At 55.0% G+C, this 123,435-nt stretch overlaps 1 protein-coding gene across 10 annotated transcripts; it reads left to right on the top strand.

Moving 5' to 3' along the window:
* The first annotated feature begins 41,440 nt into the window (after positions 1-41,440).
* ELFN2 (extracellular leucine rich repeat and fibronectin type III domain containing 2) lies at positions 41,441-101,122 on the top strand. 10 transcript variants are annotated; one of them, XM_063663294.1, is made up of 4 exons: positions 41,610-42,074; positions 51,535-51,685; positions 79,424-84,450; positions 93,104-101,122. In XM_063663294.1, the coding sequence occupies exon 4, from the start codon at positions 93,560-93,562 to the stop codon at positions 96,020-96,022; it is 2,463 nt and encodes an 820-aa protein (XP_063519364.1). In that variant the 5' UTR covers positions 41,610-42,074; positions 51,535-51,685; positions 79,424-84,450; positions 93,104-93,559; the 3' UTR covers positions 96,023-101,122. The 10 variants fall into 10 exon arrangements, with proteins under 10 accessions (XP_063519371.1, XP_063519364.1, XP_063519368.1 ...); XM_063663297.1 differs by lacking the exon at positions 41,610-42,074 and adding an exon at positions 42,169-42,337; XM_063663292.1 differs by lacking the exon at positions 41,610-42,074 and adding an exon at positions 42,169-42,492.
* The last annotated feature ends 22,313 nt before the right edge of the window (positions 101,123-123,435 follow it).

The raw sequence follows: 123,435 nt of genomic DNA, 5'->3' as shown, positions 1-123,435 counted from the left end.
CGGAATGGAGACTCAGGGCTGAGGGACTTAGCCTCAGGTAGCAGATAATGGTGCCGAAGGGCGATTTGGCAGCCAAGAGCAGGAACTGAATAAACGCAAGTGCCCTTGGAATTTCGGATCCCAAGAAGGTGGATGGATGAATGAAAGCTATCATGGTGAAATTTCAGGCATGGTGGCACATAGGCAGGGGAGGGTTAGAGAGGGGAGGTCTGTGTCATGCCCAGTGATGCTCGGAGTTGGGGTCACAGTGGGGCTCTCAGATGGGGAGGGAGGAGGAGAGATCCCCAGGGCCAGAGGGGCCCTGATCCAGGGAGCCAGGGCCAGGGGCTCCACCCTTCAAGAATCAGAAACCGTCTTCTGGCTACATCTGTGTTGGGGACATCTGGAACCACTGAGCACCTGAAGCCAGCCCCTTGTTTTCCAGGGAGGAGAGGTCCAGAGAGGGACTGCCACGTGCTGTGGTCACACAGTGAGTTGGGTGCAACTGGCCACTTGTGCTTCTCCAAAGCCTCGCTTCTTTCTGGGCGGGCCCAGGGCTGGGTTTATGGGATGCCAGTCGAGTGAGGGCAGCCCCTGGCCCTGCAGCCCCGTGGGGCTGGAATGGTGCCATCCACAGTCGCTGTCCTCCCCACCCCACCCAGGGAAGGCTGCTTGTCTGCCCGCATTTAGACGCGGCAGCAGATTTTCGGGTTGCTCCCAGATCCTGAGGGTCGGGTGGAGGGAACAGGACTCGGGCCATCTGCTGCCTCCATTGTCCCAGAATAGCTGGGGGTAGGGAGGGGGAGCAGAGTCAGCAAGGATCAGAATTGGGATGAAGGAAGGAGGGAGTCTGAGTTTAACCCTTTGTGTGTCTGCCTGGGAAGTTAGGAAGCTCCCTGTGCCCTGTGCTGAAGTGACCCATCTGGGCCCCAGAGGCAGGGGCTGAGTGTGGGGTGGGGTAGCAAGGTTAGACCACCTAGTCTTGGCCTTGCCATGCCCCTTGGGCACATAGCTGCCACTGAGCCTCCTCCCGTTTAGCCTGAGCTCTGCCTGCCCATTTTAGGGTGCATGTGGATGGGATACTTTGAGGACCATGGGTGGTCACTGATCCTTCGGCTAGGTGGCTGAGGGTAGGCCTCTATGATAACAGGGACAGAGAGTGACTCCAGAACAGGAGTCCTGGCCTGGGGCAGACATCAGAAGGAGCCTGGAGATCTCCTACAGGGGTCTATGGCTCCCTCAACCAGCCCCTATCCCCAGCAAGGAGTGTGCAGGGGTCCAAGGTAGGTCTCCTCTCCTCCCAGCAACCTTTTTCTTTTTTGAGACAGTCTCACTCTGCCACCGAGGCTGGAGTGCAGTGGCATGATCTTGGCTCACTGCAACTTCTGCCTCCTGGGTTCAAGTGCTTCTCGTGCTTCCTGAGTAGCTGGGATTACAGCCATGCGCTACCACGCCTGGCTAATTTTTGTATTTTTAGTAGAGACAGGGTTTTGCCAAGTTGGCCAGGCTGGTCTTGAACTCCTGACCTCAAGTGATCCGCCCGCCTCGGCCTCCCAAAGTGCCGGGATTATAGATGTGAACCACCGTGCCCGGCCCTGGCAATCTTTTAGTTGATGCACCTGCTCCTGCTGTGAGTGAGGTGGACTCCATCCCGGGAGTCTGGTGACCTATCATCTCAGCTTTGCCCTTCTGTAAGTATTGATGCCAACAGAACTATAAACACAAATATCTACCATCAAGTGCATGCTGGGGGTCAGGCACTGTTCTAAGTACTTGACATAAATTAGTTCATTTCATTCCCACCTATTTGAAGTAGGTACAATTGTTATTCCCGTTTTACAGATTGGGAAACTGAGGCACAGAAGGGGAGAAGGTCCTTGGGCCAGGTCACAGGTCTTCTTGGTGCCAGAGCCAAGGTTGGAGGCAGCCTGGCTTTGCAGTGGTCATCTCGCTGCGGGACAACTTTGAAGAGTTGGAGAACCTCCTCAGGCCTGGGCTCCACCCTGCTGCCCACCTGTGGCTCTATGCCCTTAGGCAGGTGGCTTCACTGTTCACTGGCCTCATCTGTAAAATGCGCACAGTGGCTCCTATGCAGCAGGCTGTGAGGCTTTGAGATGCTGCATAGAAAGCTCCTGATGCGGGGTAGTTGCTCAGTAAGTAGCAACTCTCTGTCCTTGCTGAGCTCACGTTCTCAGCAGTAAGAGGTTGGCGTACTGGGCTGGCCATCACCTCCACTCCCTACCTTGGCTGTTATCACAGCAGCCTCCTTGCTGCTCCTGTAGTCCTCTCTCCACTGCTCACTGGCTCCTGGCACAGTGGCCTCCTTGCTTGCTGTGGCAGGTGCCACGTTCTCTGCCAGCACCAGTTCTTGCCTCTCCTTGTATTGCAACCCTCACTCCTGCACAGCTGGCTTGTTCTTGTCAGGCTCCCATGTCCCACCTCTTAGGGAGGCTCCCCACTCCCATCACACAGCAGCCACCTGGTGGTCATCAATCACCTCCTGTTATAGTCACTCATAACCCGTCACCCTTGCAGACCTGCCTTCTAGGTATTTGTTTGTTGTCTTCTCCCACCTGGCTGTGAGCTCCACGATCAGGGATCCCCTTGGTTCTGTTCCCTGCAGCTCATGACCTGGCATAGTAGATCCTCAACAAATATTTGAGGAACGAACAGAAACATAAGTGAACGGACTTCTCAGATCTCTTCCAGCTCTGTCAGTGTTTTAAGATGCTATGGAAGGTACCGAAATAACTGAGGCAATGCCATGGGGCTTCCTAATGGAGAGATCAGGCTGGCAATACCAGAACGCACCAAGCCTTCTTAGTATCGCCCAGAAAGCGTTCTTAGTATGCTCCAGATGTGATCCCATAGGAAGGACACAGCACTTCCCAGGAAGTCCGCTTGCTAGAATGATTGACCCTACATCACCTCAACCCTCTGGACCTAAACACCAGTCTGCAGGAAGCAGGAGGACAGTGCAACATGTTAAATGACACCACGAGGGTTCAGTCCGCCACATCAACAATGAGGACCGTCTCACATGATGAAGGGCCTGGTTTCCTCAACAAGTAAAAGGGCATAAAAAGGAAGAGAGAAAAGACTGTTAGAGAGGAAAAGAGATTTAAGAGATAAAGCACCAAAATGCAATGTATGGGTCGGGTGCTATGGCTCATGCCTGTAATCCCAGCACTTTGGGATGCCAAGGTGGGCGGATCACCTGAGGTCAGGAGTTCCAGACCAGCCTGGCCAACATGAAGAAACCCTGTCTCTACTAAAAATACAGAAATTAGCTGGGTGTGGTGGCGAGCACCTGTAATCCCAGCTACTTGGGAGGCTGAGGCAGGAGAATCGCTTGAACCCAGAGGCAAAGGTTGCAGTGAGCCGAGATCGTACCGCTGCACTCCAGCCTGGGCAACAAGACCTTGTTTAGATCTTTATTCAAACAGACAAACCCTAAAAGGCATTTTTCAGGAAAACGAGAAAATTTGAAGATGGACTGCATATTAGAGGATCTTAAGGAATGGTTCATTTTATTAGGTATGGTGATGATGTTGGGCTTATTTTTAGAAATGTGCTAATGTGTGAGAGATACATTCTGAAATATTAATGGGTGAAATGATCTGATGTCTGACATTTTTGTTAAAAAGGGGCTTGAGGGAGGAATGGAATGAGAACGGCAAAGTGGGTATGGCAGTTAGAGCTGGGTGATGGGTACGTGGGAGTGCCTCATACCAGTCCCTCTACTTCTGTAGGGGTTTGAGATTTTCCATAATAAAAGTAAAATGGAATAAATAAAAGTGGGTCTGTGCATATTTCATTTCTCTGGCTGTGGCCCTCCCCTTCCAGTTCCCCCCTCCTCCATGCCCCACATTCAGGCCCAGAGAACATCTGTTTTCACCAGGCACAGCTGTCCTGGCCCCACTTCCTGTTAGCCCCAAACACGCGGAGAAAGGAAAGCCAGGCCTTGACTCAACTCTGGCTCCTGCCTGATTTGCATTTGGCCTGTTGCCTGGTTTCCCAGAGGCCCACCCTGATTTCTTTGGGTTCTGAGCACTTGTCTCAGCTGCTCTGTAACCCGGGAGCACTTCCCCTGGGCACATTCCTCTCCCTACTCATCCTCCAATAATTGCTCACCTCCTCTAGCAGGGGTCAGGGAGGTGGAAGTGGGGATGGGATGGGTCCCTGTGTCAGATGCTACATGGGACAATCGGGTGCAAGCCCTGCCCTCAATAGGGAGTCCCAATCCCAGTTGGGACATGATTGAAAACATAGCGGCCGCGTGGTGGCTCACGCCTTTAATCCCAGCACTTTGGGAGGCTGAAGTGGGTGGATCACAAGGTCAGGAGTTCGAGACCAGCCTGGCCAATATGGTGACACCCCATCTCTACTAAAACTACAAAAATTAGCTGGGCGTGGTGGCACATGCCTGTAATCCGCGCTACTCAGGGGGCTGAGGCAGAAGAATCGCTTGAACCTGGGAGGTGGAGATTGCAGTGAGCAGAGATCACGCCACTGCCCTCCAGCCTGGGTAACAGAGTAAGACTCCATCTCAAAAAAAAAAAAAAAAAGAAAACATAGCACATCATGTAAACAATGATAATCAGCAACCATATGGTGCAGGGAGGGAGGACTACATTCTGGGGGGTTCAGGGTGGCAGGAATCAGGCACATTGATGTGTGAAGTGGCGTTGTGTCTGGGTCCTAGGCCACGAGATCTGAAGGAGCAGAATGTGTCATACTGTGCCTTGCAGATAGGGCCGTGGAGACTCCAAGGAAAGATACAGATGCTGGTTATGGTTATGATAACTACCGTTCTCACGTGCCTATGTATCTCATCTTGCAGGATAAAGGCCAGGTATGTGCCTGGTGCTGTGTCTACACAAAGCAGAAGGGACTCCCTCTCTCCCTCCCTCCCCACGTCTACCCTGCCTGATGCAGCTCTGTGCCTTACAGTATCTGGCACAGTGCTGGGTACATAGCAGGCACTCCATGAAGACCAGCTGATTATTGAGGTCAGTGTTCAAACTCAGGCCAGTACCAAAATGGCTGGATAGAATCACAAGCAGTTAGGATAGTTGGTTAAAACAGACCCCAGGGCTCCATATTAGACTCTCAGAACCCAGATCTTTAAAGAAAGGGCCAGGGAATCTGTATTTTTACCTGCACCCCACCCAGGAGGTCGTAAGTTGCTGCTGGGTTACAGAAGGAGGTGAGGGAGTTAGAGGATAGTTCAGCACCGCGGACAGAGCCACACTGCCGCCTCCATCTACTCTCTTTCCTGGGACTGACTAGCTGGGGGCAAGGAAGGTCAGTCTCTGTATGTGGCAGGGATCCACAGTCTAATCCTGATGGGGGCCAGGTGACACCTGTGGTTTTGACCCCCGCATGACGCAGCCCCGGTCCCTGCTTCGGGAGCAAGTTCCAGGGAGGACAGTGGTCTCGCTGCAGAGACAGCTTCAACTCCGCACAGGGAGGTGCTGTATAATAAATATCCCCTCGATCTCTTTTATAAGTTTTAAGTGACCCCCATACTGTGCAAGCAGCAAAGCATGAAGCCTGAGCCTGTGTGAACAAGTTAATCCCCCAAACATGGTTTGAGCACCTACTGTGTTCAAGGGCTGTGCTGGTAGCCACAGGGCATGTAGGGATGAGAGAGAGATACAGCCGCCGCCTCAAGCCACCTGCAGCTTGTCAAACATGGTTCATTGGTTGTTAGAAAGGAGAGCAGCCTTGAAGATAACCAGACCCTGAGTCCAGTCAGTGTGCATGTTAGAGAGGCAGCCAGGGGAGTGGAGAGAACAGACATTTGGTGGCAGAGGCTTCCTGCATTTGAGAGCTGGCACTGACAAGCTGCGTGGCCTTGTGCATGTGGCTTCACTCTCAGAGCCTCGGTTTCCTGATCTGAGAACTGGGAGTGACTGCATCTCTCCCTCTATCCCCGCCCCGCCCCCCCAGCATGTACTAGGAAAGTGCCCACCTGGCCTGGTTCCCAGGACCCAGCCTGAGCATCATTCATTTACTCATAGACTCCACATTTGCTGAAGACCCATTATATGCCAGGTACAGTGCCAGACACGGACAATAAGGTGGATGAGAGCTGGCACCCTGGGTTCTGATATTGGGAGAGTAGGCAGACATGGCTCCTCCTCTTTTGCTCCTGAGCCCCCAGCTGGGCGACGTTTCTAGCTTCCCTTGCAGTGAGGGTGGCCATGTGACTGAGTTCCGCCTGATGGATGTGCCCCACTTGCAGGGCTGGCCCATAAAGCCCTCCCCCATGAGATGATCTCTTTTCGTCTTCTTCCCTGGCTGGTGAGAGAAGCCTCTGGGTGCAAAAATGGCAGAGCATGGAGGTGGGAGGGGCCCAGGACCCGAAACAGCAGGAGGAAGTCTGTTCACCAAATAGTGGCACTGAACTGTTGCAAGCAGCAGAAACATACTAGTGTTGAGTTGAGGCCCTAAATTTTGGGGTATTTGTTGCAGCACTTAGCCTGTCCTGACAAATACAGAGAGACAGACATCAAGCAGGTGCAAACAAGCAGGAGTTTCAGAGATGAAGGGGTGATGGAGGAAATAAACAGCAAGGGGACAGTGGAGAATCCTTGGGGAGGATACATTATGGATTTCTTTTTTTTTTTCTTTTTTATGAGACAGAGTCTTGCTCTGTCACCCAGGCTGGAGTGCAGTGGCATGATCTTGGCTCACTGCAACCTCTGTCTCCCGGGTTCAAGTGATTCTCCTCTTTCAGCCTCCTGAGTAGCTGGGATTACAGGCACCCACCACCATGCCCGGCTAATTTTTGTATTTTTAGTAGAGACGGGGTTTCACCATGTTGGTCAGGCTGGTCTCTAACTCCTGACCTCAGGTGATACACCTGCCTTGGCCTCCCAAAGTGCTAGGATTACAGGCGGGAGCCACCTGCGTTTAATGAATACTTTTAGCTCCTCAGGGGTCCTGGTCTTAGGCCATATAACCTCCTTCCCTTCTCAAGCCTCCTGAAACCCCATCTCAGGTGATGTATCAATCACTCACTTAACTCCTCCACATTCTGGGTTTTATTCCAAGGACCTGCTGACCAGGTTTGTCTTTAATTTTCTAGGTTGGAAACCTGCCCCTTCATGGTATGTAGCCCCAGCTACCTTTCTCCTTCCCGCCCTTGCCTTCTGGGTAGAGAGCCCTCTGACAGAACTATATTTCGCCTCACTCCACCTCACTGACCACCCCCCAACTCCAAGCTTTTTTCAGTATTCAGGTGAAAACATTTTTGCACCTTTAATAGCTTTATAGAGGCAAGATGCAAACCATGAGAATGAAAACCATCCAATTTACCAATTGGTTTGCAAGAGACATTTATGTAGTTTAAATCCATTTTATTTAAATCTGATGCTTTTTAAATTAAATTGAAACAAATTCAAATACATAAGTAATATGTTCACTGTTCCATTTATCTACTAGTGCATTACAAACCACCCCCAAACCTCATGGCATAAAACAGCACCAACATTCATTTTGCTTATGAATCTGCAATTTGGCAGGCTCCAAGAGAAAGCTCATCTCTGCTCCATCCACCTCTGCACTGTGTTGGCTGAGGTGGTCCCAAGTGGGGTGGGACAATCTGGAGGCTTTCTCACCTGTCTGAGGCCCAGGTCGGGCAGACCCTGATAGCTGGGGCTGGAACAGCTGATCCTATTGGGCCAGCACTGGGCAGGCATCATTTCCTACGACTATGAGGCCTCTCGAGGATGTTGTTGCAGGGTAGCTGGCCTCCTACGTGTTAGCTCAGGGCTCCCAGCTAAGAGAGCTCGGTGGAAGCCAAAGGGCCTCTTATGACTTGGCCTAGGAAGACAGGCAGCATCATGCCATTAGAATCCAGTAACCAAGGTCAGCCCATATTCAAAGGGAGGGGATTTAGACTCTCACTTTATTTATTTATTTATTTATTTATGAGATGGAGTCTTGCTCTATCGCCCAGGCTGGAGTGTGGTGGAGCCATCTCGGCTCACTGCAACCTCTGCCTCCCGGGTTCAAGTGATTCTCATGCCTCAGCCTCCCAAGTAGCTGGGATTACAGGCACACGCCACCATGCCCAGCTAATTTTTGTATTTTTAGTAGAGAAAGGGTTTCACCATCCTGGCCATGCTGGTCTTGAACTCCTGACCTCAGGTGATCCACCCGCCTTGGCTTCTCAAAGTACTGGGATTACAGGCGTGAGCCACTGTACCCGGCCCTAGACTTCCACGCTTTAAAAAATGACATTATTAATTTTTAAAAATTGCATTAAAATACGTATAACAAAATTTACCATTTTAACCATTTTGTTTTTTAAAAGAGACGAGGTCTCACTCTGTTGCCCAGGCTGGAGTGCAGTGGCATAATCACAGCTCACTGCTGCCTTGAATTCCTGGGTTCAAGTCATTCTCCCACCTCAGCCTCCTGAGTAGCTGGGACTATAGGGGCACGCCACCACACCCTGGCTAATTTAAATCTACATTTTTTTTTTTTTTTTTTGTAGAGACGGGGTCTCGCCATTTTGCCTGGGTTGGTCTTGAACTCCTGGGCTCAGGCGATCCTCCTGACAAAGCAATCCTCCTGCGCTTGGCCTTTAACCACTTTTAAGTGTACAATTCAGTGGCATTGATTTTATTCACAATGTTGTGTGACCATCACCACAACTTTTTTATAATGTTTAATCATAATGTTTTCAAGGGTCATCCATGTTTGTAGCATATATCAGCACCTCATTCCTTTTTATGGCAGCATACTATTCCATAGAATGGATATGTCTCAGTTTGCTCATCCATTCATGTCAATGGACATTTGGCTTGCTTCCATCTTTTGGCTATTGCGAATAATGCTGGTATGAACATGGGTATACAGATATCTGTCTAAGTCCCCAGTTTCAAGTTTTTCAGGGCATATAGCCAGAATTGCTAAATCATATGGGAATTCTATGTTTAATTTTTTTGAGGATCTGCTATACTGTTTTCCATAGCAGAGCATCATTTTATATTCTTACCAGCAATGCACAAGTGTTCTAATTTCTCCACATCATGGCCAACAATTCTTTTCTTTTCTTTTCTTTTTTTTCTGAGACTGAGTCTCAGTCTTTCACCCAGGCTAGAGTGCAGTGCCATGATCTCAGCTCACTGCAACCTCCACCTCCTGTGTTCAAGTGATTCTCCTGCCTCAGCCTCCCGAGTAGCCAGGACTACAGGTGAGTGCCACCGCACCTGGCTAATTTTTGCATTTTTAGTAGAGACAGGGTCTCACTATGTTGGCCAGGCTGGTCTCGAACTCCTGGCCTCAGGTGATCCACCTGCCTCAGCCTCCCAAAGTGCTGGGATTACAGGCGTGAGCCACCACACTTGCCTGTTTTTCTTTTTTAAAATAGCCATTGTCATGGGTATGAAGTGGCACCTCATTGTGGTTTTGATTGGCATTCCCCTAATAATTAGGGATGTTGAACATCTTTGCAGGTGTTATTGGCCACCCATTGTATAACTTTGGAGAAATGTCTATTCAACTCTTTTGGCCAGTTTTTATTCAGGTGGTTTTGTTGTTGTTGAGTCCTCATTCTTTTTTTGACAGCCTCATGGTATTCCACATAATAGATGTACAGTTTTCTATTGACCAGTCAGTCCTCTATGGATGGGCATTTGGATGGTTTTCCCAATCATGTGCTGTTCAAACAATGCTGCAGTGAATTTTCTCATACACGTGTTATTAAGTGCAGGTGTGAGTATATGGGAGGATTGGCGGATTAAAGAGAAGGTGCATCTATGGCCGGGCACAGTGGCTCACGCCTGTAATCTCAGCACTTTGGGAAGCCGAGGCGGGTGGATCACGAGGTCAGGAGTTCAAGACCAGCCTGACCAACATGGTGAAACCCTGTCCCTATTAAAAATACAAAAAAATTAGCCAGGCGTGGTGGTGTGCACCTGTAATTCCAGCTATTCAGGAGGCTGAGGCAGGAGAATCACTTGAACCCGGGAGGCGGAGGTTGCAGTGAGCCAAGATCGCACCATTGCACTCCAGCCTAGGCGACAGAGTGAGACTCCATCTCCAAAAAAAAAAAAAAAAAAAAAAAGAGAGAGAAGGTGTATTTATCATTTCGGTAGACGCTGTCCAATTGTCCTTGAGAGTGAATGTGTCCATTTTTATTCCCACTAGCCATGTAAGAGAGCATGGTGCGGCTATAAAACAAACATGCATGTTTTCGGCATCGTGCCAAAGATTTCGTCTTCCTTGGGGAGGCTAATCTGACATTTCCTCATACTGATGAAAACATTGGCCTAACATTGCACTCTGTCAAGGGATTTGCAACTTAATTGCATTTGTTCATAAAACAGAATTAATATTGCATAACTTGCCATCAACAGAACTAATTTTGACCCTGCGCTATCACAAATCTATTTATGCTTTATGTTTTAAAAATCCGCTCAAAGCTAAAAAAAAGCTGCTATTTGAATACCATTAAGCTGATATCAAAACTCAGACTCGATTGCAACGTGTCTCCCAACCTTTCCAAATAGCACAACATTTATTTTTCTCAATTCCTTTCCAGAGGTATATCCATGAAAATTCATGAGTGGGAATTCTTTTATCAAGAGTATCTAACAAGATAAGGGAACAACTCACATATCAAATATTAAGTCAGCCTGCACATATGATACTATATGTGGATTTAGAGAAGCAGACAGCAGCTCTTTAGCAAGCCCACACCAAACCACATGCTCCTCCAACTGTAATCAAGAAAGTAACTGAAATTGTTATGGGCAAATCAGGGCCTAATTAAAAGAGATAAACAGATGATAACCACATTAACTCCATTATACGAATATATGTTTATAATGAACCAGTCACAGTTTTCAAGAAGAAGGCAGATGTTCTCAAGGGGTAAAAAGTCTCATAAATGAGGTACTAACTTGTAAATAAACTCAGGACAGCAAATTCTATATGTTCTGTAAGCAACTAATGTAATATTTGTATTAACTATAATAAAGATATATGCCAAGTAAAACATAATGTGCAGGTGAATAAATGAGACATTCTTAATCAGTATAGATTAAAGCCATAGTAAATACACATTAGCTTTATACTTAGTGTCAACCTAGAAGCTGGTTTACATAAATATCAGCTCACTTCTCTTTCCTTGCATGAAACCTTCAAGTTCGCCTAGTTCAACCTCTCTCCCAGCAGAGGAATCCCAGGTCGCCTAACCACAGTTTGCCTTTCTCCAATGATGGCAGTTTCACTATTTCAAAAGGCAGTGAATCCACGCTGCTTTTGATTTGCTGCCCAAATTGGGAGCCGGTGATTTTCTCCTCCTCTGAGGGTTGTCCGGGGTGCACCATCTTCCTCCCCAGCCCCCTGAGATTCAGAGACACAGAGTCGCCCAGAGATAATTTTTAAAGCTCCCCAGGTGATGGCAAGGTACAGCTAAGTGTGGGACCTACTGCCCTATAATGATCGTCCATGATCTGCCTTGTCAGCTGTACATGCATTTGTTTATTCTTCATTCATTACTAGCATTTATTAAATACCTATGCTAGGAGCTGAGAGTACATACATGTTATTTATCTAATGTCTTTCTTTACATGGACCCTTTTGTATCTAAAGACATTCGTTTTAAATATTAATGAATCTGATGGGTCAGGTACAGTCAAACTAGATACATAACTCTTAAAGAAGTTCGTCGCTATTATCTAAAAATTACCCTGATAGTTTACTAGTGTTATTCACGTGACCTTTTAGGAAATAATGAGCTCATTCATTCCTTCATTCACTCATTCCTTCCTTCATCCATCCCACATATGCTAAGTCTCTCTGACAGTCCATACTCAATGACAGGCACCCTCCCTTTCTCCCTGCTGGAAAATGCTTAGTGTCTACCTGTCACCCACAGTCACACCCCCTACTGCTGGAACAGGAATGGAGCTGTTCCCAGCTTCTTCGGGCCTTTATGAAGCACATTCTTAGGGCTCTGTGCTCCTCCCACAGGTGCCCACCCTTTCCTTCACCCAGCCAGGCAGTCCTGGAGGTGTGTGTGGGGAATGCTGCTACCTGGCTGGATCCGGGGTAGGAGTCCTAGTGGACAGTGCAGAACATCACCAGCAGGGGGCACTCATGCATCACCACTGGCTTCTCACCTGGACCAGGGCAAGGCAGGCCTGGCTGGAAGGTTAAGATGACTGGGGTGCCGCTGAGGGGACCAGGCTAGGCTTGGGAGGGGCCTTATGGGATAAGAGGGCACGAAAGTGGGCCCCTTGCACTCAGATTCTGAGAAAATCCTCCCCAGCCAGGGGGAAGAAAAGCACACAGCACGTCTCCTTACCAGATTTAACAAACATGACCATCTGGGGGACAGCAGCCATCAGTTAAATAATCCTGCCATTTGGTGAGGGGCAAGGTTGCCTCTCAGGCACATGCTGGTTCTTTGTAGGGAGAGGAGTGGGACAGAGAGCAGAACTTCAGGCCAATGGGGCTCTCCTGGGGACTGGCCCTCATATCCCCACCTCCAGTCCAGCCAGGAGAAGACCAGTCCGGGTGGCCCGGGCCTTCTGCAACTGTCCTTTACCAGTCCCTTGGGCCTCATGTTCCCCTTCTGCAAGATGGGACTGAAATCATTCCCACCCTACCTGCTTTTCCTGGGAGCATGAAGGCGGAAGTGTGTTGCCAACAGAGGAAAGCCATCTAAACAAAAACAAGGGAATCTAAAACGGAGCTCGCCTGCCCCCATCCCGCCACCCCCTTCCTGCTTCGGAATTTGTGTGCGTTTGTAATCTGTGAGTCTGTCTCATCGTGCATTGCTGGAGCTGCCGATTAGGCAGTGGTGGCTCTCGCCTTGCCCTCTGACGACTTTTCCCTAAATGGTCTAATCTGTATTTTCACGCACTCACTGGAAAATGACAAGAGCTGCCAGCTTCTCCGAGGAGCTGGGATGAGGCGTGAACCCTACGAGAAGGGTCGGGGGGTTTTGCAGCTCCTGCCGTGGGGGCTGGGGAGTTCACGGGAAAATGGCAGACTGTCCTTGTTCTTGGGTCCTCACAGTCCCCGGGCGAGGAGGGGCACGAATGGAGGAGGTACGGAAGGCGAAAACGTACTGGGGGCCTGCGTACCTGGGAAAGGAGAGGTGGGGAGAGGAAACCCTGACTGGGATTGGCTCCCCCCGGGCAGAATGTCTATTCAGGGGCAGGAACGGGGGCACCCAGGCAGAGAGATCCCGGGGGCAGAGTGTGAGTATCTTGGTGCCAGCTACTTGTGTTTCTGTGGCTTTCTCTGGGATAGGACAATTCTGCGGGCCTCTCTTTGGATTTGTCATGACTTTGGGAAGACAGCTCGGTGGGTGTCTGAGTCTAGTGTGTTGTCTGTGTGTATGAGTGCATGAGTGAGTGTGTATGTGTGTGACCACTGGTGGCTGCTAACTTTCTGTTGCATTCGGCTTCCAGCCCTGCAGGGTTTCCTTGCTGAACCTCTGGGGATCCTGCCTTGGGACAGAGGTGGCTAATGCAGCTGGGGGCGGGGGTGGGGCTAGCCTAGATAGAGGCTTAAGCCCCTACTGCTGGGGTAAAGCGATTACCAGCGTGTGTGTGTGCGTGCGTGTGTGTGTGTGTATGTGTGCGTGTGCCTTTAGTGGCTGCAGAATCCTCAGCCACCCTGAGAGGGTCCAAATACTTGCCCCTGGCCTTCCCTCCCTTTCCTTGCCATGATTCGCAGCCCCCCAGCTGACCTCGATATGTTCATTTACTCTAAGACGCTGTGCTCTGAAATTGCTTCTCCTCCTCGGAGTTCTCTGGCTCTGATAGTGAAATTTCCACTAGTGTCAGAGGGGAGACAGTTTGGGATGTGGGGAGCTTCTTGATGCTGCCTTAGTGACATGTACAGATTGGGACCCTTGACCTTGCGTTTGACAAATGAATCACTTATAATCACCACTTATTTTTACTTGCATCAACCTCACCAAGACGAAGAGCTTTGAGTTGCTCCTTCTGGCGCCAGGAGCCCCTACGCAGGGTTAATGATGATAAGAGAAGTGAGTGTGACTCAGCGGATGGAATGTTCCAATGCTGGTGAGTAAATTCAGTTTCCTATAACAAACAGACAATAAGGAAATTAGGTTCTCACCGTGAACCTGAGAACGGCGCTGATCGTTAATAGCCCCTCCTGTGTAGCAGGCACCGCTCTAAGCTCTTCCCAGATCAGCCGCCCTCTGTTGCCCATTTCACAGATGAAGAAACTAAGGCACAAAGAAGTGAAGTAATTTGCCCTGAGATTAACCAGTTCACGGAGCAGGGATGTGAGCCCAGGCTGTCTAGGGTCCTTGCCAAGTACCCAGCCACTGTGCCCTGCATTGCAGGGCAGCCCCGCACGTGGTCACGGTGTGGAATTCATGGTGTTTCCTGCAGCAGAGCCGCAAACCTTAGTCTTACCGGAGAGCTTCTTGCCAACGACTTGATTTCACATGGCAAAGAAAGAGGAGGACAGGTTTAAAAGAGGCTTTTACTATACCCAACTGGTATTCACTTCGTGTGTCTGTTCTCTGTGGTTTGTAAATATTCTCCGGCTTCCCCTTGATGTCTACAGCAGGGCACGCTGTCCACGACAGCACTTTGCTCTCTCAACAGTGCTTGTGTCACCAGCTCGAGCCGCAGCCATCTGCATGGAGCACCGTTGACATTGCAGCCGTGGGGCCCACTCCAGGTCCGGCAGAGGCTGACTCACAGCATCAGGGGGCTGGGAATGGAATGCTGGTCTTTTGGGTATCACGGACATCACAGAGGGAGGCAGGGAGGCTGGGGGTGCATCTGTAAAATGGGGTGCAAGGGGCAGGGGTTGCACAGTGGTATCTACCTCACGGGGTTTGGGTATCTATCAGTCAGGGCTTATTTCCCTTTGCTGAGAACAGAGGCTGGAAATATTGATAATAGTGGTTTAAACCATATCCAGACTTCTCACTCTCTCACCTAACACGTCGGGGGTAGGTGTCCTGGATTGGTGGGGGCCCCAGTGGTGTCTTCAGGGACCCAGGCTCCTCTCTTTCAGTCCCACCAGCCTTAGCAGCCAGCTTCCATCCTCAAGGTCACCTCATGATCCAAGATGGCTGCTGGGCCTCCATCATCACGTCTAACTTTCAGCAGGGACTGGGCACACACGGGCCCCAATGTTCCCTTCTGTCCCACCTGACAACTTACACTTGGCCCTCATTGGCGACTCCTAGCTGCAAGGGAGGCTGAGAAATGGAACCTTTTGGCCTAGGCACATTGCCATGCAAGTGTTTGTTGCTAAGAGAGGTGGGAGACAGGATATGGTAGGGGCTCCCCACAGTCTCTGCCACAGCACGCAGTAGACTCCTGTGCACAAAAGGTGCAACCTGTCTGTTTGTCCAAGTGCTGTCACTGTTTCAGCTCAAACAGCCAGACAGGTGAGGGGGAAGGAGTCCCACAGGCGAGCACTGGAAACCCGCCCCTTCAGCTGATTGCAAGTTCGGGGTTTTATTTCTCCTTTAGTATCCTGTGGCAGTTCCAGCCTTGGGGAGGGAGGTTCTGCTTTCTTGGGGAGGCAGGTTCTCCAAGACTGCTGGACAGTCATGGAGGGGTCTAAGGAGAGAAGGAGAAGGCTGCCAGGCATGGGGCTCTGTGCCTTGCAGGTATGTTCCGAGAGGAACTGTGGCGATAGCAGTGGCAGTACAGTCATCTGGCACTGCAGGCATCGCTCTGAGTTGGGAGGTCTGGGTGGTCCACCTGGGAGGGCAGGATAGAGGGACCCTGAGGTCTTGCGGATGTGGTGACCCGCAGGTGGCAGGCCGCCTGGAATGGCTTCCTGAGATTCTGCGGCAGGGCCAGTGACCAAGCCCATGCTCCTGGCTCCTCACCCTTTCTGCTGGGCCCTGGGAGAGCGTCATGAGGGTTGTGACAATGAGAGGGAACATTAAATTATGAAGGGACATTCGCCTCCATTTTCCCATTGGCCCTCTCCACATTGGGTAGGGTGGGCAGAGATTTTCACCCCCGTTTCGCAGATGAGGAGACTGTGGAGATGCAGAGGCTGAGGGAGGCTAAAGAATGAGGTGGAAGTCACACGGCGGCAGAGCTGGGCTGGGTCCCTGTGTCCTTCATTCCCGAGGGGTTGGGGGATGGCCTGAGTGCATTTCCTAATGTGGTGCCTTTTCTTTTTTACTTTAACTTAAAAAAAAACTGAGGTATAGTTTACAGACAGAAAAGCAAAGAAAGAGCATGGGTTTTAAGTGCTTAGTTCGATGATGTACATACATTTATCAAACATGCCCAGCATTCCAAAAAGGCCCCTTCTGGCCAGGCGCAGTGGCTCGCGCCTATAATCCCAGCACTTTGGGAGGATGAGGCGGGTGGATCACCTGAGGTCAGGAGTTCAAGACCAGCCTGGCCAACATGGTGAAACCCCGTCTCTACTAAAAATACAGAAAATTAGCTGGGCGTCTGTAATCCCAGCTACTTGGGAGGCTGAAGCAGAAGAATCGCTTGAACCTGGGAGGTGGAGCTTGCAGTGAGCCGAGATTGCGCCACTGCACTCCAGCCTGGGCGACAGAGCCAGACTCCATCTCAAAAACAAAAAACAAAAAACAGAAACAAAACCCCAAAAAGGTTCCTTTTGTGTCCCTTCCCAGTCACTGACCTCCCATTCCACAAAGGTAACCACTTTTCTAATCCCTATCGCTAGAAATTGGTTTTTCCTGTTCTTACACCTCAAATAAATAGATTCATAAAGTGTGTTCTCTTGCTTCTTGGACTTAGCATAAGCCTTGTGAGATTCATCCGGGTTGTGGTTTGTATGTCAGGAATCGATTCTTTTTTTTTTTTTTTTTGAGACGGAGTCTCGCTCTGTCACCCAGGCTGGAGTGCAGTGGCATGATCTCAGCTCGCTGCAAACTCTGCCTCCCGGGTTCATGCCATTTTCCTGCCTCAGCCTCCCGAGTAGCTGGGACTACAGGCACCTGGCACCACACCCAGCTAATTTTTTGTATTTTTAGTAGAGACGGGGTTTCACCGTGTTAGCCAGGCTGGTCTCAATCTCCTGACCTCGTGATCCACCTGCCTCGGCCTCCCAAAGTGCTGGGATTACAGGCGTGAGCCACGGCGCCCGGCCTGGAATTGATCCTTTTTTTATTTTTATTTTTATTTTTATTTTTTTTTTTAATCACTGAATGGAACTCCACTGTGGGGACAGACCAGAATTTGTTTATTCATTCACCTGTTGATGGACATTTGGGTTGTTTTCTGTTTGGGACTAAAATTAGTCAGTGAGAATTTGCATTCATTGTGTACACATATGCTTTCATTTCTTCTTCTTCTCCTTTTTTTTTTTTTTTTTTGAGGCAGGGTCTCACTCTGTTGCCTAGGCTGGAGTGCAGTGGCAAGTGGCACAATCTTGGCTCACTGCAGCCTTGACCTCCTGGGCTCAAATGATCCTCCCACCTCAGCCTCCTGAGTAGCTGGAACTACAGGTGCATGCCACCACACCCAGCTAATTGTTTTTTACGTTTCTTTTGTGGAGATGGGGACTTACTCTGTTGACTAGGCTGGTTTCAAACACCTGGCCTCAAGTGATCCTCGTGCCTTGGCCTCCCAAAAGTGCTGAGATTACAGGTGTGAGCCACAGTGTCTGGCCTGCTTTCATTTATCTTGTGTAAATACCTAGGAGTGGAATGGTTAGGTTATAGAATAGGTGTTTATTTAGTTTTTTTAAAGTGTCTTAGTCCCTTCCTCTTGCTACAACAAAATACCTGAGACTGGGTAATTCATATAAGAGAAATGTATTTCCCATAGTTCTGGAGGCTGGGAAGTCCAAGATCAATATGCCTGCAAATTCATTGTCAGGTGAGGGCCTGGGCTTTCTTATTACATCCTCACATGGTGGAAGGGACAAAAAGGGACGAACAGTTCCCTTGAACCTCCTCTATAAAAGCATGATTCCCATCCAGAAGGGCTCCACCCTCATGGCTTCCTCACCTCCTAAAGGTCTCATTTCTTAGTCCTCTTATATTGACAACTAAGTTTCAACATGAATTTTGGAGGGGACACATACCTTCAAACCATAGCAGGAAGAAACTGCCAAACAGTTTTTCAAAGTGGCTGAACCATTTACACTCCCACTCACTGTATAAGAAAGTTGATCCTCATCCTTCCAACATTTGATGTTTTTGTTCTTTTAAATATTGCCAGTCTGGCGAGTGTGAATGACAGCTTGAGGTAATTTCAAGTTGTGTATCTCGGCTGCTTGCTCATGGTTGGTGTCTTTTTCAAGTATATATTGAGCATTTTGATACTCTCTTTTGTGAAGTGCCTGTTCATATCTTTTGCCCACTTAAAAATTGTTTTTTTTTATTGATTTGTAGGAGTCCTTTATTTATGCTGGCTACTAGTCCTTTGTCAGATATATGTGCTGAAATATCTTTTCTGCATGTGTGGATTGATTTTTCTTTCTCTTGATGGTGTATTTTGCTGAACATAAGTTTTTAATTGTAAGGAAGCCCAATTTGTAATTTTTTCCTTTTATGTCTAATGCTTTTCATGTCTTGTTTAAGAAAGCTTTGCCTATCAAAGTGGATTCCTTTTAACAAGTGAATCTCCCTTGCCTCACCCCATCTGGCTGCTCTGTCTGCCTCCTCATGCCCTATTAGATCTGCCTCCCAGCCAAATGCTCCCAGAAGCAGGAGTGGGGAAGGTGGAGATGGTATGGGAGATCTGTGGCAAAGTGAAAGGCAAAGCCTAGATTACCCCCTCCCCAGGACAGGAGATCTGTATCTCCCACCCCCTTCCTTCCCCTGTACAGATTTGGGTTTATGTTGGGCTGCAAGATTAAAGCCAAAGAGATTAAAAGATTACCTCTGGCCAGGAAGGCAAATTCTGCCTCTTTGCTCTTGGAGCTGGTTTGGGAGGAATGGGGGAGGAAGGAGGACGGGTGGTGGCCGTGATGGAGCCGCCTCCACCTCCAGGTCCCCTCCTCCGACTTCCTGCTGAGAACCCCTCCCCCTGGTAGACTGAGGCCTAGGCCACCCTCGCTGGGTATGGCCCTGGGCACAAGCTCACCTTTCTGGGCCTCAGTTCTTAAGATGTAGAGTGGTGAGGGGGCTGAGCTGGATCAGCGACAGCAACATGGGCTCTAGTGGGTTCTGAGTGAGGCCCCTGGACCAGTGTCTGAGCATCAGCCAGTAACTTGTTAGAAATGCAACCTTGGGCCCTTCCCCAGGCCTACTGAGACAGGAACTCAGGGGGCAGCAATCAGGGTTTGAAAAGCCTCCAGCGAATGAACACGAAGGTCTGAGAGCTAGTGTCTTTAATAACGATAACACTTGGTAATATTTAGAGCATTTAATTCTATAATCCCCACTGACTCTTCTAAAGAATATGTATCTGTTGATTAGGATGCAGGTCCTGTAACTCACCCTGCTCTGCACATGAGGAAACTGAGGCACAGAGAGGTGAAGCAGCTTGCCCATGGTGAAACAGCTACTAAATGGCAGAGCCTGAACTTGGACTGGGGAGGCTGGCTGCAGAGGCTGAACTGCTGACTGCTGCGCTGTGTGGTGTCGAGTTCCCAGGGCCTTCACAGACACCCACAGCCTTCATCAGCTTCTCCAAGGGGTGGGGGGCTCCAAAAGGCTGATCTCTAAAAGGGGTCCCTGGCACTCAAGGCCCTTTCTTGGCCTCCTTCCAGAGCTACTTGAGATCTGCTCGGACCAGGAAGGACACCTTCCTGCTTCCTCTCCTTGTCTTTGGGGGCTGCTAGGAAACCCCATGGCTGAGGCTGCGGCAGAGACACACAGTGCTAGATGTCTCGGAGATTCATCCATGCCTCAGGTCCTATTTCCTCACTCAGTATTTAGTGAGTCCCAGCCAGAGAGGGGTAGAGGCTGGCAGAAAGCTGGAAGCAGAGAGAAGGCAAAAAGGGGAAGAGAAAACCTTTCTATTAATTTTATGATCCTTTCTGCTAGCCCCCTCCTGCCGCTAGGGGTGGTGAACTTCCTCCTCTCCCCTTGATGCTGAAAAGCGATCAAGGAACAGCCACAGCAGAGATGAGGGAGCTGATTTATGGGGCAGCCCCGGGAGCAGGAGTGAGCACGCTGGCTGGGAGGCAGCCATCCATCATGGCTCCCTGGAGAGCAGAGAGGGCCTTGGCGCCCAGCTCCACTGCCTGCTCCTGCCCGGCCCCCGCCTGTGCCCCCACTGGGTCACCTGCCCTGCCCTGTTCTCTGTCAGGTCACCAAGGGCCCTGCTTTCAGGGAGGGAACCTTGCCTCAGAAGCTTTGGGGCCACCAGCACCTGTGCCCCTCACTTTCCTTCCTTAGTTCTCTTGGGCCTGCAGCTCCTTTGTACCTTGGAGTGAGGTGGGTTGGGAGGAAGGACCCCGGGCAAGTCCCTTCGCTAGATCTCAGTCTTCTCATCTGTAAAACGAGGGCTTTAGCCCAGCCCAGCCCATCCCAGCCAGCCTCCCAGGGTGGGTTGTAGAGGGGAATGGTGTGGCTGTGAGCTGTGAAATGTCGCCTCTTACGGCTGTATTCCTGCAGGTGTGCTGGGCTGCGGGGGCGGAGGGTCTGAGTGCGTGCTTTGTATGACACGCCTGTCTGTATGTGCAGGTGTGTCCACCTGTGCATATGCACAGCGAGTCCAAGCTGCCTGCCGATGCACGCGTGGTGCATGTGCGTGCGTGTGTGCAACTGCACTGACAGCCGGGAGTGGCAGCTTCTATGTAGCTCCTCCACTGCCTACCTGGGAGGACCCCTCTGGAAGGATGGTGGGGGCGTGGCTGGGTGTTCATGCCCAGGCCCATCCAGCTGGTTGTTTATTGATTAATTCTGCTGCCAGCTGATGAATGCCAAGCCTGTGCCAGGCGCAGGCCCTGGGCTGATTTACATAATTAAAAACCATCAGTAACAAAGCCAGGCCTCACCCACCAACTGCTTCCTCCAGCATGACAACAGGCTGGGCCTCCCTCCAGCACCCCACCCTGTCCTATGTACCCCAAGGCTTTCTTGCCTCCCCGATCCCTCAGCCTCCCTGCCTGCCCTGCTCGGTGACACCAGCTGTTGTCCAGTCGGTGATGGAGAGGGTGCAGCCTTGTAGGATTCTCCAGTCACTGACTTCGAGATTTTATTAGTTGGTGGCTCTGAGGTTCTTTGATGGAGAGTCTCAGATTATAAGATTCAGCCATGAGCCTCCCAGAATGTGATTTTTCAAGAGTCTATTACTCTATGTGACAAAGGGGAAAAATGTTTGTTCTTAGCAGCCCTGACTGCTCACGAGGAGTGAGAGGGCCTGGCTTTCTGTGGAGGCTGCCATGGTAGGTTGGGCATGTCAGCCACTGCTTTCCAGAGGAAGAGAAATTTGTTGCTGCAGAGGGTGGGGTGGGTGCTGCAGGGATCTGGGCAGAAGGAAGGGGGACCCAGAGACAGCTTGAGGGGGCTAGATGGAGGGATATTGATGGTGGTGCCGCCCTTGAGAGGACTTGGAAACCTCCGATTTTGTGGAGTGTGTGTCAGTTCCTTCCCACGTCTCACCTTCAGGATCCTCAGAGAAGGCTTGTTCATGCAGAGAGGCAGTTTGGGGTGGCGAGTGTGGGTTCCTTCACTCCCCAGTTGTGTGATCCTGGGGAAGCTACTCAGCCTCTCTGAGCTGTGGTCACCTTACCTGTAAAGTAGCACAGGTGGTGAGAATTCATCATCTAGGTAAAGCGCTCAGAAGGAAGCCGGCATGGGGTGAACCCCACGTGCATGGTGGCTATGACTGAGTGGCAGTGGTTCTTTTGGGGAGACCTTTGGCAGGCTGCTTAGACTCGGTGAAAGTAGAGACACACAAGAGCGGGCACAGGGCAGGGCTGGGTCATTCCATTCTCATAGGCCCCGCTCCCAGCTGGCTCAGGCTCAGTGGATGTTTGTTGAATGAGTGAATGGTTTTCTCTTCTCTCAGCCCTTCCTATTCACTGCACTAGCGCCCAGTCAGGCAGGCAGGGGATCTGGGACTTGTGTCCTCTCTCCACTGGGTCCCCAGGTCTTGCTCTTTCCTCCTCCATCTGTCCCCATCTCCACTTCTTCCTCTCCATTCCCACAGTCCCAGCTCCACTGCTACAGCTGCTGGTGGTGGTGAGTTCTTGCCCCTCCCTAGCTGCCTAGCCTCTGGCAGCCTTCCTCCCAAGCAGTGTGGAGAAGACAGGGCAGGCTGAACCCACGTACACCATGGTGGTCCGGAAGTGATTTCACAGATCCCGTCTCTCCAAACCTCAGAATGGAGCGCTGCAGGTCTTAATCCTAGCATGAAAAGATCTTAAAATTTCAGCCTTCAGTTGCAGAACCTTAGAATTGAAACACCCCAGAGGAGCATCGCGTAAACTTGTGAGCTTTTGGACTACAGGATGGCACAGGGTGCCCATGTTCACCACCTATTAGGTAAACTCAGATTTGTCATCGTTAAAAAATCTAAATTGGGTCGGGCGCAGTGGCTCACGCCTGTAATCTCAGCACTTTGGGAGGCCAAGGCGGGCGGATCACAAGGTCAGGAGATCGAGACCATCCTGACTAACACCGTGAAACCTCATCTCTACTAAAAAATACAAAAAAAATAGCCAGGCGTGGTGGCAGGCGCCTGTAGTCCCAGCTACTCGGGAGGCTAAGGCAGGAGAATGGCGTGAACCCGGGAGGTGGAGCTTGTAGTGAGCCGAGATCTTGCCACTGCACTCCAGCCTGGGCGACAGAGTGAGACTCCGTCTCAAAACAACAACAACAACAACAAAAACTAAATCAAATATAACATGTAAAATTAATAATAGAACGTAGATGGCGCAACTGCTGTGGAAGACAGTTTAGCAGTTCCTTAAAAAGTTAAATATAGGGCTGGGTGCAGCGGCTCATGTTTGTCATCCCAGCACTTTGGGAGGCTGATGGGGGTGGATCACTTGCGGTCAGGAGTTCAAGACCAGCCTGGCCAACATGGCGAGACCCTGTCTCTACTAAAAATACAAAAATTAGCCAGGCATGGTGGCGGGTGCCTGTAATCTCAGCTACTCAGGAGGCTGAGGCAGGACAATCGCCTGAACTGGGAGGTGGAGGTTGCAGTGAGCCGAGATCGTGCCACTGCACTCCAGCCTGGGCAACAGAGTAAGACTCCGTCTCACACACACACAAAAAGTTAAATATAGAATCATCATATGATCCTGCAGTCCCACTCCTAGACACATAACTTAAGGGACTGGGAGCAGGGACTCAAACAGATGTGTCCACCCATGTTTGTGGCAGCCTTGTTCACAATAGCCAAAGGTGGAAACAGTCCAAGTATTCATCAACACAGGGAGGACTAACAAAATGCGGTGTAGACATGCAGTGATTATTCAGCCTGAAAAAGAAAGTCTGATGCATGCTACAACATGAGTGAACCTCGAAAATATTATGCTAAGTGAAAGAAACGGGACATAAAAGGACAAATATTGACCAGGTGCAGTGGCTCATGCCTATAATCCGAGCACTTTGGGAGGCGAAGGCAGGTGGATCACTTGAGGTCAGGAGTTTGAGATTAGCCTGGCTAACATGGCGAAACCCTGTCTCTACTAAAAATACAAAAATTAGCGAGGTGTGGTGGCGGGCACCTGTAATCCCAGCTACTTGAGAGGCTGAGGCAGGAGAATCACTTGAACCCAAGAGGTGGAGATTGCAGTGAGCCGAGATCGCGTCACTGTACTGCAGCCTGGGTGATAGAGTGGGACTCCATCACACACACAAAAAAGGACAAATATTGTATGATTCCATGCATATAAAATACCTAGAATAGTGAAATTCATGGAGATAGTTGAACAGAGGTTACCAGGGGTTACCTGGGGCGGTGGGGAGGGAGAACTGGGGAATTATCATTGAATGGTTACACAGTTTATGTTGGGGATGATGAAAAAGGCATGGAAATGGACTGGACAGTGGTGATGTTTGCACAACAACACGAATGTACTAAATGCCAGTGAACTGTGCATTTAAAAATGATGAAAATGGGCTGGCGCAGTGGCTCACATCTGTAATCCCAGCAGCACTTTGGGAGGCCAAGGTGGGTGGACCACCTGAGGTCAGGAGTTTGAGACCAGCCTGACCAACATGGTAAAACCCCGTCTCTACTAAAAATACAAAAATTAGCTGGGCTGGTGGCACACACCTGTTATCCCACCTACGCAGGAGGCTGAGGCAGGAGAATCGCTTGAACCCGGGAGGTGGACGTTGCAGTGAGCCGAGATCGCACCATTGCACTCCAGCCTGGGTGACAGAGCGAGACTCCATCTCAAAAACAAACAAACAAAAGTTAAAAAGGTTAAAAATGGTAAGCTTTACGTTGTGTATATTTTATCACAATTTTTTTGTTTGTTTGTTTTTTGTTTTCAGACAAGGTCTGGCTCTATCGCTCAGGCTGGAGTGGAGTGGTACAATCTTGGCTCACTGCAATCTCTGCCTCCTGGGCTCAAGCCATCCTCCAACTTCAGCCTCCCAGGTAGCCGGGATTACAGGCACGCACCACCATGCCTGGCTAATTTTTTTTTTTTTTTTTTTTTTGTAGAGACGGAGTTTCACCATGTTGCCCAGGCTGGTCTTGTACTCTTGGGCTCAAGCAATCTGCCCGCCTTGGCCTCCCAAAGTGCTGGGATTACAGGTGTGAGCCACCACGCCCAGCCCTTTATCAATTTTTTAAACAAGGTTTTGCATCACTGAGAGTGATGATTCTGTTTGCAATCCTTCTGTCTTTTTTTTTTCTGTTCACCTTCGTGCCTCCAGGCCCTGTGTTCCCAGCGCGTAGTAGGTCCTCAATCATTGTTTGCTGAGTGGACAAATGGTCCCGGCTGTCTCGATGGCAAGCTAGTTCGGCCAGCAGCTCATGTTTCCTATCTAGGCAGCTTCTTTCCTTGCACTCTTCATCTCCCCAAAGCCAATAGCCCCTTGCTAGGCTGCAGGTGGTCAGAGATGGCGCCTGCAAGTGTCTGTTCTGGGATTTGGGGATTAGACACAGCCTCAGAAGTGACAAAAAGGTGATTTCTCATGGAAGCCTCCTTCCAGTACCCGTCAGAAGAGGAGACATCCCACACAGCACACTCAAGAACTGGAAAGTTGTCCAGACAAATGGCCCGGACCCTGCTTTGGTTGTATTTAATATTTCACACTCAAGAGGATTCCTTCTTGTTTGACAGCAGTGCTTGGATGTGGTTTTTAATACGCTCATTGCTGTGTCATTGATTTCTTCCCCTGAGCAGTGGACAAAAACATCTAGTATTGGGACAGAGTCAGGCTGTTGGGGATCAAGAAGTTTGCCCCACAGTTTATCAAATGTGAAAAGTGTATTTTAGCTCCAAGGCGACAGAGTCAGAATATTCAAGGTGCTGACTGTGTCACTGAGTCATGTTTCTTAAAATCAAAGGAATGGTTTTCAATGGCATTATTGTGTCATACAGAGACTTTTTTTTTTTTTTTTTGAGACAGGTTTCACTCTGTCGCCCAGGCTGGAGTACAGTGATGTGGTAATAGCTCACCGAAGCCTTGAACTCCTGGGTTCAAGTAATCCTCCCGCCTTGGTCTCCCAAAGTGCTAGGAATACAGGGATGAGCCATGGTGCCTGGCAGAACAAGATTTAAAAAATTAAAAAAAAATTTAGGTCGGGTGCGGTGGCTCACGCCTATAATCCCAGCACTTTGCGAGGCCAAGGTGGGCGGATCACTTGAGGTCGGGAGTTCAAAACCAGCCTGGCCAATGTGGCGAAATCCTGTCTCTACTAAACAAACAAACAAACAAAAAACAACAACAACAACAACAAAAATTAGCCGGGCATGGTGGCATATGCCTGTAATCCCAGTTACTCGGGAGGCTGAGGCACGAGAATTGCTTGAACCTGGGAGGCAGAGGTTGCAGTGAGCCGAGATTGCACCACTGCACTCCAGCCTGGGCGACAGAGTGAGACTCTGTCTCAAAACAAAACAAAACAAAAATTAAAAAAAATTTTAAAAAGCAAGATTAAAAAGATTGAAAAAATCTTGCCCCTCATTTCAAAAAACTTGACATGCACACTTATTCCACAGTGAGAGTTGCTCAGGTTGGAAAAGCAGTTTTGTTCTGCCCGTCTCTTCAGACAGCTGGCTAAAACGATGTCCACTCAGTGGCCTGGGTTTAATTGTAATGTTCTCAGTTTCTCTCTGTGCTGCATGAAGATTGGGAGGCACATTGTTGCCCACCAGCTGCTCGCTGTGAATAAGTGCCGAGTGCTGACATTCTGGAGCAGGTGCCTCCATCCACATAGCGGTGCCCTTTCTGGCAGCCCACATGGTAGGCACTCTGCCGGCCCGGTTCCCAGAGTCCCTTTCCAGCTCACAAAGTATTCATTAACTTACCCCATAAATGTCCTCCCTTACAGCATCACTGTTACATGATGAACAGGACCCAAATAAATAGTGGTATCCATTTCCCTCCTGGATGGATGGATCAGGTTGCAAGTTATGGAAAATCAAACTACAATTGGTTTAATAAATAACAGTGCATTCCTCAGAGTACAGGTCTATCTGCTATAACAAAAGCCAAAATCACCATGATTTAAATAAGATAGACATTTACTTCTCTGTCAGTGACAATCTGAACATAACGTGACCAACGCTGAGCATGTGTCCCTTTTATTTTGTTACCCATCTTCCTCAACCTGCAGGTGGCTTCACCATCTGGTTTACGATGGCTGCTGCAGCTCCTGCCATCACATCTGCATTTCAGCCCATGGAAAGGGCAGAAAAACAAAGGGAGGAGCATACCTTTTCTTTGGAGGGCATGAACAGGAAATTGCACAACTCATTTCTGCCCTCATTTCATTGGCCGGAATCCAGTCATGTGGCCATGCCCATGTGCATGGTAAGCTGGGAAATGTAGTCTTTATCTAGGCAGCCATGGACTCAGCTAACACTATTAATATTACTGTAGAAGAAGGGGAGAGTGGATATTGAGGAACAACCAGCAGTCTCTTAATGAATTCAGTGAAGAGAGTTGAGCTCCCACTGTTGCTAAGCACTGTTTTAGGTGGTGAGGATACAGCAGTGGGCAAGATGACAAACATCCTGTTTCTTCCAGAGCTTACATTCAAGTGAGAGGAGAACCTAGTGTCCTGGAAGCCAGAAGGAGAGCGCTTCAAGGAGGAGGGAGTGACCAGCTGAGTCTATTGTAGCTGACGGGTGCATCAGAGGCAGGGTGAATGTCTGGCCGTTGGGGTCCCTGGAGACCTTGACAAAGTCATATCAGTGACATGGAAGGGCAAAGCCTGGAGAGTCTAGTTCCTAATGAATAGGAATTGGGGTGAAAAAAAGGGAGCTCTTTGGATATATCTTCTTTCTATTAAGGAAAGGAGAGAACTGGGGATGTGCTGTTGAGACAGTTTTTTTTTTTTTTTTTGATGGAGTCTTGCTCTGTCAGCAGGCTGGAGTGCAGTGGCTCGATCTCGGCTCACAGCTCACTGCAACCTCCATCTCCCAGGTTCAAGCGATTCTCCTGCCTCAGCCTCCCGAGTAGCTGGGGCTACAGGCATGCGCGAGACAAGTTTTTTAAGATGGGGAAATGGCAGTACATGCTTGTGGTTATGATGGTAATGAACCTGGAGAAGGAAAAATGAAAATGCAGGAGGGCTGGGTACAAGGCTCACGCCTATAGTCCCAGCTACCTGGGAGGCTGAGGCGGATCACTTAAGCCCAGGAGTTCGAGACCAGCCTGGGCAATATGGCAAAACCCTGTCTCTACAAAAAATACAAAAAGAAAAAAAAATTAGCCAGGTGTGGTGGTGTGCACCTGTAGTCCCAGCTACTTGGGAGGCTGAGGTGGGAGGATCACTTGAGCCTAGGACCAGGAGTTCAAGGCTATAATGAAACATGATGGTGCCACTGGACTCCAGCCTGGGCATCAGAGACCCTGTCTCAAAAAAAGGAAAAAGAAAAATGAAAATGCAGGAGAAAGAGGGGTACACACTGCAGGAGTGCCCTCCTTAAGGAAGTAAGAGGTCCACAGTGGAGGTGGACCTTGGTGAGGGGCAGAGTTGACGGATCAGCCTCGGAAAGAGGAATGTAGGTGTTGGTGGAGGCTCTTTGGATAATTTCTGCTCTCTCAGTGAAATGGGAGGCAAGGTCATGGATGGCTTGAGTGAAGATGGGGAAGAGCAGTAGGAAATTTTGGGGCAGAGGAGGCATCTGTCTGCTGCAGGGGTTGGGGCTTCCTCACATGACAAGAAGCCTCAAGATGGGACAAGATGGCTTCCGCAGTGGGCTCCAGCATCACCACCAGCATTCCAAACAGGAAGAAGGTGGAAGAAAGGTGGGGCCCCACTGGTTGTATCTCATGTCTTTTAAAAGGAAAGGAAAAAACTTCTTTAGAAATGCACCAGCTGCTTTCTGCTTAGATTTCATTGGTCAGACTGGGTCACATGGGTATCCCTAGCTGCAAAGGAGGCTGGGAAATCAGGAACCAGGATCTCAAGACTGGCTTAGAACAGGGTGCACTGCCTCCTCAAGGGCTCCGTTAAGAGAAAGATGGGGGATGTGCCTGCCACCCAAGTCTGATACGTTCTGTTCACCAAAAGCTTTGCTCATCTGCTAGTGAAGTATCTGCTGGCATGCACATATGACAATTATGGACCTTCCATATTGTTTGCCATGAATTTCAAGCCCCTCTCCACCAGTAGTGTTACCTGCCAATAGCCTAACCTGTTCTCTCTGACTTGTCACTCAGTGTGTGACTAGCTTTATAAGTGTCTTGGCAATAGAATGGCTTGTACCTGGCTTTTCTACACGGCAAGCCACTTTGAATAATACCTCTGTGCTTTTGGTCACTTCTCTGCCTTTAGTGATGGAAGTCATCAATTTTGTACTGGAAATTTTTATTTTGTGCTTGTTCTAAAAAAATTCCAATGGTTCCCTGGAGTGATACCTTGTTTTGTAGGGGAAAGATGAAAACATTTCAAAGGCTTCCAGCCACCACCAGCCACCTGAGATAAGAGAGCCCACACTGGTCAGAGGTACGATGCGTCTCCTCTTTCAGGTATTTAGGGTTGCACTTTCTATTTTTATTTTTCTTCTTTGTTTGTGCAAAATCATACATTTCCGAACCAGCACATTCCACAGGCATATAAAAATCCTACTTACCACTTATGATTGTGTTGTATTCTGAATCATAGAATTTTTGTTAATATTTTCATCCCCACTTTGATATTTCAACAACCATTTTGCATTATCCATCCATTTTTGTCATTTGGTACTTAATACGACAGGAAATACATAGGGCCAACTATGTGCTGGGCACTATTCTAGGTGCTTTTTTTTTTTTGAGATGGAGTTTTGTTCTTGCTGCCCAGGCTGGAGTGCAGTGGCACTATCTTGGGCCATTGTAACGTCCACCTCCCGGGTTCAAGTGATTCTCCTGCCTCAGCCTCCCAAGTAGCTAAGATTACAGGTGCACGCCGCCACACCCGGCTAATTTTTTTTGTATTTTTAGTAGAGATGGGGTTTTACCATGTTGGCCAGGCTGGTCTTGAACTCCTGACCTCAGGTGATCTGCCTGTTTCGGCCTCCCAAAGTGCTGGGATTACAGGCATGAGCCACCACGCCCAGCTCTAAGTGCTTTTTATAAATACTGTGGTGGTTTTAAAACATGATCCCAATTTTGGACACTCTTCCTATTGAGGGGTGGGGTCTGTGTCTCTTCCTCTTAAATGTGGGCTGGACTTAGTGACTCTATTATATCAATAGAAAACAGCGGAAGTGATGTTTTGTCATTTCCAAGGCCAAGTGTTTTCCTTCTGCTTCTCCCGGGATGCTTGTTCTGGGGGAAGTCGGCTGCCATGTAATAAGCCCGGCTCCTCTGGTTCTGCTATGCTGCAGATAGCCACTTCAGTCACCAGCTCCAACAGAGCTGCCAACCGATGGCAGGCATCAGGTGCCAGCTGTGCGGGTGAACCGTCTTGATTGTACCCATCCCAGCTGAGCTATCAGATAATGGCAGCTCCAGCAGACATCTGAGGCTAACTGCATGAAAACCCCAAGCAAAAACAACCCAGCTAAGCCCTTCCATTCTTGACCCATAAAATTTCGAGCAAAATAAAGCAGGGGTGCCTTTTTTTTTTTTGCACCGCTAGAATTTCTAATTAGCAATGATCACCAGAAGACATAGAACTCATTTAATCTCCATTTCTCAGATAAAGAAATTGAGACCCAGAGAGATTAAGCAACTTGCATATGTTCTCATGGAAGAGATAAGAGATGAGTACAGTTGATTCCAATATTCTGCCTCTTGACAATAATAAGGGGAGAAAATGCAAAGTTAACAAGTAGTTATGCAAAACATGTAAAAATGTGCCAGCCAGGCTCAGGGCTGTCGAGGAACCCATTGTTTTTGTTTTTGGAGACAGGTTCTTGCTGTGTTACCCAGGCTGGAGTGCAGTGGTACAATCATAGCTCACTGTAGCCGCACCTCCTGGGCTCAAGCGATCTCCCCACCTCAGCCTCCCGAGTAGCTGGGACTACAGAGGCACACCACCGTGCCTGACTGATTTTATTTTTTTTTTTGTAGAGATGGGGTCTTACTGTGTTGCCCAGGCTGGTCTCAAATTCCTGAGCTGGATGATCCTCCCATCTTGACCTCCCAAAGTGCTGGGATTACAGGCATAAGCCATGGCACCTGGTTTCCTTTGGACCCATTTTGAATGGATGGACTGTATAGTACACACAGCACCTTTAAGAACTGAGCAATTCCTACAAAAATTAATTTCACATTTCAAATTTGCAAAATGTCAGTAAATGAAATTCTAACAACCTTTCTTCTTTCATCTGAAACCTCCAAACTGCCTGGGGATCATCAGGGTTTTGAGACCGCACAGGGGAAGCTCTGACCCCTTCACTCTTAGCATTTTAAGTCATGGAAGCTCAGAAGCTTCCCGGTGAAAAATATTAGAGCCATTAAATTAAAGGACATCAAATTTAACTGTTGGATGCACCTTGGAGTCCATTGCATCTAACCTTCCACCCAGGGCAAGACAAGAAAACACATGTGTGAGTGAAGCAAGCGATTGATATGATGGTCAGAGCAGCTGCGGCAGACAGCTTGTGATTAACAGTTAAGGAACTGCAGAGAAAATATGGACATCAGATCACAGGGCTCAGGTGCTCACTGAGGCCGGGGACGGGGCCAGCCTCAAGGGTATGTAACCTGTGCAGTCGCTCAGGGCTCCCTACCTGGAAGGATCCCATGCTTGGTTTAATGCTCTGCTATTGCTGTCTTGAAATTCATACTATTTTTTGAACAAGGAGTCCAGAGTCCAGATTTTAATTTTTCACTGAGCTTCACAAAATCGGTAGCTGGTTCAGGCTGGGGAGGTCAGGGGCTGGTTCAGGAATGACCGTTTCAGACAGGTGAGCAGGAAAGGCAAGACCTGGGGGCTAGAAAACCTCACTAGTTTGGGAAGCAGTGACTTGCCCAAGATCACCAGTCAGGAAGTGGTAGCACAAGGGTTTAAACCCAGGCCTCTCAGACTCCAGGGCCTGTGGTCTTATTTTTTGAGTTGGAGTTTTGCTCTTGTTGCCCAGGCTGGAGTGCAATGGTGCAATCTCTGCTCACTGCAATCTCGGCCCCCTGAGTTCAAGCAATTCTCCAGCCTCAGCCTCCCGAGTAGCTGGGTTTACAGGTGCCCACCACCACACCCTGATAATTTTTGTATTTTTAGTAGAGCTGGGATTTAACCATGTTGGCCAGCCTGGTCTCAAACTCCTGACCTCAAGTGATCCACCTGCCTTGGCCTCCCAAATTGTTGGGATTACAGGTGTGAGCCACTGCACCCAACCTGGCCTGTGGTCTTAAATACTTTACTCTCCGTCTCCTGGGAAGGACCTCACACCTGAGCTGCTCTCCTGACTGTTCTTAAAATTGTGGCTGTCTCTTCCAAGGAGACTTCCTGGATTGCCCCAGCTCAGTTGTGCTCACCACTCTCTCCTTCCTTCATTCTTCCTTCCCACGGTCCTCGTGCCCGCCCCCTTTTCCTTTCTCCACTCCTCTTGGCTGGCATCTACCATGGCTTCCAGGCCCCGAGGCCCATTCTGATGGGGCCTTACCCCCCCAAAAAGATGTCTTGGGCTCAGTTTTCTTGCTGCATACCGAATAGACTCCATGGTACAGCTTTTTTCACCTTCCCACTCTTAGAGCTGGGCTTCTGCCTCAGTTTCCCTGCCTAAAACTCCAATGAATTGTGGGATAATAGGAGTCAGATGGGCCTGGTTCATGTCCTGCCCTACCATCACTCCAGTGCAAGCAGCTTCACCTCTCCAGGCCTCAGTTTAAGGCCTATCTGTTAAGTGAAGGAAGCCCCACCCTAACCAAGTGACCAGGGTTAGTATCACCAATGATCCATCCTGTACCCCCTGACATGTAGCAGTGACAATGTACTATAAGTCTGGGCTGTTCTCCCCCACTGTGACCCATATTAATGATAAGAAGGCATCAGACAGGCCAGGCATGGTGGCTTACACCTGTAATCACAGCACTTTGAGAGGCCGAGGCCGGCGGATCACCTGAGGTCAGCAGTTCGAGACCAGCCTGGCTAACATAGTGAAACCCTGTCTCTATTAAAAATACAAAAATTAGCTGGGCATGGTAGTGTATGCCTGTAGTCCCAGCTACTCAGGAGGGTGAGGCAGGAGAATTGCTTGAACCCAGGAGGTGGAGGTTGCAGTGAGCCGAGATTGTGCCATTGCACTCCAGCCTGGGCAACAAGAGCGAAACTCTGTCTCAAAAAAAAAAAAAAAAGCAAGCATCAGACGGACAAACCCAAATTGACAGACAGTCTACAACATATCTGGCCCTTCAAAACTGTCAAGGTCAAGCAAAGCAAGCTTAGTACAATAAACTGTCCCAGGCTAGAGGACTAAGGAGACATGATGGCTAAATACAATGTCATGTCCCAGATAGGATCTTGGAACAGAAAAAGAATCCATGGAAAAACAGGTAAATCTGGATGAAGGCTGTAGTTTAGTTAATGGTAATGCACCAATGCTAATTTCTTAATTTTGACAAAGGTACCTTGGTTATATAAGATGCTGGCTTCAGGGGAAGCTGGGTGAAGGGTATCTGGGAACTCTCTGTGCTATCTTTGCATTGTTTCCATAAATCCAGAATTATTCCAAAATAAAACATGTATTTTAAAAAAGTCCCTGCACTGCTGCTGTTGATGTTGTCTGGCCAGGGTCCCTCCCAGTTCCTTTGCTGACAGGTCCTCTCCCTGGTTACAAGGGCGGGGGTACCTGACCCAGGCTGGGTCACCCTGGCCACAGCAATTGGTCCAAGGGATAAGCATGTGACCCACGCTGGGCCAGTCAGAGTCCTTTCCTAGAATTGTTCAGCTTGGAGTGGGAAGAGAAGCTCTTCCCCCTCTGGCCATGAATCTGTCAGGCCGTAAGTCTGGGCCTGTGGAGGCTCCTGGTTCCCCTGCAGCAGGGACAGTGGGCCCGAGAGAACTACAGCACCAAGAGAGGATGTTGATGGCATTCAAGATGGCCTCCTCCTCCTTCCCAGTCTTCCTCAAGGCAGCCTGCCCTGTTATGGGAGTCAAGATATCGCCTTTGAGTGTAATCCAGTTCAAACTGGTTTAAGTTGAGTTTCTGTCACTTACAACCAATGAGTCCTGGGGACTGATGACGTCCCCTCAGGTTGTCATGAGGACATGGCAGCATATCTACAACCTGGCACAAGGGAGCTGCTCGTACGTGGTGAGGGGTCTTGTTATCCTCTCCAAGGAGTCTGGGGACTGCCCTGAACTCCAGCCTGCATGGCTGTGGCCCTGACACAGACTCCCCTCGTGGTCCCACTCAGCCCCTGGTAGGAAGGAGAGGTCCCGCTTCAAAGGAGCCCGCCCGGCTCACAAATCCCTTTGCATCTCCAGGCCCCACTGTGGCCTTCTCCTCTGGGTGTGGGGAGCTGGGGTCTTGGCTGTGACCAGAGCTGGGTCTATGGCGGAGGAGAGGGGAAGTCCCTGTCACTGCCCTGGCCAGACCTGGCAGAACCAAGGCACAGCTAGGTGTCAGATGCCAAGGCTGTGCCAGTGCTTGCTCTGAGAATGAGTTGTGATGGGCCATGCGAGCTGAAGTTCCATGGCCTCCAAGCATGAGGGCAGACAGAAAGCAGGAGATGAGAGAAAATGGGGAGATTTCGGAGAAACCAGTCAGAACTACTGGAAGGATCAGAGTGAGACCAAGGCCTCTTCTCTGGCCTGCTCTTACTGCCCCCCTCTCAAAGCTTCCTCCACGCCTTGCCCCTTCCAGGCGCCCTGCCTGCGTGCTCCTCCCACCTGTCAGGCAGGTTCCTGGAGCATCTCTTCTTGTGTGAAGATTTCCTTTGCCCAGTGCCCACCCCCAGTCCCTAGGGCAGAGCCGAATTCACCAGCCTTCCTGTTCATCCATCCGTTTCCTCTCCTCATACTGGCCACTCCCTCTTCTTTTCTTCCTTCATTTGTTCACGCAGGCATACACTTGATCATTTTCCTTAGCAAATATTTTTGGAGTGCCATCTGCATGCCAGACCCTGAGCACGCAGAGCTGAATGGGACCCACCTGCCTTTGCCTTTGTGGCAGTGAGGGAGAGAGGAGGGGCTAGGTTTAGCAGGCAGAGCTGACAGGAGCCCAGGTGGCATCCAGGTGGCATTCAGATAGCATCTGGGATTTGGGCCTGAGTAACTTGGTAGCAGCCACACAAACCCTCCCTTTCCCATGGAGTCTTGGGAATATATACTATGCATCCCCCTCCCCAGGGACCGTCAGTCCCCCAGATTCTACAGTGAGAGAACCTCAGGAAAGGCACGACTCTGGGAAGTGACAAGCGATCGTGGGGCTAAGAATGGGGCTTTGAGCCTAAAATATCCCCAGCGTCTCGTGGCCACGGCCTGGCTGCATCAGCAGGAAAGCCTGGGGGAATCATTGCCTCTTCTTCACTGTGTGATCCTGGTCAAATTGCTTAGCATCTCTGAGCCTCCGCAGTCAAATGGGAATAACAGAAGCACCTCGTAGATTGTTGTCGTCATTCACACAGACTTTAATTCATGTAGAGCACATGGCACCAAGCCTGAAGGAGAGTAAACACCTCCTTTTTGAGCTATTATTATGATTTTAGGAAGAGTGTGGCCAGGTTGCAGAAAACTCCAGATGCCAGCATAAGGAGCTGGCGCTTTACCCTGTGGAGTCAGAGACCAGAAGTTTTTGAGCAGAAAAAAGAACATGAAGAAACCAGCCAGTCAGCTCCTTTCCAGCCCCTGCAGCATCTGGAACCTCGGAGCCGGCAGCAGGTCAGCAGTGACAAACCCAGCCATGAGGCCGGTGACCTCCAGCTCCCAGGAGCTGCCAGCTGCCCCAGTTCCGGACCCAGGCAGCAGCCTGCCCCCACCCCCAGCATCTCCCTGGATGGAGCCAGATAGATGGTTTAATAATGCAGGCTGCCGGGCTGACCTTGTAGCCGCTGAGCCAGCTGAGGCTAACTCTGCTCCCCCTGCTGTGTCTCCCGCAGGATTCCAGAGCTCCCTGCAAGGGTGCTCAGATCCAAATGGCAGCCACACAATAGTGTGGGGTGCAGTGGCCTCTGGCTAGGGGACAGAATAAGTCAGGCAGATGCAGAGATCTGAGCCTTCCTTCCTCCTCCTCCAGCTCTCCCTGGGGGTGTCTCAGAGGAGTCTCCTGGTTCAGAGAGCTGAGGGGAGGCGATCAGCCATGGGGCTGTAAACACTTGGCAGATCCCGCTTCTGTTGGAGCAGGCCTCTGGGTTGGGGGGAGGGGGATGGACACTGTCAGTCTGGCCCTCGCACCATTGGGTGAGGCAGCTCACCAGGACCCTCCCCAAGCACCTGCTTGTGACTGGCGAGGGGCTGGGCACCCATGGCACAGATCTGGATTAGATGGTTGAATTGGCTGAAAATGGCTCACCTTCTAGTGGAGGCAGCCGGTGTGTCAAAAGGGGTGTCCCCCATTGTCCTCCTGTCCCCTCCCTATCTGACAGCACACTCCAGGGCTGCTCTACCAAGACTGGCGGGGAGGCAGCCTGGCAAACCTCACCATCCAGTCATCTCAGCCCCAAGCCAGGCAAGCAGGGTGCCATCAGCACCTCTAATAGGGTTCTCTGGGGTCCCTCCCATAACTGGGTCTCTGGACCAATAGGCATCCACCTGGACACCTCAAAATATCCCTCAGAGTGTGGCCCTGTCCTTTGGTCCTCACAGGCACCCCCTCACTGGGGCCACACCCTCAGCCACCTTTGACTCTTGTCCAGACCTAGGGTCTTTATGCACATTCTTTATGCATCATTAGCCTTGAGCTGCCCTTGGTCTATAAGCAATGTAGACCATAGGCCCTCAGAATCATGGACTCCTAAGGAATCAGGCCATCCTGTGTTGGCTGCCACTCCTCTAGTTCTGTTTTCATCTTTGCTAGTCTGGATGCAGAACACAGAACTTCCTCAACTTCCTCAAATATAATTGATTGATCTCAAAACCACTGGCCCCAAGAGGGCTCTTGATAGTACCTCCCTCCTGGGCTCCACCCCCTGTGTGGTCCCCTCACTACAATGAATGGGTCAGATCCATGGAACCAACAGGAAAGCAAAAATGAGTGTTACTTTTGAGGACAGGTCATAAGAGACACAGGCTTCCTACTTGTCCTCACTCTGGAGAAAGCAGCCACAATGTTGTGAGGACACTCAAACAGTCCTATGGAGAGGTCCACGTGACAAGACACAGAGGCCTCCCACCAACAGCCAGCACCAACCTGCCAGCCATGTGAGGGAAGCATCTCAGAAGCAGATCTGCCAGCCCCGGTCCAGCCTTCAGATGGGTGGAGCCCCAGCCAAACATCTTTACTGCAAGCTTATGAGACATTCCAGGGCTGAATCACCCTCTCCCAAATGCCTGACCACAGAAACTGTGAAATAATAAGCATGTCTTTTTGCAGATTTAAGCCACTGAGTTTTGAGGTAATTCATTACAAAGCAATAAATGACTCATAGGAGAAACACGCAGACTTTTCTGAAGGGAGTTGGGGGAAGGAGGTGGTAGGGAGACTGAAGTGGGGGATGGGGCTCATACTGTACACACCACAGCAAAAGAATGTCAAAATCCTTTCTAGAAATACATGTGTTCTTCGCAACTAGGCCTCCTGGGCGGGTGTGGCGGGGGGGGTGCTGGGGGTTCCCTCCCCGTCACCTTCCTCCTGACCTGTCACGGTGACCAGAAAAACAAAACACTCCTAGATAAGAGGACCCACCTTCCCCAGAAGGCAGCTCAGCCCCCATCTCTTCCTAGTCCACTTGGCATGGTTCCACCGTGGGGAAGGACCATGCTTTGCCTTCCAGGCCCGTCTTTTTCTTCCAGGCTCACCACTGGCTCCTGTCCTCAGCGAGCTGATGTCCTCAGTTCCAGCACTGGAGGCACAACAGAAATGTGATTTTAGGTCTGGATCCAAAGGAGGAATGTGACACCCCGCACAAGCTCTGGGGTGTGTGTGTGTGTGTGTGTGTGTGTGTGTTTCTCTGAAAGAATCACTTAACCTAATTTTATTAGCATCAACTCAAAATGCCACGGAAACCAAGTGAAGAAAATTTCATCTAAGTACAAAGGGTAAATCTTGTTATTCACCTTAAACAATGCGTGAAGCTTTTAGCATTTCTATGTTCCTCTCACTCTTCCTCCTCTGTTCTCTAAGCCTTGAAGAAAGGAAGACTTTCTGGAAAAAATGTCTTTCTAGTGACGTGGCCAGGGCAGTGGGATCATTTGGATGTGGGCCATGCTTGTTCACCTTGAAAATAAAGGGTACATTCTGGCGAGCTGTCAGCCAGGGGCAGCTCCTGTGCACCTCTGGGAGATGGCCGAGCAGATGGGGTTCTGGGATGCAGGGCAGGTGCCCAGCCCACCCATGTCACCTGGCACTGACATTTCGAGGATGGTTCTGCTCCAGCTAATTTTCCTGTGCACGGATCACTCCACCCACAGTGCAATTAGCCCAGCTGAGGGCAGGAAGTGGTACTTGGATTCACATTCCTCCAAGACTGTACGTGGTGGTGGGGAGAGGAGAAATTTGGGCGCTAGTGGGAAGGGGGGTGGATGCTGTGTGCCCGGAAGAGAACCTCTTAATATCTAGATTTGTGGCTTATTAATAAGAATAATGTGTGAAAATGGCCCTGCACAATGCCTGGCCCTGAGTGAGACCCTGACACATGGTTGCTACTTGATAGGGTGACCAAGTGAAGAACAAGTTGGGGGAGGTGGACACATAGAGAATGAATAATGACGTGATGTGATGTGTGCTGTCACTGAAGCCTCCGCAGAATGTTCTGGGAGCCAAGGGAGAAGGAAGTAGCTCAGCCAGCTCAGCTAAGGAGTGGTCAGGGGAGGCTTCACTGAGGAGGCGGCTTTCAAGCAGTACCTGAGGATAGCTAGAAAGTAGACAGGTAGGGAAGGGATCTGAGAGGAGGAAAGGCTTCCCACATCAAGGGAACAGGATCAAAAGCACAAAGGTGTGAAGACGATGGGGTGACAGATCCAACTCCATCTTCTATACGGTGGCAGAAAGTGAGTCTGGAAAGGGCAGATATTGGTGTTGCTGGGACCCAGAACATATGTGGGATGACATTGAAGATGCTGGAGGACTAAATAAGGACCAACTGCAACGGGCCTTATTTAGGCAAGTTAAAGAGTTTGGAGTTTTGGTCAGGTGCAGTGGCTCATGCCTGTAATCCCAGAACTTTGGGAGGCCGACGCGGGCAGATCACCTGAGGTCAGGAGTTTGAGGCCAGCCTGGCCAAAATGGGGAAACCCCGTCTCTACTAAAAATGCAAAAATTAGTCAGGCATGGTGGCAGGCGCCTGTAATCCCAGCTACTCGGGAGGCTGAGGCAGGAGAATTGCTTGAACCTGGGAGGTGGAGGTTGCAGTGAGCAGAGGTTGCACCACTGTGAGTGGAGATTGCACCACTGCACCCCAGCCTGGGTGACAGAGAGAGGCACTGTCTCAAAAATAAATAAATAAATAAATAGAGTTTGGATTTTATCCTGTAGCAGAGAGGGCTTACCATTCATCTCTGTATTTATTCCTGAGGCAGACATCACCAATCAATCATGCCATTTTCTGCAAAGGGTGAGCACCTCTAGGCAGCTACTGCCAATCACTTGCCATGAGAAAGAGAACATATTTTCCTCTGTGCATGGGCTCTGGGGAGCTATTGGGGGTTTAAACAGATGGGTGGTGAGGGAGTTTGTTGCAGGTATCCAGGTGACGGCAAGCCTGGTCTGAGGCAGTGACTGTGGGAATGGACATGTTATTGCTTACGTTTGTCTCGGTCTTAACCATTCAGCTACAGATTCTAGGCAGTCTCCTGAGCTCCCCGCTCCCCGCATCCCCAGGTTCTCAGGGTCCCCTGTGTTTGTGTCTGTGTGTGTGTGTGCATTAGGTCTGTCTGGGCTTGATTTTAACAAGGAGCTTGCTATATGTCTGGAGCTGCACTATCTCACATGGCAGCCACAAGCCACATTATGGCTATTTAAAGTAATAACAATTAAAATTAAAAATTTAGTTCCTCAGCCACACTAGCCACAATTCCAATCACTCAATAGCCACGTGCAGTTAGTGGCTACTGTCTTTGACAGTGCAGACATGTATCCTTTCCACTATGGTCTAGAGAAAGCCCAGTTGAGTGTCTAGATGGTGTGGTCCACTATGACCCTCAGGCCAGGCTAACTCCATCTTCTATATGGTGGCAGAAAGTGAGCTAAGAGCTGAAACTCTTGTCAATGTACATCTGCCCAGTAAGGGCAAAGTCTCCAAAGGGAGATTCTTAGACTGTTTCAGAGCTTCAAACCAACTCTGAGCGAATCCAGCCAGACCTGGAGGTCTCCAGGGAGAACGGAGCAGCCGGCACTGTGCTGGGGGTACTGGCTGCTTTTGCTATATTCCTTTCACAAAGGAGGAAACAGGCTCAGAGAGGGTTGTGACTTGCACTCTGGAAGATGACTGGGAACGTCTCGGAAACGGAGCAGCAAGAGGCTGTTTTGCCACTCACTGCCTGGTATTCTTTGGGGTCATCACTGCTCAGTTCCTTGGGCAGGAGCGGATTAGGTGGCATCTGCCAGTGCCCATCTCAGAAAGTGTCTGGGCCTGAGAGCCACAGGGGGGCTGTTGGATTGGGGAGCACTCTAGTTTCTTGAGGGATCCGCCAGAGGGCGCAGAGGCCGTTATGTTCCGCCTGAGGGGCTCTTCCAGCAGGGTCTTGGAGCTGGGACCCTGCTTCTTGCCCAGCCTTGTGGGGTGTACACACCATGTGTTGGATACCGCCCCTGCCCTGTAGGAGGGCTCAGTTTAAAGGGCAGAGACAGCATATGGCTTATTTGGGTTTGCAGCGAGGGACCTTGAAGGATGGGTAGGAGTGTGCCAGGCAGCCTAGGGTGCAGGTGGGGAACGCCCAATAGTCCTTCTGCATACTCTGGGACAACCAGTGGCCTGTGACCCAGTGCTTGTCTGCCCTCCCAGCCCCATCCTGGGCGGTTCCCTGTTCTTAGTTGACAGAAGGGAGGAATTTCTGGACAGACGTTCTTTTTGCTCTACTAATACCCAACTCCGTGGAGTTCCCTGTACACACATACAAAGCTGTTTCATGCCTCTGTGCCTCTTTGCACATGCTATTCCCAGAGTCCGGGACACCCTTCTCCTCCTTCTTTAGCTGGCCAACTCCTACTTATCCATCAGGATTCAGCTCAGGCAGTGGCTTCTTCTGGGGAGTCTCCTTATTCCAGACCCGCATGAGATGTCCCGACGGGGAGTTCCTGCAGCCTGGACTTCATCTGCTGTGCAACACCTGAGAACAGGTGCTGGTGCATGCGGTCCTATAAAAGTGATGGAGAAGTACAGGGCCTGCTGGCAGCAGGCCTCTGACATGCAGCTCGCAGGGCCTCGGGAGGAGGTGCTTGCCTGCCCAAGCACCAAGGTAGAGGCCTCGGGTGCCAGAGCTTCTTGCATCTTCCACCTCCTCCTCCTCCCAGCATTCACCCCTTTGCAGGTGGCAGCAGGTGGCAGGGGCTTTGGCGTAAGGGGCCGGGAACTGGGCCTCTGGAAGGCTAATGAAGCTTCTCTAGCTGCAGATGAGCCCAGTATCCCTTGGACCTACTCCTGGAGGGGTGGGGAAAGGCAGTGAGTGCCCTGGCACAAGGTAGGGGAGCGTAAAGTCTAATACTGTCTGCAGGCTCCCTGTGTAACCTTGGGGGAATCATTCCTCTTCCGAACCTCAGTTGTCTGGCCTGTAAAATGGGAACGCAGCAGCCGCACTTCCCCAGTCGCCAGCGGTTGAACGCGGGACCAACCAGCAGGACGCAGGCGGCAGGGCATGGAGGTACAAGGCGGCGAGGGGGCCCATCCGCGGAGGCGGAGTCCAGGCGGAGGGCGAGTCCAGGCGCACCTCGGGCGGCCCCGCTGCAAGTTTGCCCCCAGCTGTTGAATGCGCTGGCGGAAGCCGGACCCGGACCCGGACCGGGATCCCGCGGGGTGAGCAGCGCAGGGGGCCGGGACCGGGACAGGGGTCCGCCGAGCCGGGGCTCGGGGTTCCGCCGGGCCGCCGCCGCCTCCCCGGGCGCTGCAGCCGCAGCGGCGGCGCCAGGCGCGGCCCCAGCCCCGCGGGCGTGTGTCTGCGAGCGCGCGTGTGTCCGTGGAGCGTGCGGCCGGCTCGGGGGGCGGGAGCGGGCTTGCTGCGGAAAGGCCTGCGGAGGGCACCGGGCGCGGGCGGGCTGGCGGACGGACAGACGGACACGGCCTGCCGCGGCCCCTGACGCGCGCCGCTTGGCCCCTCCCGGGCGCCCTCCCCGCCGAGGCAGAGGCAGAGGCGCGGCGGCGGGGAGGAGGGGGCGGCGGCGTCTGCGCGCACACGCGCGCTCCCAGACACACACACAGACACACGCGGGCCACCCCACGGCCACGCGCCACGCACCCCGCACCCACACTCGCGCTCACACTCACACTCACACTCATACGCGCAGGCCCCGCGGCCGCCGCTTCCCGGAGGCGGTGCTTGGCCCGGATCCCGGCTGGGGCTGGGGTAAGTGAATTCCTCCGGATCCGAGCGCCGCGACCGGGGAGACGGTGGGAGTCGGGGCTGGAGCCGGAGGGCACCCCCTCCGTCAGTGGGGGTGGGGCTTGGAGAGGGACACGGAAGGGGGGATGAGACAGGGAGAGCCACCCCCACTGTCTCCTGGGTCTGGGGATCCCCGTGAGACCCCCGGGGGACCACCCTGCGCGAGGGAGGTGGTGGTGGTGGCGGTGGGCGGAGGCGGTGGGAGGACACCGAGGACGGTCGGTGAGGTGAGCGTTTCTGGGGGTGGTGCAGAGGCTCGATGGTGGACGGTGTGCCAGCCGGTGCCACACTGCACCTCTCTGCCCTCATCTTTTCGAATCGGGGGCCCTAAGCCCTCTCTTTCACGGGGTGCTGCCGGGTCAAGGCATTCATCCTCTAGCTGGTAAGAGGGGTTGACGGGTGGATGTCTTCTAGGGGAAGGGGGGCCAGGGTGGGGCTTGACGACGGTGGGGTTGGTTAAGACCAGAACTGGGGGGTGGGGACCCTTGCAGAGGCGCTGGCCAGGGACAAGGAGGGAGGCAGCCCAGGGAGGCGGCATAAATCGCAGAGACTGCAGCTCTGGCAGGGCCGGGGCCACTGCCGTGTGTGTGTGTGTGTGTGTGTGTGTGTGTGAGCGCGTGCCAGTGTGTGTGTGTGCATGTGTGGGTTCCAGCAGCTGTCAGGGGACGGGGAGGGGGTGGGTGTGTTGGCCGGTGGGGCGCCGTGTGCATGTGGGGATTGTGCGTGCTGTGTGTGTGTGGTGTGTGTGTGTGTGTGGACATGGGGTGGACCCTGCTCTCTGTCTGTACATACACAAGCGCACACACGCACACTGTCAGTGGCCTGGCAGGATTTCCTCGGAATGTTTGGAGGGAAGCGAGCTGGTGTGTGTGTGTGCGTGTGCATGCACACTCGGGGAGCTTGTGTCCAAAGCAGAGGCCACAGGCCATGGTGTGTCAGGCGTGCCCAAGGAGGGAGACAAGAAGGGGACAGTGGTGCTGACCGCGCACTCAGCTGGGGAGGAACGTGGTACTCGGCACTTTCTACAGCTCAGGGCTCTGTGCTGTGCCCCTTCCCTCTGGACTCCTCTCACCCAGCAGCTGCGGCTGGAGGGCACTGCCTTGGTCCCTTGCTGAGACACAGGTGTTAGGCTGGAGTGTGTGTGTGTGTCTGGGCTGCGGCTGCCGCTGTCAGCAGGCCAGGCTGTCGGAGTCAGAAAGCTGGAGGGAGGGGGGTGCTGGCAGCACCTGGAGGAATGTGGTGGAAGCTGTGGGGCGCGGACTGCCCGGCGCAGTTACTGAGAGGCGTTTTAATATGCAAGCTGTATCATGAGACGGGACTGGGAGTGTGTGCGTGTGTGTATGTGTATATGCATGGCTGACACCCCTGTTCTTGTGGCCCGTGGACACCTGTGGGACGTGTCACGTCTGGGCCATCAGCAAAGCATGTGGCATGTGTGTCCCCTGAAAGGGGTGCACAGGCAGGTGCTGTCCTGATGAGCCGGGGGCCCTGCAGCTGTGTGGGTGGGGAGGTGGGTACCTCTGGGCCATCAACCCCTAGGCAGGAAGAAAGAGGGTTAATTGTGGGGACATCAGGAAAAAGTATGTATGTGACGTCAGTGAGAACCTCAGGTGTGACATAAGCTCCAGGCCGCAGGTGACGTCAGTGGGACAGTTTTGTCGGAGGTCACTCCCCCCAGCCAGAGCCAGAGTGTGTAAGTGTGATGTCAGGGGAGTGTGTGTGGCCGGGTGTGGTTATGTCCCTTGTATATGAGGGGTGGGAAGGGGAGAGGGATGGAGCCTTAGGATGCGTGGCGTGGTCCCTCCCAAGAGGCCCCCTTTCCCAGCATCCTGAGTGGGCATGGGACCCCCTTTCCTTAAGTCCTGCCCCCTGAGTAGTGCACCTTCCAAGACTGGAACCCCCGAAGGGAGGTTCTCACATCAACACCATTGGCTGCTGAACTCCTTTGCCAGGTGGGCCTGGAGGCCTCCGATGTGCTGCAGCCCCCATCTGACCTCCCCAGTCCCTGTTTTCCTCTTCATCCCAGCCAGGCCCACCACCCCTGGGTGGATGTGCTTTAATGAGTGAATGTGTATGTGAGTGTGTCAGTGCATGTGACAATAGAAAATGGCCATAGCCAGGGAGCGTGAGACCATTGGTTCGAATCCCATTTTGCTACTTTCTGTGTTTTGTGATTTAAGCGTTCACGTCGCCTCTTTGAGCCTCAGTCTCTCCTCTGTAACAGGGGGTGGGGGGTTAGAGAGGTGAAGGGGGTTAAGGAGACCATGGGCCTTGTGGGGGGCGGGTGCTGATGCCTGGCATATGGTGGGGGCTCAGTCCACGTGAGCTCTGTCCTCTCACCTCCTATCCCCCCAGCCCAGAGTAGCTGCTTTCCTGTTTTGGTTTAAGTCTAACTATGCAGAGGACTTTCTTTTCTTTCCTTGGATTTCCACGGCAGTTCTTTGAGGTGGGTGAGTTAGCCACTATTATGTGGATATTTGACCAATGAGTAAACTGAGTTCTGGCATAAGCTGTCTGTTGATTTCATGTGAATTCCATTCCCCCCGCCGCCCTCAGTGGCTACAGGGAGACACATTTGATTACCCAGCCCCTTCTCGAGGGGTACCCTCATTTCATGGAGAGACATGGAGCTATGAGGAATTGGGGGTGGGGTGCCAGGTGATGAGCCCAAGGCCAAGAGGTCTCTGGCTGGAGGAGAGGCTGCTCTTGACTCCCAGGTCAGTGCTCTCTTACTCTTCCACCCACAAGCTCCAGAAACAGTCAGCGTGATAGGAACGGGCACACCCAGCAAGCCTTCTCCAGTGGGGCATGTCTAGGGCGGTCACTGGGGGCTCCATGCCTGTTCCTCAATGTCCCCTGAGGTCTTGTAGGATGCCTGTTTTTGGTAGCAAAACTGGGTTCCAGTGACACCCCTGCCGCATCTGCATCCTGGCTGTGTGTGACAGAGGTCAGCCTCTCCTGTCTCTGTAAGAGGATGGTGGCAGCTTCTCTTGTGGGTGTGATGTGTGAGTGTGAAAGTGTGACAACCGTGTGCAGGGCTGGGAGGCACACGTTGCTGCTACCCTCACCTGCTCCGGCCACAGTGCCTGGGGGCCAAGCTCCTCTCTCTGTGCCTCCACCTGCCCCGTGTTGTGACATGTGCTGTGTGGAGTGGATGGCCGAGAAGTAGGATTGGCTCGAAACCTGAGCCTTCTTAGCAAGTCAGACCTCTTCAGGAGCTGTGTTAATCGTCTAGAAGATTAACCCAGTCCTCTGCCTCCTGCCGTCCCAGCCCAATCCCTGATTAAATTAACCTTCTCTTGGCTCAATTACCACCTGGGGCAGAGGCATTGACATTATTACTGGAGATGGTGTCTGGGGGTTGGAATAATTGAGCCCCCTCTCCTTCCCCCCAGCTCTGCAGACAGTCCCTAGGAAAGCCCCAGAGAAGCCCTGAGGACTGAAGAGCCACCTGGGCAGGCTTGCTTATGCCTGGGGTGCCAGAGGAAGGGTGCTGGCTGCACGATGCTGCTGATTGAAATAGTAATAACTATAGTGATAATAATAATAATGATATCAGCTAATATTATTGAGCCCCTACTGAGAGCCAGGCCCGGTTCGAAGCTCTTTATGGGCGGCATTCGTTTAGTCCCACAAAAGCCAGCTGCAGTAGGCGCTATTATTATTCCTCATTTTGAAGACAAGAAACAAGAGAGGTTACAGACCAGTCCAGGGCCACACAGCGATGGAACCAGGACTGGAACCCCTGAAGGGAGACTCTCACATCAGCACCATTGGCTGCTGAACTCCTTTGCCAGGTGGGCCTGGAGGCCTCTACATCTTGGCGTACCCCTCTCACGGAAGGCCCTTTCTGGGCCTTGCTTTGCTTATCTGTAAATGGGTGCAGTGACCCTGCCCTAGGGAAGCTGGGGGCGGGGGACACCCTTTGCTTCGGCTGCAAGGAGAGACAGGAAAGGAGGGGCCTCGTGGGTGGTGCTTGCATCTCAATCCCCACATCCCATTCCTCCTGCGCCCCTCCCCCACGGTGACGGGACACCCCCAAAGGCAGCCCCTTGCTCCCTGGCCCTCCCACAGTGCCTCGAACAGCAGCGCTTGGAGGGCTCCCCTGGGTGACGGTGGGGAGGTTGCCCCAGGATCAGTATCTTCTTCAGGTCCCGAGTCTATCGTGGCCTCAGCTGTAGCCCCCTGGACTCCCCACTTCCTGGCCATCTTGCTTGTGGAAAGGGCAGGGGCAGGGCTCCAAATCCAACCTCTTTTCCTCTCGGTGTGTGTCCTGGGCAAGTCACTTCCCCTCCCTGAGGCCCAGTTTCCTCAATGTGAAGTGGGGACAAAAGTACCAAATTCTTGGTTGGGCGTGGTGGCTCACACCTGTAATCCTAGCACTTTGGGAGGCCGAGGCAGAAGGATCACCTGAGGTCAGGAGTTCGAGACCAGCCTGGCCAACATGGTGAAACCCTGTCTCTACTAAAAATACAAAAAATTATTCGGGCGTCGTGGTGCATGCCTGTAATCCCAGCTACTCAGGAGGTTGAGGCAGGAGAATCGCTTGAACCCAGGAGGCCAAGGTTGCAGTGAGCCGAGATTGTGCCACTGCACTCCAGCCTGGGTGACAGAGTGAGGCTCCGTCTCAAAAAAAAAAACCTCCCCAGTAGCTGGGATTACAGGCACACACCACCACACCCGGCTAATTTTTGTATTTTTAGTAGAGACAAGGTTTCACTATGTTGGTCAGGCTGGTCTTGAACTCCTGACCTCGTGATCCTCCCTCCTCAACCTCCCAAAGTGCTAGGATTACAGGCGTGAGCTACCGTGCCTGGCCACAACAACAACAGCAACAATAAAACAACCAAAAAACAAAAAAACGAATTCTTAACCCTTCTGGGTTGTCCTAAAGGTCATGCTAAAGGTTAGGTAAGAGAAGACCACGTGTATAACATCCTGTCTGGCATTCGGGATGCCATTGTTTCCCTCCCCCTTCTCATCTGCTCCCTCTGTTCATTCCTGGCTTCCTGGAGGGGGTCTGCACGGTGCATGCATGTGTCTGTTTCCTTCTCATGCTTTTCACCCTCTGCTTTTCAGCCCCTGAAGTGCATGGGAACTGCTGGGGATGGGGGTGGGGCCTAAGGATGCATGAGAAGAGCCTGGGTGCTGCCAGCTCTTGTGATGTTTGTATACACTGGTCACCACTTCTCTCGGGGGAAGTAGGGAATGAATCCCAAGGCTGCCTGACCAGCCTGCCGTGGGCCTAGTCCCAAGACTCAGGCCTGACTCAGTTTCCCTCCTTGGCCTGTCTCTTATCCCTCTCCCTCTACAATTGTCCCTGAATCTTGGAGAGACAGAGGCTGTGGGGTCAGCCTCCCTGCCTCCCTCCTTTTCTGGCCCTTCTCATTCCCCAGTGGATTTCCTACATCTGCCTATTTCCTGTCTATTTCTCCCACTGCATGTCAGCTCTGTGCAGGCGGAGACTGGTAGGCCCTCAAAAAATACTTATTAAACAAATTCCTTTCATCTACATGCTACCGAGGATGGATCGCTGCATTTTGCATTCAGATGGCGCATGCACACACACCCTTATTAGCATGTTTCACCCAGGGAGAAATGCTGGGCCCCGGGGCTCAGGCAGGAACCCCCAGAGAAGAGCCCCTGCCTGGCAGAGCTCAGGGCCCTGGAGGAGAGGTGAGACACGGGAACCTCTGACAAGTGCCCAGCATGGGGTCTGCACACAGTAGGGCTTGCTTGACAGGTGATTCTTGTCCCTCTGTGACCTAACTGAGAGGGGGTTGCTGCTGCAGGCTGGAGGCCAGGTGTAGAGCGAGCCTCCCTGGCAGGGCTGGAGAGGTTGTGCCAACTTCTGCTCTGGGCTTTGCAGAATTCTCTCGATTATGCACCTGCTATGTGCCAGGCATCGGGCAAGGCACTCTCTGTTATCTTGTTTAATTTTGGCTGGAGGATTGTGAAAGAGGTCCTGCCTGCCCCTGGGTGGGGGCGTGCCATATGGAGTGACCGTGTGAGCAGGGGCCCGGAGGTGGGGAAGCCCAGAGTGGATTTTGAGAAGATGAGTCTGGACATGTAGTTTGAGGATCAACCATACTGGACCATCCATGCTGCGCCAAGAAATTGAGTAATATCCTTTTTGTCAGGGAGCATTAGAATCTCTGGGTGCTGGTTAAAATGCAGATTCTTGGGCCCTGTCCACTGAGATTTTGATCGGGAGAGTGGACGAGGGGAAAATTGCAGGAACTTGCAATTTTAATGCTTTCCCGAAGATTAATTCACTCACATTTGCTGGTTGGATGGCAGCTGCATGTTCCCTGGGGTCTCTGAGACTCCTCCCAGAATCCTCCGGAGCCAGCAAAGCCATCCTCATTTTCCAGAGGAGGAGCTTGAGCTCAGAGAAGTGCCTAACCTTCCACGCTACAGCAGCAAGACAGGGGCCAATACTGACTAATAATACTGGCTAATCATCTTCCGTGTTCGTTGCCTGCTGCTCTAAGCCTGTTTAAGGAGTCCCTCATTAAATCCTCAGAACGCCCCTCTGCATCATTCCTGTTGCACACATGAGGAATCGGAGGCAGAGTGTGCGGTCACGGGTTCGAGGCCGCACAGCTGCTAAAGCTAGGCGCGTTAGCAGCCTAAAGTGTGGTCGGGATGAAGTGGAACTGGAGCGGGCCTGCCCCAGCCCCTTGGACAGGGCGAATGCCCTCCCTCTCCCTTCCTGTGGAGCGTGGGCGCTGGTGGAGCTGAGTTTGCGGCTGTGCATGTGAGCAGAGGCCAGAGGCGGAGGTGGAGGTGAGGGCAGAGAAGCGGCGAAGAGGGCGGAGAGCAGTGAAGACGTCCTGGAGGAGGCGACGCACAGCCGCGTAGCTGTGGCTCGATACGGTCCATCCACTTGGCGGAGGCAGACCTGGGTTTGGCGGAGGCAGACCTGGGTCTGGCGGCAGGCTGGGATCGTCCGTCCGCAGGCTGGGATCGTCCGTCCGCAGGCTGGGATCGTCCGTCCTGGGGGCGCACGGGGCGGGTGCGCGATGGCTGCTGGGCCGGAGGAGGGGGCGGGCGGGAACTGCCGCGGACCTGGCGTAGTGGGGACGGGAGCGCGCGCTCGGAGCCCCGCCGGGGCCGCACCGCCACCCTGCCCCCCTGCCCCCCGACCCCGCCGCGCTCCCCACCTCCGCACCGTCCTCCGCCGTCCGCGGCTCTTCGAGGCCCCCGTCCCCCGCGGCCCGCCCCGCCAGCCTCCGGAACTTGCGCCCGGCTGGCCCGGCTCGCTCGGCTGGCCCGGCTTTCCTCCTTACTTGCCTGTGTTTAGAATTTGAAGCCGCAGCCCCCTGACGCTCGCAGCCAATTTCGCAGCCTCTGGGCTCTGCGCGGTGCCCGGGATCCGAAAGCGGCCGGCAGGGGCGGGGGCTGGCGGCGGGGCCGGCCGCGCTGGGTAGGGGCACAGGGGGCGACCGGAGCCAGGACCCGGCGAGTTGCTGGCGAGGGGGTGTGTGTGCCGGGTGAGTGTGGACGGCATGGGGACGCGCCGCGTGAACTGTCCTGGGAGCGCTGTGGCGTGCAGGCGTGGCTGTGCTGGGGGTGTGTTGGCACATGTGCATTGGCACGTGTGTCTGGGAGCGGTTCCCTGTGTGTGGGCATGCTTGGGGCATGTATGTTTTGGCATGTGTCTATGTTGGGGGCCCCGTGTCCCTGGGCACGTTTTTCTGGATGTGTTTGGTGAGCCTGGGGCGGGGCAGTCCACGGTGCCTCTGGTTTGTGCGTCTGTGCAGTGGCCGCATGCATTTTGGTACCAGCGTGGGCCTGCGTGTTGGGGAGTGTGTCTGTGTGGGGCGCCCCTGTGTTCTGGTTCAGCTGTGTGCAGTGCACCTTGGTCTCTAGGCCCACGGGTCTCTGGGTCTGTGATGTGCGTTTCTCTGCGGCGGTGGGAAGTTCTCCTGTGTGGATTCTGTCTGGGTGTGCTCTGGGAGGACTGGTGTATATGTGTGTGTGTGTGTGTTTGGGTATAGCGTGTGCCTCTGGGGTGCTTTCCCAACCCTGCTGGCTGAGGGGCTCAGGGTCAATTGTGTGCTCCCAGCTAGGCCTGGGAGCCTTTTCCTGGAGGAAGCCGGCCCTGCTAGTTCTCTGCCTTTGGGAGGGGGTGAGGGAGTTGAGGCAGTGTAGGGGGGAGGGGGGAAGGGAGGCCCGAGTGTGTGTTTATTTTCCGTTGGGCGCCGCTGGCTGCCAGCACTTGGTGGGTCTACATATGTTTGTGAATGGCAATGCCGAGGGGGCCGAGGTGTGAGCCCCTGCCTGCGGGGGAGGGCCAAGAGTACCATCTGGGCTGGTGGGGTGCGGGGCGGGACAGGGAGAGGGGCCTCCTCGGGAAGGGCTGAGTGTGTGTGTGCACGTGTTTGCACAGATGGAGGCGAGGTTCCACCGAGGCCCGTCTGTCTGGGAGCGCCTGTCTGTGCAGGTGGAGGTCAGCCAGGTACTGTGCTCTTAGGCTGTGTGTGAGCCCATATGGCGGGAAGGTGGGGCAGAGGCATTACACCTGGCTGGAAACAGGCTGAGCACATAGGGGAAGGCGTGTGCCAGTCCTGGCAGAGTTCCGAAGAGGAGAGGGTGTGCCGAGGGCGAGGGTGTCTTTGTTCCCTGGGGCCCAGCTGATGATGGGGTTGGGTGGCGTTGGTGATCCCAGTGACCAACAGGAGAGGAGGGTGGTTCGCCATGGAGGGAGTAAGGGCTGTGTGGGGGCACTGGGGGTCAGGGGAGTGTGAGAGTGTGTGTGCACACGCACGTGGGTGTGACATGTGTGACCGTGGCTATGAGTGGGGTGTGAGGCTGGGATGTGACTTGGGAGGCACCTCCAGGCTGTGGAGCCCAGTAGGGAGTGTGGGACAAGGTGAAGGGGTGGGAGTGGGGGCCCCTTGGTTCCCAGAAAGCTCACTCATCTGTGCCTGCTTCTCCTGCCCAGGGGCTTGAAAGAAGCCCTGTGGCCCCTGGCCTCTTCCCTGGTCCCTGAGCCCCATGGGTTACGATTGGAAGCCTCATCCCTCCATCTCTCCTACCTCATCATCCTTCTCTCTCTACCTCCATCTCTTCTCCTCTCCCTGCCCCATCTCTCCATCTCAGTGCCTTCACGTCTCTGCCTCCATCTCTCTCTGCATCTCTCCATCTCTCCCTGCCCTGTCTCCCCCATCTCTCTATCTCTGTCTCTCTCCATCTCTCTTCCATCTCCCTCCATTCCTCCTCTCCCTTTACCTCCTCTCTCTGTCTCACCCTGATATTCATTTGTGGTATATTCGGTTGCCATGGGAAACCCAAGAAAGAAGTGAGTGTACCCTTCAAGACTTCAGCATTTTTCCCTCCTCCCTCCCTCCTGCTGTCCCCCCTCCCTCTCCTCCCCTTCTCTCCCTCCCTCCCGTCTCTCCCCCTCGCCTCCCTGCAGAAGGAGAGGACTTGGGTGAGGAGCTGCTGCCACCCGGGCTGGGCCAGGACCTGAGATCTCATTGCTACTTCTTCCGCTGCTGCCTGGGGGACCTTTCTGAGACCCAGGTCGGGGACAGTGCCGGAGGGGCCTCCTCTGCTGCAGACATCTGGTAAGGACAGGGTCCTTTTGCCTGTGTGTGTCGCTGTCCGTGAGCATAGCTCACATGACCTGGCCTTGCAAACCTGTGATGTGGCCCAGCCTCAGGCTTCTGTGTGTTCCTTCTTGTGGGCCCGGCCCCTGCCCCCAGCCGTGGGCACCCCTCCCACCTAGCTTTCCTTCCACAGGGCCTGTGAGGCAGCCTGCAGAGCGGCAGGCCTGTTGGGAGCTAAGACAGGCCCACTGGGGAGGGTGGGCAGGAAGCCCCTGTTGGCTCAAGGACCCCAGCTCCTGCCCCATCACCCGGCAGAGAGGCTGAGCCAGGCCTAGTCTGCACCCCAGCAGGTCAGGGGGCATCTGTGCACCTGCTGGGGGTGGAGAGCCAGCTTCCAGGGGAAGGCCTGGGACAACATGGTGGGGGTCTCGCTCAGGTGGGGGTCTTTCCATTGTAGAGAGAGAGGCTGGAAGTGAGCCGGGAGCAGGGGAAAATGCCAGCAGAATTGATATGGGGCCTGATCCTGTGTCATTGAATTTTGGAGGCACAGGGAGAGCCGTCTGGCACTAGGAGGCCGCAAACAGGCAGACGGGCAGGCAGAAGGAGCTGCTCTGTCCTGGCTGGGGCTGGTGGCTGCCCTGGAGAGGAGAGGAGAGGCTGGGGCTGTCACCGAGGCTGTGTTGGTGGCGGCCACGTGGAGGGAGCTGTTGTCCAGGCGGCGCTGAGTGACGGTGGTTGCCGTGGTGAGGGAGCCGCCTCTGTGGCATTGTGGTCTCCGTGGAGAGAGGAGGAGACAGAGGAAGGAGGCTGGCTGGCTGCGCACAGTGTTGGTGGTTGCTAAGGATAGGGAGATGTTGTCTCCAAGGTGCGGTGGTCCCCACGTGGAGGGGCTGTGGCTGTTGAGGTGTTGGAGGTCCCCAGGAAAGGGGTAGTGATGGGTGCCCTGAAGGGGGCTTGTGCAGGGTGGTGGGTGCGCCCTGGAGGACGGAGGAGGTGTGGTGGGGGAAGGGCTCCTGCAGGGGACTTGGTGTTGCTGTCACAGGCTGAAGTGGGGGTTCTTGGTGGCGGAGGGCTGGGGAGTGAGGCACAGTGGGCGGGTCTGTGCTTATCCTGCCTGCCCCTGTGGACAGACTGGAGACCCTGCTGCACCAGCGCGTGCTTCCTCCCAGCACCGCCACCCAGCCCTTCCCTCCGACTTCTATGGCCATGATCTTCCCACCTCTGCCTCCTTGAGCCCTCTCGCTCCCCAGGGCCTCTGATCACATAAGTCTCTCATCTGGGCACATGCTCCTTTCTTGCCCCCAAGTGACTTTGTCCCCATCCGTCATGTTTGCTGAGGACCTGTTGACCCAGTGCCGTTCTCTGGGGGGACCAGCATTGGTATCTGCCTTTGAGGAATCAGACAGGGGAAGTGACTTGCCCAAGGTCACCCAGCAGGCACGTTCTGGGAAGCATCTCCCTCCCTGAGTGCCGGACTCAGCAGGCCTAACTCCTTCCCTGGGGGAGCCTGTCTCTCTGACACCGTTGAGTCCTCTCTCTCCCCCCAGTCCCCAGTGGTTCTCCTGAAGCAGCATTTCATTCAATTACTAACAACAGGAAGCTGCACAGGAGAGCAGCAAGTTCTGGGTTTGCAACCTGGCTCTGGTTTTTACAGTGGAGGACCTCTGGCCTCAGTTTCCCCCTCTGTAAAATGGAGATGAAGCACATGTCTCCCAGGGTGGCTGTTATTTGGGCTCATGGATGCGATGGCTCCTGGTATGTAATAGACTCTCAGTGACTGGGAACCACCACCACCATCATTATTACTTTTTTTTTTTTTTTGAGATGGAGTCTTGCTCTGTCACCCAGGCTGGAGTGCAGTGGCACGATCTCGGCTCACTGCAACCTCCGTCGCCCGGGTTCAAGTGATTCTCCTGCTTCAGCCTCCTTGAGTAGCTGGGACTACAGGTGCGTGCCACCCCGCCTGGCTAATTTTTTGTATTTTTAGTAGAGACGGAGTTTCACAGTGTTAACCAGGATGGTTTTGATCTCCTGACCTTGTGATCCGCCTGCCTCAGCCTCCCAAAGTGCTGGGATTACAGGCGTGAGCCACCGCGCCTGGCCCACCATCATTACTTTTAAAAATCGTTTTAAAATGATTTCCTGACACACGTGGGGAAGCCAGATCTCACTAGAGTTCTGTGGCATTGTACCTTTCCCCATGACCCTTAGCAGTGGGGGTATGGTCCTGAGTTCGTGGTAACAGGAACGGGGACAGAGAGGCAGAGAGCCTCCTGACAGGCACATAGTGCCCTGGTGGCTGAGCCAGGATGGAGCCAGGTGTGGCAGGCTCCCTCTCTGGTGCTCCTCTCCTGCCTGCCCCAGGGCCTGTGTGTGCACTTTCATCAGGCGAGCCCTGTCCCCACAGCCGTTGCCTGAGCCCCTGGCCACTGGTCTCCTTCGTGGGACTTGAGTGCTCTGAGCTGCTCAGCCAGCCCTGGCCTAGGGCACCGCATGCCAGGCATGTGGCTGGTGGTGCCCTGAGAATAACCAAGTCAGGGGAAGCCTGTCTTGTCTACCATTTTGGCATCACCAGGGGGACAGGCCAGGCAAGGGACTGAGAGTGATGCCCAAAGAGGGCCATTTGAGAGGCCTGGGAAATGACAGGTGACTGTCTTTCAGGTGATGAGGGCCTGAGCTGAGATCCCAACACTGCCACTTTCCTGAAAGCTGCCATTGGGCATGTTTCTCCACCTTTCTGGGCCTCAGTTTCTTTACCTATACAATGGGGATGATAAGAATCCCTACTTCACCTTGCTAGAGCAAGGCCAGGGGACAAAGTAAGGCACAGGGCTTGGCACTGGGACGTGCTCCAGGTGGCAGGTGCTAACATTTCAGGGTGACCTGGGAAAGAGGAGAGAGGGCTGTCCTGGGTGGCCTCAAAGGGCAGGCTCAGACCTTGGTTCATCCTAGAGACGTTCTGACAGGCTGAGCTGTCTTGGGATGGGAAGGGGGAATGTAGTGAACGCCCTTTGTAAGTAAGACCGCCCAAGGCTGCCAGGAGCATGGGGTTTGAGACCACTAGACTTAGGTTCATGTCCCGATGCTGTCGTTTATGGGCTGTGGGATCTTGGGAACCTCAGTTTTCTCACCTGCAAAATGGGAGAACTATTAATGGAAGTAGGGTTACTTTAAATGAATGAAGGAATGTGGAAGAGACCTAGGATGCACTTCAAGCTGCATCGCAACCTGGTTTCCAGAAGAGGAAGGCAAGGAGCAAGGGGTTTGGGGGGCTTAGAGTAATAATGCTCACAGCTGCTGTTTATTGAGCATCTGCTATGTGCCAGGCATTTTCCCATAGGCTCCAGCTCTCATTTGATTCACTGGCCTTTGACCTTGCTGTTCCTTCTGTGCTCACTGCTGCTGTCCTGGCTCAGTGCATGTCTGTCCCCTGTTCTGGTTAACTGTCACCTCCTCAGGGAAGTCCTCCCGACCACCCTGTCCCTTGCCCTTGGCCTCCTCCCTCTGGTTTCTTAAAGCCCTTAACACAACTTGATACTGTTTTATTTGCTTGCTTACTCTGTGCCCTCCCACCACTGTAGAGTATCAACTCCCTGAAGGCAGCTTTTTTTTTTGTCTCGTTCTCTGCTCTATCTCAAGTACCTTGAATGGGGCCTGGCACATAGTAGATGTTCAATAAATTTGTGTGACTGCATGGATAGGTAACCCCACCAGCCACCCTGGGAGGTCAGTCTCGTTATTCCCATTTTACACAAGAGGACAGTGAGGCCAGGGAGGCCTGGTAAGCTGCCGTGGGTACACAGCAAGATGTGAGTGGCAGGCCTGGCATTTGACTCGAGGTCCAGTGCTGTCTTCTGCTGCTGTATACCACCTTGCTGGGAGGCCTTGCATTTCAGGCTAAAGAACTTGGACCTGACTCTGGATGCCGAGTCAAAATCACAGATTCTTAGGGAGTGCTTGTGCCACAACGAACAGCTTTTGGTAGCAGCCTAATTGTCACAAGAAATCAATCCAGATGCTCACTAGCTGTGTGACCTCAGGCATATTACTTAACTACTGTGTACCTCAATTTACTTGTCTGTAAAATGGGGATAATATCTAGGCTGGCTTTTAGGAGGCAGTGGGCTTTGAGCTTTGATTTGCGGGCTTGGCTCTGAGGCCTCCTCCCTAGTGTTGCCATTAATGGGCTGTGGGATTTTTTTTTTTTTTTTGAGACAGGCTGTTGCTCTGTCACTCAGACTGGAGTGCAGCGGTACAGTCATGGCTCACTGCAGCCTTGACCACCTGGACTCAAGTGATCCACTCATCTCAGCCTCCTGAGTAGCTGGGACTATAGGCACATACCACCACACCAAGCTAATTGTTTTTTTTTTTTTTTTTTTTTTTGTAGAGACGGGGTCTCGCTGTGTTTCCCAGCCTGGCTGTGGGGTCTTGGGAGCCTTAACCAGCCTAGTCTTAGGAGACTTCACTGCCGGCTGTAGAGGGATTTGAGACTTTGATTTTGGAATAGGTAACATTTTAAGTGCCTGGGACAGGTCATTTTCTACCCTGCCAGCCTGTGCCCTCTTACCCCCATTTCTGCCAGCCCCACCTCTTATCGCCCTAGGGCAGAAGAGGGAACGAAGGAGAGAGAAAAACCAGTTTAGACTGAGCACCTCTTCTGTGCCGGGATTTTCTGCCTGTACCCTACCCCATCTGTGGCCACAGCAGCCCCTGCAGCATAGGGAGTGTCACACGCGGTTACGAACGACCAAACAGAGGCCTGGAGAGATTCTCTTCCAGGGTGCAGAGCAGGATTTGGACCTACGCTCAGAGGTCCCCACCCACACTGTGTCAGGGGAAGGGAGAGAGGAGGAAGTGGGGAGCGTGGTTAGGGGCGCCTGGCCCAGGCCCACTCCTGGGTCACCTGGGGAGGGGGGCTGCTAGTCCCAGCCCTGCCAGGATGAGCTTAGAGTGCCGGGCTCCCAATGCCAGAGGCTGGACCTGGAGGGGCTGTGGAAGGGACAGACCGCTCTGCGAGCCGGACCGCCCACCCCGCTGGCAGCCGCGCCAGTCCAGGAAATAGATCTGGCCTTGTGCGTGGTTGTCCTGGTGCCTTGCTCAAGACCCCATTTGTCTGGGGAGGAGAAAGGGGGGTCTGTGGTGCCCAACAGAGGTGGGATTCATGGACAGGGCCCGGTGGTGGGAGGGTAGCCTGCCTGGTACTGGCCAGGCCTGGAGGAGCGCCAAGAAGAAGGGAGAGGAGGGGCTGAGGTGTGGCCTGGGGTCCTGCTTGGCCCCTTGGGGCAGAGTCCTGCAATCGGGTAGGGGGCTGTGTGGATGGAGGTGCTGGAGAAGGGAGTCCTGGGACCTCTTAGTCTTTGGGAAGGGGAGTGAGTGCCCTGTCTGAGGGAGATAGAGCCTCAATTCCCAGGAGCCTCAGTCTGAGGGTGGAGGCACTGTGGGTGTGCTGGCCTCAGTTTGCTTTCTTTCTTTTTTCTTTTTTTTTTTGAGATAGAGTTTTGCTCATTTGCCCAGGCTGGAGAGAAAGCTGAGATTACAGGTGACTGCCACCATGCCCAGAAAATTTTTGTATTTTTATTTTTAGTAGAGACGAGGTTTCACCATGTTGACCAGGCTGGTCTCGAACTCCTGACCTCAAGTGATCCACCTGCCTCGGCCTCCCAAAATGCTGGGATTACAGGCCTGAGTGTACAGCTGAGGCGCCCAGCCTCAGTCTGCTTTCTGAATGTCAGAGGAGAGATGGTCCACTGAGCGGAGGTTCCAAGAGCTCTGGGAAGACTTTTTTTTTTTTTGGAAGAGGTAGTCCCTGAGGGCTGGGAGTGGTTGGATTGGGGCAGGGGCGGCAGGAAGGCCTGTTTGGTGATGGGAAGTGAGGCATTTTGAGTTAGATCCCATGACTGAGTGGTCACATGTCCCGGTCTCAGTTTTCTTATCTGTGAAATGGGGATATTGCCAGGCTCCTGGAGGGGATGGAGTGAAATAGGGTTGGAGATAGGAGTATCTGCACACAGTAGGCCCACAGGGTTGCCGGGGGCTGCGTGAGAAGCTAGAAGCTACTGAGAACCCATAGCCCCATCCCTGTCTCCACACTGGGTCACAGCTCAACCCACCCAGCATAGGAGGTAGGGTGCCCTCTGTGCCAAGCTGGGAGGCAGAGATGAAGGGCTGTGGAGCCCCTTCCTGCCTCCCGCTTGCTGTGTGAGTCTTGCTTGTCCCGCACTCTCTCTGGACCTCAGGCAAAGGACAGCCCCTGTCCTGGAGGACATTGTCTGAGGTCTGTGGGGGCACACAGACCTTCTCCGCTTCCCCTCCTCACCCAGGGCTGGGACTCAAGGATGGAGGTGGGGGCTTTCCAGGGACCCCAAGTATCATCCTGGGAAGAGACCGGCTACAGAGAGGGGTCGGCACTGAGGTGCCCTAATGGTGGTGGCTCAAGGGCCCTTGATCTAAGCAGCGCTTCTGGGGTGAGGCCTTTGCTGCCCCGCTAGACACTCCTTGGCTTGGGGGTTGGAGGTCAGAGTGGAAAAACTCCTAGGCTGCAGGATGGGGCGACGCAGTGATCAGGCTCGTGGGTCCAGCTGTCAGTTCCCTATTCTACGCATGACAAGTTGCCCCGCCTATGTGTGCCTCGGTGTCCTCACCTGTCAAATGGGAATAAAAGTAGTACCCACCTCCCAAGGGTGACACTGAAGCACTTGGTACCACGCCTGGCATGCAGTCAGGAATGCTAGCTCTGGGCTTCTTGCTGGCTTTCCTGGTGGTCGGAGCAGGGAGGCAGGGCTTCAGGGGCCCTTCTAGAGTCACCTCTGAGGCTGCTGGAGACAGGCTGGGGCCTGTGGAGTCCTGGGTCTGGGTGCTAGGTCAGGAAATGTGGGGGTATCTGCCCCTGTGGCCCCTCCTGCTGCCTGCCGAACAGGATGTTGTGGAAGGAGCCGATGGGCTTTGGAGTAGACGCGTGGGTTCCATCCCAGCTCATTCATATTCATCCCCCGCTGGCCGCGGGGCTCTGGCCCGATCATCCTCTGCGCCTCGGTTGCTTCGTGTGGTAACATGGGATCAGGGCTGTGATGGGGATTAGGCGAAATGAGGCAGGAAGACGGCAGTATCCACACCTGTGGTTTCCGGTCAGTGCCCGGCTCGTCCCTCTCCGATTTGATGCTGGGGCTGATGGAAGGGGAGGGAGGGGCTTTGGGAGTGAGCTCCTGGCTGGGCTGAGATGGCAGCTGACCTGGACACTGCCCTCGGCACCATCTGGGGAGAGGGGAAGCGGGGGCTTGACAGGGAACCAGGACCCCGGAGTGCTGGAGGGTCGGAGCCAGCAGGTCTCCCACCCACTGCCCGCACTCGTGGGCAGGCTGCAGCCCAGAGAGGTGAGGCACTGGCTCGGGGCCACACCGCAGTGAGTGGCCAGGCTGAGGGTGGAGCCTTGCAGGCTTTCCTGTTGGGCACTTTCACTTCCCGCAGCCCCTGGACCAGCCTGAAGTGGCTGCTCTGAGCAGGATCACCCTAGGGCCTGAGCTGAGCTCATTCGTGCTGTTGCTGTCTCTTTCCCTGTCTCTTTGTCTCTGTCTGCCCACCCGTCTCTCTGACTCTGTCCCATCTGTTTGCCACAGCCGCCTGTCTCTCCCTCAGGCCGCAGGAGGAGGGAGCTGGCTGGACAGAAGCTGGGCACGCATGGGCAGGTGTGTGTGTATGTGTGCGCCCTCGTGATCTTTGTGCATTTGCTGGGTTTTGGAGCATGTACGTGTAAAACAATGCACAAGTATACAAACCCCCTTATACTGGTGAACTGGCACATGCTCTCGGCGTGCACAGCAGAAAGGAACGGGCCACTGCCTGTTCCCAAGGCCTCCTCCCCAGAGGCTGTCACTGGCCTGTGTTTCCTGGCACCTACAAACACATGTACACCATCTGTTCTTACCCAGGAGGGATTCTCCTCGCAGCTGGCCCTGCACCCGCCTGCAGCCCCTGACTGTACCCTGAGCACCCTCCTCAGGGGTGTGGCGGGACCTGGGTCCTAATCCACTTTGGAATGGGCTTTTCTTGAAAGGACATTTCCCTGTTGTGAGTGCCTGGGCTGTTTGCGCTTTTTCTACTTTCACTCACTTCAGATCTGAAGTATCTGACTTCAGAATCAAGCTCCTCTGACCCGGCATGCCGCCCCGGGGCATGGGTGGGCTGGTTTGTGGGGATCTGCTTCCAAGGCTAAGTGTGAATGTCTGGGCTCCTCTCGCTGTTGGCTGAGCACTTTAGGCAGGAGCCCATTCTGGCTGGGATTCCTGCCTGCGGGCTCCCTGGGACTTGGGGAAAGGTAGGGTGTGGGGGTCCAGGGCCAGGACCCTTGGCTGTCTCTGGGGACAGAGTACCTAGGGACTTGGAAGGTGGTGCTGGGAGACCACGCTGTTCCCTACTGTTCTCCACCTGCTGTGTCCCAGGATCACTGGGCACTGGGCTCCTTGGGGCCACGGGGAGCTGCTTCAGGGCCCAGGAGCTTCCCAGGGTCCTTGAGTGTCCACAGGAGTGCCCGGGCCTTCCGGAGCTGGGGGTGGGGCCGGGTAGGCGAGTGCCAGGCACAGAGGAGGGAGGTGCAGGCGATGGAGCAGGGTCTGGGGCCTGGCCCCTGGCCTGCGGCTCTCATCCCTTAGTCTTCCTCACAGGCTGTCTTTCCGCCCTGGGGCTGAGTCTGGGCCAGTCCTGGGACTTTTTTCTTCCCTTGGCCAAACTGGAGATTCCTTGATGCTGTAGGGCGAGAGCACTGGACAGGGAGTCCTGAGTCCAGCGTTCGAATTGCAGCTCTGCCTCTTGCCTTCTGTGGAACCCAAGTGTCAGGCCATTCACAGAGTCAAAGGGAATCATATCTTCCTTTTATCAACACACCATGTGCCAGGCACTGTTCTAAGAACTTTATAGAACTTAGCAAAATCCTCACAACAACCCAGCAAAATAGATACTGTCACCATCCCTACTTGACAGGTGGGGAAACTGAGGAACAGAGAGGTTAAGGATCCTACCCACGGTCACACAGCGACTTGGTGATGAAATCAGGATTTGAATCTGGCCATCTGAACGTGACTGCCTTGCTGTGTTGGGCGCCCTTGGCAATCCCTGGAAGGCCAGTTATTGGGCAGAGCTGGTCCAGGCAGGTCCCCTGGTTTGAGCCTTGAGAGTGGTCCAGGAAGAAGGCCCTGGCACATGGTAGGGGTGGTAGTTTGGGATCAGGCCCGATTTGAGTGCCTAGCTGATTATTTACTGAGCAAGTGACTTCACCTAGCGGAGCCTCAATTTCCCCATCTGTAAAACAGGGTTAACAGCAAGCACTTCCTTGGCAGGGCTGTTGTGAGAATTCCGTGCAGTGAGGCTCAGGTGCTCAGCACATGGTGGGCTGCTGCGAAGGCCCCATGACCAGGTGGGGGGGAGGCAGTTCAAGGGACGCCTGTGCCAGCAGAACTAAGTATATCCCCTGGAGTGCGGGCCGCAGATCCCGTGACTGGGAGCTGGCGGGCCCTGGGGTATGTGATGCCCCACCCCTCTCATCATCAGGCACATGCCTGTCTATCTGGTACATCCATTGTGCAGCCGGGCCCAGGACTGGGGACATGGTGGTCATCTGTCTGTGTATGTATAAATGTGTGGGCTAGACCGCAGCCCCTGAGGGGATCATGCAGACATTCTCATGCACACACCCGGCCTGGAGAAACTCGTGAGAACTCCTGCTTGTGGGACTGAATCAGCCTTGGACAGCATCTCATCCAGCTCCCGTGCTGTGTGCATGAAACGGAGGTCCAGAGAAGGGAGGCGAGTTGCTCTGAGGCTCTCAATGAGTTGGGATTATCTGCAGTTTAACTTCTGGGTGGGGCCTTTTCTTTCTTTTCTTTTTTCTTTTTTTTTTTTTGAGATGGAGTCTCGCTCTGTTGCCCAGGCTGGAGTACAGTGGCGCGATCTCTGCTCACTGCAAGCTCCGCCTCCCGGATTCACACTATTCTTCTGCCTCAGCGTCCCAAGTAGCTGGGACAACAGGCGCCCGCCACCACGCCCGGCTAATTTTTTGTATTTTTAGTAGTGACGGGGTTTCACCGTGTTAGCCAGGATGGTCTCGATCTCCTGACCTCGTGATCCACCCGCCTCGGCCTTCCAAAGTGTTGGGATTACAGGCGTGAGCCACTGCACCTGGCCGCTGGGTGGGGCCTTTTCTAAAAAATGCTGCCATAAGCCCGACCTGGGGTGGCCCCATCGCTTGCCCACATCCTATGGGTCGACTCTCTACAGAGCATGTTCCTGTGTCTGCCAGTGCCAAGGCACTTGTTTCTTGATTTCCGTGTTTACTCCCTGGCTGCCCCATCACAGTGAAAGCACCGTGAGGCTGGGGACCTTGTCTGACTTGTTCGTGAATGTGCCTGTGGTACCAGCACAGAGCCGGCTGCATGATAGTAGGTGTCCAACAAGCATGTGTTGAAGAATAAGTGGCCCTGTGGTCACGTCTGAGATGATTTCTAAAAATCGTGCCCTCCAGCTCGCTTATGGTACAGCCTGAATTTCAGAGGGGCAAGGACTTTCCCAGAGCCTGAGCAGGGAATTGAACGCAGGCTTCCTGGCTCCCAGTCCCGAGCCCTCTTGTTCTGGTGTGCTCATGTACACATATGACACACACACACACGCACACACACAAGCGCACACAAAGGCACACACCCAGTAGGCCATGATCCAGAAGCTTCCCTCTGATCATTGCTCAATTATCCAGCCTCAAATTGTCCATCTGTCCTCTTGGCCAAGGCCATGGGCTGCATGCCTACTGGGGCACCTGTTCTGGGCCTCCCCCGAGCCTGTCGCTGCCCGGAGGATGGGGCGGGAACCCTGGGAAGGTGGGGCTGTCCAGGTGACCACAGGTGCATTCCCTGCTTTGCCCAGTGGACTCTGTCTCCTGCTTCTGACCGCGTCTCCTTCATCCCACCCTGAAATCCCACCTGCCCAAGCCTCCCGGTCCTCCTGCACCACTACCCTCCCATTGCTGGGCTCTCAGGCTTTAGGGGAAGGGGGTGTCATTCCTAAGGACCAGCTTCCCTCTCAACCTCCCCCAGGAAGGCTGCCCTAATGCCCGGGAGGATGGTAATTAGTATGAGGCAGGCTGATTAGCTCAGAAATTAAGTCTTTGTTTCCCTCGCTCCCCAGTTTCCCTAATTGAGCAGATGCAGAGCGGGGGACGGGGAGGGGCTGCTAGTGGGTCACGGGGCTGGGGCGGCACACGCGTGGCTGTGTGCTTGCTGCAGGGGTGGTGGGAGTGGGGGGCGGCATGGATGGGAGGCACTGTCTGGGGGTCCCTTTGCTGTCTGCCCTTTCCCTGATGGGGGAGCACCAGGGAGGGTCACCTGGGAGTGAGTCCTGAGATGTGCAGCCCTCTGGGGTGTGATTGAGCTGACAGGCACCACACCCTGGCACTCTGTTGTGAGTGCTTATATGCAGTGATTCGTTCCCGTGTCCAGGTCTTCATATCCAATCACTGATCATAACTGCTGTCACTTGTTGAGCACCTGCTGTGTGCCATCACTGGACTGGACAACTTTCAGGTACCACCTCATTCAGTCCTCGGGACAATGGTGCAGATAGGGGACCCTTGTTTTTTATTTTTCATTTGTTGTATTATTTTATTTTTCGAGACAGGGTCTCACCCTGTCGCCCAGGCTGGAGTGCAGTGGTGCAATCGTGGCTCATTGCAGCATCAACCTCCTAGGCTCAAGCGATCCTCCCATCTCAGCCTCCGGAGTAGCTGGGGCTACAGGTATGTCTCACTATGCCCAGCTAAGTTTTTTAAAAACTTTTTTGTGGAGACAGGGTCTCACTGTGTTGCCCAGGCTAGTCTCAAACTCCTGGGCTCAAGTGATCCTCCTGCCTTGGCCTCCCAAGGTGCTCAGATGACAGGCGTGAGCCATTGTGCCTGCCCAGGACCCACCCCCCTTTTTTTTTTCCTAAAGGGAGGAACCTGGGGCTCAGAGAAGTGAGATGACTTGTCCAAGGTCACACAGTTCGGAGAGGCCAGGAAAGGGTTCAGATCCAGGTAGTCTCATGCAACCCTGTCTCAGGCTAACTGGGCTGTTTGGGCTGGGAAAGGGGATCCTGTGATCATGTGGTGGTCAGTCCAGGTCCTGGATGCTAGGTTGAGGCCTTTGTCTTTCTCGTTTGTTATTCGGGCATCAGCACATCCCCCTTCGTGGGTCACTGGGAGGAGCAGTGACAATAACTGTAATAATGACAGCAGTGATGAATTATTTAGTGCTTGCTATGTCCCAGGCAGGTGGCCCATGCCGACATGTTTTCTTATTTCATGTTTACAGTGACCCCATGAGCCATGGGGTTGATACCTTCACTATCCCCATTTTACATTTTAAGAAGCTGAGGTGGCCGGGCACGGTGGCTCATGCCTGTAGTCCTACCACTTTGAGAGGCCGAGGTAGGTGGATCACCTGACGTCAGAGGTTCGAAACCAGCCTGGCCAACATGGCGAAACCCCCTCCCTACTAAAAATACAAAAATTAGCCAGGCATGGTAGAATGCACCTATAATTCCAGCTACTCAGGAGGCTGAGACACAAGAATCGCTTGAACCCGGGAGGCGGAGGTTGCAGTAAGCTGAGATCATGCCATTGCACTCCAGCCTGGGCAAGAGCGAGACTCTGTCTCAGAAAAAAAAAAAAAAAAGCTGAGGTTCAGGGAGGTGAGGGGCCTCACCGTGGTTCCACAGTTAGTAAGTAGGGGACCCAGGATTCAGCCCAGGGCCTGACACTCAGCCCTTCCTTCTTGATCACCAGCAGGTAGCTGGAACTCCTGTGTCTCTGGGGCTCAGCTAAGGATCTAGGGGGATGGCCCTCCTCACAACAACCTATGTGGTAGGTATTGCTTTTATTCTCATTTTACAGATGGGGAAGTTGAGGCTCAGAGAGGTGAAGTGGCTTGCCAAGGATCCCATAGCTGATGAGGTGTTGGGTTCGGGCTTTGAACGCAGTTGGGTGTGGCAGGCTCCTGAGCACCAGCATCCACTCCCAGCTACACCTGTCCCTGAGCGCTGACCCTCCCAGCCCGGGTGTCAGCCGCTGCTCTTGGGCCAGCATTTTAACAGCTGTGTGCAAGGGTTGCCTGAGTCTCTATCCTCTGCTGTCACCTGCCTCTGGCTGTAGGACATTGCGTGTGGCCACCTGCTGACTGGTCACTCCTTTTGGGTGTTCCTCTGACCCCTAAAGCTCAACTGGTCCCACCCGGGCTCTGCCTCTGTCCTCCTGCACTGCTATTTGCCCATTCTCTGAGGCTCCCTGTTCCAGGGCTGGCACTACGCTCACTCAGCCACCCACCCAGACCCTGGGTGGCATCCCTGAACTCCTCCGTTGGTCTCTCTCTTCATCCTGCCCGACTCTCTTCACCAAGCCTGACTCAAATCTGCCTTCATGTGCTCACCCTGCTGTCCTTGCCTGCACCCTCCAGGTCCGTCTCGTTGCAGCCTCCTCACAGGCTGCTGGCGCCATTCCCGCCCCTCCGATGCATTCTGAACCCTTCCATTGGTGTCACCTCCCCAGCATGTCACTGGCTCCCCACTGCCCTTGGGCCAAGATCCAGAACCTTGAGATCTGCAAGGAGTTGGCTCGGCCTCAGGGCTCCCTCTCCTTTTGACGTTCCATTTATCTAGATCTCAGTTCTCCTGACCTTGTTCCAGTTCCTCAAAAGTGCCACCTTCTGGGTGCTGCATACGTGGTTCCCTCGCCAGGATCACCCTCAGCAAAGCCTTCCTGGACCCCAGGACAGATGAGGCCCCTCAGGTGTCCATGCGCTGCAGACATCCCTCTCTTTCTCCCAAGAGCCCTTTGAGGGGAGTGGTGTGGCCCATTTTACAGACGGGGAAGCTGAGACTCAGAAGGCTAAGCTGGCAGCCAAACCCAGGGCTCTCTCATTCTAGGGCCTGTGGTCTCCTCGGCGTGTGCAGGTGTGTGTATGCGTGTGCACACACGGCAGGCACTGCCGACGGCTGGCTGTGTGAGACCTCGTTTGGGCTGAGATGATGAGCCTTGTTGGGAAGAGGAGGTCCCGGATGGTCTCTGGGTTCCTGGCCTGCCTTTTCTGCCTTTTCCTGTGGTGGGGGTGAGGGCATGCTAGGTGAATTTGGGGCGAGTGTCAACCCCTCGCTAGACCCCGAGGCCGCAGCCTCCCAGGCCCTCTCGCTTCTCTCCCTTTGCTTCAAAACAAACACCCGTGAGCCCAAACCGCCCGTCCAGCCAAGGCACAGATGGAGTCGGAATTAATTAGTCCTGTTGCCAAGGCAACCGGGACCCAGACCAGGATCCAGTCTTCTCTCGGCCCACCCCCACCCTCCGGCCCCTCGCCCGCCTTGCTTGGCCCTGCCCCTTAGGAGCCTGGCCCCGCCCTCTGCCCTGGGGATGCCCTCGGGGACTCCTCCTAAATCAGGAAGGTGGTGGTAGGGATGTCTAGAAGCTGGGTTTCACTCTGGGCTTGGTGGGACCTTGGGCAAGTCCCTGCAGTGCTGGGAGCCTACCTTTGTACTGCAGAATGAATGGATGGACAGGTGCACCTGCCTGAGGGTGGGGGCAGAGCATCATGGAGTGATACGTCATGGGGGACTTGAGACTGGTGAGAGAGGGAAGAATGAAAGCGGCCTCAGCTTGGGATGTTGTTGGGGAAGATGTAGCTGGTAGTCACTGGGATAGGCTGGGGCTATGGCTTTTTCTGCTCGATGCCAGCAGGAGGGGGCAGTTGTGGGCAAGTGAGGCATGGTCTCTGGCCTGGGCCATTCTTGGAAGTGGGCTCAAGTGGAGGATGTGGAGGAGACCTGAAGGGAACAGGCCACCTCTAACCCCCGTCTCCTATCTTTCAGAGTCCCCAGTGCTGTGCTCGGTACACAGCAATGCCACCCTGGCTTGGCATGCCTTGGGTTGGCTGGGACGAGGCCCAGCGCGTGCTCTGGCTTCTGCTCAGCCTCCTGACTGGTCCTGGGACCCACCAGGCCCCTGGAGGCTGAACACCATCTCTCCTGCCACCTGCGTAACTGGCCATTTATTTGCTCCTCCAGCTGCCAGGGAGGCTTCCCTGAAACTGTCGTGGTGGCGCAGGGGCTCAGGAGAGAAGACAGGCTGGGACTGGTGGCTACACTCTCACATTGGCTCCACAGCCCCTTCCTTGGGAACTGTGGGCAAGTTGCTGCCCCCCTCATGAGCTTCGGTTTCCTTATCTGTCAGCTGGGCCTAGTGATGCCTCTAATGAGATCACCAGTTGGAAAGGCTTTTGAGGGGCAAGAACTAGGGGTGGGAAACTCAGACGCTCACCGGGGCTGGGTCACTGCAAGGCGCACGTCTGGTCTGTGTAGGGCAATAGGGTGTGGTGGGGCCTGTGGCAAACTCCAGCGGTCAGTTTGGATGGCATCAAAACTCAAATGTGTGTCAACACCGAGTCTGCCAACAAAACCGAACCACAGGCTGCCTTTGGAGCTGCCAGCTTGCCCCGGAAGGCAAACTCTACAAATGGATTAACCGGAGGGTATTTAACTCTTCTTTACATAATAGCATGGGCTAACATTTATTGAGGGTTTGCTCTGTGCCAGAGACAACTAAGCACTTTACTTGGATTATCTCCTCTGATCCTCCCAGGAACCCCAAAGCAGGCAGGGTGCAGCTACTGTTCCTACTTTGTAGATGAGGCAATTAAACCACAGAGAGGTTAAGTCAGGAGCCCAAGGTCACACAGCTGTGGAGGAGGGAGCAGGGCTCACTCTTGGGCCTTCTGATTCCTTATCTGGGGCTTCTTCCTTCAGCCTGCCTGGGGCAGGTTGAGGCAAGGGCAGACCCCTCAGGCAGGGAAAGACGGAAGCTTTTCCCTTGTTGACAACAGCTTTTCCCTTGTTGCCAAGGAGGCTGGGGGTGGGGAGAGGAGAAGCAAAATTAAATAAACGAAGGGTGTTGTGGAGCTGGGGAAGAATAACTTATTTTTTATGGGCTTGTTAACATTTGTGAAGTTAAGTAAGCAGGAATTTATGCCCCTCATTTGCATACATTAAAGGGAGGGCTGCCGGGCCGGCTTGGTTACTGGGAAACCTCACCTGCCTCCTAGGGCGGTGGCCCCCAGGCTCGCATTAGGCAGCTCCTGTGCAGGGATGGTTGGTTTGGGCTGTTTCTAGTGATTTCTGCAGGTCCAGCTGGGGCGGTGTTTCCTGAGGGCCCACTGTGTGATTGGCATTGGCCTACCCTGACTGCGGCCTCCTCCCTCCCTGCTGGGAGTGGAGCAGCTGGCCTGAATCCCATCACAGTGGCCTGGCCCTTAGTTCACTGGCTGAATGTTCTAGAAACTGTTCCAAGCCTCCTCAGGGACCTGAGAATGTGCTGGAGGCCCCATGACCACCAGCTTTGCTGCCTAAGAGCTGTGAGACCTGAGGCATGTTGCTTTGGCTCTCTGGGCCTCAGTTTCCTCATCTTTAAAATGAGGACAATGATAGTGTTATATATACTGCCCACCTGTGTGTCCCTGTCTTAGACACTGCCCACCTGAGATGACACTGGCCGGTTGGGGAGCTGTGCTCTCTTTGCTAGTTGACCTGTCTTTTTGGAGACCCTTTGTCTCCAATAGGCCTGAAAGCTAGGTGACCCTTCCTCTGGAAGACCAGGCAGCCCCACCGGGCCTAGGCCGCACGGCCCCCGCACGTTCCACTTGTAATTCCTGGTCCCCTGTCTGACTGACTCTCTTGGGGCTGTGAGCTTCCTCAGGGCAGTGCCATGTCTGTCGAGGTCATTGCCAGTCCCCTGCACCTGCCCCAAGACTTGGCACAGAGCCAGGACTTGAGAAGCGGTATGAAATGAATGAGTGAATGAAATACTTAACCTGTGTCCGTTTTCGCCACTTAGGGATTACGAGTCCCTTCCAGGTGTGTAGTGATTTATGGGTTTGAAAGCACTTTCAGGCTAATGCCCTCGTTTGATCTCCACCTTTAGATCCCTCTACAAGAAGGCAAGGCAGGGCCTGTGTTCGCCATGGACTCTCTCACGTTTTTGTTTGTTCAAGGAAACTCTTGAACTCCTGTTCTGGGCTGGGTGCTGGGACCCTGCGGGGGAGTGAGGCCATGTCCTTCCCTCCAGGGGCTCAGGGGCTGCTCCCAGCAGGCGTGCCCACCGAGGGTGGGTGGGGAGGCTGAGGGGGCCTTGGGGAGTCCTGGCACCCCTGCAGGCCTCAGGATCCCATCTGTCTAATGGGTAACAGCGAAGAGGTTTAAGCTCTTCCAGTTCTGCTAGGCTGTGATTCTTGGTAGTCAGGTTTTGTCACCAGGCACCTGCTAGGAGGCCCTAAGATGCCAGGATGCCTTTGCCCCAGCCCTGCCCAGGCAGCCCTGGCCCTCCAGGTGGCTGAGGTGCCCCTCAGGCACAGGTGTGTGGGCCTCCGGGGGTGGGGGGAGGGGACAACTGCCCCTGCTGCTACCCCCAGGCCCGTGTCAGTGGGGGCAGCTCTCTGTCCACAGTGGGAGTTCGGCCTGTGGACAGAAGGTGAAGTCTGATTGGACCGGAGTGGGGTGGGTCAGCATCTCTGAGTGGAGTGGAGGGTGGTTGAGGCCCCTGACCTGGGAGGATAATAACCCTGCCTTTCCTTACATTCTTCTCCCTTGCACCCCCTTGCCCCTCCCGGTTTCCCAGGGACCTGCTGCATGGGCTCGGGACATGGAGGGCTTGGCCTTTGGAGGCAGGGAGGGGGTGGTTGCAGGCCTCACCCTGCAGCAGCCTGGCTTTGGGCAGTTGTTTCCCCTCTCTGTGCCTCAATTTCCTCCTCTGTGCCTTGCAGATGATGCTGGTTTGAGGGTTCAGTGAGTGCTGAGGAAGCATGTGGTCAAGCTCTGCAAGCCCTTCCTTCTTTCATTTACCAGGAGGAGCAAGGCGGCCATGGCGGGGAGGTGGTGGCTGGAGCAAGTGAGTGAGGTGGGAGGTGAAGAAGTGAAGTCTGGGAAGATTTTGGATACTATTCCAATCTCATGGGAGCCAGCAGCCGGTGAGGGCAGAGGCCGGTGGCCCAGGTGTGCGACGCGAGGGGCTTGGTGGAGGTGGGAGAGGTTAGCTGGTCTCTGTGGTCGGTGGAGGTGGGAGAGGTGGGCTGGTGGCCCAGGTGTGCGATGCAGGGGGTTCGGTGGAGGTGGGAGAGATGGTCCGGTGGTCCCCGTGGTCGGTGGAGGTGGGAGAGGTGGGCCAGTGGTCTCCGTGGTCTGATCAACTTGCTTGCTCCGCCTCCAGGCACTCGAGGGAGCATGTTTCCTCAGCAGACAGTTCTCAAGGAGCCAGTATGGGCCTGGGCATGAAGAGAGTCCCTGCTCTCAGGAAGCCCACACAGGGGCAGACTTGCCAGCCAGTCCTTACCCGGTGGCTGAGGCCTGGTGGGCTGGAAGGCTTCCTGTAGGAGGCAGCTTTGAATCCCACCTGAGAAGTAGCACTCACTGGGCGGGGATGGGACAGGAGGGTACTCCAGGCCTGGGAATCTCAAGGGGAAAGCCCAAGAGGTGCGAAAAGCCTCTCCGAGTTCAGAGAGGGGTAAGAAGCTCACGGGCCCATGCCTGGGAGTGGGGAGGGAGGATCCAGGAGTCTGGGGAGGACGCCAGAGGTCCCTGAGCTCCCTCCAGGCCAGGAGAAGGCTGGACACTGTGTCTTCCAGCAGCAGGGAGCACGTGTGTGTTTGGGAACAGGCCAGGTGGATGTTGTGTTCCAGGAAGGAGCTGGTAGGGGGTGCTGAGGAATTGCAGGGGGTGTTTCTTGGAGGTGCTGTTCTGGGGTCGGGCTGGAGGTGGGAAGGTGGGTAAGGCAGGAGTGGAGGTAGAGGCCCAAGCAAGGGAGGAGCCTAGGAGATCCCACACCAGCTGGAGAGGCGTACATGTGTGCACACATGACATGTGTAGATGCGTGTGTGTGCACGCCTGCATGTGTGAAGTGGGGAGCAGTTGTCCTGATGGTGTTGGAGGGCACATTGCAGAGACAGAGCCAAGCCAGATCATGAGGGGCCTAAACTGTGGAGCAGAGGAGTTGGGGAGGCGCCAGAGGCTTTAGAGCAGGGCGGCGATGTGAGTGCGCTGCAGGAGGCTTCCTTGGGCTGCTGTGCAGAGCACGGGCAGAGGCAGGGTAGGTGACAGTCGGTTAGGAGACTGCTGTGCTGTGCTGGGGGGCTTTACTGGGGTAGGGGGAAGGGGCCGGACAGGAGCGGGGTGGTGGAGCCCAGGGTGGCTCAGTGGAAGAGGTAGCATTTGATGAGAATGTAAAGGGTGAGAGGTTTGCTTTCTGGAAGTGGAAGGAGAGGCACAGCAGGTGGCTGGAACAGTCCCTACGAAGGCTTGCAGGAGGGAGGGGCCAGGTTGGAGGCCAGTATATTCAGGGGCCTTTGAGGAATAAAGGGCAGGTTGGAGTCAAAAAAGAATGTTGTTTAGTGAGGCCCTCCATGTGCCCGGCACGGTCTACCCAGGCCTGAGCGCTAGCTCCACTGCCCACAGCTGCCTGGCCCTCGGTAAGGCGTTTGACCCTGGCACCTTCATTTCATTGTCTGTCAAATGGGGACCCTGTTAGACTCAGCCTCACGGAGTCACTGTGAGGATTAGATGCAATAATCCACCTGCAGCGTGGCCTGGAAGATGTTCGGCTGTTATTGGCTGTGTCCTTACCATCTCATTTAACACAGCAACCCTGCAGGGCAGCCTTGCACCCCCAGGGACCAGTGTGGATGTCAGCTCAGAGAAGCTGCGCAGGCTGCCGAGGCCACACAGCTAGGAGGGGAACCGAGCAAGGGTCTGAGTCCAGGTTATGAGGACCCCAGACTTGGTGTTCTTTCGCAGGTGCCCACAGCCTTCCAGAACGCCTGTAAAATGCCCAGCCTGGTAAACTCGTTCCCCTCCTTGTGCTTAGGAAGCTCCTGGATCCAATGTAAGAAGAAGCGGGCAGGAGACGGATGCCGATCTCTGGGTTCAGGTCGGCTGCTTGCTCTTGGAGCCTCAGTTTCCTCATTTGGAAGTGAGAGCCCCACGTCTCTACATAAGAAGGTCACACGGGGCTCCCACAAGGCCAGCAGCGTCAGCTGACCTTGGGGTCTAGGCGAGGCTTCTGGCAGGGGCTCTGTCCACTTTCCCCCCCTTTTCCCTGTCCCTCTGCACCCGCCTGACCAGACTGTCCTGAGGGCAGGGCCAGCATGGGAGCCATCGTACTGGACGGCTTCCTGATGGTCGCAGCAGCCAGGAGCTGGGAGGCCTGGCTGTCATCTGTCATAATAATGGGCACACTTAGCGTGGGTGGGGGTGAGCGCGTGGAGACGGGCACCAGCTGGGAATTACATGCCTGGGGGCCTATGTGGTTCTTTTGCGTTTTCAATTTTCACTCCCTGGGTGCCTTCCCTGTGCCAGGCTTCTCACTGGGGGCACTGAGGGGGCACAGAGGGGCACGCCGTGCTTCCTGGCCCTCTGGAGGGGACACAGTGACCCTTCAATGGGATGCCACTTGGAGCTGGTGAGCATGGGGGTGCTGTGGAGTGGAGTGGTGAAGCCAGACCAGGGATTCAAAGAAGGCTTCCTGGAAGAGGTGATGCCCGAGCTGAAGCTGGTAGGAGTTCACCGTGTTGGTGGTCACCCACCAAGAGGGAGCTTAGCCTCTGGCCCTGGGGCTGCAGGGAGCCCTAGAAAGATTTTGAGCAGGAGAGACAGCATCAGAGCTGCCCTCCGGAAGGCTCCCTCTGCCTGGAAAAAAAGGAGATCCCTGTGAGTGACAGGCAAGTGATGATAGTGGCCTGTCCTGGCGTGGACTTGGAGGCTGGTCTGATCTTCATCTTCCAGTGGGAGAGGCAGGAGTTGATGGGAAAACTGGAATCTGTGGCCTGAGCAAGCAGGCAGGCAGTGGTGACCATGACCGAGCGCGATCTGAGCAGCCAGGGGCATGCATGAAGCCACCCTGAAGGAGAAGGCAGACGAGGGCGCCACAGGCCAAGGACAGAGCCTGGAGGAGCAGCGGTGGTTAGTGGGTCGGGGCAGGAAGGGGGCGCCTGGAAGGGGAGGGGGCGTGGCTGGAGGCCGTGGGGCTCAAGGCTCTTGTCCTCTCTGGGTTCAGTTTCCTCACGTGCTGCATGACGGGGGCCTGGGTAGCGCTAAGGGATCTACCACCTCTGACCTCCTTCAAAGTGCCCCAGAGGGTCTGAAAGTAGATGGCACAAGGTGTGCCAGCTGGGGGATCCTGGCACCCAAGCAGCTCTGCTCCTGGGGTTTGGAAATGAGTGCGCTAACAGAGTTGGCTTCTGTAGCATTTGCTGAGCCTCTTCTTCACGCTGGCCCCATGTTGGGAGCTGGGGACATGGTGGGGACACAGCCCTGGTCCCACCCCTGGGGTGTGCAATACGGAAGCACCTAGAAAGCCAGGAGTGTTAGCTCACTTTTGGCAAACCCAATCTGAAAATTCAAGCTTTTGATGGGGAATTGGAGGCTGATACTTAGTTTATAAAATAATTCACAGGAAGCTTTCTTTAAATAGCGAAGTCTCTGGCACATTTGTCCGTCTGTGAGTTCCTGGCTTGTCTTTGTGTTTTCCACGGTGTGCCTGAAATCCTAGGCCAGGTGCTCATTGGATGTGGAATGTCTGGTTAGCTGGATGCAGCCCCTTCTGGGGGTCTCCAGCCCTCTTGGGTGGTAGCGGGTCCTCAGAGGTGTCGAGCCTCCCTGTTAATCACCAGCTTCGGGTATCTGGGGGCTCAGCCGTGTCCATGACCCTTCTTCTGGCTTCCTGTTGGGTCTGTGGTGCTTGTGCTGACAGCAGACAGGGACCTGCACCCTGCTTGTCCCCTGAGCCCTGAACAGGTGGCTCCCTGCCCCTCCCACCCTGGGCCTCCCTTGGTGATGCCCTGCACGCCAGACACTAGTTTTGCAGGTCTTTGCAGCCCACGGTGCCAAGCCCAGGACCTGGTGTGTGGTGGGCCCCTGGGTGCACGGATATTGTGCCAGTGCTGACAGGACCCCTGGGTTGTCTTGTCCACATCTCCCACCCCCCGTGGGTGAGGAAGCCAAGGCCCAAGTAGAGAAGGGCTTTGCTCAACTCCTGGCTGCCACAGAGCCAGCCAAGGGGTGCCTCTCTCCCTAGAGTACCCCTGACAGCAAAGGAGGCTGGGAAGGAGATCTGGGCAGAACTAGAGGGGGCAACACCTTGGTGTGTCTCAGGCCCTGCCGCTTCTTAGCTGTGTGCCTTTGGGAAGTGGCTTCACTGCTCTGGGCCTGATCCCTCGTGTCTCAGATGGGTGGAATAACAGTGCCCGTCTCCCAGGGCCGTGGAGGGGTTTCATGAAGTGATTGATGTAAATGCCTACTTGGGTCTGGCGTGTGGTCGGCACTTGATTGATGCTCCTTGACTACTTCTAGGACGTTTCTTCTGGTTGCCGGAACCAGGCACAGGCAGAGCCAGGTTTGAATCCCAGCCTCACCACCTACCAGCTGTGACGCCGTGAGGCCACTTTGTCTTTCTGAGCCTCTGTTTTCTCATCTGAGAAATTAATCCAACAATCTTTATTTTATTAATTTATTTATTTTTCAGACAGAGTCTCACTCTGTCACCCAGGCTGGAGTGCAGTGGCGTGATCTTGGCCCACTGCAACGTCTGCCTCCTGGGTTCAAGTGATTCTCCTGCCTCTCAGCCTCCCAAATAGCTGGGACTACAGGCGTGTGCCCCCTTTCCCAGCTAATTTTTGTATTTTTAGTAGAGACGGGGTTTCATTATGTTGGCCAAGCTGGTCTCGAACTCCTGACCTCGTGATCCACCCGCCTCAGCCTCCTAAAGTGTTGGGATTACAGGCGTGAGCCACCGCGCCCGGCCTGACGATCTTTATCTTGACACCCTGTAAGGTCGGGGGTGGGTGTTGAGTTTGCGGCAGCCAACCCAGTGCTCAGTCCCAGGCGAGGAGTGAAGAGTTCTTCATTTACAGCGTATGAGGCACTGTTGACAGTCACCATGGCCCGTGGGATGAAATTGCTGTCTGCACTCGAAGGAGGCATTCCTTTAAGCTGCGGGATCGCTCTGCCTACTGTGTGCCGGGGGTGGGAGCTGCGGGGGAGGACTCACTGTGCTGGCCACTGCGGCCCCCTGACGGTCCAGGGGGGTCGGACACTCACCAAGGAGTCATCCTGGGAGAGGTGAGGCTGTCCAGGAGGAGGGCGGGAGGGAGCCTGGAACAGGCGGCCGGGCCAGGCCCTTGAGGGGCCTTGATCTTCAGGAGAACGTCTGGCTTTAGCCTTGGAACCGTGGAAGCGGCTGAAAGGGTGTTAAGAAAGAGGCCTCGGTGAGTCCACAAAAGACAGCACCCGAGCCGAGCAGAGGAAGAGGAGGACCTTGGGGCACACTAGAGACCCTGGGAGGTGGGTGCTGCCATCCAGACAAGCTTGGACTGAGGGGCGGCAGCGGACACACAGGTGTGTGGCCTGGAGAGGTGTCGAGATGGATGGGAAATGAGAGACGAGGGAGAGGGTGGAGTCAGGCATAATTCGGATGATGAGACTGAGGCACAGAGAGGTTCAGTAAGGGGCCCACAGTCACACAGCCAGTGGAGCCAGGAGCAAAGGCTCCATCCTGGCATCTGTATGAGGTGGCAGCTGGGCCTGTGGACATCAGTCGCAGCCTGGTGTGCACATTAGGTGGAGGTGGCAGGCGGGTCAGAGCCAGCAGGAGTGATGCTGGCGGTGGCATCATCACGCTTCATTTGCGGTGCTCCTTAGTGCCAGGCATAATGGAGATGGATTGGGACATCTGCCAGCGAATGGGGGACCTGTTCCGTGTCGTCTGCAGCTCTCTTAGGCAGAGATCGGGCCTATAAAGGAAGAGCTTGGGAAGAAGGTGCTGGAAGGAGCCAGGGCAAGAGGGTGGCCGAGTGCCGGGGCCTTCTGGTGGTACATGTGATGGTGACGCCCTGGGGACCCCGAGTCAGCGAGGCCTGGGTGCAGAGCCAGCTCCAGCCTGGCTTAGGGAGATGACTTGACCTCACTGGCCTCAGCTTTCCTATCTGTTAAGTGGAGGTTGATCTAAGGATGGGACCGTATGGGACTTAGCACAAGGCCTGGGGCATGGTCCAGGCTCAGGAAGTGCTGGGTGCTGTTATTATTACTGCTGTCATCATCGATATTGTTGTGTGGCAGTTGGAGTCCAGCAACTGGTGGGGGGTGTCAGTTGTCCTCTCTGATTTGGGACGTGTCATGGTCTGCCAGGCCCAAGCCGAGTTAGCCCAGAGATGCTGCCCTCAGGATGATGGGCCAGTGCCAGGACCTGAGGCCCACTGATTGCAAAGCCCAGGCCCAGGCTCAGGTGCGAGTGGAGGTTGTTGATGGGGGAGCATAAGGAAACCTCCAGAGAGGACTGGCTTCCATTCTGGGGAAGGATTATGTGAGTCCAAGAAAGACACGCAGAGAAAGGACAAAGGATGAGACAGGGCCACCCTGATGAGGCCAGGTGGTGGTCAGAGACCATCCTTTGCCTGATTTTACCAGGTAAACATGCAGGAGGCTCAGAGAGGGTGAGGGCCTGGCTCAAGGTCACACAGCAGCTGTCACTGGGAGCAGGCCTGCCAGCCCCGGGGCCTGGGTGCTGTCCCCCTCTGTGAAAGAGGGGTGTGATCATTTATCAGGGGAGTTTAATAATGAATGAAGTTGAAGTGTCTTTAATGCAGGCAGCAGGCCTGAAGTAATAAGGGACCCTGTATTAATTCGGAAGTTAATGAATATGCAGGTGTGTCTGAATGATTAATGGGGCTCCTGAAGGCCTTGGAAAGGGGTGTGTGAGCTGCTGCTGATGGAAATATGAATATTACATACATCTGGGAAGTCGGATAAACCAGGGAACAGATGGGCATTAACCAACCAGAGGGCTCTAGCAGCCACTGAGAGTGGAATACACAGATATGTGGGGGCAAATATACAGTGGTGTGGGGAGCATGCTCACTTTCTTGCAATGTGATCTTGGGGATGTCACTTAATCTCTGAGAGCCTTACTTTCCTTATCTGCAGAATGGGCATAAAAATAATACCTGGTTCTGGCCGGGTGCGGTGGCTCACACCTGTAATCCCAGCACTTTGGGAGGCCAAGGCAGGTGGATCACGAGGGCAGGAGATCGAGACCATCCTGGCCAACACGGTGAAACCCCATTTCTACTAAAAATACAAAAAAATTAGCTGGGTGTGGTGGCGGGCACCTGTAGTCCCAGCTACTCAGGAGGCTGAGGCAGGAGAATTGCTTGAATCTGGGAGGCGGAGGTTGCAGTGAGCCCAGATTGCACCACTGCACTCCAGCCTGGGAGACAGAGTGAGACTCCGTCTCAAAAAAAAAAAAAAAAAAAAAAAAAGAATCCAACAAACAAACAAACAAAAAATAACAACAAAAAACTGGTTCCTAGGATCCTGAGGATGAAATGTGAGAGAATCCCTTAACAAGGGTGGGCTCACTGTGGGCATCTCACAAACACAGGTCAGCCTTTTTAGAGACGAGGGCAGAGAAGTGGTTGAGGAGGGCCAAGGAAAGTATAACTGTAGCAGTTAAATTCCCTTAAGATGGACGGTGCTTCTGATGCACTGACAGCAAGAAGGAAGAACAAAGATGAATGGTACTTCACAGTTTATAAAGGGGAGTCACCCATTGGTTATCCTTTTCCTCCTCCTTGCAGCAGCTGCGTGGGGCAGAGGAGATGGGTCTTGGGGAAACCGAGGCTCCGAGGGGGCTGGTTACTGCCCATGTCACCCAGCCACGTGAGGACCAGTTGGGCTCAGGCCCAGGTCTGCACCCCTTCCCCCTGAGTCTCAGAGGACATGGGACCCAGGCACTGCCTGGGAAGGGCCTTTCCAATATTTGCCAGGCCTGGGGCTGGGGACAGGTCATCTTTCAGAGCCTCATTTTCTCTCCTTGTCATGTAAGGGTCTGTCTGCCATTTGGGGTTGTTTTGAGGCTTTGATGAGGAAGTGGGACACTGTCCCTTCACCTATGCCTGGCCTTCGGGGAGTCCCAGACACCGTCCCTTTGATGGTCAGACTGCTGTATCAGCTGGACTTGTATCTGGGGAGTCGTGGGTGCCAAGCCACTTTAGCTGTGGGCTCTTGGGCATGTCTCTTGTCATTTCTCAGCCTCAGTTCCCTCATCCTTCAAGCAGGCATGACAGTGTGGCTGCCATGTGTGAAGTGTGCAGGGCCTGGCACACAGCAGGTGCCGGCACGGTGTGCTCCTGGGCCCGTGTCATGGCCCTGTGCGTGGTGGCTCTCTTGTGTTCCCTGGGTGATTTTCAGCCGTGGACGTGTACAGAGAGCATGCTGGGACGGTGCCGGGCCCTGGGTTTACAGGGTGAGTGAGACTGTCCACACTTGGTCTTTGTCCTCTACAAGGCTGTGGTCCAGGCAGAAGGTGGATGTAAAACCAGTGTCCCTGTCATGCCACCTGGGATGGGGGTCGGGAGTCAGAGGATGGCCCCCACGCAGCCTTGGGTGGATAGGGAAAGAGATGCTCATTCATCTCCCTGTCATCCCCAACAGAGCCCCAACCAGAAGGCCTGGCTTTGGCTGTGAGTCCTCCACTCGCGGGAGGCAGTGCTTACAGAATGGCCGTTTGAATGAAGACGGAGAGAATGAATGAATGGCTGGCTTCTAGGCTCCTTTCTCTGCCTCTTCTCAGCTCCAGGCTGGTGAGCAGGGATGTAGTCAAGCCCCTCACTTGACTGTCTCAGGGATCCAGAGTGATCCTGTTGTACATCCTTCTCTTCTCCCAGGTCTCTGCCTGGGCCTCCAGGGCCTCCCCCTGGGCCAGCCTGGCTGGGGTCAGAAAACTGTGTTGCTGGGTAAAGAACCTTCTGGCAGTCATGGTCATGGAGCAGCCTGCTCTTGACAAGCAAGGAAACCGAGGCCCAGAAGGGAGAGGGATGGCGGGTGGGGGCAGGGCTGGGGTTAGAACCTCTGTCTTGGCTGTGCCAGGTCGGCCACCCTGCAGTGTCCAGCCTGACCGTGTATTTATAGTCTCTACTGATCTATATTAACACCCAGGCCTGCCCAGGCCTTTGCAGCCTGCGGATCTGAGGATGCCTTTGAACCCTCTAGGGGGCTGTGAAATCAGAGCTCACCCCCATGGGGAGGGGAGAATGCGGCTTCTCACCCTTCCTTTCACAGCTCTGGGGCTCACGCTGGGCCCTTTGCCTGCAGAATCTTTGCCAGCCTGGGTAAGGTTTGGGCCACCCTTTGGTGGGTTCAGCTTCTATGTCTGGGGTTCATTATCACACCTTGCTTCCCTGTGGCTTGGCAGGGAGGCCGTGTGTACAGCATGAGATCAATGCATGGGCTGTGTGGCCTTGGGCAAGCCCGGCCCCTCTCCAAGCCTCAGTCTCCTCATCTGTAGAATGGGCATCATTTGCACCCGACTCTCCTGTGTCAGGCGCTGGGCACTCCATGCTTGTGAGCTGGGGGTTACTGTTTACACTCCTCACATCTCTCTGGTCCTCATCACAAGCAGTCCTCAGAGCCTGGAGGGACCGGAGTGTCATCTCCATTTGACAGATGAGGCCAGTGAGGTCCTGCCGCAGCGTGACTTACCAGAGCCATGCTGCCTGTTGGGGCAGAATTCGGACTCATCTAAGTCTGAATGTTCCAGCTTCCCAGGCCCCCTCCCCAGGGCCCGTGGGCTCCTTGGGGCAGGCCAGGTTCCTCACCCCACCAGCTTGGTTCCCACCCCCTGGTCTTGGGGAGAGCTCCACTAACTCTATGCTTTTCTTACAGAGCAGAGACGACTGGCCGCCCTGAGCGCAATTCAATTCAACAGACATTTACTGAGTGCCTACTATGCGCCAGGCCTTAGGCTGGGCACTGGGGGAGGGGCGCAGACAGGAAGATGGGGTCTTGTCCTCAGGTAGCTCCAGGCGGGGGAGGGGGCGTGGAGAAGACAGGCAAGGGCTAAACAGCTCAGCACCAGGAGAGAAGCTGCTTGGTGGGCTGGATGCAGCAGAGACCCGGGTTCAAGTGCATCACTGGAGAGCTGCTGTTCCTCGTCCGCACCTCAGTTTCCCCCACTTGTAAAATGGGGGAGATGATCTCTAGGACCAATCCAGGATTCCAAGGGCTATACCTCGGGGTTTTGGGGGCACAGCAGGGGGCCACCCTGCAGAAGGGAGATTTCCAAAGGCTTCTCAGAGGAGGAGGCATAAGGTCTCGGCCCAGGGGATGGGGACAGGTGGGAATGGGTCCCAGGGTTAGTACCAGCTAATGGCTAGTGAGTAACGGCCTGGTGGATGTGGGTGTGGGCGTGCCCCCAATTCCATAGGGTTGCGAGGGGACATGGTGGGGTGTGAGCTTAGAGAGGGAGAGAGGGGTTCTAGGGCCACAGGTTGGGGTGTGAGCTCTATTCTGGGGCCAGTGGGAGCCATTGTGGGCTGTTAAGGGAGATTCAGGAACAGCTGGTCCTGCTCTGTCTCACCCTCTTCTCTCTCCCTCTCTGGGGCAAACTTCAGGATCACATTCCCATAGAACCTTACAGCCATGTGGCCTCGGCAGCACTTGCGCTGTGCCAGGCACTGTGTATATTAGTCCTCATTGCGGCCCCAGTTCACAGAGGAGGACGCCGAGCTCTGAGAGGAAGCTCTTGCCCAAGGTCATGATCTCACCCCCAAGCTCCCCATGCTTCTCCCACTGCCTCCCCCTGAAAGAGTTCCTATTCTCTATGACCTCTCCCATCCTGGGGACGCCCTCCACAAAGCCCCGGGGAGTGCCTGCCAAGGGCAATGCAGTTAGGTTTGGAGGGCGAGGTCAGGAAAATCCCAGATGTTAGCAGGAGTGGCTTTCTCCAAGACCTGAGTTTCTGCCCTATCAGCCACCCTCTGGGATAGAGAGTGAGGCGGGGCTCCTTCCCACTTTACAGATGAGAAGACTGAGGCCCTGAGAGTCATGTGGCTAGTCCAAGGTCAAACTCAAGGGAGTGACAGCCTAGGCTAGAAGCTGGTCTCTTTATTGCCCAACCAAGGCTGGAGGGAGGCTCAAGTCCCCTGAGATCTGTGCAAAAGCTGACCCCTCCCCGACCTCCTTAGGGAGCAGAAGAGCCCAGAAGAGCACTGGAGTCACAGACCTGGTTCAAATCCTGGTTTTGTCTTTTGCATGAATTGTGTGATCTGAGCAAGTCATGAATTACTCGGAGCCTCGATTTCCTTATCTATATGAGGGCGGCGAGCTGGCCTCCTTCACTCAGCCATGAACAAATATTTATTGAGCACCTACTAGGACAAGCAGTTCCTTGGGGAACTGAGTCCAGGGGTAGCAGCAGTAGTTATGATTCCGGTTGTGATGGAGGAAGCACAGGGGGCTGTGGGGACCCACAGGAGAGACCCCAGCCAGGTTGGAAGAAGGCAGGCAGGTAGGAGGGTAGAACAGGCAGCGGCTCCCACAGGACCATATGGGCTGGGCTCTGGATGCTGTTGGAATTTTCCCAGATCAGCTCGAGCCAACGAAGACTTTTCAGCAGGGAGTGCCATGCTCAGGTTGACGTTCTAGAAAGCTCATCTTCTGCTGGGTGGAGGGGGCATGGAGTGGGGAGGTAGGGTTGGAGGTAGAGAGACCAGCAGGAGCAGTAGGGGGAGGGGACGGCACCAAGGCGGGACTAGGAGCAGGTGGGGAGGTGTGGGTGCCTCTCACCATGTCTGGGAACTGGGAGAGAAGCAGGGGAGGAGGGGGAAGGGGCCGTGGGAGATGAGTCCAGTCGTGGAGGTGGACATGGACGAGTGAGTTTCAGGTGCCAGGGAAGGGCCCCGAGGCAGCTGGGTACGGTGGTTTGGGTGTGATCAGCTGACATTAGAAGCCTTGGGAGGGGTTGAAGGGCTCTTGGGATAGGGGAGGGGGAAGCGGGTTTGAGAGAGGCAGTGAGCAGGGACCAGGACATCAGGGGAGGCCACTGCTTGGCGTACAAGCAGAGGAGCCCGAGGGGCCGCGGCCTGGGAGGTCGCGGGAAAGCAAGCTGCAGGTCCCCAGCCCAGGAAGGAGGTGGCAGGACTTAGGTCTGCGGGGAGATTTCAGAAGGCGACGTGTCAGGCGCTGTGCCTGGCGCCAGCGCGGACGAGGTGCCCAGGAGGGTCAGCTCCTGCATCTTTTCACCCAAAGGCAGAAGCTTAGTCTGTCCCTTACCCTCCTGAGGAGGACGAGGAGGCTACAGAGGGGGAAGGTGTCGGGGAATGAGGAAAAGGGGAAAAACATCTGCATGCATGACAACGCTGAAGTGAGGGAGAGAGAAAGGGGGAGAAAGAGGAAAATAAATTACCATACACCAGGATCTTGTTATTCAAGCTAATTTTCAAAGGACCACAGCTGTCACACTGAGATAATTCGTTAATTATAACAGCCATTGTGCTTTGGCAATGGGAGAGAAACCGAGGCCGGGGAACAGGCTGAAGGTGGGGGTGGGAGCAGGCTGTTGAGGGGCCTGGACATCAGAGAGGGGACAGGGACAGAGGCAAAGAGGGGTGTGTTGCCCTCGGGACTGAAAGGAAGACATTGTCAGGCCAGGCCCCATCCTTCCTCACTGTCATTGTTGCGGTGGGTAATGAGGTCCTCCTGCCTGCCTGGCGTGTGCCATGGTGCCACGTGCCAGACCCCCACAGCGATACCTGCAGGAGGCAGCTTCCTGGAGCTGCGACCCTGCCCAGACCCTGGCCTGTGGCCATCCCCTCCACAGCCCGGTGAGCTGGTGCCCTTCTTGTCCCACTTTACAGAAGAGGAAACTGAGACCCAGGAAAGATTAGCTTGCCAGGCCCACAGGGTGAGGTGGTGTAGCCTGGATTTGAGCTGAATGTGGACCCTGCGCTTTTGCAGCATGTTAGGGACGGCCGGTCTTGGCGGATTGGCCACGCGGAGTTGGTGGACACAGGAGCTGTCACATAGATAGCCTCACGTTTGGGCTGTGGTTTCTGCCCAGCCGGCAGTCCTGGGGCGGCCCTCCCTGGGGAGTTTCCGGGGCTCGATGTCAACCCCTCTGCACTGACAGAGCCTCCTTGTTTTCTGATGCTGCAGCTGCAGGCCCCCCGTGGCCTCAGAGGCAGCCGTCAGTGTGGGCTGGACCCTCCCACCTCCTCTAGAGAAAGCTGGTCTCAGGGCCAGGGGGAGGGGATTTGGGCCACCCCAGCTGGTGTCCATACTGACCCCTTGCGACCGCCTGGTTCGAGGTTCTGAAGCGACAGAAGCTGAATGGGCTGTGGCCTCAGGAGGGGTTTCTCAGCCTGGGCCTAGAGGGCTCCAGGACCCTGGGTGCTGGGCCCTGCTAGAGACAGGGGGCTGGGGGCGTGGCAGGCAGGTGTCCCAGTCCTAGGTGAGCAGAGTGAGGGGACCCTAAGTGCATGGGGAGAGGGGTGGGACCAAAGAGCCATTCCAGGAACCCCAGGGCCCCTTGGTGAGCTGTGGTGTGGCTTCAGGAACTCAGGTTTCTTGGTGTCCACAGCAGTCATGCCTGGAAACAGCACCTAGGCTAGGCCAGCTGGCAGTGTTCTGTGGGGTGGGAATAATGTTTGGGAGAGGGTAACCCTCAAACCCCAGTAGGAGCCCCATACTTGACCCAGACAGGGTTGTTGGCAGGGGAGAAGTGGGTCCCACAGGGTGACAGGTGGGCCCGGGGTGGCTGTGTGGGAGCTCCCTTGGTTGGGGACCTCTCCCCAGTGGGGCCGCTTGGAGCCAAGGGGAAGCTGTTGGAGGGTCAGGACAGCTTAAAGTCCTATAGAATTGGTGACCCACAGAGGCCAAGACACAGGAGACTTTTAGGACCAAATAAATGGTAGATACATCCTAGAATCTTTGAACCCCAGACTCATAACTGGAGACCTTCCTCCCCGAATGACAGATCCATGCTGTTAGTATCCTGGTGCTAAAACTCAGGAGCCATGGGTCAGGAGGATAGGGGAGGGGGGCTCGAGGTCAGGCAGGGGTCGGGGCACCCTTGGGTCCCAGGCTGAGAGGCTCATAGGAATACCCCTGACAGGCTGGGGTTCCCCTTTGTTGCTGGCCTCATAAACTCCAGTGTGCAGGGGTCAGCTGGCCACCTGAACCAGAGAGGCGGGGAGGAGGTTGGATGCCGCCCCGGCCTGTGCCACTGCTGTCCCTCCAGGGATGCAGACCCAGGGAAGCCAGATCTTCCCTGTATCTCAGTGGATTCCAGAAATGAGGATTTTTGAAATAAAATCTGCCAAGTTTTCAATATTGGCAACTGATTAAAAAAATGTGAAAACCACCATCCAGATGAAACAGGATCCCACAGCAGCTCTTGAACAGAGCCTGGGGCCGTGGAGGCTGGAAGCCACTGCGTAGCAGTTGTGAGGCCTCAGTTTCCTCATCTGCAAAGTGGGAATAGTGATAGTGCTTTTAAGACGTTTAAAGTTGGCTCAGGATTAAATGAGTTAATATGGGAAGTGTGGAGGCCCAGCCGGCGCAAGCACTGAAGACTCTTTTCATCTTGTCGGAGGCCGCCCATCCCTCCCTGGGCTACCTCTCAGGGGGCTTCGCTCCCCGCCACTGGAGCCTCCACTTCCCCCTTGCGGTCCCCACATGCTCCTGTCTTGGGACAGCCCTGAGGGTACTGGAGGGTAGGGAAACGTTCGCCCCTTGGGACCCTGGAGGAGGAGCAGGTGGAGGAGGCAGAGCCGGGAGGGCGGGCCTAGCCGGCGCCTGGTACATAGTAGGTGCTCCATAAATGTTTATTGAATGAATGAATGGAGGCCATGCAGGCAGAGGCAGCCGTGCTGCGCAGGCACTGGTGAAAAGAGCGGGTCCAGTGGACACTGGTGAGTAGTGCCCAGGGGCTGCAGCTGAGGGGCCAGCAGGGGCTGGGGGGGAGGCGAAGGTCAGGCTGGGAGAGGGCAGGGGTCAGGAGTGGGAATTGGGATCAGGTGGGGGAGGCAAGGGCAAGTGGGGAGTGGCTAGAGGTTGCAGGGGGTGGGGAGGTGGGGTCAAATGGGATGAGGCCAAGGGTCAGGTTGGGAAGGTGGGATCAGGTGTGGGAGGCAGAGTCCATGTGGGAGGTGGGATCCAGGGGAGGAGGTAAAGGCCAGGCTGGGGAGAGAGGGGGTGAGGGAGGCAGTCCCCTGAGTAGCCTGGAGGATTCTGGGAAAGCCAGGAGGTGGGTTTTTAATACAGGTCATCCTTAGCTGTGGGACAATCCTGTCCCCAGGTGCCTGGTGGTGGGTGGGCTGGGGTGGGGGTTTGCCAGGGAGTGGGCCCTGCTCACGGGTCGTGTGGTTACAGCTGCCACTAGAACCAGGCTCAGGTGTCTCCTGTCAGGCCACGGGCTGGTTTGCCAAGGCCAAGACGTTTGGTAAAAGCTTCCACCCCCTGCCTCTCTCCTTTCACCAAGGCCTGGACACGGAGTAGGTACTAAAGATGATTGTGGCACCCTGTGAGCAGGGGAGGCACGGGGACCAGGTGAGCCCTGGAGGGTGACACGGTGGGCAGGTGACCGGGCTTTGGGGTGGCCCCAGCAAACCAGAGACACGTGTGTACTGTGGTTTTCCCCCAAACAGATGAGGAAACTGAGGCCCAGGGAAGTGAGGTGCTGACTTGCTCGAGGTCACACTGCGGCCCGGCGGCCCAGCCCCAAGCCCCTTCTTTGGCTGAGGTTGCGCCTGGAGATGCTCGTCCAAAGCACCAAGGCCTTGCAGAGACCCTGACACCTTGGCTGTCAGCTGTTGGTGCTGTGTCGTTCTTGTTAAGCTCTTTTGAATAAGAAGGCAGCTTAGTGAAGGGGAGGCAAATCTGTCTGCCCCAGGGCCAGGCGCATAGTAGGTGTTCAGGGAATACATGTGGAATGCGTAAGAAACATGGGCGGGTGTGCGGCTGCTTGGGCAGCATGCCTCACCCAGCCCAGGGCTGAACTGCAGGTAGGGCCCCTAGCCCAGGCCCGGTCCCTGTTTCCCTGTGACACAGATGCTGTCATGGCCTGCTCACCCAGTGCAGGATGACACAGAGCCTGGAGCAGGTGCCAAAGCAGTGAGGGGCAGGAGCCAGCTCCCCCGGGACCCAGAGCAGCTGGTGTGCAGGGCTGAGACTAACAAGACATGATTGAATGGGGGTGGACGAACACCCAGCACCTTGGAAGAGACCTAAACAGATACTGCCCAGAGCTGCCTGTGGACCTTGTGAGGGCACCAGGGCTGCCTGGCCGTGTGTGTGAAGGGGCCTAGAGGTTTGGTTGACATCTAGGACAAGGTGAGGACACGACGCTGGTGCCTCCTTACTCTCACTGCATGAACAGAAGCAGGGAGCCCAGCCGAGGGAGGTGGAGGCTTCTGGAGCTGATCCTGCTCCGAATGCATCGGCACTGGTGCTTGGCTCCAGGCGACACATTGTAAGAGGGACCTTGACAGCAAGCATGACCCGGGCAGCGGTACCCAAGGGCAGGAGGGACTTGACAACCACAGCAGAGGAAGAGCAGGTAGAGGATGCCGTGCTGTTTAGCTTGGATAAACAGAGTGATAACAGACCAGGAGATGTCAGAAGGGTCTTTACGGGGTACTGGCCTCGTCCCTAGGGGCTCCAGAGAGCGAGGTGGCACCCACGAACAGAAGCACAAGGAGCCAGACTTGGCTTTGTAATAGAAGAAGAAATTTCTAGCAATCAGAGCTGTTCGAGAAAGGAATCAGGGCCGGGTATGATGGCTGGGTGTAATCCCAGCACTTTGGTAGTCGTGGGCGGGTGGATCGCTTGAGCTCAGGAGTTCAAGACCAGCCTGGGCAACGTGGTGAAACCCCATCTCTACCAAAAATAGAAAACAATTAGCTGGGCGTGGTGGCGTGTGCCTATGATCCCAGCTACTTGGGAGGCTGAGACACGAAAATTGCTTGAGCCCTAGAGGCAGAGGTTGCAGTGGCCGAGATCGTGCCACTGCACTCCAGCCTGGGTGACAGAGCTAGCTAGAGTCTGTCTCAAAACAAACAAACAAAAAAACCCCAGCATGGTGGCTCATGCCTATAATCTCAGCACTTTGGGAGGCCAAGGCGGGTGGATCACAAGGTCAAGAGATGGAGACCATCCTGGCCAACGTGGTGAAACCCTGTCTCTACAAAAGATACAAAAATTAGCTGGGCATGGTGGCATGCACCTGTAGTCCCAGCTACTCAGGAGGCTGAGGCAGGAGAATCACTTGAACCCGGGAGGTGGAGGCTGCAGCGAGCAAAGAAAAGAAAAAAAAAAAAGGAGAACCAGTAGCTTTAGGTGGGCGCTGAGAGCCCTGTTCCTGGAGGTCTGCAGGTGATGGGACATCGTCTTCCAGGGAGGAGCCTTGGAAAGTCTGCTGGTTCCAGAGCTCAGGCTGGCCTGGGTTCTTGGCTGTGTGGTCTCGGATGCATCACTGCACCTTTCTGGGTTTCAGTTCCTCGCCTGTAAACTGGGAGGCATAAGGAGGGCCGTGAGGCTAAAAGGAAGGCTTGGCACATTTTGTGCCCCATCATGAGCACCCCATCACAGGGGGGGCTTCTCCCTCTGATATTGAAGATTTTTTTTTTTTTTTTTTGAGACGGAGTCTCGCTCTGTCGCCCAGGATGGAGTGCAGAGGCGCGATCTCGGCTCACTGCAAGCTCCGCCTCCCGGGTTCACGCCATTCTCCTGCCTCAGCCTCCGGAGTAGCTGGGACTGACTCAGCCGAGTCAGGGGATCCAGGATCTCCCCACCATCCCTAGCCTGGAGCTCTCACTCCACACAGCACGTCCTGAGAACCTGCTGTATGTCTGACCCTGCTCTAGGCATGGGGGTTACAGCAGTGAACAAGGTCAAATCCTGCTTTGCTTTTCTGCTGGGGGTGGGGCAAGGCAGGGTGATGATGAAGAATTAAGTGACGTCAGGTAGTGCTGGCTGCTGTCAGGGGACCGAAGCCTGGGTTGGGTGAGGAGTGAGTTATCTCAGACTGGGGGGCCAGAGAAGGCGGGGGTCCGGGGCAGGGAGCGGTTGAGCAGAGATCTCAGTGAAATGGATTATGGGGATTCTGGGGGAAGAACATTCCAGGCAGAGAGAAGAGCAAAGGTCCTGGGGTGGGAGTGTGCCTAGGGGCTTGAGGAGCACAGCTGGCCTGGAATCAGTACTTCCTGATTGATGGAAACATCGAAGTCTCTCGAGGCTTGTGGACAACTCCCCCTTGCACGCTTTCCTCTGACAGGGGCAGAAAACCCAGTAGACTGGCTCAGTGCGTGTCCCGCCCCTGCCATGGTCCCAGCCCTTTGGAGGGAAGCCGGGGAGGAGAGAGCCTCTGTCTTCTCATCTGTAAGATGAGGCTGACAGCACCAGCTGTGTGGGGTTGATATAAGATTCGAGGAACATCAAATGTCAGACACAAAGGAGCATTGGATAAGGGGGATATGACTATCTTAGAGGCCAGGAGACTGAAGCCCAGAGGAGTTAGGTAATGTGCCTGATGTCACACAGCTCAGCATTCAATCCCAGGACCCTTCCCCGCACCATCTATGCCTTGCAGTAAGGGTTCATTGCGCTGGAAATCCAAACAGTTAACTTACCGAACGGTAGTTCCATGGCGAAGGTATAATCCTTCCATTTTACAGACAAGGAACTGAGGCCTAGGGAGCTCCAGGCAGTGACAAAACTGGTGTTCAGACCTCCGGCTTGAGTCTCTTCCCCGGGGGGTGGAAGGCTTTGTCCCTGACGGCAGAGTTCCTGGCCTGGTGCTAGGGTTCCAGCAGCGAGGGGTGAGGCGGCTGCCTACCTGAGAGATCTGGCTGGGTCCCAGGAGTCCTCGGTCCTCCTAATCCTCAGTAATGGCATTGACACGGACGGTGACAATGATACCTCCGGGAGCCTTGGCCAGCCTGGCTCAGGGAAGAGCCTGTGCCAGGGCTTATGAGCTGCTGCAAATGAGATTTCCCTGGCCGAGCCTCATGTCCCTGCTCCTGGGAGGCCAGGACACAGACTGCGATTCCCCCAACCTGCTCCTGGAGCTGACGGGTGTCCCTGCAAGAGTGTGGCCACACAAGCGGGAGCTTGGGGTGGTGTGTTTGTGGGGCCTCCTGCCCTGGACTGAGCGTGTGTGTCTCTGTCATGTCTTGGGATTTCGAGGGGAACTCTGGAGCTGGGTGGTACTCACCTTGCCACACGGGGAGAAACTGAGGCTCGGAGAGGGCCTGCAGCTTACCCAGGGTCTCAGAGCTGGTCGGGCCTGCATCTTCCCTGCTGACCTCCGCTGCCTGCATCCCCAGCTGGCCTCGCTCTGTTCACCCTCTCACCCACCCTGGGGAGTTAGCCCAACCCCCCTCAACCCCTCCCACATGCCACAGTGCAGTGGGGGCTCTCCCCAGGTCGGGGGTCCATACACTCTTCTGACAGGGAAGCTTGGGAGTCAGCCTATAGCGGGGGGCCGAGAGGATGTGACCCCGAGGTTCAGCGAGCCTGAGTCCAGGGGAACCCTGATCTTGGGTGATGAGGATTATAAAGAAATAACGATAAAACCCCCCTTAACAACAGCGGCTGTCATTCACAGAGGCCAGCCTTGCCCTCTGAGGGGGGCACAGGTGGGGCTGAGCCAGGACTCCTTGCCTTCCCAGTTCTGAGTCTAGAGAGGGGCCCGGAACCTTGGAGCACCCGGGCGGAAAGGGCACAAACCCAGCGGGATTACTGGGCAGCTGACTACCCGGAAAGAGGAGGCATTTGCCTAGAGTGACTCTGGGGTCTGCGGTCCTGCCCAGCTCTAAACTGAGACCCCTGCACCACCAGCTCTGCCCTCAGAGCAGCAAGTGCTGTGGGGTCTCATTGACTCTCCTCTCTGCCCACGAATGTGCCCATGAGAGGGGACGTCCTACAGCACACAGCCTGCAGACTGGGAGCCCCCGATAACAGCGTGCACCCTGGCTGTGCAGCTGTTTCTTCTGTGGTGGAAGGAGAGAGCGCCCCTTAAAGAGAGCTGCCGATGGGGCACTTGGGGCCTGAACGGGGAAACGCTCTAGGGGAGGGGTCCAGTCAGGGGAGGGGTCCAGTCAGGCCAGGGCATGGGAGCACTGCTCTTTGCTGGAACATGCCACCCTCCAATGCCTGCTTGCCTGCATGGCCACACCCCTCCTGGGCTGTGCCACCGGGCCCTGGGCAGAAGAGGCCTCTGCGCCCCACAGCTGCTTCCGCTGCTCCCCTCTCCCTTTGGGCTGGTCAGAGGCTGCATTCCGGTGGTTCAGCCAGACCAGGTGTCAGTTGTCTCCCGGGCCTCTGGGCTGGGGGAGGGAAGCAGGTGCCTGTGTCCCCTGCGCCCCCCATCTATCATCTAGATAGCTCACTGCCATCGGTGCCTCTGTCTCAGACGCGCTTTCTCCTTTTCTCTCCTCCTCTGTCTGTCTGCTCGGCTGTCTTGATATTTTTGCTTTTCCACCATTCTGTCCTCACCTCCTCCCTGCAGCCCCCCCTTCTTCCTGTCTCTCACCACCTGGGTATGTGGGGTGCTGCCCTGTCCCCCCTGCTGTGTGTGTGGGAGGACCACCCTCATGGGAGGAGGGGAAGGGCATGACCTTGGCCATGTGACCGCTGGATCCTCAGCCTCAGACCTGAGAGGACAGGCTGGTGCCCCCACCCCCCACACCTTGAGTGCGTGAACAGCTGGGCTGGGGGCCAAGTGCTGCTGTCAGCGCCTTCTCTGCCTCGGCGTCTCTGTTCCCTCCCTGGCTGCGTCAGGTCTCCACGGGTGGCAGGCAGGCAGCCCGGGATGGGGACCAGGCAGCTGATGCACCTGGGACAGGGCAATGGGAGCCTCCTCCCAGCTCCGTCTGGGTCACGGGGGTGGGTGGGAGCTGTGCCCAGCCCAAGCCATCCTGGAGACCAGGAGGAAGAGGAGAGAGGGCTACAGGCAGGTCACCTTGAGGCTCAGGTGGGCAGAGCTCGGAGTGGCTGGGGTTGGGGCATGGAGGGCCTCTGCCCACCCTGGACTGTTTGGGAAGAGCTGGTGGGGGGACTAGCTCCCCTCCCACGTGGGCCTCTTCTCCCACACCCCTCCACACTCAGCCTCTTCACATCCTTTGGCAGGGCCTGGGCTTTCCCAAGGCTCCAGACAGCTTGGCTTTGCCCAATACCCTGGGTCTGACTGTGGGGATGCTGGTTTGAGCAACTCAGATGTGAGGAGAGGGGCTGGAGTTGCATGTAGGCATACACGTGTAGAACACACAGAACACACATGTACTTAAACATGCCAACTATAACATAGATGGGTGTTTGCATTCTCTGGGATGTCCCCGACACACATACCTTCCTTCCCCGCCACACACAAGCACATGCCCCCGAAGCTGATGCACAGGACGTGTGCACACGCGCCTGCCCGCACATCCTCGACTTGTACACGTCAGCACACCCCTGCATCAGCACTCTGAGCCACCTGTATGTGCACCTGCATACAAATGCGGTCCCCAGACATTCCCCGATGAGGAGGAGGGACTGCATTGGAGCAGACGAGGGTTCTCTGACAGGCCGGCTCGTGGATCTCTGAAGTGGCAAGCATGGAGACTCAGCCTCTTCCAGTACAACCTTGCTACCTGTGGGAGGGGAAACTGAGGCTCAGAGAGAGGTAGAACTGGCCTGGGGTCCCCCAGGAGCCAGTGGCCATGCTGGGTGGGGGCGAAGGTCTCTGCAGCCCTGAGACCTTTGCATAGCACAGCCAAGGACAGAGCTGCTGTCTGCTGCCTGGGCACCCCTTCCTGCCTGGCTGCCTTGTGGCGCCCCCAAGCTGGTTCTGTAGCAACTGGGGAGGTGCGAGGCTGGCCTCAGAGGTCCAGGTCATCACAGCCTCTGATGGCCTCTGATGTAGCGTCAGCCTTTAGTCCAGTGGGCCATCTGGGCTCCCTGTTCACCTATCACCATCCCCACCTCGGACTTCCTGTGGGATTAACCCCTGCCCCCACCCCCGCACCCATTTCCCTTTCCTCTGTTCCAGCCCTCTGGGGCTCAGTGCTGTAAATTGGTTTTGCTTTAATGGCAAAGGTTTAAAATTTTTTTAAGCACTCTTTCCTGGACTTTCCCAGGAGGAGGAGGAGAGAGAGGCAGAGGTGGCTCTTGTGAACAGTCTCTGGCTTTCTGTGTCCAAACGTAGATTTCTCAGACCTAATCTTCACATCCCTGGCCCCTGCCCAGGGCAGAGGGAGGGAGAACTGGGCTGTTTCCATAGTTGAGAGCACAGGGTGGGGGGCTGGGGCTGGGGTCTGTCCAAGGGGCTGTGTCCAGCTTGTTGGGCAACCTGGCCAAGTCTCCCCGAGTCTGTGGCTCAGTTTCCCCACTTGGAAAGTGAGGGTTGATGCAGATGGTCTGCCGCTGTGACCCCCGTGGTGCCTCCCCTGCCCTTCTGCATCTTGGAAATGGGCAGCATGAGTCCCCTGCTTCTTCTCCCCCATGAAGTGGGCCAGAAAGGGACCCACTTTGTAGCTGTGGAAATAGAAGATGTTGTGGTTTACCTAGCTAATTGGGCTGAGCAGATGTGGGGCTCCAGGCCTCCTGACTTCTGACTTGGGTTCAGTGCCTTAGGAACCTTGATCCTGGTCTAGGCTGTGCTGTGTTAGTTGGGGCAACTCCCTGTCCCTCTCTGGGCCTCTGACTCTCCAGCCATGGAAGGAGAGCTGGGCCTCAGCCGTGCTACTCCAGAAGTCTGGCCCCCTCCCAAGGATCAAGATGCTCCAGGGAAGGCACTTTGGGAAGATGATACTGGGGTACCTCTGGCCTCCCAGAGGCTGGCCTTTCTTTCCCTTGGCTCTGCTCTGCCTGTGAGATGAGGTCTCCCCACGCCCTCCCACTGTGGGAGACCCCGGCTTCTGTGTCCCCCTGCTTGGGGGGCCCCACAGCTGCGATATTCTGTTCCCCCTCCCCCATGGAAGCTGAGACAAGGGAATTATTTTTGGAACAAGAGCAGTTACACAACAAATGAATTATTTATCTTTGGGCATGGAGGAAAGGAGGCATTTTGCTGGGCTTCTTAATTCTTTATGTGGATTCAGGGGTGCCTGCTTGGGTACGTGGACACGTGTATGGGCCTGCTTGTCGTGTGCAGATTGTAGGTGTGCTTGTGTGTGTGTGTAGCTGTCGGCGTGTGCATGCCGTGGAGGTCTGGCTCATGTGGGGGCATGTGGGTCTCTCTGCAGGTAGGGGGATGAGCGTGGCTTCCAGGGTGCTGGGGGTGTGTGTCTGCACCTGTGCCCACCTGTTCTCTCCAGTGTCCCTTCTGTGCCCATGGTGCTCAGTCTCTGCCCCTACTCCCCCTATTCTTCTGTCTCCCTCCATCCCAGCCCCGGGCCCCCTCCTGCCTCTTGCCACCCACCAACCCCCCGCTTCTTTGATGTAACGGGGACCCCAGAGTGCTTGCTGGCACAGAGGCCCTGGGACGGGGTGTGGAGAAGGGACGGGGGGCCTGCGCTGGAGCTTGACGGGGCTGCTCTGAGCCCTCACACTGATCTGTCATCCGCTCTCGATGCTGCCTTTCAGGAACCAGGTGCAGATGGGTCTCTTGCTTCCTGCCCCCATCTCTCTCACTCCCGGCTCAGTGCGGCACTCTCCAGCCTCCTGTGGGAATCGTCTGAAGTTCTGAGCCCGGAAGCCAAGGAGGAAGACGAGGAGGAGGAGGAGGAGGAGGAGGAGGGAGAGGAAGTCAAGCCCTGAGATCCCTTGCACCCTCCTAGCAGGAGACAAGGAGCAACGCTGCAGTGGGGAGCAGGCTGTGGGGTCCCCACCCTGAGCCCCAGCCAGGCCTAGTACCTGCTGTAGCACCCTAGAAGACCCCCAGCAGTTGGCACTAGCTGTACCCACCTTGCCTGGGGCCCCCGTGCTGGGGGTCGCCCCCAAGATGGTGGCGGCCCCAGGGAGGACTGTACTGCCAGCCCCAGCCTTTGGCTGCTAGGCACCCCCTACCTTGTCCTGGCCCCTCACTCCGAGGCCAGCGCCATGCTGCGCCTGGGGCTGTGCGCAGCGGCGCTGCTGTGCGTGTGCCGCCCGGGTGCCGTGCGTGCTGACTGCTGGCTCATTGAGGGCGACAAGGGCTACGTGTGGCTGGCCATCTGCAGCCAGAACCAGCCGCCCTACGAGACCATCCCGCAGCACATCAACAGCACCGTGCACGACCTGCGGCTCAACGAGAACAAGCTCAAAGCCGTGCTCTACTCCTCGCTCAACCGCTTTGGGAACCTCACCGACCTCAACCTCACCAAGAACGAGATCTCCTACATCGAGGACGGTGCCTTCCTGGGCCAGTCGAGCCTGCAGGTCCTGCAGCTGGGCTACAACAAGCTCAGCAACCTGACGGAGGGCATGCTGCGCGGCATGAGCCGCCTGCAGTTCCTCTTTGTCCAGCACAACCTCATCGAGGTGGTGACACCCACCGCCTTCTCCGAGTGCCCGAGCCTCATCAGCATCGACCTGTCCTCCAACCGCCTCAGCCGCCTAGACGGCGCCACCTTTGCCAGCCTCGCCAGCCTGATGGTGTGTGAGCTGGCCGGCAACCCCTTCAACTGTGAGTGCGACCTCTTCGGCTTCCTGGCCTGGCTCGTGGTCTTCAACAACGTCACCAAGAACTACGACCGCCTGCAGTGCGAGTCGCCGCGGGAGTTTGCCGGCTACCCGCTGCTGGTGCCCCGGCCCTACCACAGCCTCAACGCCATCACCGTACTCCAGGCCAAGTGTCGGAACGGCTCGCTGCCCGCCCGGCCCGTGAGCCACCCCACGCCCTACTCCACCGACGCCCAGAGGGAGCCAGACGAGAACTCGGGCTTCAACCCCGACGAGATCCTTTCGGTGGAGCCTCCGGCCTCGTCCACCACGGATGCGTCGGCAGGGCCAGCCATCAAGCTGCACCACGTCACGTTCACCTCGGCCACCCTGGTGGTCATCATCCCACACCCCTACAGCAAGATGTACATCCTGGTGCAGTACAACAACAGCTACTTCTCCGACGTCATGACCCTCAAGAACAAGAAGGAGATCGTGACGCTGGACAAACTGCGGGCGCACACTGAGTACACCTTCTGCGTGACCTCGCTGCGCAACAGCCGCCGCTTCAACCACACCTGCCTGACCTTCACCACGCGGGACCCCGTCCCCGGAGACTTGGCACCCAGCACCTCCACCACCACCCACTACATCATGACCATCCTGGGCTGCCTCTTCGGCATGGTTATCGTGCTGGGAGCCGTGTACTACTGCCTGCGCAAGCGGCGCATGCAGGAGGAGAAGCAGAAGTCTGTCAACGTCAAGAAGACCATCCTGGAGATGCGCTACGGGGCCGATGTGGATGCCGGCTCCATTGTGCACGCCGCCCAGAAGCTGGGCGAGCCTCCCGTGCTGCCCGTGTCTCGCATGGCCTCCATCCCCTCCATGATCGGGGAGAAGCTGCCCACCGCCAAGGGGTTGGAGGCTGGGCTGGACACACCCAAGGTAGCCACCAAAGGCAACTATATCGAGGTACGCACAGGCGCCGGCGGGGACGGTCTGGCTCGGCCCGAGGATGACCTCCCGGACCTCGAGAACGGCCAGGGCTCAGCTGCAGAGATCTCCACCATTGCCAAGGAGGTGGACAAGGTCAATCAGATCATTAACAACTGCATCGATGCTCTCAAGCTGGACTCGGCTTCTTTTCTGGGAGGCGGCAGCAGCAGTGGGGACCCCGAGCTGGCCTTCGAGTGCCAGTCCCTCCCTGCAGCTGCTGCCGCCTCCTCAGCCACTGCCCCCGGGGCCCTGGAGCGGCCCAGCTTCCTTTCGCCTCCCTACAAGGAGAGCTCCCACCACCCACTACAACGCCAGCTGAGCGCCGACGCTGCCGTGACCCGCAAGACCTGCAGCGTGTCGTCCAGTGGTTCCATCAAGAGCGCCAAGGTCTTTAGCCTGGACGTGCCCGACCATCCGGCCGCTACAGGGCTGGCTAAGGGCGACTCCAAGTACATCGAGAAGGGCAGCCCCCTCAACAGCCCGCTGGACCGGCTCCCGCTGGTGCCGGCGGGCAGCGGCGGGGGCAGCGGCGGGGGCGGGGGCATCCACCACTTGGAGGTGAAGCCGGCCTACCACTGCAGCGAGCACCGGCACAGCTTTCCCGCCCTGTACTACGAGGAGGGTGCCGACAGCCTGAGCCAGCATGTGTCCTTCCTCAAGCCGCTGACCCGCTCCAAGCGTGACTCCACCTACTCGCAGCTCTCCCCAAGACACTACTACTCAGGGTACTCCTCCAGCCCTGAGTACTCATCTGAGAGCACGCACAAGATCTGGGAGCGCTTCCGGCCCTACAAGAAGCACCACCGGGAGGAGGTGTACATGGCCGCTGGTCACGCCCTGCGCAAGAAGGTCCAGTTCGCCAAGGACGAGGATCTGCATGACATCCTCGATTACTGGAAGGGGGTCTCGGCCCAGCAGAAGCTGTGACCCGCCCCCGCTTCCTTCCTGGTGAGGTTGGAGCCAGAGGGCTGGGGGCCTTTTGGGGGAAGGGTCCAGGCGGCCAGGGCGGGGAGCAGACTCGGGGGCCAAGGCCCAGGAGAGGACGCACATGCAGACCCGCACGCACGCACGCACACACACACCTGACCACCACCCGACTGTGAACAAACCAACATCCGACAATAACGGACAGGAAAAGAGACACATTTTCCTTAAAGTTTACAAATTGATACCGAAACCAGTCGTCTTTACTGTGCTGCCCGGGGACTCTGCTGGGGTGTGCAGGGCCGGGGGCCGGCGGGGGGAGGAAGGAAGCCAAGAGAGGGTGTGGGGTCTGGGGGTCTGGGGCTAGAAACAGGTGTGGGGACCAAAAGGCTGGGGTAGAGAGGGACTGAAGCCCCTCTAGGGCAGGGAGAGGGTCCTCTCCCAAGCTGGGGGTCAAATCACCTGCAGATTTAGCATTAGACAGACATCGGGCAATGTCTCCTTCCACTTTAGAGAGGGGGAAACTGAGGCCCAGAGAAGGGAGTTGACAACCCCAGGGTCACACAGCAGCTTAGCCTCAAGTCCCCCAACTTCCCAGCCCAGTGCTGTCCCGGAACCCCCCGCAGCTCCCTTGTGGACCCCTGCCCGCCCTGTACCCACCCCACATCCCTTTCCGAAGCTGTGGTCCCTTGGGGCTGAGGGACTTGAGAATCAGGCAGGTGCTTTTTCTTCCTAGAAAGCCACATGGCAGTGCCCTCAGAGCGTGCAGCTGTGATTCAGAATCCTGGGGGGCTTTTGCCCCCTATGCCGGCACCCGGGAGAAGGGAGAGGGTCCTGTTGACCGGAAAGGAGCCGAGGCAGGGCGACATTCCACCAGCCCACTTCAAGTGTCTTCCACGTGGCCTGGGAAGAGTGGGGCGTGTGGTGGGCAGGCCGGCTCCCAGGACATCTCAGGTGCAGGCCCCCGGCCCCAGCTTCTCTGGTCCTCCGAGACCCCTGCCCACCGCAGAAGGGCAGTGGTGCACTGTGATGCCTGGAGGGCTGCAGGGAGGAGCTGTCACGGGGGACTTCCTGCCTGTCCCCATGGCCTGTGTCCCCACCTGCCCGACCCCGTTGTGGGATCTCGGCTCCTGTCTCAGCTGCCCACCCGGGGAAGGAGGGCTTTCTCACCCACCCCCTCTGGGCTGCTCATCCAGGCCTGGCCCCCTGGCCAGAGGGGCTCCCATGTTTCCATGGCAATGGCCACTCCCCTCTTTCTGACCCCCCACCCAACATCAAACAAAGCACAAACAGTGGGGCCCCCACCCGAGAGAGGGTTGGGGAGCAGGCTGGGTTCGTGGCGCCCCGCCCCCTCCCAGCTAGCCTCTGTCACCATGGTAATCCTGTGCCTGGCAGTTGGTGCCCAGAGTGACCGTTGGGCTCTGGGGTTCTCTGTCTGTGTAGGCGGTGGCAGAGGGTGTTGAGGGTAGTGAGGGAGGGCCAGCCTGGCAGCAGCTCCTGGGGCCAGCTCTTTTGGGAGGCAAATCTGGGGTCCTGAGACTGGGGTCTTTCTTGACCAGTCAGGATGCTGATGGGCCGGAGTCCATCATCCTTCACCTCTGGGTGGGAGCTGGCCCAGCGGGGTGTGGGGACACCTCTACTAGCAGCTTTGCCCGCCTAGCAACATGTCGCTTGGCTCCCACCCACCTGAGCTTGGGGGGCCTCGGCTCCCCCAGCGCCCCTGCCAGAGACTCCCAGTCTAGGGCCTGTGGCCCACATGGGTTTCCTGAGATTTGGGGAGTGTGACTGAGGGGTGAGGGTAGGCACTGGAATGAGTCCAAGACCGGCACTGTTGGTGGGCAGGGGCTCTGACCAGGAAAGCTAGTGCCATCCCCTGGGGACCCCAACGACCTTCCTGCTGGGTGCAGGGGGTGGGGGAGGACAGCAGAGGGCTAGGAGGCTGGGGCTCAGCTGAGTACCTCTCTCACACCAACTTTGGGGTTAACGAAGCCCAGGGCTCACTTTGAGGGTGACATTTGCAAAGAAAAGACTGTTCTCCTGGGGCAAGGAGGGGAGGGGGCGGCATGGATACGCGGAGCAGACCTCCCTCCCCGGCCCCCAAAACCTGCCCCCCAACCCCTCCTCACACCCAGTGGGCACAACTGAGAAAAGCAAGCAGGCAGAGAAGCCAGGGGTGTGAGGAAGCAGACTCCCTGTTATATTTGCATGACGATTTTACTGTATTTTTCTGAGCAAACATCTGTCGTGTATGTGCCAGTTTGTCCAGACTCCCCCATCCCCTCTCTGATGCCCTGCTTTCCCACATTCTGTCTGTTGTGATCTGACGAGCAGCTCTTGAAACCCAGGGGAGGGGTCAGCTCTGCAAAAACAGACCCAAAACAGGTGCCACCAAGACACAGCCCTGCCCCACACCCACCTCCTGTGTTTCTGAGCATTGGGCCCAAGTGCCACCTCCCTTCCTCCCTCCCTCTCTCCACTGCCACCTCCCTTGTCCCCAGTTCCTTCGCCTCCTCCATGCCAGGGAGGGCAGCCCCAGGGAAGCCTCCTCAAGGGCTCATGTCCCGGTGGAAGAGACTGTCTGTCCGTCCCGCTTGTTCCCGTTTTGCAGATAAGGAAGTCAGGGCTCCCAGACGGGCCTGGTGACTTGGCTGGCCAGCTGGGGTGGAGGATCAGTCACACTGCTGAGTGTAGGAGGCCAGGAGCTTGGCGCTTCATAGGGGGCTTCATGGAGAGGGTGGGGGCTTTGAGAAAGGAACCCGTGGGAAGAAGGAGCATGCCTGGGCTGGGCCCCAGGGAGGGTTCCTGGCAGCAGGAGTTAGGGGCCTGTGCTTGCCATTTCCCCATCCTTTCTGCGTGAAGATACTTATCAAACCTCAGACTCTCTGACTGCAAGGACAGGGGCCCTTCCAAAGATCAGGTCTCTGGTGATCCAAGAGGTTCTTTGTGAGGCAGAGCAGGGTCTAAGACTCGGGTCTCTGGCCTCCCAGCCAGGCCAGAGCCCCAACTGCTCAGCTTGGGGAGAGCCCACCCGGAGGCTGGCCTGCATCTGTGTCCCACGTCCTGCTCAGGATGAGTTTTTCCCAGGCGGGAGGGAAGTGTTCGCAAAACGTTGCCATCCAAGGTCTGGGTTTGTGATGATGATGAGCATGGTGGAGCTGGGCTGTGGTCTGGGGCAGGCCAGCAGGGCAGACACCAGGAGAAGAGGGCAGGGGGGCCACAGGGAGGGAGGGGAGATGGGGGCCCGGTGGAGCGAGGGATGTGTGGGTGCCACGCCCTGGACCTCTGCGGGGAGGCCTCCTGCCTTGGGCCCGAACGAGGTCACACCTAGGCTTGCCTGCCTCTCTGTTGGAGAATCTCCTCTGAAGCTGTTTCTGGGAAGTAGCACAATGGGTCTGCTCCTTCCTGGAGGGCACAGCAGGTGCAGCTAACCCTCTGTTGGAGCTTATGGCCTTCCAGTAGCAAAACAAGAGGTCTGGCACGAAGGCAAGAAAGCCTGGTTGTTGGGAAACCTCGACACGGGTCCCGGCCTTGCTTCTCCCCGCGGCAGGAAGAGTCTCTCTCTGCCCACCAAAGATCCCTCACCTGGGCTCCCCTCCTGGGGCAGTGCAGGAGGCCTGTGGGAGCAGCCTGTGTCCAGGCTGGGGAGCCCGTGTCTGGGTAGGTCTGGGAAAAGGGCTGTCAGGGGAACGAGGAGGGTGGGAATAAAAAGACCCACTTGGGAAGGCCAGGCCTGGATCGTCCCCAGGAGGCAGCTGGGGCAGCAGCAGTGGGGAGTATCAATCAGGCTGGCTGAGAGTCACCCATGTTCTCAACTGGAAGTTGGTCGCCTGCCCTACTCCCTCCTGGAGATGTAACAGAGGGGGGAACAGAAGTGCAGAGAAGGAAAGGAGAGGAAAGGAAACCTAGAGCTGAGAAACTTGTTGTGACAGTGCTAAGGCCAGGATGGCATCAGGAATTAAGGACACCAGTGACAGGTCCTAGCTTATGAGGGGCCTAAGTGCAGGGAAGGGATAGACACAATGCTCCCTAGTGACTGGCGCCTTGCAGAAAATTAAAATAGGGTGATGGGGTGGGGAGGGGCAAGGCTGGTCAGGGAGCATCCTGTGTGGGATGGGGGGACAGGGAGCCAAGCTGTGAATGACAAGAGGAGCCAGAAGGGTGGGTGGGTGGGTGTGAAGACGAGACTAGAGGGAGTGGGGTTGCAGTGGCTGCCTGTCCCCCAAGCACCGCCTCTGTCCCCTACTACTCTGACCCTGCCCTGCCCATTCCTGGCCCAGCAGAGCCCCCTTTCCATGAGTGTGGATGGGCAGGGCAAGTCATCGGGAAGCCTGGGGAAGCTCAGCCCTGAGGGGCCTACTTTGCCCGTAGAAGCCAGTGTGAAGGTGAGGGCAGCCTTGCCTGGCCCCATTGCCACCTCTCCTGTCTGACAAGGTGGCTGCTCTGGAGGTGGCTGAGCGCCAGGAGAGGGGACCTCCTCTAACTCTCATGCTCAGATTCCATCCTGACACACTCCTTCCCTGACCCTGGGTCCTCCCGCCTCTAGGACAAAACCAGGGTCCATACTGCTTGCCTCCAGAGGCGGCTTCAGGCCTCACTAAAGGTCAGGCAGTCCTGCTGAGCAGGAGGGAGAGGAAGGGGGTCCTGTAGGACGGGCAGGATGGTCTGGGCCTGCTCCTCCTTCCTCCTGTCCCTCCGCCACTCCACACTCCAGCACAGGGCTGGGACAGGGGCTTGGAGTTCCTGCAGTGGTGGCCACGCTTCCCTCCCTCCCTCCCTCCCTTCCTCAGGAGCCGCCAGTCCCCAAGTTGGCTGTGGTTGGGCACCTGGTTTGGGTCCTGCAGAGCTGGGCTCAGGCCCTGGGCTCTGAACCTGTGAACCCTTGCTGTGTTACGAACCTTTCCTTCCTCTGAGGGCCTTCAACCCTCTCCTTTTCTTCTTTTGGGAGTGGGGGTTAACTTTATTTTCTCTTCCCTGTATCTGCCTCTCCCTTCCCTCAATTTCCTGTTTTAAAACTGAATGGCACGAAATTGTTTTCCTCAACTCGGAGATTCCTGTATGGAGAGAATCAATTTCTATATTTGCAATAAATTTCTTATTTAAAGCTACAGGGCCACGGTCTATGCTGTATTCCTCCCACATTGCACTGACATGACCCTTGGTACCCTTTTCCCCATTTCCCTTCCCACTGAGAGCCCCACTCATGGGGCTAAGTCTTAGTGGACAGGGTGGGGGTCACTGCCTGCGGTCAAGGAAGAAAGAAGGGGGTCTGCCAGAGAGAGGGGGCCGGCAGGAAACTCAATTCCAGGGTCAGTGTGCACCCAGACACCACGCCGTCTGATGGGTTGGGGGCCCGATGGATGACTCCCCTTCCCAAAAGCCTAGACGTCCCTCTGTTGCATGCTCTTACTTGATCTTCTGCTGCCCTGGCCTCCCACACCCGGGATTCAGGGCCCTGTGCAGAGAGGCAGGGCCGTGTTGGGGGCATTCCTAGACTTCAGCTGCTTCCCGGGAGAAAAGCCCCCTGTCAGTGACCACGGTCTCTGAGGTCAGCCTCTTTCTGCCCCTGTCTATGGTGGGTCCAGTGTCTCTGTGGGACCCACTGGGCCTCCTCCACGCCTGGCCTGGGCAGCCTGTCCTGGGCCCCTGGCCCCACCCGTCCTCTGGTGCCCTCCCACCATCTGCAGCGGTTCTCCACGGCTGGGAAGCGATCCTCTCTGGTCCTTCGGGGCTTCTGCTCCATCTCAGATTTAGGAGATGCCTTGTCTCTCTGGTCAGGCTGAGGCACTCAGGTCAGCGTCCAGTGACTGCAGGCTGAACCGCCCAAGCCTGTGCTCGGGGCCAGTCTGGGGCCCACCTGCTAGCCCCAGCCTCCTTGCTTCCCAGAGGCAGAGCCCACCTACCATTTTCTCAGACTCTTGTTCTCTAATTGCTACAAAACTCTCCTCCAGGAAGGCCTGGATTCAGCCTGGATTGCTATGGGATATTCTGGACTCTGTGGGTCTGAGCTATTCCCTGGTATCACCCTGTGGCCTTCAGCCCAGCCCTAGGTCTTCAGGAGCTGTGTCCTAGTAGCTCTGGTGGCCCACAGAGCTTTCCTGCCCCCCTGCCTGCCTCCATTAAGAGTTGGTTGTACTCTGGGGACCCTCTGGGATGGCCCAGGGCCTGGGGCCGCTCACCTTCTACCGCCTGAGCCCCAGCTGGACGCCTGTCCCTTCCAAGTGCCCTCACACAGGCTCAGCGCAGCCATCCCAAGGGGGCCACAGCCAGCCAGGGTCCCTCCTTTGCTCTGCTTCCTGCCAGCCCCAGGCCTCCTTCGTGAGGGGAGGTTTCACTGTGAGCCTCCACCAAAGGAGGAGGAGGACAGTGGGACACATTTGTGGGAGGCGCAGAGAGGTAGGGCCTGGGCCCTGACAGGCTCTGTCCTCTCAGGCCCCTCAGCTGGGGCTGCCCTATGGTCCCCGGACCCAACCCTGGGCTCCAGGAGCCCCTGCTCAGCTGTCTGCCTGTCTGTTTTCCTCATCAGCAGGAGCTGTTTCTGTTGAACGACTCATTCTACTCCTCAGGAAACTTAAGAGGTGATCAAAGGGGTCAATGAACCTCGGGAGTCCAAGTCCAGGCCCTTCCCCTCGGCTGCCTCCGCCGACCTTGGGCTGGGGGGGCCCTGTGGCCCCTGGAAGTGTGGAAGTGTCCTCCGGGATGGCTTTGCTCCGGTGGGTGGAGATCCGTCAACAGTTCTTAGGCTTAGAAAGTCACTTTTATTCCCTAATGTTACAAAGGCAAACACCCTTGCCTTTTCATTTCAACTCAGAAGTGATTCTGTTTCCAAACGGAGCACATTTAACGTGCATGTTTTGGGGCTTTGGGCTAATTTTGGTCCTGTTTACAAATGCAATTAGGGAAATGTCCTTAGCTACCCCCCAACTTCATAAGTGTCGCGTATCTGCTTCCCTTTCTGCACACTTCAATTATTTGAAAACCGAGCAAACGCCCTGAGCCCACACATTTTCACCGGTGCTTGCATCTTAACATGTGAGCCGTTACTTAAAAGAAAACCCCAATTCTGAATTAATGCCTTACTTGCAAATAGTCAATTTATTCGTAAGTGCTCAAGGACATTCGCAAATACCTGAAACGCTACATGTGCTCAGATATCGTGACACAAAATATAGATGACAAAAAGGTGACCTTTCATGGCATAAACGTGTTATTTTTTCTGGGGTGAAGGGGTGTTCCTCCATCTGTTGGACGAATGTCTCTTAGTGTGGCTGTACTTCGTGGACAATGTTGGGTTAAAGCTTCTCTCCTGGCTGGGCCCCAGGAACTGGATATTTCAGGTGGGACAGGGCCTGGGTGCTGTAACAGGACCATAGTTGCCAGGGGCACCCCACTTTGACACGTTCTGTGTCATGCCCTCTAAGTGGGGTGCACTTCTCAAGCCTCGCCCAAGGGCTAAACTGCTGGTATATAAGTTCTTCCTCCTTTTTCTTCCTTCTTTTTTTCCAAGATATCTGTAACTCAAACTTCACCGACCACCGGCCCTCTCCAGCCCGGGCAGGCTTCCTTCTCTAGCTTCTTTGATGTTCTTCCCCACAGCAGGGCTCCAGGGAAGCTAGGTGTCCTCAGCACAGTTCCCTGGGCTCTGCTGGGGCTTGGTTTGAAGGAGTTGACAGTTCCAAGGTGACTCTGGTGACCCTCGTAGCTGCTGGGCCAGGAACTTCCTTTTCTGTTTAGTTGTTTAGCTGAATATTCCCCTCCCTCAAGCTCCCCCTGCCTCAACAACTACAAATGTTTTCCAGAGGTGAGCCTAAAAGGAGCCCTTGTGGCTGCAGGCTTTGGGGTATCACTGGATCTCACTGATTCTCAGGGTCTCCTCTATTTAGTCTCTGAAGGCAGGGTTCCAGGCACTCAGCCCCAGGCCCAGCGTCTCAGAGGCTAGCCTCCTCCTGCTCCTGTCATTGGTGGGTCCAGGGTCTCTGTGGGACCCACTGGTTCTCTCCTCTGGGCTCAGCCTGGGTAGCCTGTCCTGGACCCCTGCCCCACCCACTCCTCTGGTGCCCTCCCACCATCTGCTGTTCATTTTTTTCACAGCCAGGAAGCACTCCTGCTCCTTCTCAGATTTAGGAGATACCTTGTCTCTCTGGTCAGGCTGAGGCACTCAGGTCAGCATCCAGTGACCTCAGGCTGAACTGCCCAAGCCTCTGTTCGGGGGCAGCCTGGGGCCCACCGCCCAGCCCCAGCCTCCTTGCTTCCCAGAGGCAGAGCCCACCTGCCCTTTTCTCAGACTACTGTTCTCCAACTGCTACCAACCCCTCTTCCAGGAAGGCCCCTGGATTCGGCCTGGATTGTTATGGCTTGCTTTACATGAACTCCCTTGTTCTAAGATATTCCCTGTGACTGGTGTCACAGCGTGGCACTCATCCCTGGCCTGTGTGTACAAGAGCTGTGTCCTGCTGGCTCTGGTGGCCCATGGGGTTTCCTGCTCCCTTCCTGCCTCCATGGGAGTTGACTGAACTGTGGGGACCCTCTGGGATGACCCAGAACTTGTCCCCTCACCGTTTTCCTGCCTGGGCCCCAGCTGGCCCTTGTCCCCTCTGAGTGCCCTCACACAGGCCCAGTGCAGCTGTCCCAGTGGGGCTGTGGCCAGGCCAGTCTCTCTCTTGCTCTGCACCCCTGGCTCTTTCCTGGCAGCCCTTGTGCTTTTTCCGGAGCCCCTCATCCCTGAGGCTGCCCCATGGCCCTGTGCCTGGCCCTGAATCCCAGGCACTCCTCCCCTGCTGCCGCCACCACCCTGGACTCCCCGAGGCTTCCATCCTGTTGGTGTCGTGAGGTTGGGGTCTGCAAGCCCCTTTTTCCAGGAAAGCCTTTACTGTCTGCTCTTTGGCCAAGGGAGGCTTAGGTGATCCCTGCTGGCTCAGGTGTTTTCTTCACATTCTTCCCAGACTGTGGGGCTGGGGAATCCAATTCTGAGTTCTGCTCTTGGTCTCACTTTACCCCAATTCCCCTGGATTACAGGTCCCATCTGCAGCTTCCTGGTCTCTGCATCTGAGGACTCCCCCATGGGGAACTGGTTGGCCCCATGAGCCACCTTCCCAAGGCCCTTTGTCTGCAAGGAGGGAGACCTGATGCTAGGTGTGCATTGGAGGTGACGGTTCCAGCCTCCCGCTGTCACTGTCTTCCCAACCCTACACCTGTGGGTCGCCCTCTGCTCCTTGTTGTCCGGGCTGCTCTCGGCCCTGCCATTCTGGGAGCTCAGCCATTGCCCCCTCCCTCAGGCACATGGGGACATGTCAGGAAGCTAGGGCTTTTCTGCTTTCCCCACCACTCCTGCCTGGAGGGTTTCACGACTTGACTCCTAGGGCCCAACCTCCAGTTGAGGCCCGGGGTGCCTCTCCAGCATATGCTGGCAGCCTCTTCTCCTTCCCTAGGCCTGGGGCCCCAGCCTGCTGTCAGCTCTCCCCTCTCCTTAGCACCAAGCCCACCACACCCATTCTTACCCAGTCCCCACCCCAAAACCCCCTCTCTCTCTTGGCCTCCTCTAAAACTGCCCTCGCCTGCATCTCAGACCGCGCATCTTCCGTCTTCCCCGTCCTTGCCAAACTAAGCAAGGTCACGTGTGAAGGAGTTCTCACGGGGGTGAAACTCCTCCAGCAACTCTCGCCTCCCCTGATTTAGATAACTCCCAGAATCTGTAATGGCCCAGGGGAGAAAACTCACTCATCTGCCCCTCTCTCTTCTCACTTACCTTTCAAACAAATTGTATGGCTCGATCCCCATATGTTAAGCACCATGGCTGTGAATTTATAGACTTCGGTCCGGTTTCTATTGCAGAGAACAGAATTCTCTGTAACTAATTTAAGCAGGAAAAAAAATTCACAAGAGGAAACCAAGTGGTAGATGGAATTGTCAGGAGGGCTGCAGACCAGACTCGAGGGTGGCCTTTTCGAACTGACTCTTAAAGTAACTACGCAGGACTGGCCCACCAAGGAAGCTGCCACCTGTTTCTGCTTCATGGGGCTGCTGAGGGAACGAAACGGTCCCTCGGGGGGCCCTAGGCTGCTGGTGCCAGGATCACAGCAGCTGCATGGGTATCCCTTGGGTGCTGGCAATGGGCTGAGGACTCTCATCCTGCGGCAGGGACGATGGCGGTAGAAGCATCTCTCTGCCTCACTGCTTCCTTCCAAGGCTCTCAGAAGAGCATCTGATCTGCAGAGCCCAAACATCTGTCCTGCAGCTTTAAGACAGTTTGGCAGGGTTGGGCTGATGCCTCACGTCTGGTGCGTGGACCGGGGTGTGTTTATTTCCTCGGCAGCTCCGTGAAGTAGGGGCTTAACCCCTGCTCTACCTTTCGGGGAAAGACTCAGAGACAGTAATTGCCCCCAAGCAAGCACAGCATACCCAGAAGAGCTGGAAGGAGCACTAACCCACTTTACTCCCAAACTTCGCCTGTTCCCCTAGAGGTCAGGGCCCAAAGACCCGAGTCCCAGATCGGGCATGGCCGAATGTCCCAACCTTAGGCCAGTGGAGTGTCGAGAGATGCCACCTGTACAGTAATCCCGGGGCCTGTGCCGGCCCTGTCAACCCCTGCATCTCGTGTCTTGTTGCTAAAATTCTGGTTCCTGCTGAGATGTCTGCTCCAAATCCTTCCTTTAAAGATGGGAAGAATGAGCCCCAAAAAATAAGGGTTGGAAGCAGGGGAGCCTTCCTGTGGTCATAGAAGCATGACCAGGGAAGAGGAGGTCACGTCTGGCAGTTATTTCTATTATAACCCAGAGACGGGAGGAGGAGGAGGTAGGTGGGAGCAGGATCAAGGGGGTCCCTGCCACAGGGCATGTATGTGAGAAGGGTCTGCTCTGACCCTCCCCTAGCCCCCTGCTCTTCCCCACAGGCTGAAGAGTCTGCCGGGCCCACGGGCACTCCCGGACACTTTCCACTTGACCATGCTCCAAGCACCTGGGATGCCAGGATTGACTGTCCAGTTGGCCCTGGACATGTTTCCAAGGCCCGTCCTTCCCAGGGTGGACCGTGCCACCCATGTGGGCACTCCTAGGCATGAGACGACCAAGGAGTAGCTGCGTGTGGGAGGTGTAGGCAGAGCTTGAATGCGTGAGATGGCAATCTCTATGCGTGCCTGTGAGACGCTGTAAGTGGTGAGATAGTGCTGTGGGTGAGAAGAGGGTGTCCTACGGGCCAGATAATGGGGCTTGACCTTCCACAGGCCTCCACATTCAGGGAGGCCAGGAATTTGAAATTCAGACCTGTTAGAGGTCATCATGAAGGTACATTTGTCAAGGCAGGAGGACATTCTAACAGTTTGTTAGCTGAATGGAGAACTTTTCAGTATTTAGACACACAGGATTTGGGCTTCCCTTTGTACTCACGCCCAGGCCTGGCAAATACTAGGGATAGGCCTGGGCTCTGGGTTTATGGGGCCTGGGGGTAGAGGTCAGGTGGCGTGGGATGGGCCCACTGTTTGGAGGAAAAGGCTATACATGGAGGAAAAGGAAGAGGAAGTGGTTTTGCTGTTTTGTGTCTGGGCAGAAGCAGGGTGGGCTTGGAAGGCTGCTCACAGAGGAGGGAACGACCCTGTGGGGACTGGGGAGGTGGAAGGGGAGATGGCATCACTTGGGCCCAGGAGTTGGGTGGGGCTGGCAGGAACTTCTCCTGGGGGTGGGAGGAAGGTAGGACGGAACTGGCAACTCATGGAGGGCAGGATAAGGGGGTAGGGAGGAGGGGAGCTCAGAAAGTCACTTTACATTTGGAGTGTCTTCCTTTTGCCCTTTCCAGCTAAGTAAAAAGCATATTTTTCTCTTTTCTGCTGCTGAGCAGCATCACATGGCCCCATTGCTTTTCCTAGTTTCTTGCTCTGAGGGTCAACTCACAAGTCTTCTTCTACGTGCCACGTGAGGCACCAGCCCTGGCTGGCACCTGTGGTGGGAAAGCCTAAAGGAGATAGCACCTCTGTCTCTGGGGAGCTGCCGGGATGTGGCTGTCCCTTAGCTGTTTATAACGGTCCCTTGACATGCTTCAGGTGAGGGTTAAAGGCGGGAAGTAACCCTAGGAGACAGTGGAGCCTCGAGTGGCTCAGTCTCTGCTGTAAACTCCATTCCAGAGGGCACAGTCCACCCATCACATAGCACTAGAGGGGAGCGCCGCGCTTCACTCTGCCCACTGCAGTGAGGCTTCTGGGCCATCTTGGTTCTTCATCTCCATTTTTGTTCTGCCTTGTACGAGCCTCTTCTTTGTTCTGCTTTGTTGCCTCGTGGCCAGAGCTGCTCTCGCCTCCTGTTTTGTGTCTGATATTTCAGTTTCTGCAGCTCCCATTTCCGGTCTTTGGCCCCTGCTTTCCCAGCTCCTTTCGGTCTAAGGAACTTTCTGACTTTAGGACCTGAAAGTGGAAGTCTCCCCATTGACTCCCTGTTGACAGCTGCTCATCGACTCCCCTCAGTCTCTCCCTGAGCTGTCCCTGTGCCAGCCGGATGGAGGTTGCTGAGTGGGGGTGGGGTGGGGTGTACAGAGGTACGTGGGCCACGGCTCTTAACTGGAGGACTTCACTGAGGGACGAGTCACCCACTGTGTGTCCGCACTGTGCTCACACACAGAGCTTCCAGTGACACCTCACAAGAGAGCCATGAGGTACGCATGAGGCCGTTTGAGTTCTGCTGTACTCCGATGAGGAAAAGGTACTTACTTTCACCCTCCGTGTATGGACCAGGGAACTGAGGCCCAACAAATGCTGATTAACACAGGCAAGGCCAGGCTGCCCACTCTCCCTGACTCCAGGAGCTCATGTCCCCATCCCAGGCCTGGCTGCCTCTACACCCATAAATCCATGATGAGACACCCCAGGCCGTACTATGAACTTAGGGCTGGACTGACCACCAGCGTCAAGGGAGAAGGAGTGTGGTTGGGGTAGGAGATGGAGACTCAACTCTAGACCAGACTGAAGAGTGGCTAAAACAGGAAGAGGCCCTGAAAGCACCCCTCTCCAGAAGTCATGCCCACCACCACCACCATGAGTTTTACCTTTGTCCGTAGCAATACCCGGAAGTTACTGCCCCTTTCCGTGGCAATGACCCGGAAGTTACAGCTCCTTTTCTAGAAATTTCTAAATAACCTGCCCCTTAATTTGCATGTGATTAAAAGTGGGTATAAACGTGACTGCGGAACTCATCCTGAGCTGCTGCTCTCAGCACACTGCCCGTGGGGTAGCCCTGCTCTGCAGGGGCAATCACAGAGCTGTAACACTATTGTCTCCGTAAAGCTGTTTCTTCCACCACCAGCTCACACTTGAATTCTTTCCTGAGCAAAGCCAAGAAACTTCCTAGGGTAGGCTCCAAGTTTGGGGCTCGTCTGCCCTGCCCCATGGTGGTCAGGAACTACTGGGCCTTGGAGTGCTCCTCCGAACTCCAGAGCCTCAATTTCCACCTCTGTGAAATGGAGCGAGCTACACCTGCTTCACGTAGCTGCATCGAGGCACGGAAGCCTTGAGAGCTGAGGAGCGTTCATACCGTGGCCCAGCCCAGGTAGGGGCCGCTCGAGAATGTTGGCTGAATGAAGGAGGCTGCGACAGTGTTGCAGACACAGCAATGGAAGCAGATGCTTTGTTCAAAAGAAATAGACCCGATAGAGGGCCCAGAGCCAGGAAGGAGAGAGCCAGGAGAACCTCCGAGTGGGGTAAAGGAAGAGGGGAGTGGCAGGGGCCTGGCCAGGGGGGCCAGGGGAAGGCTCCCAAGAAGGACCGGGCCAGTGAGGGCAGAGCCGAGCCCCTTGTGCTGAGTGAGGGTCAGTGACAGCGACCTCACACCATCTGAGTCTTTCTGAGATCCAAACTTGGTTCCTCTCCTTCCCTTCCTCCTTCCTTGGATTAGATCATGGAGTCTTACAAATTATATTTTCAGTTCTCTGCAGGGTGGCCTTAATCCAGGTCTCCATCTCTCACCTGGATTCCTGCCACATCTGGAGACAGTCACGGAGGTGCTAAAGTGTCGACTCACTGATTCCCTACTTAGTGCACTCCCCCAAGCCCCAGGGCTTCCAATACCAACATATGGATATATGTTGGTGACTTCCAGCCCCACGTCCATCTCAGATAGCCCAGCAGCCCCCAGTCCTCCTGCTTCCTATGTAAGTGGCAGTCCCCTGCCGCTTAAGCCAACATGATGGGCTGTTTTTTTGGAGCTAGTCTCCACCTTCCCCTCATCTCATACTCACTTGACCTTGAAAACTCATCTCAATCTGGCTGCTCCTCTCCATGTACCCTTTCCCCTCGGGGTGCAAGCCACACCACCCTTCACTTGGGGGGTGATAGCAGCCAGTGGGCCCACATCTGGTAAATAATCTCACAGGCTCTTCCAGCCATGCTGAGAAGGCCCATCACTGACTCATGCCTCTGGACCTTGGCACCTGCCAGAAATGGTAGTCCCACTCCCCCTGCCAGTGATTGGCTTAGGAATGGCCACGGGACCCAGTTTCAACCAGGAAGAGGAAATAGGACGAGAAGAATGATCCTCCTTTAGAGTTGGTTGTGTCTAATAGGGATGCAGATGCCTGAAACTCTGCAGTTTAGGAAACACTAGGGCCCTCTCTGTGAAACATTGAGATGTTCAAGTGGAAAGAGAACAAATCCTGTATTTTTCAAGTGGAAAGAGAACAAATCCACACCTGGACCTGTGTGCCTCTGCCTTCTCATGTGAACTGATGTCTCTTGCTTGAACTCACTTGAGTAAAGGTTCTGTGCCACTTGTAGCATGCGCAGATGTAACCATCAACATGGAACTCCTACTTCCTGGAGACTGTGGGGGATTTGAACTTACTGTAGATTCACGGAGTGACAAAGCTGTTTCTAGGGCTGATGCAGCCGTGGGCCATGTGAATTGGATCACGGGGTCTGGGCTGGGGGAGGTGAGGGTTCTGTGCTCTCCCGTACTGGCCAGACTCCACCTGGAGAGGCTATGGTCAGTCCAGGGTGACTATGCCAGGAGGGAGGTTGATCTGCCAGGTCTACCTGATGAGAATGATAGCAATTAGAAGGGTTGGGAAACCCTGCCACACAAGGGATGAGTGAGAAAATGGGGCTTTTTCTCCTGGCAAAGAGAAGGTTGGCTGTGGGACTTCACTTCGGCTTCAGATGCGTGCAGGGTGATGTGTGGAGGGGGTGGCCACGCTCGTGCTGCTGACCAAGAGGAAGTCAATGACAGTACAGAGTTTGTCAACAATTGAGGGCAAATTCAAACTTCAGTGGGTATCATTCTCACCCAGAGAAGTTGGTAAAAACACAAGGGCCCAGGCCCTGTCTTTCAATGAGCCTGGGCTCCAAGTTGTTAGCACTCTAGGGGGTTCTAGGGCACCCCAACATTTTTGCAATCCCTGACTCAAGGGAAGGAAGCCAACATTTGTGAGGCATTTAATGTGAGCCAGGTGCTGAGCTGGGCCCATCACTGTGGCTCCCATTTGATTTTGACACAAATTCTTAGAGCCAAGCACTGCTACAGATGGTTTTGGGAAGTGTAGTGAGTTCCCCATAAGAAGTGTGGCTAAAAATCAGTAAGAAAAGGATGATCATTGTGAGAGGAAAAGGAGAGTAGGAAAAGAGAATTCTTAGATGAAGACATAAAAATGGCGAAGAAACCTATGCAAAGATACTCTTATGTTGTGGCAGAGGTCACAAGCTGTTCTCCAATATTCACCTTCCCTTCTTCCACAGGAGCAAAACCCTTGATTTTCAGCCAGGCATGTGGTCTATTATTAAGACATTCCCCAACCTCCCATCTAGCATGAGGCCCCGTACTCAAGTTCTGGTCAATGAGAAGTAGCAGATTCCAGGAACCGTCCTAAAAAGGCAGCTGACAGGTGTTCCTTATTTCCTTTTTCTTTATCTTTTTCTTGTGGCTGGAATACGAGACATAATGGTTGGGGCTCCAGCAGCCTTATGGGGCAGTGAGACCTTGGGGACAGAGATCACACATAGCAAAGTAACAAGAGGAAGGGTCTGGGTGACCAAAACCCTGGAGTAGAGCTGACATGCCAGCTCTAGACTGCCATCCTCCTGATTTTACTTAAGCAATAAATGTCTGGCTGGAGTCTCCATTATTTGTTCCCCTGCCTATTCCTAGCTGATAACAACAGAGAAATACAAAACAAGACAATGAACTTGCCAAACTCCTGATCACTTTTCACTCGTGAGATTGGCAGAAACCTCAAAAGACGATGATATTGTTAGAGACAGTGTAGTGCTGTGGTTCATATCCCTCCTGCTCTGGACTTACCAGCTGTGGAAACATGGACAAAGTGTGTAACCCTCTGTGCCTCAGTTTCCTCACCTAAAAAATGAGTGTCGAACCCAGTACTACCCCACAGAGCCATTGTGAGGGATCAGTGTTTAGAACAGTGTCCCATGCAGAGCAAGCATAAGTGTCTGCTGTGACTATTACTACTTAGCTGGCGTAGCTGAGGTTGGTGTGCAGGTGTAGAGGAAAGACGTTCACACCTGGCCAGGAGTGTGAAACGTGGACAGCCATTTCAGAGGGCTCTTGCTGTTTCAAAACTTTCAAACTACATACAAGACTCCCCCCAAGGTGCCGCCTCTAACCCAGAAATCCCACCTCTACGACCCTGAATCCCTTGGGGCCAAACGTGTTTCAGATTTTCGGAAGGTAACTTGGCGCACATGCCCCATCCTGTGTTACTCTTCCACAGGGTCTGGGGGTGCCCCATGCTGTAGACCCTCTGGGGTGTTCAGCCCACCTCAAGTGCAACTGGGGAATTCTGGGGAGTGAAGGCCCTTTGGGTAAGCCTCAGCTGGTAAAGCCCAGGCGCAGGTGGGTAAGCGCCCAGCAGCCTCTAGTCCTTCAGAGAAGCACCCCACATTGCTCAGGAGGTCCTAGAGAATTCGACCGCCCCCTCCTGCAATGCCCTCTGCAGTGACCTCCGTAACGACCCTTGTATTATCTTCTCCCAAGCCCCGTCTCACTCTCCCTGGTTGCTCCCTCCTGGATTCTGGTGTCACCTTCCAAAAAAACACCTGCACTCAAGTCCTGTCTCAGGCTTTGCTTTTGGGGAACTCAGCCCAAGACAACCCCCTGATGAAACACATTATTTCTTCAGCAAGCTGCACACATATCACAGCAAGTGGGAGAAACAAAGACGCTGAACACTCTCACATCAATTTGGGTCAGGTTTGCTGGCAAATAGGTAGAAGAAAAGGAGAAGGAGTATGGTTCTGGGAGCATTTGGGTTTCATGGCTGTGGATATGGGACCGGACTGCACTCTGCGGAACACAAAGGCACCCTCTCTTGCTGAGTTCACTCGGTGTGAGTGGAGAGGCTCCCCCGGCTGCGGACTGCACTCAGAAGGCCTGAGACCACAGCAGTCGCCAGGAGTTGGGCCCTCCAGGAGCTGACACTCGAGTGTAGAAGATGTCTGATGGGGCTTCTGGCAACACTTGGGAAGGAGAGCCCTTGGGTGGGGAGACAAGGCCACAGTCGATGGGTGCTCGGGGGTGGCCCCGCTGCAGAGGTGAGGTCTGAGAAGGGATTTGACAATGAGAGGGAGCCTAGGACGCCAGCGCCACCTCCACCTTGCCACCACGGCAGGTGCTCCTGATGGGTCTCAGGGTGAGCGCACCCTCTGCCAGTGACAGGTCAGGTGTGGGTTGTGACCAGTCTCAGTCAATGAGACATCAGGGAGGGCCCGCAGGTGGCCTCAGGCCCGGCCAGCCTGGACGCTGAGACCGACCCACAAGGCTGACTCGAGGTGGGGAAGAGCAGAACATGCAAAGGGCCGATGCTCACCCTGCTCCCTGCCAGGCAGCACTGTGGATGGGCTTATGGCCCACGTGAGACTGAGCAGGGATTTCTGTCACTTGTGGCGGAAAACCTTCCACTGGCTAGCAAGCACCATGTCCATCCCAAGGGACCGACTGACAGGCTATGGCTTGTCCCCATCATGGAACACAGCAGAGCGCTGAAAAGAAAGAGGGGGTATCCTCCCGTCCTGAAAAGGAACCAGCGACGAGAGGTGTCATCTGTTCTCAACCAGGGGTAATTTTGCTCCCTAGGTAGGTTGCCAGGTTAAGGAAATAAAAATGCAGGGCAGCCGGTTCAAGCTGAATTTCAGACAGTGCATATTAACTAGATGTCCTGTATTTACTGTGGCAACCTTTACCCCCAGGGGACATTTGGCAATGTCTGGAGGCAGTTTTGGTTGCCACTGGGGATGGTTAGGTGCTACCAGCATCTGGTGGGAAGGCACCAGGGATGCTGTTAAACATTTCACAATGCATAGGACAGCTGACGCCAAAAAAAAAAAAAAAAAAAAAAAAAAAAAAAAAAATTATCCAGCCTAAAATGTCAGTTGAGACAAGGGTGAGAACCCCTGTATTAAATGAAAGATAGCAGAAACCCCATAAGATATGGTAGGATCCCATTTGTACGCCCTGTATTTACTCTGGCAACCCTACCCCCAGGGGACATTTGGCAATGTCTGGGGTTGTCACTGGGGATGGGGTTGTGTGTGTGTGTTTCTTTTTTTCTTTTTGCACACCCAACTAAGCCATAGAATTGCATAGAAAAAGGTATGAAAGGTCACAAACCTGTCATGTGGGGTAGGGAGTGGTCATTCCTTTTACTCTAAATACCTTCTGCAGTGTTTTATTATTTGTGAAGTTAATCATAATTGAAGTGAATATATACATGTATATACACACACCGAAAGCATGCCTATCAAAACAATAGATATTTCACAAAGTGAACACACCCATGGCATGGCCTCCTGATGAAGATGAAGAACACGGCCACTGCTCCGTGAGGCCGTTTGCAGCCCTGCCAGCCTCTCCCTCGAGGGTTGCGAGGGGAACTGCTGTCCTGACTTCCAACCTGCTTTGGGCTCCACATGAACCAAATCCTGCCCGACGTCCTCGCTTGAGACTGGCGTCTTTCCCTCAGCAACGTGTCATGATTCATTCATGTGGATCGGAGCAGCGGTTGGATCATTTTCATTGCTGTGAAATACACCACAATGGATTTATGCATTCAACCGTTGATGGACATTTGGGTCGTTTCCCGTTTGGCAAGATGATGAAGAAAGCTGGTATGAGCATTCTTTCACACATCTTTTCTTGGGCATATGTACCCGCTCCTGTTGAGTGTAAACCTAGGAATGAATCGCTCAGTCATAGGGCAAATGTGTGTTCCTCTTTCCTAGATACCATTCAAGTTTCCAAAGTGCTTGCACGGGTTTACACTGCCATCCACCAGAGATGAAAGTTCCGCCTGGGCTGCTGCCTCCTGGCCAAGCCTGGCTGGGTTGTAGCTTTTGCGCTTTAGTCCCTCTGGTGGGTGTGTAAATTGCTAATCACTGTGATTTTAATTTGCATTTCCCTGATGATGAAGCTGAGCACTTTTTCATAACTTTATGGGCCATTTGATTGTCCTCTTTTGTGAAATGCCTATTCGGGCCATTGGTCCATTTTTCCATGAGGTTATCTCCATTTCTCTCATTGGTTTGTAATTAAGAGTCCTGTTGCAAATATCTTTTCCCGCTGTGCGGCGTTTTGCCTTTTCCTTCGCTTACAATGCTCCATGCTGTCCTGGACCCTAGCATCACCCAGGCCTAGCTAATAGAAGGGTGGCTTTTGTAAAGCGACTCAAGGCTGAGAAGGGAACAGACACTCTTAGCATAATAAGCTACAGGCTGAAAAACAGCTGGAGGTGAATCTTTGCAGCATGAATGGTCTGGCTGTCTTTTATAAAAGTAACTCGATTGGACTAGACCCCATGAGGGCCTCTGCTCCTCCGCTCCCCTTTCCCTGAGGACCTAATTCCCCACTGGGTCAGCTGCAGAACCAGATAGAGCTGGGGACTCACGACCCATGCTGAAGACTGGATGCAAGAGGAGGAAGGACTTTGGTGGAGAGAAGGAATCAAAAGGAACCAAGGTACACAGCTGGGGGCGGGGGAGGTGAGAACGTGGGAGAGGGTTCTGGGAAGGGGTTCTGGGAAGTGGCAGAGCCACTTCTCTGCCTTTCTATGCAGCCACTTTGCCCCTTGCCTGAATCACTGTAGCATCCTCTTAACTGGCCTGCCTGCTTCAGCCCTGGCCATCCTCCACCCCCACCTTTGCCCAGCAGTCAGAAGTAGCAAGATCGTTAAAAATGAACGTCAGAGTGCATTTCTCCCACAAAGCCTCCAGTGGTTACTTCTTGCGTTTAGAATGCATCACAAACTCCTTCCAGGAATGCCCATCCAGGCAGGATATGATCTGGGTGTGACAGCCTCCCCTGCCGCTTTCCTGCCCCAGCCACACTGGCCACGTGTTGCTCAAACAACCACAGGTGTTCCAGCCTCAGGGCCTTTGCACTTACCGCTGCCTCCATCTAGAATGGTATATATACCCCAACTTTGCCACATGAGCTTCTTATCATTTTGGGCGCATCTCAGGGTCACCTCCCCCGTGGTGTCTTCCCTGAGCCCTCCTATCTGGCCCTACCCTGGGTCAGCATCCCCTCACTCTGTTTTCTTTCCTTTATGACACTGGCCACTCTGAAATGAGCTATCTTTCTATTTTGTTTGCAGAATGTGAGACAAGAGGACTTGCTGGTGGGATCCCCTGCTGTGTCCCCAGAGTCCCAGCATGTGCCTGACACACAGCAGGTGCCTGATTGATGGTGACGGTTCCCCAAAGGCTGCTGGAGTCACCTCTGGGATTCTGCACAGGCTCCACCCTCTGGGGAGGTGTGCTTGGTAGAGGACAAGAAGGCTGCTTGTTGGGGTTACCTTAGTACCTGGGTGAAGAGTAAAAAGTAATTAATAATAACCAAAGAAAACGACTGAGTTGGGTGAACCATCGGCATCCTTGAACCTTGCGGACTTATGGCACCCATAGGGTAGGGCATGGGGTCCGGGAGTGAGGAGCGTGTACCTTTCACTTCCAGAGAGGCACCTTCTTGGGCTGCCTGGGATGAGGCCAGGTGGTGCTGGTGGCCAGGACGTAGGTTACCTGAATGCCCACCAGTCCTGGGTGGCTGCCAGCTCCGAGTTGGGCAGCCCAGTCTACTTGGGGGCCAGGCGGGCGCAAAGATGAGTGAGGCAGCTCCCGCAACAGAACAGGAAGGAGAGAATCTGCTAGAAACTGGAATGCTAATGCCCTGGCCCAGAGCCATTCTCAGTGAAAATAAAAACAAAATAAGATTTGAAATGGGGCCACCACCAGCAGGTCAGGAGTGACCCCATGGCAGCCCTCTGTGTTGGCTGGAAAGCTGACAGGTCTGGGGGCCACACACACAGTCTGAGCAGGAAGGGCTCCGAGGTGGAGCCTCACTTAACAGACAGGCAAACTGAGGCCTTGAAAGGGGGCCCGGCCAGCACGCAGGTCTCAAGTCCCAGCCCAGTGCTCTTTCCTCCAAGCCTTGAACTTGGGGATGGTCAGAGGTCGGGAGGGTGAGGGGACGCTGGAGCATGGGGAAGGGGCAGAGTGAGAGGAGTTTTGGGGCAGTGAGAGGAGGCTGCAGGCCTGGCAGGATGACAGCAGTGGGAGGGTGCCCCCACTGGAAGAGTCAATGCCAGCACCCGGCACCTGTCACTCGAGGAGAGGTGAGGGAGGTGGAGAAGGGCAGGGCTAGGGCATTAGGATTCCAGACAGCTCTCGACACCCAATTTTCCAGCTGGGTGCCCTAGCCTGCTCTCTGAGCCTCCTGCCAGAGCCAGTCTAATTGACAGGGAGAGAGGAGGCTGCTGGGGGTGGGGGCAGGAGAGGAGAGGAGTGAGGGACTAGAGAACAGGAAGAAGGCAGTGAGGAGGAGGGAGAGAAGAGAGAAGAGGGAGAGGAAGAGATGGGAGAAGGACCAGGAGGAGAGAGGGGAGAAGGAGTAGAGGAGGGAGGAGGGAAGAGAGGAGGCAGGCAGGTGGGCACTCAGCCCAGGGGACCCCAAGGGAGGAGGGTTGGCTGGCTGATTGCAGCTGGAAGGGAATCAAGAAATGGCACCCCTCATTTAAAAGAGGAGGAACCGGGCCTGGAGAGGAGAAGCCATGTACCCGGGGTCCTGTGGCCCACTGAGGCAGGGGCAGGATTAGAGGGCAGAGCCTGGTTTCCTGACTCCCAGGTGGGGGAGGGAGATGGAATGGGTCAGGGGGTAACAGTGGAGGAGTCCTGAGAGGGGAGGGCCCCTCTGAGGCTGCTGGAGGTGGGGTGAAAGGAGACTGCCTGGAGGCCTCGGGTCTTGGAGAAGCACTACCTTGCCTGTCCCGCCTCCCAGCGCCCCCTCTCCGTGGCTGCCCACAGCCAGCGTGGAGCAGGGATACCTGGCACTCCTGACACACTTCTGCCAGAGCTGCCACCCCCACCCTGGGGTGCTGATGGGAGTAATCAGCGCTAATGACAGGACTGGGGGCTCTGGGGTCACACACACTCTCAGCCTCCAGGGGCCCAGGCCTGGGGAGGGGGAAGGGGCTGGCGGGTGGGCCTAGGGGCCTGCGGTGGGGAGGCAGGGAGAGAGGGGATAGGTCCTGGGGCTGTCTCTAAAGCCTCCTCAGCAATGTGGGGTCAGCAGTGGGCCTGAGTGAGTGGGTCCCTCCCCTCACCCTCTGGGTGGCCAGAGCTCACTGAGGCCACCGAGTCCCCTGCAGCCGCCCAACAGTGTCTGCTCAGTCAGCTGCACACCGCGTGCCAGAGGGACCTTCTCAGGCTGCAAACTCAAGTGGCAGAAATGGAACTTCTTTTGCCTCCAGGAACAAAACTGAATCATTTTCTTGGCTCCCACCCTGTCCCTGCCATTTATGCTGCTACCTGGCCCCTTCTAGACAAACTCTAGACAAACTCAGCCCACATGGGGGTTTCACCGTTGCATCAGGTTCTCCTTGGACCAGCTCACTCCTGGGCGTCTGTGAGGCCAGCTGTGGGGTTCCCTTCTCCAACAAGGGTGTCTCTGGGTGCTGTGTCCTTTAAGCCAGCAGCCCTCTCTGTCCCACAGCCCAGGCAGCCTCACACCCTGTCCCCACTGCCCGCCAGGACCAGGTGCTGCTGTGGGCGCTCACCGCTCCTCACTGCCTTGGCTCTCCGATCTCATGGGGGGTGTCCGTTGGGAACAGGAGCCTTGCGCCAACTTACCTCTTGACTGCCCTCAGGGAACGCTGGCTTTTGGGCCTTCTGTGCCCAGGGGTTGGCTGGAATCTCCTTTCAATGTTGCTCTCTCTGACACAAGTTTCAAATTTTTATTTCAAAATTCAAAAGCTGAGCCTTAACTTCCGTGGGCACAACCTCACCTCGAAAGCAGAAGCTGGAATGTCCTGGGCTGGAGGTGTAAGATGATGGTGGTGAGGGTGGGGTGTAAACCACGGTGTGGGCTGATGAGTGTGCCCTGCAAGGCCCCACCTGCACCCCCCCACCCAGTGCCTTCTCTGGAGGGCAGGGCAGGAGGAGGAAGGGGCTGGCAGATCTGATGTCCCTGGGAGAGGAGGGGCCTCAAAGGGGGTGCCCATGCTGGGGCTTACCCTGTGCCAGTCTGGGGATCAGAGTGTGTGGCTGTAGGAGGGAGCAGATGCTGGAGGTGGGTGTGAGCAGGGCCCCTGGGGGGCCTCTCAGGAACCTCCAAACATCCTTGAGAAGTAGGCCGGGCTGCCCCAAACTGGGGCAGGTGCAGGGAATCTGGGCCGGGGGCACCGTGGATCCCCAGGGCTGGGCCTTGTGCATCGGTGCCTCTCTTCCACCTGCCCCTGTGGGGAGAGTCCAGGGCAGGGCCACCAGGCCACCCTCATCTCATTGGCCTCTGGCTCTCACAAGCACACAGTCCTGTGCCACCTCTGGACTGCCCAACAGCTAACTGGCGGAGCTGGGATCTGCACCCAGGCCTCCTGGTGCCGGGGCTTGGCCTCTTTCCGGGTGTATCACATTGCCGTGGGGAGCGGGGACCCAGGACTGCCCATCAGAGTCGACCAGCCCAGCCCAGGCTAGCGTGTGGCATGCAGAAGAGATGCTCTGTAGCGATCTGTGGGCTGCCCTGCTGACATGTAAAGCGCCCAGCATGCAGTAAACGCTCAGCAGATGGGAAACCAGCCTGTGGGTAAGTGTGTAAGACGGGTAGATGCAGACCTCCCCAGCCCCCAGGGCTCACTTCCTACCTCATCTCCTCCAGGAAGCCTCCCATGATGCCACCTCCACCAAGCAATCATATTTATGATCTTCTCCCGATCCCTCATGCTCTGCTGCCCTGCTGGCAGGGTCCGATTGACCTCCATGTCCTCTCCCACCTTCCTCCTTCCCAGGTCCCCCTCGTGTGGCACATTCTTCAGATAGGACACAGATTGGTGGGCCCCGGGAGCCGAGGACAGAGAGAGGGAAGGGAAGCCCCTGAGTATCCTTCCTGGGACAGCCCATTCTTCGCGAGAGAGAGACCCAGACCATGGGGAAGGGTGTGAGACAGGAGCCCTGCCCCAAGGTCTGGTCTGGCCCGGGGCCGGGCCTCACCTTCTGGGCCTTGCTTTCCCCTGTATGGCCACGGGACTGACCAGCTCGGAGACACTCCAGGAAGCCCGCCCCTCCCTGATCTGGGGCCCTGTGCCCACCTCAGCCTCATTTCTCCTCCTTTCACGTCTCAGGAAGCCCTCAGCCCTTCCCTGCCCCCTAACACAGAGTTCTTTGTTTCTCAACCCCACAGCCACGTCTATCTCCACTGAGCCTGGAAGCCCCTTGCTGAGACTTCTGTGAGAAGGAGGCCCTGTTCTTGCTCTCTGCACAGTGCCCCTCACCTGGTACCCCTAGCCCCCAAGTGTGTCCTCCCCCAAGAAGATGGGCCCTGCTCTCCTCCTTCCCCAGCATGAAGGCCAAATGCTCATACATGTGCGCACGTGTCTGTGAACTTCCAGCCTCAACGTGGCCCACACCAGCCTCTGCCAATAGACTTGGAATGAGGAGGGCATCCCAGCTGGGCCCCTGAGGTTGAGGACAGCCACAAGAGGAGAAGGTTTGGAGCCCCAAGGCAGAGACCCAAGACCTAAGGTGGGAGAATCCCCGGGGGTAGAGTTCAGCTCAGCAGAACGAGGGACTCCAACCTTCACAAGAGATCAGAGTTGGGCAGGTGGGCGTGAGCTCCTCAGCCCTGGAGGTGTGCAAGTACAGGCTGAAAAGCTGTAGGCAAGGAAGGGGTTCAAATATCAGAGGCGTTGAACTGGATGGAATTTAGGGCCTGTTCTGTCCTCCAATCCAAGGAATTTGGGGGTTCCCTGCCTTAGTATGTCAGACATTATGACTTTCCCAGGGGGCCCATCTTAATAGTGAACTCTTAAAAATCTTCCAGATACAAAAGAATGAACTGATAATGAGAGACTGCAGCCACTGATATGTGTGTGTGTGTGTGTGTGTGTGTGTGTGTGTGTGTTCTGCCACCCACCACCTATACAATCTTGTGTGAGTCCCTCAACCTCTTGGGTCACTGTGTTTATCTATGACATGGAGGGTGCGGTTGCAGGCCCCGGGCACATTCCCAGCAGCTGCCCATCCTGTCAGGGGCTGCTGGGGAAGAAGTGACATGGAATGCTGAGGTGCTTCCACGGCCAGAGGTGTGGGTGGTTCTGCCTGTGGTTTTGGATGTGATTATTGTCCAGCCAGGTAATTGGGAGCTTGTGAAGCTTCTTGAGTGAGGCAGTGATGTCTGATTATGAATACCTGCAGCTTCAGATTTGGAAAGGACCTTTGGAATAGCCGCGGAAGTCAAGCCCTCCAGGAAACAATGAAGATGGGAGGCCAGGCGCGGTGGCTCACACCTGTAATCCCAGCACGTTGGGAGGCCGAGGCGGGTGGATCACTTGAGGTCAGGAGTTCGAGACCAGCCTGGCCAACATGTTGAAACCCCCGTCTCTACTAAAAATACAAAATTAGCCGGGCGTAATGGCACACACCTGAAATCCCAGCTACTCGGGAGGCTGAGGCAGGAGAATCACTTGAACCGGGGAGGCAGAGGTTGCAGTGAGCTGAGATCATGCCATTGCACTCCAGCCTGGGCAACAGGAGTGAAACTCCATCTCAAAAAACAAAAAATAATAATGAAGATGGGGTTATTCCAAGAGCAAGATGCATTAGGGCGTGGGACAGAGACAGAGAGCTGGGGGTGGAGAGAGTCCAGCCACACCCTGTCTCTGCACTGCTGAGGGGACTGGGGGCTGGAGGCATCCACGGTGTTTCACTGAGGGCTGTGTGTGTGTATGTCTTGGTGTGTGCAGTCCACGTGCATGTGTGTGTTTCACAACATGTGTGTGCAGTTGTGTGCTCCATGTGGTGTGCACATGTGTGTGTCATACAGGAGCCAGGCCTCTCCGTGTGCACCTGTTTTCTGCTGTCACAGCAAGAGAATGAACACAGGCCCCTAGCTTCCAGCCAAGGCCAGAGGAATTCTTTATTTCCATGGCCTTACCCAGTGATTAAGTCTCCAAACTTTTCCTCCACCATCATTTCTTCAAAATGAAAAACCAAATTGTATCTCCAAACTGCTTGGAAATTGATTTCTTTCAGAATGAACTTTTGCAGAAGCGGTTTCAAGGAGAAATGAGAGGAGGAAGGCAGGAGGGGTGTGTAGGGTGGGGACAGAGCAGCTGCCAGGGCCACCCAGGGCCTGGGTTGGGAGGGAAGGAGGGGTGGGGTAGGAGGTGCTCCTGGCTGGAGGGGACTCTGGACTCTGGGGGTGGGGGAACCTGCTTCAGCCTCACCCCACCCGCTCCGGCCAGGGCCGTCAATGCCAGCCCTTCCTGGGGCCTGGTCTGGGAGGCTTGGGGAAGTGCCCAGTGTGCGCACAGGCCGGAGCTTCTCCAGGGCAGAACAATAATAGAGTTTCAACTATAAACCCAAGGGTGATGTGGCCGCCAAGTTTTGAGCCAGGCACTGGGCCAAGTGCTTTTCCTGAATTATCTCCCTTAATTCTCACATCAACCTCGAGCAGGTGTTATCATCCCGTCCTAATGACGAAGAAACCAAGAATCTGTGGCCCAGAGAGGTTAGTGAGTGTTTTTGAGAGGATGGTGGAGAGGATTCCATGCGAGGGTGGATGGGAAATGCTCAGTACCACATCTGGGGGCGGTTTGGGATCAGCAGATGTCACGGCCAATGGGAAAAGAGGGCAACAGCAGACATAAACAATGGGACAAAGAAAACACTCCCTGCCAAGGGTAAAAGCAAGGAGGCCATGGCCGGGTGCGGAGGCTCATGCCTGTAATCCCAGCACTTTGGGAGGCCAAGGCAGGCAGATCATGAGGTCAGGAGATCAAGACCATCCTGGCCAACATGGTGAAACCCTATCCCTACTAGAAATACAAAAATTAGCCGGGTGTGGTGGCATGCACCTCTAGTCCCAGCTACTCTGGAGGCTGCGGCAGGAGAATTGCTTGAACCCGGGAGGCAGAGGCTGCAGTGAGCTGAGATTGTGTCATTGCACTCC

The sequence above is a fragment of the Pongo pygmaeus genome, chromosome 23 (genome assembly GCF_028885625.2).
Source record: "Pongo pygmaeus isolate AG05252 chromosome 23, NHGRI_mPonPyg2-v2.0_pri, whole genome shotgun sequence".
Taxonomy (NCBI): domain Eukaryota; kingdom Metazoa; phylum Chordata; class Mammalia; order Primates; family Hominidae; genus Pongo; species Pongo pygmaeus.
This window is presented reverse-complemented; position numbering and strand designations above follow the sequence as displayed.

Coding starts and splice junctions, on each gene's coding strand:
- ELFN2 (XM_063663301.1), top strand. CDS start 93,560: ATGCTGCGCCTGGGGCTGTGCGCAGCGGCGCTGCTGTGCGTGTGCCGC.